The following is a 144,179-nucleotide window of genomic DNA, read 5'->3' as shown; positions in this document are numbered from 1 at the left end:
AACTTGGTTGTCTGCGGGACCACACGACCTTCAATACTAATTTAAGCATCATCCTCATTTGCACCACTAAAGTAAGGTACTCGACTTTAGAGTGACATCTTTAAACCTTGCACCCTAAGGCTGCAACCACTCCTCAAACCTCTCATTCGAACTCGTTTTACTCTTTGCTACTAATATGTTCATGCATCATGGGACTTTCTCCTGAATCGACTTTGAAAACTCATTCAAAATTATTGCAAACACCAAACATATTGAATGGAGTACCTTCGTGAAGGTCCACCTGCATAGGAAAAAAGTTTGAATTGTAAGAATAATATATATATATATGTGGTATTATAATCATTTATATTATAATAGATCAAAATATTAACTATACCTTATTATATATTAGTTTGGTAATTGTTGATGGGCCATATTACCTATAATTAACTAATAAAGGGTTTCCCCTTGGGTGTATATAAAGAGAGATAAATATTAACATCAGAACCTAATCACACACACATAACAATTTTGTGTGCCTCCTCTCTCATAAAACCGGGTTCCTCTCAAGAACCCTAACACCATCCTTAAATATACATCCTAAAGGGGAACTCGACCAAGCTGACAACCAAGTCGTATACATCCTTCTCTGTTGCGGTTGCTACTCTCCATGCTGTAACAGGTTCATAGGTTTAATACTTATCATGTTTTATATTACTTACATGAAGAACTGATCAACATGTGGCATCAGAGTGATGTTGATTAATCAGTTCTTCATGTTTTTCGTAAATCTGGAATTGAATCAGAAGACATGGACTAAAACTTGATAAACCCTAATTTTTTAGGTTTCTTTTTTTTTTTCATGTTCTATTACGAAAACAATACATGAAACTGTTTAAAATCGCTAAAATTCATATTTAGTAAACTCTAATATTTTCGAAATCTGTTAATTTCATGTTTAAAGATTTCGATTCCAAGTTTTTTATGTTTAATTGTTAAAATTTTCGTTGATGTTCTTCGTGTTCATCATTATTATCGAAAACTATACATATGCTGGTTCAAAATCTAGATTAAAATTTGTTAATGATTATTTAGGGAAATATTTTTTCAAATCTTTGATAACTTAGAAGTTTAATATTTTCTTAAAAGATTTGAATCCCCTTAAAATAGGAAACAAATATAATTGTTAATCATTAAAAAGATTTGAACCAAATCTTATTATTATTAATTTAGTTAATAAAGATCATGGGTTAAGGGCTTAAACCAGTTTACGAGTTCACGGGCTATTTAAAAATCATGTATTATGGGCTTAAAATAGCTTATGTGTTCTAAGAGTTTATGAGTTTCTAAAATGGTTTGGGGTCATAATCCATAAACCCGAAAACTCACTAATATCGAAATCAACAAATAACTAACATGAGTGTTAGTGACAAATTTAAATGTTAAGGTTATTAGAACCATGATAAACTGTCTTTTAATTACACTTTATGATACCTTAAATATTCTGCAGATTATTCTGAATTTAGTATCAATACTTAAGCTACATTATGACAGTTATAAGGTTTGCATAGCCAACATAAAGTCACTATTACCTTAAACTCTCATATGATTTGTTATCAATATTTGGATTGAAAAATTTATAAAATACAACTAGATGATACTATATACTTTCACAACTTTTGTTATCATCCAAATATAAATTTAACAAAAGATAAATGAGACATATAAAATTCATCTATTAAAACCAAATTTCATGAGAAATTATGACATAGTTAATGAGGATGATTTTTTCATATAATCTCATTCTCAGTGATTTTAAATCATGTGTTAGATGCCCTAAACATTGCTTGGCTTAAGAAATAAGTATGGATCTACCAGAAGTTATATTTCACTTACATTAGTGGAACTTATTCATACAGAATATTCAGACATAATTATTTTATCATTTAAAAAGCTATTTACTTGTATCTAGTCTGTCTTCTATCATTCATGGACTTAAAGAGATCCATTCATATATAGTTAATATGTTTTCTTCTAAATATGTTCCTAAGTTTCTTATGATACATAAAGGAAATCAAATTAAGTCTAACGTATGTATGGCAAATTCCCACATCACGTACATCAATGAAACTTCTCATATAGTTTTTCCTAGAGATATCGGATATTAGTGGGAGCCTTAAGTGTCTCAATCATAACTTACAAGATTTGCAAGAGGTGGAGAAGTGAAAACTTGATATTATCTTAATTATACCTCTTGTACAAGACACTGCTCCATCACAACACTATTTCATCAAAACTTATCTCTGTAGAATTTACTACTACTCTCACAAAGTTTCGGTGTTTCTTAAATGTGGGCATACTCCTATTTCTTACTGAAATAATCCTCACAAGAGAAATTACGACGACTTACATCATTAACTTGTTTTTCTATTAGAATCTATTGGTCTTTAAATATTGACCCTAAGCATGCAAATTTTCCTAAAGGCTTCTAAGGTCAGTGAGAGCAGTAAAAGTCTTTATAGTGACTTGTAAGAAGTACAAGAGGAGAGGGAAGAGAGTCATTAAATTTTACTCCATATTTAAACTCCAATTACATCTCTTGTACACCATACTGCACCAACTCTTATATACTTAGAATCCTAAAATTGATAGCAACCTAACCAAGAGCTAATCCATAAAACTAAGACTTTTAAAATTACCCAATAATCAACTCAGGAGGTCATCTAGGTTTTAAAACCCACTAACACTGATTATTATGTAACCTCCCTAACTAAATTTGAAATGGATGTTGGAAAGTTTAATGATCCTACCCCTTATAATTAAACCATTAGCATCAATCATAATTGACTCCATAAGTCAGGATAACGTTTTGAGATTTGGTTGAATCACCTAAAGGTGTTCATAACTAAACTAAATCTTAACACAAACGTTAAGACACTAAGAAGCATAATTGATTATTAAAGGTTAGATTCAAAAGGGAATAAATCATCAAAGAATCTTATAACCTATATTATAAAACATATCTTTGAGGATCACAACTGTTCAAGTTGCTTAAAATAGATAAAGAGCTACGTTAGAAGAACATTAAAACAATTTTCCCTAATAACTAACTTACATATCTACATGCTCATAAAACAACCTAAATGTTATAAACTGAAGGTTAATGAACATTTAATCTATAAGTCAATAAAATCCATATATGGGTTAATGCAAACATCAAAATTTGATGAAATATTTATACAATTATTTTCATCAAAAACCAAGTGGATTAATGTACCTACCTCAAGATGAGTGGGAGCAACTAAAAACAAACTTGTCCTTATATAGATGACATTCTTCTAACAAGTATTTGTTACATAAGTCAAAGCACTGTTCACACACTTTGATTTAAAAAATTTAAAATAATCCCTTACATAATAGATATCATAACATTCTGAGATAGACCCAAAGGGACAGTAGTTTTATTCTATAAGTTTTATTTTAAATGGGTCCTTACACATGTAACAAACAATATTGCTCTATGTAGAGGATAATAGGATCATTAAGATTATTACCTTATGCTTCATTAAGTGGAAGCCTTATGTAAGTTCAAGTCTATACTCGTTCAGATATTACTCAAAATTGTAACATACTAGATATGCCTAGATTAATGTGAAACATTTAAAAGAGTATTAAAATATCTTTAAAAGAAACGAAAGACTATAATTTAAAAGAAGAAATGAGAATTCAAACCGGTATATTACTCTAAACTTTGTCATATTCAGAGATAAGAAAATGTAATTTTCAGGATATATTCTTATGTCAGTAGATAAATCTATCTCATGGAGGAGTCATAATGAACTGATAACAACAACCTAAGTTATAATGACATAATGTGTTGATTAATCACAACGCAATTAGCAATAAATGTTGTTGAAAATTTATCAGTGAACTCATAAGTTTATTAACTCCATAAAAATTATATATTGAAGACTTACTGTGATAAAGTCAGCTACCATGTTTTCTCAAACAGTAATAGTTCGAGAGGTGCTGCATTAAAATTCGATATGAAATTTATTATTCGTTTATAAACGAATTGAGGAATCTAAATTTTTGTATCGAGTACATTCATGATATGCTTAAGGATCCGATAACGAAAAGTCTCACCCATAAATATTATGAAAGCGCTTATAATAATGACGGGTTATTGATGACAATGCGCAACTGCATATCATACTATGAATGATTAAATATTAAATTTCCTCATCGGTTTTGATTTGTATGTCTCTTAATATGTTCTGCATGCATAATGACATATAGACGAATTAATATACAAATCAAACGTTCTGAAGGGCTTACTTTAAAATTTTGATCATAAATACTTAGGTTTTAAACTGCAGTATGATTAATGGGGTTCTTGAGCTGATGTTCAATTCAATGACTGTATTTCTCTGCTCCAGTTTAAGTTTAAAGCTAAAATGAGTGTTAACTCCTGATCAGGCTTACCTAATACTCATAATAAATGATTACTACGCCAAGTGGGAGAATGTAAGAATAATATAATATATATATATATATATATGGCCATTATAATCATTTATATTATAATAGATCAAAATATTAACTATACCTTATTATATATTAGTTTGGTAATTGTTGATGGGCCATATTACCTATAATTAACTAATAAAGGGTTTCCCATTGGGTGTATATAAAGAGAGATAAATATTAACATCAGAACCTAATCACACACACATAACAATTTTGTGTGCCTCCTCTCTCATAAAACCGGGTTCCTCTCAAGAACCCTAATACCATCCTTAACTATACATCCTAAAGGGGAACTCGACCAAGCTGACAACCAAGTCGTCTACATCCTTCTCTGTTGCAGTTGCTACTCTCCATGCTGTAACAGGTTTAATACTTATCATGTTTTATATTACTTATATGAATAACTGATCAACATGAATCCCCCCCACCCCCACCCACTAGCGCAAGAACGCTTGTTTTAGCCTCTTGATACATCCCATAACTATTTCTATATATCTCCCTCAAACACTTCCATATCGCAACAGGTAAGTTTGTTCGGGTCAAACGCTTCCCATCTTCCTAAGGGCTCTCCTCACCTTGTGCTTAGTGATATTGCAACAACAACTATTATTCAATTGTCAATGTTGAGTAATTGAGTCCTCGCTATTTTTGCGGTTGGAACTGCTGGCTTTATAAAGATCGTGAAGATATGTTTATCATTCCAACATAGTATAAAATTAAACTATTAGTTAGGTGAAATATTTTATTTTTCATTTCCTATTGATTTTTTAATTTGTGTATCCATAATGATAAATTTAAACCACTATTTAAATGATTGTAAGTTTTGAACAGTGTTTCTACGGTGTGACTCAAATTTATATTCATTATATGCATCTACATAAATAATGGCAAAATCACAATTAATGTAGCGTGACCTACACAACTGATTTATTACAACAATCCCGTTTGAAAGCAAGGGTATTTAGTCATCTTTTTGACTTGTTAAATGGTGCCATCAGCACTAGAGATCGAGGGTTCAAATCTTGTTATATTTGTGAAGTAAAATTAGGAGTATATTAGATATGTGCATTGTTGTTATATAAATGTAACAAAAAAAAACTTCAAAGTCGCTATGACCTTAACTTCGCTGCCGAACTTTACAAACCAAGTGCTACTTAGTGGTAGCAAGTTAATACCTTTTTTTCGGCATTTTTTAAAAATATTTTCTATCCACCTTTTCATCATCAATATCGAAATGATGTATTTCCAATGAATCACCTTTAAGCCCAAACCAAAAATTTTCACGTTGACCCCACCACGAGCTAGCCTCTTGACCCGACCCGCTAACGGGTGGTGCCCGTTGGAACCCCATCAAGGTATCAAAGTCATAATAATATTGAATGAGCGTGCACTCTATGTTTGTTAACTTGGATCATTATTTATAATGACTTATCATTTAGCTATTAAGTAAATCCTAATTAGTCAAATAGACTTATGGCATTAAAATCACCTAACTAATTAGAATGATCGCTCTCTACAAGTTACCTTTATATCTTGTATCATTTCAATAGGTACTTCTTAACTACCGATAATTCTATGGAAAAAAACTTGAAGGATACGATATTCTTTATATGGAAACAATAAAAGCAAAATCTAATAATAACACACATAAACAAGTTATCTAGCATTAATATTAGAGAAAAAAAACTCAAATAAAACTTATTTCTTTGTATGGAAATAAATCTTAATAGATCCAAAAGAATAAAAGAAAGTGGAGTGATTTGACCAACTCATGGGACTTGTAATGCCAACCAAATCATGATGAATGAACATGGTGGTGAATTATCACGTACTTTGGTTAGTATGAAACAAAAGTTCATCATTATGTCTTTATAAAAATGTGCAATTTCTTTTTGTCACGTCTCAAAGTAAGGTAAAGTTTCCTTTTATAACTTCTAAATATATAAATTGATAGCTTACTTTCATTAATATAATATATTCAGATTATATTATATTAAATACTAATTTTTATATTGAAATAATATAAATTCCTTTTTTTTAACATTTTTATTACTTAAGTATTGAATGATAACATTAATATTCTAATATCACCGTTTTTTTAATTTCAAGTACACCACTTGGAAGGAGGCAGGCATCGAACTCGTAACCAAAGCGAGTAGTCCTAGGATGAGCGAGTACTCTTAAGTGGGTGTCGTGCTAGGTGGGTAATCAAGCTCTACTACTCAGATCTAGGCTAGAAGATGTGAGGGTGGAAAGGAGTATTGGGTTGAATTAGATAATGGGTTGAGCTAAGGAATGTTTTGCCTAAAAAACACCAACGTTTTACGGGTGCAATAGTTGTAGATGAGAGAAGAACTTAACAATTGGGCGTACTTGAGTAAGGATAGTACTAGAATTGATGACCTACTAGTCTTTGAAAAAAAAATATGTGACCAACTCGTGGGCAAAACGTACAGTAATAACAGGTATGACATTTTTGATATTGTTACAACATGTATGGTATTAATCTTTCAAAGAATATGGTGTTCCACTCTAGGCCAAAAAAAAAATATTCAAATGAGATATCATTTCATATGGAACCAATGAATGATTTTATGTTCTACTTGAAAATAATCCTTCATGAAAAAATCTCACAAATACTTTTCACTAAGGCGGTGACAATATAAGTTGTCCTTATAGGAAACTGATGAAGAAATATCGAGTTAGACAAATAAGGACATTTGGTTGATTAGAAATTTCAAGTCTTGAAATTAGTTAGATAGATTGATCACAAGTCAACACGACGCTCATATGAGTTGATGTTCGTCACAATGATGGATAAACACTAACAATCATGATGGCTAAAACATATTAGAGTTATGGACAATCCTTATGAATGTCAGCCTTGGTTCTTTAGTAGATAACATAAATTTAGAGAACATGTTAGTAACTCTAATTTGAATTTATAAATAGCCATATCATGTCATTTATGAACCGGTGGTACTCTTAATTTCGATATTGAATATACAAAGTCTCCCTAGTTTAGTCGTGGAAGTAGCCCAATCAAAGTGATCGAGTGAAACCACATTAAATTCTGGTGTTTTGTATTGTTTTAGTTCTCTATTAGTCGTGTTATTTTTACTTATTTCTTGGGTCACGTGCTTCCCGTGACACTCGATGCATATGATTGAATTAAACCCATAGAGATAATCTATATACATGTTTTTAATATGCAAACCATGTAAATCAACTCAATCTTAAGGATGCAAAATATTCACCCATCAAACTATGTAAATCAACTAAATCTTAAGGATACTTGTTCTTTAATAATATCATGAGATTTAGGGTCACCATTAACTCTTGGGTTATTTCTTGGACATTCTAATCATATATTAAAATATTGATTAAATTCAATTACATGTTATATTGTAAACTAAATACATTAATAAAAGTGATTAGCATGAAAAAGCAAAGGTAGCATCCACAAGTCGCATTTTGCTATCAATTTTAGACGGGTTGGTAAACTTAAAAGATTGGACACCGGAGACTGAAGAAAAACGGATCCTCTCCTCGGGTATGGGTCCTGGATCCGATGAGTCAACAGGGTAGGATACGGTTAACTGCCAAACGATATGAACCTAATTGCCTAAAGTCCAGTGACGAACACCTGCAAAACAGACACCGTGAGCTCGTTACGGGAAGGACAAGAGGGGGGGGGGGTCTTCCCGTAACCACCCTCCGGCGTGAGAATAAGTACTGTTATGTAGAAGATAAGCACTTAAGTAAATTGAGAGAGTACAATGGGAGTGAATGAATACCTCATGATGGTTGAGAGAGTATTTATAGCCGAAGGGTGTGGGAAGGTGATTGGGGCCAGCTGTCCTTTAAGAAGATGCCTGCATAACCGTCTGGACACGTGTCCTTATGTGATAGGTTCATCCTATACGTTGCATATGCATGCATAACAACCTGGACACGTGTCTTTTTCCCATTGACTAATGGGGGAATATTGGCCATGTGCACGGTTATAACGTCCTTGCCACTTGTCATCAATTGACTGGCCGGGGGCTCACGTATTGCCCAAGAAAACATCTTGGTAAATCTTCTAGAAGGCAATCATGTGTTGACAGCTGTCCCGGAGCATTTACCTCGTGGTTATTTACGCGGAAGGATAGCTCTTCCCGCGGATGACCTTTGAGGGTACTATGGTGTTTCCGCATGCACTATGAGGGTGTTTCTTCCTCAGATGATTATGCAGATGGTTTATATGTCCCGCGGGTGACTTATGAGGGACTTCTGATTGACCCATGGATAGTCCTTAAGGGTATTTGGGTCTTTTTAGTACCCTACCTCTATAAGTCCCCCAGTCCAGTGTTTCTTTCGTGTGAAGTATTTTATGCGGGTGAAATTCTGGACTTATTGTGGATTTGGGGGTTTTTGACTTGCCAGCTGGTGAAAAATATCTTTTGTTGGTTGTGGATAATGATAAAAAAGGACAAGTTGGCCACTCGCAGGCGCGTGTGCAGGTGACAGGACGTTTATGACGGCTGTGACTGTACCCGACTGTTCAACTTTTTCCCTTTTTCGAATTTCCCGCATGACGTGGCAGTTATCTACTGGGTTGCCTTTTCTCTCTCTACTGTCTGTATCCCATCGCATTAATTGCGGTGGGTATAAATACGTGGAGTTAACTTATTTTGGAAGTTTTATCGTCTTTGCATTCTGATTATTTTCCTTCTATCTTTCTTTGAAATTCTCTGCATATTCCTTTGATTTTACTATCGTACCAGACATTTTCCTTTATGACTAGCACGATGGCAGAGGTTGATGAGATAGAAGTACAGTGGGACCATGGTGAATACCAAAAGCTTATTGAAACTTATGGTATTCCGTCAGAATGGGAACTGGAGTTCCCATCTGCCGGTTCCATTGCCAGTTTCCCTCCTCCTGGGAAGATGGCATTATATGCCGATTACTTTGTTTTGGGAAACTTCTGTCTTCCTGTCACGAAGTTTTTTATGAAGGTAGTGAAGGCGTTTGGGATTCACTTGTCCCAACTTCGTCCCCGTGTTGTCATGCGAATTCGCCATTTCGAGTTCGTATGCATGGCTCAAGGGATGGTACCACGGCTCGACCGTTTTGCTGTTTTCTACAAGATGACCCGTCGAAATTGGTGGTTTTCTTGTCATTCGTCGACTGACAGGGTGTTTGGTCAAGAGGTTGAAACGATATCCAAGGAATGGAAGAGGAAGTTTTTCTGGATATCAGAAAACGTGGTGCCGGACACCATGGTTTGTCGGTCAGGCAACGAGCCATTGATTGATCTTACTCCAGCTGCCCACGAGAACCGTGATTGGGTTCTGAAGCTGAATGTCCCGCTAACACCAATGCGGGTGCTTCCTGAGGAGGCCCTTGTCTGGGCGGGAATGAGCCATCTATGGCCTGCTCCCGATATGGAGCCTGTTTTCGTCGAACCGAACGACCGTAAGTTTTATTGGTTTTCTTTATGTGATCTTCCAAAGTTTCTGTTACTTTATTTCTTACATTTGTTTTTCAGATTTCGGATCTATGCTTAACGCCTTGTATGACGACAAGGGGTGTGTTGGGAAAACTATCCGTGACGTTAAGCAAGTGTCTGTCATGGAGAGGAATGCCAAATATTTCCTCTTTCCTGTGAGTGTGCGGGTCGAGCCAGTTGTCTCGGATATTGAAACAGGTGCGTACATCTTGAACCCTCCGCCTCTTAATATGCTGACCTCCGATGGGATAATCGTCATTCCAAGTGACGATTCTAATATTCTTGAGGGGGAAAGCTCAGATGATGCCACTGAAGTTTCATCTGTCTCTCATCTGTTGGCAGAACTCTACCGGAAGAGGTCCTTCCATGTGTCGCAGGCGAGTGACGCGGGTACTAGCGCTGCGGACGCCGGGAAGGAGCCGAAAACAAAGAAACGCCGTACACATCGTCCGAGGAAACCACTACCACCCAGCCTTTCATAGCGACTGGGGACCGTGACTGGTAAGTTCGTATATGTTAGCTTTTGTTATATAAGACAATGAGATCTGACTTTGATTATGCAATGCAGATCCGTCCATCGTTAAGGGTCACACGTTTGGTAGGCTATCAACGCCGAAACCAAATGTTGAAAAGCAACCGTTGCCTCCTCCGGAGAAAGAAACAGAGAAGTCTGTTACCCCTCCTGTTGGAATGACTGTGGAGGGGTCTAGCGTTCAACCGGCGACTACTGGGCCATTAGATTACCTTTTTCAAGGTGGAGATGTTGCTAGTTTTCAACATGATAACCCTGAGGTTACCGCTGAGGGCTTCAGGGTTAATGAATCTCCCCTCCGATCCGCCTCTCAATTTTATTCTACTTCTTCGCCTTTTATGTTGGGTGAGGAAGGAGAATTCCATTTTGGACCATCTGTCCATGAGATTGGGGGAGGTTCTTCGCAAAATATTCCCCCGCAGACTTCCTCCTCCCCTATCTGTCTTGGGACTTCAAGTTCTCAATTTTTTGGGAATGTTCAATTAGGAGGAGACTATGATTTGTTTGTCCCGCCTTAGGACATTGTCAATGGGTCGCGAGTTACGGACCCAAAAATTTGTATGAGTTTTGTCGAACACTGCATGCCACCCGCTGAGATAGCGTATCAGAAGACTCGCTCCCGCCAAGGTCTTCATACTATCTTAGTTGTTTCTTTGACTAACAGCTTAGCTTGTAGTCAAGAGATCTTGTGGGAGTGGAGAACAATGGGTGGGAGGCTTGGTTCGGCTTCCGAGGCCGTGAAGGCTGCGGAAAGAGAAACTGAGGAGTAGCGGAAGGGAGCGGTTGCGGCAAAATGGAAGCAGGTTGATGCTGAGGCTGCACTCAAGCTAGAGAAAGACCGAAGTGCTGCTGCTTCCAAGAGTTGGAAAGAGGCCTGTGAAAGGTCTAATGCCACTCTTGAAGCTTCCCTAGCTGAGACTCAAAGGAAGAAGGACGAATTGTCGAGGGCACAGGATGAATTGTCTCAACAAAATGTCCGAATCCAAGAGCTAGAGGAAGCTTTGAAATTGCAAGGGGAGCAGGCTGAGTTGAAAGATAAGACGATTGTTGACATGCAGTCTGCGTATGATTCCCTCTTGCAATCTCAAGCTGAGACGGAGACCCGCGCTTCCACCGAAATGAAAGAACTGCGCAACAGGGCGGAACTTGCAGAGCGGGAGAGGCAATATTTCCTTGACCGTGGCCTTGACTCTGTAAGTGTTCTTCGCGTACATTTTATTTTGTGTGTGTTTGATCTTATGATGTTAACAAGTCTCGTTCGCATGTCATCCGCCATATCAAGAGGAGTACGGAGCTTACCGATTGCTTCGTGAACCTGACCACTGCTTCGGAAGGCGTTGGCCGGGTGAAAGGTTTTGATGAGGGATTGGCGTTTGCCCAATCCGGACAACCTATCGAGAGTCACCCGCTCTATGGCCTCGACGCGAAGTAGGAGTTGGATATGCGGGTTCAAGAGTATGATAACCTTGTCTTCCCGTTACAGAATATGCTTCCGGAATTCGCTTTATCTGAAGACGGTGTGAAGCAATTACGGGTATACATTGATGACGAATCTGATGATGACAAGGCGGAAGACGAGGCTCATACTGCTAACCCTTATGTTATGTGTAGGCGCTAAAATTTACACTTGTAATTTCTTTTCATGTTTTTGTAATCACAGTTTTTTGATATTAACGAAAAGATCTTCATGCACGCATTATCTCTTGTGGAATATTTTTCTTTGAATTTTGAATTTGTGCAAGTTGGGTAGATAATACTGATGACGTGGCAGAGAGAGGTTTTTAGCCGGTGGCTGACAGGACGTGCAAAACGGCTGTTTTGACAGCCTGTAAGCACTTGTTTTCGAATCTCCCGCCTAACGTGTCAGTCATCCTGTGGCCCGGAATTTCTCTTTCTTCTGTCAGTCTGACAGTCGCATTAATTGCGATGGGTATAAATAGGCCTTGAAGTCTTCGATCCATTCTTATCACTTACATATTTTCTCTCTTACTCATATCAAAGAACTTCTTCTTTCTGATATCTGTTTTACATATTTTCCATAAAAATGGTTGCCCGGAAGAAAAATCCTCCCACTATTACTGAAGTCGAGGACGTAAAAAACGTGTACGGCTTCCCTCCGGAATGGGAAGCCGAACGTTCGTCACGAGGGGCTATTGCAACGGAGCCCCCGACGAAGAAAATGGCCGTCTACGTGGACCATTTTACCACAGGTAACTTTCGCTTGCCTGTGACGAAGTTCGTTCGATCTATAATGAGGGCCTATGGGCTCCATCTGTCCCAGATTCACCCGTTTGGGATGTTGAGGATTCGTCATTTCGAGTTCTGTTGTCAATCTCACAACTATGACCCATCCGTTAATATGTTCGTCGATTTCTACAAGATGACATACCGTGAAGGGTGGTATAGTTTCGCTACCACGGGAAAGGTTCCGTTGGCTTTAAGTGGCTCCGGAGCCTTCATGGGTGGAAATCCAAATTCTTTTGGATTCGCGAGGACACCATTCCCTTTGCCATGACCTGACGAAGACGGAAGATGCGGCCCCTGAGATTCCGACTATTGAATATGAGGGTCATAGATGGTTTGACACTTTGACCAAGACGCCGACGCCCATGCACCCTATTCATGAAGGGGCGATGGTTTATGCGAGGATAAGTCGGTTGTGGCCGTTTCCTGCTTTGGAACCCTACTATGAGAACACTGCCGGAGGTAAGTTGATACTTGTGCTTATCGGGGCTTTTTCACTCTGTTATTTAAACTTTTACACTGGTTGCAGGTGAAGGTATAGTTTTGTCCACTTTGTTGGACAAGGTGGGGGCATGATGGTGCGCCGCCCCATTGCCCGACATGACGTGCCATTTTTAGAGCGCACGCGGGACAACTTCATGTTTTCCACCACCCTCACCCCGGAGCCCATTGTTTCTGAGGCAATGTATGCACAAGGTGAGGAATTTGTCAAGAAGTGCGAAGGTATTTCCCAACCTCGCCCTGTAACCGCCGTTACTTCAAGCGGAGTGATCGTATTTTTGTCATCTAGCGAAAAGTCGTCACTCTGTGAAGGAGGGTTACCACTTAGTGCTACTAATCCTTCTCCCTCTTCTGCAGGTTTGACCCGCAAGCCAAATTTGAAGGCCACCACCGACCCAGCAACTGGTGAGGGAGGTGGTCCTCAGACCGTTGAGGGCGAACCTCAGGTAACGGAGACGGAGGGCTCTAAGGCTGCTGGTAAGCGAAAAGCGCAGCCTGCCGACGCCGCGCCTCCTAAAAAGAAAACGAAGAAGGAAAAGAAAACCGAGGTTCTGGACCTAGGTGCCCGCCTTCGAGAACTTGCTGCCCGGGATGTTTCCAAGGGTAACTAGGAGGATTCTGTTTCTACCAAACCCCTAACTCCACCAACCTCACCGATCAGTTTGTCAGATTCTTCTCCGATTAGGGAGAAAGAGGTTGGTGGGGTTGATCAATTCCACGCATCTCCACCCCACGATGAGCATGATTTCCAAAAACAGGGTGGGGTTAATGTGTTTAGACATAGAGGGCAAACTTCCTCTTCTCAAGTAGGTGAAGACACTGCTCCGCATCATCCTCGATGGACGTTACGGCGGAACTCGGTGCTGAATGATGCGGACGTTTGCCAGGAATATCTCGACGAGAGTCTTCCCCCTGCAGAGAAGGAACGACAACGTCGCCGCGTCCGCAAAGATCTGTTCGACTCCAACTCTTATCACGTAGCGAACGCTGTGTCTACCAACCAGGAACTTCGCCGGGATTGGAGGAAACCGAGCGGAACTTGCTTGATGCCAAGAAGGAGGCTCTCAAAGCATTAACTGATGCTCGAGACAGTCATCGAGCTATGGAAGTGGCGAAGACCGAACAACTTGCTGCTGAGAAAGCTAAGGTCGCTCTTCAGAAACAGCTGGATGACCAAGCTGAGCTGATTAGGACCCTTCAAGCCGATTCAGCAGCTAAGGACAAGCGCTTATCTGACCTTAATGCTAAGAGTCGAGACCAAGCGCTGGAGTGTGCTAAGCACAAAATGGATCTTATCCGGGCGCAGGTGGATAAGAAGTGGCTTCTGTCCACAGCTATTCCCAAGGTACGAAGTCTGTTTGACTTAATCAGTTCAGATGTGTATGAGCTTACATCTGTTTGTTGTGCTTAACAGGTTATTGCTGACATTCGGAACAGTGGTGATCTCGGGAATTGCGTTGCGATACTCCTCCATGCTTTCGAGCAAGCAGGCCGACAAATGGGCTTTGAAGAAAGATATGAATTTGGCTCTGCGGCCGGATTCCCGAGGAGCATGTGTTAGCCGGCAAGGATACTGCCTCTATCCTTATCGAGAAAACCACAGAGTTTGATACTCTGAAATTTTCCCTCTCCAACCATATATCGAAGCTTGCGGACAAAGAAGATGCTATAGATCAATTAAAGAATTTGTTGAACATTGATGAGGGAGAAGCGGAAGATGATGCCACCACGGAAGAAGATGCTACCCCATAGGTGTATAGGTTCTTATTGTAAATCCTCTTTCTGCTTGTAATCTCATTTGACTATCCGATAAGAAGTCTTGTTTTCTTCCAGTGCACTTTGTTTTATGTACAATAATATAAGTGTCTATCCGGGACTTCGTTTGCGTCAATAAAAGATTACAACTTATCAAAATAGTGCATAACTATCATAGGTTTCTTACTAGGCATAAGCCGTCAAAGGAAATTATACAATTACTGAACTATGTGGGCGCCAGGCCGAAAATAAAAGACAACTAGGAGCACTACATGTAGCATTTCCTTAATTGTGCTGCATTCCACATCCGAGGAATTTCGGTCCCATCTAATTTCTCCAACTTGTAGGCACCTTTGGATAGCACTTGCTTGATTTTATAAGGTCATTCCCAAGTTGGGGCTAACTTGCCCGGAGGCTCCTGTCCGGATGCCTCGTTGTTGCGGAAGACAAAATCTCCCGCATCGAATTCGCATATTTGGACCCGCGAGTTGTAGTATTTTTGAAGCTGTCTTTTGTAATTGTGCTCGCGAATCGATGCTAATTCCCGTATTTCCTCAAGCAAATCAAGATTCATCCGGAGTTCACGGTCGTTATCGTTGATTAACAGGACCCTCGAGGATGGGATCCCGATTTCTGCCGTAATCATGGCTTCAGTGTCATAGGTTAGGCTAAACGGCGTTTCTGAATTACTAGAATTTTTCTGGGTGCGGAAGGCCCAAAGTACATGGGGTAACTCGTCAACCCAACCAGTCCGTTTAGTACCCAACATTGCCTTAATTCCTTCCTTGATAGTTCGGTTGGTCCTTTCGACTTGACCATTTGCTTGCGGGTGAGCTACAGATGTGTAAACTTGGGTTACCAGAAGTTCTCTTAACCATTCTTGTAGTCCGCTATCAGCAAATTCAGCAAATTGGGTCCCATTGTCACTTACCAACTGTTGCGGGAGGCCAAACCGGCAAATGATGAATTCTCACAGAAATTTCTTAACATTTGATGCCGTTATTGAGGCGACTGGTTTGGCTTCTACCCACTTGGTGAAGTAATCAATGGCCACTATCAGGAACTTGACTCGTCTCGCGGCTTCTGGGAGAGGTCCCATAATATCAATAGCCCATTTTTGAAACGGCCAGGCAGAAGTGACTGGGATCAGTTCGTTTTTAGGACGCAAGGTATTGGGGGCATGGCGTAGGTAAGAATCGCACTTTCTGATTTCTTGTACAGCGTCCAAATGCATGCCGGGACAATAGTATCCCGCGTTCATAATTTTCGCAACTGTCATTCTTGGCCCCGCGTGTAGTCCGCAGATACCCTCGTGAATTTATCGAATTAGATAATTTGCATCCTCTGCGTCTACACATCGTAACAACGGGCCGAGGAATGATCTCCGGTACAAAATGCCATCAGTCATCTGGTAGTTTAAAGCTTTGTGCTTGATCTTCCGAGCCTCAGCTTTTCCTGCTGGGAGTGCTCCGGAAGATAAGTAATCTTTGATGGGTGTCATCCAGGACTCGACACCGGTCTGGATTACCAGGACTTGATTTTGGTGAACGGATGGATGATCCAAGACTTCTACCCGAATATCTTTAGCGAAATGCTCGAAATTCGTTGAAGCTAGTTTGCTAAGGGTGTCCGCCGATTTGTTTTCGCTCTTCTTAATGTGAACAACATTGAAAGAGTTGAATTGGCGGATCAAGACCTTTTCTTGGGACAAATAGGAGGCCATAATGCCGTTCTTGGCTTCATTTGTTCCATTTATTTGTCCCGCAATTAGCATGGAATCCACCCGCGCTTCCAAATGTTTTGCCCCGGGCTTTTTCGCTATCCGCAGGCCTGCCAAGAAGGCTTCGTACTCCGCCTCATTGTTGGTGCTTTTGAAGTCCAACTTGATGGCGTATGTAAATTCATGCCCCTCGGGGTTGACAAGCCTTAAGCCTGCGCCCGATCCTTCACTGCTTGAAGCTCCGTCTGTAAATAATGACCAGACTTGTCCTTGTTCCGGAGGTGCCTGGGGTTGTTGTTCGATCATACATTCTTGTTCTTTGTGTTGAGGAACTTCTGTGACGAAGTCCGCCAGCACTTGCCCCTTGATTGTCGGTCTTGGTTTATACTCGATTGAATATTCACCTAATTCAATGGCCCACTTTTCCAGCCAACTGGACAATTCAGGCTTACTCAACACGTTCTTGAGTTTGTACCCGGTTAACACATTTATAGGGTGACCCTGGAAATATCTGCGGAGTCGTCTGGCTGCATAGATCAGCGCCAATACCAGCTTTTCCAACATTGAATATCTTGTTTCCGTGTCCGATAATGTTCTACTAACGTAATAGATTGGAGTTTGGACAATTTTCCTATCTGTTAATAGAACAACCCCCACAGCAATGTCAGATGCCGACAAGTATAGTGTTAATGGTTCACCCGCGTGTGGAGCAGTTAACGTGGGTAATTATATTAAACACTTCTTGACTTCTTGGAACGCGTGCTCGGCTTCCGGGGTCCATCTGAACTGTGCCTTTTTAAGGCAATTTCTCAGAGTTGAAATGAACGGATAAGATTTAGCAGCGTGATTTGCCAGAAACCTATTTAATGCTACTAATCTCCCGTTAAGTGTTTGGACCTCTTTGAGGGATGCGGGGGATGGCATGCGGGCTACTGCTTGTATCTTGTCTGGATTAGCTTTGAAACCCGTGCCTGTAACGATTACCCCGAGGAACTTCCCTTCCTCCATTCCGAAGGAACATTTTGCCGGATTGAGTTTCATGTTGATACTTCTCAGTGTTTCGAAAGTTTCCTCTACGTCCCTCAGCATTTGATCTTCTTCGATGCTTTTGATTACTAAATCGTCCATGTAAACTTCAAGATTTCGACTTATCTGACCTTTGAAGGCTTGATCCATCAGCCTTTGATACGTGGCCCCCGCGTTTTTTAATCCGAAAGGCATCATTCTATAGCAAAATGTGCCTTGGTCGGTGCGGAACGCTGTCATGTCTTCGTCACCAGCCGCCATATGAATCTGGTGATACCCTTTGTAGGCATCAAGGAAGCACTTGAATTTGAATGGGGCCACCGCATATACCTTTAAGTCAATTTCCGGAAGTGGGTAACAATCTTTCGGACATGCCTTGTTTAGATCTTTGTAATCTATACACATCCTCCACGTTCCATTACTTTTTGGGACCATCACTGGGTTAGCCACCCATGTTTGGTACTTGATTTCTCGGATGATTCCGGCGTGAAGAAGGTCTTGTACTTGCTCGTTCATGGCTTTTGTCTGTTCGGGGCCATTTTTCGCTTCTTTTGCACAATTGGGGTAATTAACGGATTCACCTTCAATTTGTGTTCTGAAATGTTCCGTGGGACACCGTCATGTCCGCGGGTTGCCATGCGAAAATGTCGATATTCTTTGTCAATAATTGTTTCAGAAAAGTTCGGACGATTTCGGAGATAGCCGGACCAATTACTACGGTTTGGTCGGGAAATTTCTTGTTGAGGATCCACTTCTCCGGTTCAGTCCTATGGCTTTGTTTGGAAACTTTGCTTGGTCTTGAACTTTCAGCTGTGTAGCAATGTCGGTTAACATGGATTATTGCTACGCCAGTGCGGGTTGGGACCCCTACTGCTCCGTGAGCTGTGGACGGATGTGCATTGAAGTCACCAATTACCTCCCGTCCGAGGCTAATATCATGGTTGGACCTTGCCGGTAAAACTAAGAATTCAACCTCTTCGGTTCGTGAGTGAATTCCATCACTAAGTGTAACCGGGAAAGTAATGACACCCCGCGGGTGCATTATTTCCCCACCAAACCCAGAGGCGGGTGCGTGAATAGGTCGTAATCGTTCTTTATCCTCTTCTTCAAGTTGTTTAAAGCACTGTTCATACATAATGTCGGATGTACTACCAGTGTCGAAGAACACATATTGCGACCGATAGTGTCCGAACAAGGCAGTAATTATCAACGGGTTCTTGTTACATGGTCCTCATTTGATATGAGGAAAAATGACTGGCTCATTTTTCCACTCTTCGTCCTCAAATTCTTTTCTCTTCCCGCTGGTCTGCTGACCTCCGTGAATCATATGAACGTTCAGATCCTTTATTTGCCTTTTTGACGGGCCCTGGTTATCCTTTGTGGGAGGTTTGCCACCCCCTGCCTTTGCGCCTTTGACCAAGTGTTCCAATTTTCCATTTCTCACTGCTGCCTCGATTTCGTTTCTTAAGGCTACACATTCATTTGTGTTGTGTCCAATGTCTTCATGATATGAGCAGTGTTTGTTTTTGTCGAGAAATGACTTCCTCGGTATTGGTTGAGGTTTGCGGAAGGTTAGGTTCTCGGTCGTGAGGATTTCTGATGGAGATTTTGACAGCTGAGTCCAACTGTTATTGGAAGAACGTGCGGGAAAGTTGCGTTTGTTCTTATTGCTAATCAATGATCTCGCATCAAACTGCTTTGGTGCTTCTGTACTTGGTTGCAGTCTAGACCAAATTGGCCCCTTGGCCTGTCTATTTGGTCTTGGGGTTTGGAATTCGACTCTTGGCACTTGTTTTTGAGTACCAGATCCCAAGGTTTTCTCAGTTCTTGCGAATAGCTTGGCTGACGTCATGATTTCGTCCCAAGATTTGGGCATACCATCTCTTCCGGTTAGAGTACGAATCAGGGCGTCACTATTTACATTCTTTCGGAATGCTCCTCTTAGCATGTCTTCACTGACTCCGCCAATATTAAGGCTCTCATTATTGAAACGAGTAATGAAATCCTCAATGGATTCGTTATTTCGCCTTACTACATCAAGTATTTCAGACGGGTCACGAGTGTGTTTTTTTTGTTGACTAAAGTGTTGGGAAAACTTTGCTACGAAGTCTTTCCAACTCTTAATGTGTCCGCAAGGCAATTTTTCAAACCATTCTCGCGCAGCTCCAGTAAATGTCAATGCGAACATATGGCACCAGTACGGAAGAGTCCAACCACTAACTCCTCCAACCGCTTCGAACCTTAGCAAGTGATCACTGGGGTCCGTCATCCCGTTATATGTCCCAACGGATGTTGGTATTTTCGCGTTTATCGGGAACGGAGTTGTCGCGATGGCCGGATTGAACTTGGATTTTTTTGCGAATGACTCTGGGCGGTATAGTTTGGAGAAGTCGTGTTCCGCATTGCTGTAATACTCTGCGTGGCGAATAGCCGATCTCGGGTAACTAGCCTCTCCAAATGGAAGAAAACGGTTGTCTCCGCTGTAATAACTACCTCCTGGATGATATGTTGAGTCGTGTCCGTCTAGTTCTTCTTCGTAAGACGGTACTCGCATATTTATGCGGGGACGAGGACGTAACCTCGGGATTTCCTTCTGGTATTGCTCTTCTGGATGACTGTACTGAATATGACTTCCTCTTATTGGAGGAGAAATAGATCTCCTAGGAGGGTCATCATAACTTAGGGTACGGGCGTGAAGTCGCTCATTCCGTACCCTTCGTCCATATTCAGCGGCCAGACTCTCTTGTTGAATACGGAACCACTCATCCGGAGATAAGAGTTCCTCAGATCTGTGGCTTGTTGTATGAGTTTTCCTCAGGGCTGAGTCACCTGAATTTTCTTCGAGGTCCAATTCTGGGTGAGTCCGGCGACTTTCTCTCATAGTTCGCTCAAGATCTCCCAAATTGGAACCTCTCTGAGCTGTAACCCCTCCCAGATCGTTGGGTGGGGTACCAGCTGGTGTTACTACATTTCTTGTACCCACTAGAGCAGCGTCTGCCAGTGGGGTACGATGCTTTCGAGTTGATGAACCACCCAAAGTAAAACCTCCAGGTGTCACAACATCATCTTACTCATCGGGAGTAAGATTCTGAGCGAACAATGACGTTGCTCTCTCACGTGTTTCTAGGTTAGTAAAACGTGGGATTTGTTATGAGGTCCCCGTCGGCTCTTTAGGAATTTGATTCATATCGTGACTTCGAAAACAAAATTTGCTGTTCTAACAAAAACACGGATGGCGCCAATGAAGAAACACGAATCCTCTCCCCGGGTATCGGTCCTGGATCCGATGAGTCAACGGGGTAGGATACGGTTAACTGCCAAACTATATGAACCTAATTGCCTAAGGTCCAGTGACGAACACCTGCAAAACAGACACCGTGAGCTCGTTACGGGAAGGACAAGAGGGGGGGGTCTTCCCGTAACCACCCTCCGGCGTGAGAATAAGTATTGTTCTGTAGAAGATAAGCACTTAAGTAAATTGAGAGAGTACAGTGGGAGTGAATGAATACCTCATGATGGTTGAGAGAGTATTTAAGCCGAAGGGTGTGGGAAGGTGATTGGGGCCAGCTGTCCTTTAAGAAGATGCCTGCATAACCGTCTGGACACGTGTCCTTATGTGATAGGTTCATCCTATACGTTGCATGTGCATGCATAACAACCTGGACACGTGTCTTTTTCCCATTGACTAATAGGGGAATATTGGTCATGTGCACGGTTATAACGTCCTTGCCACTTGTCATCAATTGACTGGCCGGGGGCTCACGTATTGCCCAAGAAAACATCTTGGTAAATCTTCTAGAAGGCAATCATGTGTTGACAGCTGTCCCGGAGCATTTACCTCGTGGTTATTTACGCGGAAGGATAGCTCTTCCCGTGGATGACCTTTGAGGGTGCTGTGGTGTTTCCGCATGCGCTATGAGGGTGTTTCTTCCTCAGATGATTATGCGGATGGTTTATATGTCCCGCGGGTGACTTATGAGGGGCTTCTGATTGACCCGCGGGTAGTCCTTAAGGGTATTGGGTCTTTTTGGTACCCTACCTCTATAGAGACTATGACTTTAAGAATGCAATTGGAATATGCCCATATGAAAAAAGACAATATTTTAGCTGTATTTCACTGGTCAAATGGGTGAAAATGTTTATTTATAAATAAATATATTGTACATTTGTACATGTATACATCAACTTATTGTACGTTTAAATCCATACATCACAAGTCCTCTTTGTTAGTTTCAAACTTGTACCCTTTTAACTATTTATTCAAATAAAACGGTGTTAAGACTATAATCCTACTTTTAAAATAACATTATGTTGTTATTCTTACAACAGGTATACCCGATCCCTAACATGCATATATAAGCCAGAGACAACTTTACAATCAAATAATAATTAAAATAACCAATACTCGTCTCAAACATTTGATATTATCATATCTAATCTCTACATCAATTGTAGTTCTTTTGAGAGACAAGTCAAATAGGATTTAACTTTTTATTAAATGATAAAAACCCTAAAACTACAATATTAAACTCAAAATAATTACGAAATGGTTATGATAATCTAAAAAAATTAAATTACTTTATTAGACAAATCAATTTCACTTATTCAAACTTTTTAAAATTTCAAAATTATCACTTGACATTATGTTGATTGATTGATGCATGCGGTAGTGGAAGTTAGGTTGGGCAAGAAGACAACCATGGCTGCTAAGGAAAACAAGGTGCTGGCTAGTGGAGCCCTTATAAAATTCTAGTTTCTACATGCATGGTTAATTACCACTTGATGTTTGATGTATCCATATAAAGTTTTTGTGTAACAACTAACAAGTCTTCTAATAAATAGACTATTGATATATATAAAAGTTAGGGAAGCTAGGTGAAGTCGTTTTTAAGTCCATGAATTAATGTCAATTACTATTTATTAAAAATAAATTATAAGTATAAGTTTAGAAAGACAGTAAAAGAATATATAAACATTAGTTTAGAAAGATATATAGTAATTTTTTATAATAATAAAATTTTGCATTTACATTGCACTTGTAAGAATTTGAACCCACAACCTTACATTAAAAAAAATAGAAGTGACGTTTTACATCATTAAAATTATTATATGCCACTTAATTTTCTATAATCATTGTATATGAAATAACTTTATTTAACTGACTTTCATCGAAAATAAACTCCGTTGAAAGTCTTCAACGGATATCAAGGTATTCTATCGGCAACAAGTCTCTGAGAAAGATGGCAAGGTTCAGACTTACTCGTGTCACGTGTATGTCCGTGATGGTCAGATTATAATTGTCAGTGATCAACGACGGAAATTGTCAACGGATTTTAAGTTTTAATGTTTTGCATTCTTTTTTTGTGTTTACTAGATCTTGTCGGTGACTCTTTGTGTAACTTTGTGTAACGTTCGTCAACGATGTTCCGTCAATAATTCTTATTTTACATAATTATAACTCGTATACCAATATTAAAATTAAAAGATTCACTACCGGTGAAAAAGAGGGATAAAAGTAATGGCCAAACTAGTCATAAAAGCATAGTTTAAGATGGTTTGGGGTGAGTGTTTCGAAAAGTGCGACTCGTTTGAAGCTTGCTCGAAAAACTCACTTGAAATTGGCTCCTTTCTAAACGTATTGAGCTAACTTGACTTGGTCTATAAATGAGGCAAGTTCAGGCCAAGGTCAGCTAGACACGATTAACTCGCTTGTTGATTAAAGCCCAAATATATATCATTTATTCAATCATACATGAAGGTGACTTAAGTTATTATCAGTCACTTATTAATAGTTTGGATTATTGAAATCCCGGTTGAATTATATTCAAGTTTTACCACAGTAAAGAGATTTGAATTATGTAACCTTTTCATTACTTCCATGATCGTGGCCTCGTGGCACAACACCACCCGTGCTATTGAAATGTTTTGTTAGTAGTGATGTTCCCACATGTACTATTTCTTCTGATAGTACTATCATTCATATTCTTTTCTTTTCAGTCTCTCTTTTAGTCTATCTATATTCTAGGAAAATCATACGCTCCAAGAACACAACCTACCTCCATCCATAGAGGAGGCGTATGAAGCAGAAGCTCCACGTACGGATTTGAAGTTGCGCCTTTCCAGCAATGGGGCCTATGACCAATATGATGATTGGTATAGATAGGACGGCTTGCCAACTACAGGACATGTAGAGATTAGTGTGTGAGACCGTAATCCACAAACTGACGAATGCAAATATGTGATTGATAAGGATCATATATATGTTTTTGTATGTTTTATGTATTCACCTAAATATATAAATGATTATAAAATTTAACGTTTTATTTATTTTGCTGTGTCAAAGTAGAAGGCTCCACTTTGTTCAAGATACATTTACAACATATAATTTGATTAATAAGTTTTTCTATACAAATTAATGAACTTCACCACGTGTTGAAGTATATAGTTTAATTAAATAATTATTGTTGTCGTTATTTGAAGTACCTTGATTGGTTCTCGAACATTATACTTTTCTTCCTAAAATTCGTCCGTAATATCATTCACCTACTTCTTTAACTATACCTTATTACTTTCCAAAGTTTTTAAATTTTAACACATAATAAAGTAATATATCATTCACCTATGCACAAACAAAATAAATTATAATATCAAAAATAACATATTTGAATAAACAAAATTAATTTTATAAAAATGGGCAAAGTTTATATTGTTGTGTTATGTGTGGAGGCTCCATTGGTATTAGAGGTGCATAAATTAACATAACCCTTTTTTGGAGCACAAGATTTGTAATAAAAACCTATCTATACTATATATAATGTATGAAATGAGGGCAAATTAAGATGCTTCTTTTTAAGGGATTTACAAATGTTTAAACACATCATACAACCTAAAATGAGGGCAAGTCATTATAGCATAAAATAATCACGTATTTTCTATTTTCTTCAAAATAGTTACAACTTTTCTCCTTCAACTTTAATTAACTTATATAAATTTAAAGAAAAGTTATAAATTTAGTCCTTCATCTTTTAACTATTTATTCTTTATAATTTCATTTTTAACCCAAATACCCACACGATTTTTAAATGGTCACAACTTTTTCGTACGTTAATATTTTTTTAAAAAGATTACATCATAAAAACGAGCATTTATTTCTCTTAAATTTGAGTATGATATTGTCATAGTTTCTTTTCGGTTAAAAAAATAAAATTTTACGTATATGCATTTCCCGTCCGGTTTTGATGATTTTAAATTAAACCATGAGCCAAGCCATTATTCACGGTTTATGGTCACCGAAAACTGAAACTAGACCGTTGAAAATAGAAACCCAACAAAACCAAACCATTAACGATGGTTAGGTTTCGTTTTCGTTTGTACTTTGATATTAAATTGAGTTTAAAATAAGAACTATGAATTTACTTATAACAATAAATGGTTTCACGGTTACAACGAAACAACAAGCACCCATAAATCTACATGATTACCAAGGTATGTATTTCTCGCAGCATCATGCGGGCACCCATCTAGTAACTATAAATAGGTGTATGCACACTGCATATGTGGATGTAGGTTTCTCGTTGAAACTGAACAACGTAAAACTTTGTGTAGTTATGTGTGTTTATTATAAAGTGTTCGGTCATTGATCGTGTGTTGTTGCTTCTGTGCATGTACCCTAACATATATACTTAAATTAGTTGATAATAATACGAGAACATTAATATTTAATAGATACACAAAACAATATTTTTTAAACACTATCATATTATTATATTTAAAAGATTTTCTAATGATTTTCTCAATTATATATTCTAATTTTGTTTTGGCTTATGCTAACATCATTTTCCTTTTTACTGTTAATTAATCTTGGAAGAATCTTCTTTATAATGTTTCGGACACATTTAACTACTTTTATCTTTTGTGACTGCATTCTAAATCTATAACACGTTAAAAAGTAAAAACACGAAGAATTGTATATTACAAATAATAGTGTATATATCATAAAATGAAACTCTTAAAATCAAACCAACAAATTACCCTCTAAAGGTGAAAAATCACATGATACAATAACTAGCTTTAAACATGTAAAAATCAATCTCGATGTCAATTCCTAGTAATAAATGTCTAGACAAATAAAGCAAGTGCACCTGCTCAAATGAACTCAGTATTAGAGCGTAACAGCTGCATAAGGTACGAGTTAGGGTCTTAGAATTTTTCTTTATTAAAAATATACGGATCAATTGAAATTCAACACCCAAATGGTCTGTCTTTGTCTTTATCAATAAGAAGTTGTTTTGTACATTTTTTAAAAAATCATGGTTTACAAATGAAACTTTATAATACAATATATGACGTTCAAAAAATAAATTTTTTACTTTCTTTTCTAAGTACTTTTTATGTTTTATTTTGAACGGTTGGTTATAATGGAAATATGAGACTAGCAAGTAACTTAACTCAATAAAACACAAATACTACACCCGATTACAGCATACACACCTAATTACTTTTAATAATAAATGAATTCTTATAGCAGCCTATTTATAATAGTGAATAATATAATATATGAAGATTATATGTCATATAATTTATAGAAATGACAATGATTTTATTTAGAGTAGCCGCCTTTCTTCTTTTTTTTTTAAGATAAATTTATGTACCTTCTAGAACTTGAACTCATAACCTTTGCGTTTATAGAGAGTTGGCTAGCCGGATCTTGGACGAGTTTATGAGTTTTGGACCTTTCAAGCTTCTAGCTTAACCTGAGCTGGGTTGGGGCTAGATCGAGCTTGACCTTTAGCGCATCTTGTTTCATATTAAAGGTGTTGTTATCGGTCACATCTGGTATAAAAATGTTTTTAATAATCCTCATGTTAACCTTAACTAATCGTAAACTTTACAGCTGCGAAAGCAATAAACGTGGACTATCTAGGGATCTCTTATAATTAAATCTTATAACTAAATATTATTATAACTAAACATATTAATTTCAATATAATGGTTGGTACATGTAATAAATAATGAGTTAATGAAAATGAAAAAAGTAAAGTTGCTTGGTAAAAAAACAATGTCCAAATTCCTAAAACAGGCTTATATTGTTCTAAGGTTTTGTATTTCAAAATAAGTAAAATTATTCTAAAAGTAATATTCATATCAAGAAACTTTATCATCAAATAGTTCAAGCATTTGACTAGAGTCTATCAATATAAATAATTGACTTTTTAATATGTTCTATCCGGGTTGTCATGAAAACTTTTAATATTTCAAAGACGTGTTAACTTTTGCATAATAAAAGTAGAATACAAATTTAATAATTTATACAAACTTTGAGAAAGAAAAAGGAGGCATCATAAATAGTACAACTCTATGGGCTGAATTGTCTAAGGAGAATAATAGTTTGTAACTTAGGTGTGTTTGGAGAAATTCTATTCAAAATCGAAAAAATTGAACCGAAAAAACTAAGCGAAATAAAAATCGATAGTTAGATTTTATGTTTTTGTAAAATCGAACTTATGGTTTGGTTTTTTATATAATAAAAACCAAAAAAATGAACCAAATTTATATATTTCATTTTTTTAATTTATATTTTAAGTGATTATAAGAATTATGTAACTCAAATATTTTAGTCAACTGTGTAAATTGTAATAATCAATTTACTATTAATTATCAAAATGATTTTGACCAAAATTCATTATATTGGACCGATTTATATTGACCCAAAAATTTTAAGTTCAAAACTTCAAATGGTAAAACTGAAAAAAAAAACGAAACATAAGTCAAACCAAAAAAAACAAAGCCAAGCAACTTTCAAAAAATCAAAAACCAAAGTTTCGGTTTTTGGTTCGATTTTATCCCTTAACCGAACCATACACACCCTTAGTTTGACATGCGTTATTTTTTGCTTTCTCATTTAAACTTACTTCAAAATAGTATGCTTCAATTAGGTGGAATCTTATATAATTGTTATCAAAGGCTCTAGTTAACTGGTTCAGATTATTTGTTTTTTTTAATTATTTTTTTTTAAATTGGTTTTTTTCCGGTTAATTACCAGTTAATTGGTTCGGGTGTACTCAAAATCAACTATACCGGGTAGGGGTTTCTTGTCTCAAAACCGGTTAGTACCCGACCCGTTTAACCGGTCTAACCACTAACCGATTTTGAAAAGAAACGGTTTTCAACTAACCCGTTAACTGGTTTGTGCACCACTAGTGCAGTGGCCCGTGTAATGCGATTCGGCCCAACATACACACTTGACACTTGGGCTTATTTAGTAGCTTTTCCATCAACCAAACAAACACAATCAGACTCAATTACTCAAACCATAACTAGCATATTACAGTAGCAGTCTAAAGACAGTAGCAACATACATATATAAAAGTTTTAAGCATTTTAACATAAATCCATAGCTACCATAGACAATAGTTGAAACATGTTAATAATATTCTAAAAATACCTAACAGTTTATATAGCCGAATACGTAGTCAGACACGTTAATACGACGAGCTTCCAGTTCGGGACCTAAGCTTTCCGAGTCATATCTTCATCATGACGTTGAACCACATAACAAGAAAACAGATAAGTTCGATCCCAAATGATAGATGCAAGAACGGAAATACAATCGAGTCGAGGCTTCTGGGAACAAATAGTACTATCATAAGCATGACAGGTACTATAATAAGCCCATATTAAGTGTAGATAGCAAACGGTGAAGTCCTGTTTAGCCTCTTGTCATTCTCGTCATCACCACAGGTGGCGTATGCAAGTGCGATCGCCATAATGATACAAGGGATCAAAGACACTAGCCAGTTATGTTCGGTGGGAGGATGTAACACGTTCAAAAGCGAGAACGGAGCCAAAAACACCATGAACGTATCGACAAACTTCATAATTGAGTAGCATCGTGACGTGATGTTTTTGAAAAACAGAATCCAAGAAGTCACTTCAACCGCAAATAATGCCATAATCGGGATGATCATCATATACCCTACGTTTCCGTTTACTTCAAAAGCAGACTTGTTTTCTTTTGTCATTTCGGTCCAGATTTTAACTAATGACCCCGTGAACATCACGGCATGCAAAGCTAGCGCGAATGCCAAACTCCTTAAACCAAAAGGTTTATATATATCAGACAAAAAAGTTAATTAAAGAAACTACTACAAGTCGAAAAGTAACTTACCGTGAAATGGAACTTGGCGATAACGAATCCATGTGTGTAACACTGTAGCTTCTAAACCTAAAAAAATTACCAAAAACAGTTCAAATAGATAATATATTAGTACAGTAGAATAAACTTGTAACCAAAGTCGAAAATCGGTATCATGCTAAATTGCTAATAATCACATTGTTTACATTTAGAATCAGTATTCACAACCAGAACATGAAACTTAAAAAAAAAGAACAATGTATCTTCGTTTACTCAATTTTGTCAACATAATATAGCTTTCATATCCATGACACCAAAATGTTTTGATTAATACAACATAACAACATATATACTCTTAAATGATGAAAATCATGCAAAATTTTGTTTTCTAGTCGATTATTTTGGCAGTAACACACCATAAAACAAAATCGACAGATCATGATAGAATCACATGTTTGACCTCTAGAAATAATATTAATCACAATTAATGAAAACAGAACATGTAACTTAAAGAAGCCCCAATTTTATTTAATATTTAAATGTTTCTGAACCCTAGAAATAAAACAAATTACATCAGTTAGAACTATCTTTTTATCATTCGGTCATAATGCATATAAAGGGGTGCAAACGAGCCAAGCTGCCTGAGAGCTACTCGAGCTCAGATCAATAAAAAAAACTTGAAATGACCCAAGCCTTTTCAAGCTTGAGCCAAACCTGTACCTCAAACAAAGCTCGCTTAGTTATCGACCCCGAACTCGAGCCTTGTATGGGAAGCTCGTTTAGTTATCAAGCATTCGAACCCGAGGGAAGCTCGTCAAGCCTTATGTATTTTTAAGTTTTACTTATATTGGAGTACTATAGTACTACTATGTATTAATTTCACACTTCACACACATGCTTAAGGCGAGCTTTATCTCGTTTAAGGTACTGCACGAGCTCAAGCCAAGCTTAGACTAATTTAAGGTTTTTCTCAAAAAATATAAAAATAATTAAAACGTATATAAATTAATTTAACAAATAATAAACGGGCCGATCCCGAGCTTAAACAAACAACTCACAAGCCTAGCCCTAGCTTTCGAAAAAGAAAAAAAAAACTCAAAACAAATCGAGCTCAAGCTCGAGCTCTCATTAGTCAAAACGAGCCGCGCTCAAGCCTAGTCAAGCTCGGGCTCGGCTCGGCTCGGCAACAAATCACAATAGAAACAACAAGCTGAACTTATATATTCGGTTGAATCAAAACATATATATATATAAGTTGAATTGATACCTGAATTGATGGATGAGTGTAATAATAATTTGCAGTAGAATACTGTAGGGGTTTATATAGGGTATAATAAGAGGAGTTAACAAACCGGGTTACCGGGTCATGGACTTTCGGGTTATAGTTTTAACTTTTAAGTTTGGTTGTGTTCACAAAAGTTTCACAATAATAATAATAATAATAATAACTTGTACAAACCAGGTATGTTTAGAAATCGATTTTGGGTATAGTCGGGTGTTTGACCAGATTTGTTTGGGTTTCGGATAGGGTTGGGTCCAGTTCCAGGTATGGGGAGAAACCCAATACCAAGTCGTACCGACAAGTCCGGTACGAATAGGAACTGATCTGGGTCGGGTACACCGGATCGTGTCCGGAACAGGGTATTTTGTGCACCTCTAACAATAACTAGCTAGACAAAAACCTTTGTATTGTGGTGGACGTAAAGTCTTTCGGTTTTGACATACTCGATATAGCAAATGAAAACGAAAAAGAAAAACCCAAAATATGGTTGTGATAGAACTGAAGAGGTAGGTCCCAGCAGAGCCCAGTTGGACCCGCAAGACTCACCTTGAAGAGGGACGTCTGCGCGAAGGCCAACTGGTTCCGCAGGACCCACCATGCTCAGAGAGATGAAGACCTTACGCGCAGTACGCCAGCTGTTCCCGCAGGAAAAGCCTCCCAATGGTAAAGTACCCCGCCTGTTCCCGCAGCTGCGGATACAAGCCATCAGGGAAGGCTACCCGCACTAATAGTAAGGCTACACGCACAAGGCACTAACTCTCAATAATTCAGTAATGTCACCTGAAGAAGGAATGAGCAAGGCGGGAATACTCCCGCCCAAATGAGCCAGTCCGTACGCTTCTGGAAGATCTTTTATACTATATCTGCCAAGGTATGGACAAAATAGACAAGATCTGACCAAAGCAGCCCATGAACCAATCACAGGGTGACAGCTCACCGACAACAGTACTAGGAGGAGCACGCTCTAGTACAAAATGTCACTATCAGTCGCTGCCTACCCACCAACCCTCATCGTGGCACGTACATAGCCTGTAGTTGGTGGAAAATGAATAGTACACAGCCGGCCATGTCACTATCAGCCGCTGCCTACCTACCAACTACCAGCATGGCACGTACGTAGCCCACAGTTGGTGGAAAAGGAATATTATACAGCTGGCTGTACCTGCTTGGAAACCTACCTTCGGCTATAAATACTCCAACACCTTGGAACGGTATTATTATCTTATATGATCTCAGATTATCATATACTATCACATATCATCTGATATTATCTTATCTACTCTAGCTATTTCTCTTAATATACACTTATATTCAGAGCAATCTAGTCTGATTCTCACGCCGGAGGGTGGTCACAAGGAGGTACCCCCCATTCTCTGTGACGAGCTCACGGTGTCTGTTTTGCAGGTCATCAGAAGAATAACCATCTTTGCCGGACCTAACTCTCGTGGGAAACATCTACTTAACCCTAAGATTATCCGTAATCTGCCGGGGTCACTTAGTGTTTCTTCATTGGCGACATCCGTGCATAAAAGCTAGAACTAATTTTCTCAGTTTTTTCAAAACCTCTGGAAAGATGGTTAAGGTTACTCCGATGCCAAGGCCAACGAGTGACCAAGAAACTCCGGTAACCACAACCCCAGCTACTGGGGGGAACACCGGCGAGTACACAATTTTTACGAACACTACCCCGGTTACCCAAGCCGGGGCAAGTGCAGTAAACAATCCTCCCCTGGGATTCATTGATACCCAATTGGAGAAACAACAAACGAGGCTCCCCCGCCGAACACTTGATCAAGTTAAAGCGTGGGCGGAAGCACGTCAGAAAGAATTCCAAGCTGAGTTGGATGAACGCTTACGTTCACTCCAACAGGCTGATGAATTCGGAAGCACTCGACAACAGCTCAACATGAGCAATGAGTGCGAGTACTTGGACGATGATTGGGAGGAGTCCGACAGTGACGCAAACCCTCGTCATAGGGCGAAAGGGAAGCGCAAGGAAACGGACTTACAACCGAGAAGGAATTTTAGAGAAACCTTCAAACCAAGGAACGCGGGGGGAAACCCACGTGACTTCTCCAAAACCTCTAGACCAACTGTTGCAAATGCGGGAACGTCCAAGTTTGCAAGGGACATTGCGGAAGCAATCGCCCCGAAGAGTGCCAAACAGATGTCCAACATCGGCACTTATGATGGTATATCCGACCCAGACGATCACTTGAACATATTCATAGCGGGGGCAACCGTCAGCAACTGGACGGAACCCACGTGGTGTTATATGTTCCAGATGACGCTGGTTGGAGCGGCCAGGGCGTGGTTTGATCGTTTACCGGTCCACCACATCTATGATTGGGCGGACTTCCAACACAAGTTCAGCCAGCACTTCAGTCAACAAAGAAAATATACTGAAGAGCAGTGGACGATCCTCAACTGCGTTAGAGAGGAGGATGAATCTTTACTAGACTTCATCACTCGCTTCAACTCGAAGAAGCTGAGTCTGGGCACCATAAGCGAAGATCTTGTTCGCGCCGCTTTCATCCAGGGCGCCGAATACCCAGAGCTTATCCGCACGTTGACGGGTAAAGACGGCATGCCATCCACGTGGGATGCCATCATGACAGCAGCTAAACGCTTTGCGGAAACGGAGAAGCAACTGGGTAGAGATCTTCCCCAGAGCACAAACCTCTACACCCAGAGGACGAGAGAAAATAACGTTCATACCGCCCGACAAAACAAAAAGAGGAAGCTTGGTATTTGGCAGTCAAGGGTAAACTTTGACACCTCATCCAGCTCTCGCCCTCTCTTAGGCGGAAAGGACAACATGCAGTCGTCGAACCGGAATCCCAGATGGACGCCACTCACCAAAAGCGTCACCGAAATACTTGCCACTGAGAGGCTCCCATGGCCAAAGGCTCCAATAATCCGACAGCGTCACAACGCTGATCAGAGCAAGTCCTGTGACTTCCACGGGACAAAAGGTCACACCACTGAGGAATGCATATCCTTGAAAGACATCGTCGAGACATTTGTCAGAGATGGGAAACTCACACACCTTGTGGCGTAATGGACGCTAAGCAGGCTAATGCGTGTAGAACCCCAGTTGGGGAAAACACGAATGAAACTGCAGCTTCAATGTTGGATACTACATACTGCGTAAACAACGAGATTCCGAACCAGACGCATATCGGCTCGAAAGGCTCGATGGCACCCCCATCCCAAGAACATGGAAGGGAGCTCAATTACACAGGCTGCATGTAGATCAATTCCAAACTTGTAAAGAAAAGGCCTAGAGCCACTTCTAATGGAAATGATTCTCCTTATCACATTGACGCTGATAGTCTTACATTTACTTATGATCTGACCACACTGATATGCCGGTATTCACCGCATAAATAAGTGGGAAAGTAAGTCGTTGCGTGTGGAAGGCGGCAAAACCCGCATAAACACAAAAAACGGTAAAAATTTCTAAGGAAAAGATGAGGAAAACCTTCACGCAGGTCAGTTATAGGTGAAGTTTGGTCATCCCACTAAATGAAAGTGACGGTCCTACCCGCACAATCATGATAGAGGAAACTGAACATTAACCTATTGACAACCACGCGTCGAAAGGCTAACTTATTCAAAACACTTAGAAAATTTCTGAAAAGATGAGGAAAACCTTCACGCAGGTCAGTTATGGGTGAAGTTTGGTTATCCCACTAAATGAAAGTGACGGTCCTACCCGCACAATCATGATAGAGGAAACTGAACATTAACCTATTGACAACCACGCGTCGAAAGGTTAACTTATTCAAAACACTTAGAAAATTTCTGAAAAGATGAGGAAAACCTTCACGCAGGTCAGTTATAGGTGAAGTTTGGTCATCCCACTAAATGAAAGTGACGGTCCTACCCGCACAATAATGATAGAGGAAACTGAACACTAACCTATTGACAACCACGCGTCGAAAGGTTAACTTATTCAAACACTTGGAAAATTGCTAAGTTAAACTAAAGTATGCATGAGCAAATCATATATTGTTTATAAGGCAAAACAAGTGCCAAATTAAACTATAATATGCATGATCAAGTCATATAACGTTTATAAAGCAAGTCATTAAGTGAAAGTGACGGTCCTACCCGCACAAACATTTATATTTCATAAAAAATTCAAACATTACAAGAACGGCCAGGTATCTACCCGCCTACAGAAATGTAAATCTATCCTAACAGTGGGAAGGGATCTCAAGGTTCAAACTTCAGGACCACTCCCTCCGAACCCACTTGAACCCGCACCATCAGTTGGCTGTGGCGGTTCAAGGAAAGCCTTGAGAATAGTTAGCCCATCATTAGCAGCAGCAATTTCGTTCACCTTCTCCACCACCGGATGCGGGAAGGCAGCATACTGGTTCACTGCTTGGTCATAAGCAGCTTCAGTGTCCACGTCATAAAGAGGGAAGTTGGAAGGCGGGATGCCCTTCTCAACAAACCCCAGACCAAGCAGGAAACCAGCCTTTTCCCCATCCTCATGGGAAGCGTTGAGGGCTGCGCTCATGGCATCGTCATAAGATGTGTTCGTGAAGATCCGATGCACAACATACAAAAATATATATATATATATCAAAAACTTTTCTAAGTGTAAAGAAAAGCGTAAAGATATTATGAAGCTACGCATACCTGCGACAACGCTTCTCGTAGAAGCCATTCCTTGGTAATCAGAGCTTCATGGAGGGCAGCTTGAGCTTGGTCACGGGCGCGTTCGGCTTTGGCAAGCAACACTTCCTTAGCAGCAGCCTCTTCAACGCCCTTCAGCTTACGCTCAGTGCGGGTACAGTGTCAAGGTGAAACCCTTCACATACTTAGCACTTGCAGGGAATCGAAGCTAACAAGATACCTTGGTAACCAAGAAACCGTAAGACAAGTGCGGGTACAGTGTCAAGGCGAAACCCTTCACATACTTAGCACCTGCAGGGAATTGAAGCCAAGAATACCTTGGAAATCAAGAAACCGTAAGACAAGTGCGGGTACAGTGTCAAGGTGAAACCCTTCACGTACTTAGCACCTGCAGGGAATTGAAGCCAAGAATACCTTGGAAATCAAGAAACTATAAGACGAGTGCGGGTACAGTGTCAAGGCGAAACCCTTCACATACTTAGCACTTGCAGGGAATTGAAACCAAGAAGGATCTTCTGGGCCATGCTTGTGGAAAGGGAAATAACATCCCCGCATAGCGGGAACGTTGAGAACTAGATTGTTTGAAGCTCCAAGATGGAATTGGTTGTTTAACATAATTGATCACTATGTCTAAAACTACCAAAACCTCGTGGAGAATCTACACAAGTGAAACTCAACGCTCCTGACTTGCGAGGAGGTTACACACCTACCCGCATCATACCCAAAGATCAAGCAGAAAAGTCGGGAATTTCTGCACGTGACATTAGGAAAACCGCGGGAAGAATCCCCACGGAAAACCTTAAAACTAAAAACCCTTTTCAAAACCCCTTGCTTAAGTCCAAAAGTTCACCTCACTTATTAACAATTCATGAGAAGAACAATGGACTGGGGGGACTTGAAGAGGTAGGTCCCAGCAGAGCCCAGTTGGACCCGCAAGACTCACCTTGAAAAGGGACGTCTGCGCGAAGACCAACTGGTTCCGCTGGACCCACCATGCTCAGAGAGATGAAGACCTTACGCGCAGTACGCCAGCTGTTCCCGCAGGAAAAGCCTCCCAATGGTTAAGTACCCCGCCTGTTCCCGCAGCTGCGGATACAAGCCATCAGGGAAGGCTACCCGCACTAATAGTAAGGCTACACGTACAAGGCACTAACTCTCAATAATTCAGTAATGTCACCTGAAGAAGGAATGAGCAAGGCGGGAATACTCCCGCCCAAATGAGCCAGTCCGTACGCTTCTGGAAGATCTTTTGTACTATACCTGCCAAGGTATGGACAAAATAGACAAGATCTGACCAAAGCAGCCCATGAACCAATCACAGGGTGACAGCTACCGACAACAGTACGAGGAGGAGCACGCTCTAGTACAAAATGTCACTATCAGCCGCTGCCTACCCACCAACCCTCATCGTGGCACTTACATAGCCTGTAGTTGGTGGAAAAGGAATAGTACACAGCCGGCCATGTCACTATCAGCCGCTGCCTACCCACCAACTACCAGCATGGCACGTACGTAGCCCACAGTTGGTGGAAAAGGAATATTATACAGCTGGCTGTACCTGCTTGGAAACCTACCTTCGGCTATAAATACTCCAACACCTTGGAACGGTATTATTATCTTATATGATCTCAGATTATCATATACTATCACATATCATATGATATTATCTTATCTACTCTAGCTATTTCTCTTAATATACACTTATATTCAGAGCAATCTAGTCTGATTCTCACACCGGAGGGTGGTCACAAGGAGGTACCTCCCCTTCTCAGTGACGAGCTCACGGTGTCTGTTTTGCAGGTCATCAGAAGAATAACCATCTTTGCCGGACCTAACTCTCATGGGAAACATCTACTTAACCCTAAGATTATCCGTAATCTGCCGGGGTCACTTAGTGTTTCTTCAAGAACCATAATTGTATTAAAGTATGTTTGTTTCGTTGTTTTTTTCATATAAAATCCAAAAAGATTTTCATGTATTTGGTTAATTGGTTAGGTAAATATGTATGTTAATTAAAAATAAAAATCGAAAACTAATAATAAAAAGGAGGAAAAAACGAAAGTGCACCAATCAATATATAAATCAATTAAAAAGAACTTCCATATAACATCACATGTTATCCTTGCTAGATGGGTGGGTCTTGCGATCAAGCTCGCTTATGCCTTTCAACAATTTTTTTATCTCTTCTAGCACTGTAAAAAATCACGGTCATCGTTCACCGGAACTTGTGTAGGCTGCTTCCATGTGATCAGGACATCAACTTCATTTGTGCATACGAGCGCAAAAGCTCTACAACACGTGGTTTTGTCTTACAATGTTCGTTATTGTTTATTTGTTGTCAAATGATTACAACACTTTTATTTGTTATTGAGTTTGGCATAACATGGTTAAGATTGAACATAATATAATCATAAATCAATTAAGTTTTGAACGTATCACGTTGTGTGTTTATAAACCAATTAAGAAAAAAACTGTGTTTTTTTGGGACAAAACTTCTTTATTTTTATGGACACTTATATTGCATTCATTAATAGGTAGTGTTTACATCAAAACAGAAGGCAAACGAGCAACAAACTTGACTGTGATTTCATAACTTTGTTCCAAACATAAACTCGAACGCAAAATCCATGGTCATATTAACTCACATGTCATGTTGACAACTTGATGGATTCTCTTTTCTTGTAGATTTAATTTTCCAGATTCCAGTGAATCAAATGTTCCATAAACTAGTGTCATAGATTATGTAAAACTAGACATGTACAAATCAGTTTAGAAAGCCAAACCGGTTCTTGTGAACCGATCCGAGTTGGTCAATTTTTGGTCAAAACCGTATCAGGTTGGGAACTGATTTAGAGGCAAGAATGTTAAGCTCTATCCATATTGGTTTAAACTGGTTTGAGAGAACGAGACTATGAACTGGCGAGATAATAGGGTCAGGTTATAAACCCGGTTGTTTTGTATAGGGGCATGCGTGATGCGGTTCGGTGCGGTTTTTGGCTAAAACCAATCCGAAAACCAAAACTTCGGTTTATATGGAGTTTTTGAAACCGTTTGGTTTCGGTTTCTCGGTTTTGGTTCGGTTTCGGTTTTTTTTTTTTTTTTTTTTTTTTTGCCATTTGAGCTTGAAAATTTAGGCCAAAAAAAAGTTAGCAAAAAATAATGAATTTAGGCATAAATAATTTTGTTAATTGTAAAATAATCCTTACACATTCGATAAAAAAATATTAGAGTTACATATTTATTAAATTCTTATAAATTACTTGATATAAAATATAAAAAAAAAACAAAATTTTAGGAATTTGGTTCTGTTCGGTTATTTTACTTGCAAAACCAAACTGTTAGTGCGGTTTTAATAAAAACATAAAACCGAATCGTCAATTTTTGTTTCGGTTCGGTTTCGAATCGGTTTTTCGGTTTATTGCACACCCCTAGTTTTGTACACCTCTATGTAAAACATGAGCCATGAGGCCCATGACTAGAGTTACTCAATGAGTGAGCTAAGCACCAAGTCTGGCTCAAGCTTGAAACTATAGGAGCCCGCTCGGATCATAATCCGCTCTCAACTTTCAAACCAACGCTCCAAATACATTCAAATTCCGTTAAAAAAAAAACCGGTTGGACCATTTACTTTCATTAACAAACTAAAAAAGTCTTATCAACACACAACAAAACACACATCTTCTGTGAACAACATTGTTTTGAGTCTGTGTGTTCTATTACAAGCTGTTGATTCATGTCGTTTTTTCGCCTTCATACTTCTGTACACTCCCTATTATATTATATTATCATATCTTCTTCTTCTACTAGATAATAATAATAGTAATATAATAATACTAATAACTATTATTATTATTTTAATAAAAATACCTATATTCAATCATACCTACCTCAATTCCCATTCCTCCCCTGCATATTAAACATCATTTTAAAAGGTTACAAAAAAAACGCGTTTTTTTATTTTACTTTACATAAGTAAATAGGTTAAAAAAAACTGTACCTGAATTTCTTGTAGAAATGTTTCAAGTTCAACTTTGACTTCAGTAAACGAAGGGCGGACACTCGGATCAGTCGCCCAACATTTCTCCATCAATTCCAATATCTTCGGGTGCGTATTCGTAGGACAATCCGGACGACGTCCCTACATTTTTCAAATTTATGTAAATATAATTGCATAAATATTAAGTATTAATAGTCCTTTTGACTTTAAAAGTCAAACTTGTAAAGTACTGACCTGTCTTACTCCCAAAGCCGCTTGCAACGGTGTCATGTTTTCATACGGAATCTACAACACGAACACATATTAATCAACTAAATGAAATAATATTTAAAAAGGCGGAATTAAAGCGTTAGAATGGCATTTCAAACCTTAGCTGTCACGAGTTCCCACAAAACAATTCCGAAACTGAAAACATCGGCTTTCTGATCATACGGTTCATGATTAATAACCTGCAAACGGAAACATCGGCTTTTTGATCATATTAGTTTAACTTTATAAAGAAAATAGTTTTTTTATAACCGGTTAAGAGATAAAGAGACAAAACCTCAGGAGCCATCCATCTATACGTTCCAGTTTCGGCGGTCATGACGCCATCTTGATTCTGAAACCGGGCCACCCCGAAATCAGCCACCTTTACAACCTAAAGGAAATATGAACAAAATGAAGCTAAATATAAATTTCTAAGTGTATTAAAAATATATAGGGTGAGGATCCTAAGAGAACCCTTTGGAAACTGAGAACTTTGAGAACCATTTTGAGCCACCAAAAAAACCCTTTGAAAATATTAAAAAAAATTATAAAACAAAAAAAAAACGGAAATTTTTAAAAAGTATAAGAGCCAAAAAAATTTATTTTTCATCCCGATTTCATAAAAAAAAACCCTTAATAATACACATATGTATATTTTTATTTAATCTCGATTTACATAATGTACACATATGTAACTTGTATAAAATTACAAAAATCGTATTATACATGTATGTATAATTTTGCTAAACCGAAATTTTTTTTGATTTGATTTTTATTTTTATTATGAAACCGGAATGAAAAATAATTTTTTTTGGTTTTTTTACTTTTTTTCTTTCGCTTTTTTTTTCCTTAAAAAGAATTTTTTTTGTGGTCTGGTTCTCAAAGTTCTCAATTCAAAATAGTTCTCACATGATCCTAATCCTATAATAATATGAATAATAATAATAATAATAATAAACTGACATTATGGGCGTCCATTAGCAAATTTGCGGTTTTGAGATCCCGATGAATAATATTGTTCTTATGCAAGTACTCCATTCCTCTGCAAACATCTATTGAAAACTTTACCAACTGAGTAAGCGTTAAACTGTGATGGTGTTTTTGCAAGTATTCAAAAACACTGCCTCCGGGCATGTACTCTGCAAGATCAATAAACAAAAGTTTTTGTCACAAAAAATGAATAAATAAATAAAAATATATAAAAACAAATTGTGTTTGTTAATAATAAGTATGAGCTTTAGTACCTGTTATTATGCACATGTGAGGTTGCGTTGTACACGCACCGATAAAACGAACAACGTTGCTGTGGTTGACTTTCCTGCAGACAACAATTAAAAGCAAACAGTTACCACAGTTAGGGGTGGCAAATGGGTCGGGTTGGGTCGAAACGGGTCATGGGTCGGAATGGGTCAATTAAAAAAAGGGTTGTTTTGGTTCGGGTCGGAACGGGTTAGGGTCAACAGGCTCGGGTCAGAACGGGTCCGGGTCGGAATGGGTCAAAGTTGGAACCGGTCAAAACGGGTTTCGGGTCGGGTTTTTTTTTCTTGAACGAGGACAGCGGAGGAAACATTTTAGTTTTTTTTTTTACTTTTTTCGTTTTTGATTTATATTCGGAGTTATGATTTTATTTTTATTTTTTTTGAATTTTTTTTTGAGGGGTTTTTATTAAGATAAAAAATTCACAGTATATGATATGGAGCTGATGCAGATGCTAATGGACTCGTACTTGGACCGAGCGACATGGCAGAAAAGGGCCCAAATTATATGGGCCCATAATGGATAAAAAGGTCTTAACAGGCCAGATCATGTACTGTTGGACCCGAATTCCATAATCCGGGCCCCGATATCAATACGGGCTGTTTTTTCTAATTTTCTTAAATTTAATTTATTTCCTTTTTTATGTAAAATCGTGTGAATATTTTATTAGAGAATTTAACGCGTTTATTAATAGCCCTGCTTGCGGTGCGCACATATGATGTATATATGTGTGAACCCTCGGGTGGGCAAAAGTGAAATTGCACTAATTTTGACGTTATTTTACTAATCTCGTGAAAATAACGTTAAAAGTGACGGACGGTTAATCAGGCATCATGTAGTGGCGTTGATAGCTGAAAGATAAGGGTACATGCACCGATCAGCCGGTGTCCCGATGATTGAGTGCTATGTGCCTTATGTCCAAGGCTTGATGCAAAACTACTATCGAGCCGGGGGTCTCACCGGAAGCAGCCTCTCTATCCCTTGGGGTAGAGGTAAGGCTGCCTACATCTTACCCTCCTCCAGGGGCGGACCTACATAGTAGCCGTCGGGGTCCCGGGACACCAATGTTTTTTAAAATTTATTTAGAAGCGATATAGAAAATTTTTGAAGGACCCCATATAAATTATCACTTGGACCCCATAACAATGTTACAGATCTGCTCTGCTGGGAAAGATCCTTGTTTTGGGTGTGGAATGTCCCAGGTTCAAGTCTCATCCATAATCCGTTTTTTCTATGTTTTTGCTATTTTCTTTTTTAGTCAAATAGTCAATATAATAATTAGGGTTTTTTAAGTTTATAACATCAACCAGAACAGATCTGAACGTTGTTGCTCAACCTCAACTCCTCAACACTGCTCAAGCCTCCGCAAGACCGCCACCAACCCACCACCTGCCGCCGCCGCCCTTCTCAGCCACCATCCATCCCTTTGGCGCTCCTCTGTCTTCATTGATTTCTGATTTTGCCACAACTTTCAGGTAATTTTAAACACTTACTCCATAAAATAAAGATATCCAATTGATTGATTTTATGCAATTATTTACTTAGATTAGTAACTGTATGTTGTATATTATTGTTAGATTACGACTTTGTTATGTCAAAAACTTAATTTTAAGGTTAGTTATGCAAGAATCATTGAAAAGAATGGGGAAAGGGTTTGAAGATGGGGTATTGTTATATATATATACACACATATATATATTATAGATTTAGAGAAGAGCCATGCTATGGAGTTAGGGTTTGAGGAGAGTAGCATGGTTTAGATCGTGCAAAAACGGTTCATTTAAGAGTGTTTCAATTTGGCTCGGGTCAAAACGATTCTTTTTTCAAAATTTTAATTTTGTTCAGGTCGAAACTGGCTTTGACCACTAGACTCTTGTTGAATAGAGTTGTAACATAATAAGTTAATTAAGCATAACTTAGATGGTCTAGCTATTTACGAGTATGAGGAATTTTGTGAGAAATGCGGTAAATATCTAAAATGGGTTTAGTCATGTTAAATTAGTAGCAAAAGAAATATTTGGAGCCCGTATTTATTTACTTTCTATTTCGTAATGGCAAAGCTTTGATTTTGCAGATGGAAGCATGTAACTTGTTCATATCATGATTGTAATGTTTTCTCTTATCGTTTCGAATGACATCGTATTGTGTGTGTTTTATTATAATGATATTGTTTTCTATTATGTTTCTCCACTCGACTCGACCCGACCCGACCCGACCCAAACAACGACCGACCCAAAAATTTGAACGCCGAAAATAACGGGACCCCGTTGTCAAAAAATCCTGGGTCCGCCACTGCCCTCCTCAGACCCTACCATAGCTTTGCTATTGGTGGGATATACTGAGTACGATGATGATGATGATGATGATTTAACGCGTTTATTAAGGAAGTCAATTTAATAATTAGGCACTCAATTCACATATTAGCAGTGTTTTCACGACCGACAATTTGAACCGGTCGATTAAACATCAGACCGCTGAAACAGTGAAACCGGACCGGATGGTCGCACCGGATTTTATGAATAGTTTTTCTCAAGGTTCCATTTTTTATTTATTTAAGTCTTGATATATTATTAAAATTGCAAATTCACACCAAAAACATAAAATGTTTTCATATTTTCACAATGAACGAGAAGAATATCGCAAAAAATAAAATAAAATAAAAAAATTAGAAAAAAATTACCTGAGAATTGTTACTTCATGACAAAACTCATCCTCCAATGTTTTATTTAAAGCTTCAGATCGTAAAATCTTTACCGCAACATCTTGACCAACATACACGCCACGGTGCCTTGCCAAGAGTAAATGATAGCACATATTAAAGAACATCGACAAACGAAAACATTGACATAAAGAACAAATATAAAAATAATCCGCTTACAAATCTCCACAAGATCCCGAACCAATCCGTTCTCCAATTTGTAGAAATCTTATATCTATCTCGGTATCTACAAAACTAGCTTGAACACTTGGTGCTCCTTCCATAACTGCTTTAGACCGTGAAGAACCAGACCACGAACCCTGCAATGTACACGGTAATGCAGTTCTCAGAATAATAAATACGGATGATTATCTGTCATACACGAGACGAGTTACTAAAAATATATGGTTTTACGTCACTGGTATTAATAGGCGTTGAAGAGACTACGTATGCATGCAAAATAAGAGATAAAGATTCAACATCTTTATCATCGTACTCAGTAAATTCCGCCAGTAGCAAAGCTATGGTAAGGTCTAAGGAGGGTAAGATGTAGACAGCCTTACCTCTACCCCGTAGGAATAGAGAGGCTGCTTCTGGTGAGACCCTCGGCTCGATATTAGTTTTGCATCAAGCCTTGGACATAAGGCACATAGCACTCAACCATCGGGACACTGGCCGATTGGTGCATGCACCCTTGTCTTTTGGCTATCAACGGCACCATATGATGCCTGATTAACCTTCAACCACTTTTAACGTTATTTTCCCGAGATTAGTAAAATAACGTCAAAATTAGTGCAATTTCAACACCATAACCCCCCCCCCCCCCCGGAGGGCCCACACATATACATATTATACGCGCACACCGCAAACAGGGCGTCATTGAAAATGCAACTGCGCCATAGCAATACGCCATTGATATTAATAGGCGTTAAACAGACTACTTTATGCATGCAAGATTAAAAAAATAAAGATTATAAGGAGCAAATAGAAAATGCAAATGCGGTATATTAATGGGGATTTCTAAAAATGGTTACAAATAACCTTTGGTTATGAAAAAAAAAACCTCAACAAGATTATTTCTTAAATTTGTGCTAAATCTCAATGTAGATGTTTGTATAGTTGTTCTTTTTGGGAAGCTAAATATGAAATATAATTATCTTTCTTGGATACTAAAACTGCATAAAAGGATATTTTATAACCAAGAAATTAACTTAATAATCATTATGTTATCATCAAAAACAATTAGCACCAAAGTAAATAACTCATCTATTTCTATTTTATTTAATGAGTCATACCAATTATGCAAAAATGGTCATGGTTTCAACTTTCTATTATTATAGATTATGGTCAACTCGACTCTCGATTTCTCACGGTGCGTTCAAATCGTGGGGACCACATCTCACCAAATTATATTTAATGCGAAGGAGAAAGCCGATGCATTTTAATAAGTAGTGTCCATCGTGTCGAGTTGGCGGGTTGAATCATTGAAACTACTCATAAACAAAAGACTCGATATACAAAACTAGTGCCTAAGTGTAAGCAGTTTCAGATATGAGCTTATGAAGTACCTCACTCCCGGCAATTGCTCTCTCCACTGCCGCATGTAAAGCATCCGTTTCCTGTGCAAACATAACAATATTCAAACGTCATTGCAGATTTATTATTATTATTATTATTATTATTATTACCATATATATAAAGAACTTTGGTGCCGCAAGTGGTCTATTGGGCCACTTGGCGGCACCGTATTGGTTAACGAATTTTGTTTTTTGATTTTTTAGTTCAGTTACCATAATAAATGTAATGGAAACCGAACAACCGTTAAATTTTTTTTTGTTTTAGTTCCTGTATCATAACAAACCTGAAAGAAACTGACCAAGCTCGCACAGACTCCCTGCTTTATTTAAAGCCCATGACCGACAACGCTCTGGTTTTAACAATGCGCAAGTTTACCGACCGACCCCCCCCCCCCCCCGCCCAAAAAAAAAAATTGTCGTTGGTCCACCTCAATTCTTATATTTTTTTCGTTGTACAGTTCTAGTACCGTAACGTACGTAATCAAAACCGACTATATTCGTGTCAAGTTACCGCCTCAATGCTCGGGACTCACTCAACGCTCGGGTTTAACCACCGCCCAGGTTTGCCAACCAGATAAACAGCGTCTTTAATATTTTGTTTGCTTATATGTTAATGTTTTATATGTTAATTTGACGAATTATTTTTTTGGGTTTTAACGCTCAAATTTTACCAATTGTGTCTATATCGTGATGAACTAGTTATTATTGTTAACAACGTCATGAAACCACCAAAAAAAAACCTGAATAGGCCATCCATCAACCACAAACACATCCAAAGAATAACCATCAGTCGTTGAAAACACGTGTGCTTCACGTATATTCAGTCCTATGTCAGAAAGCAAAGCTGAAAGCTGGAAGATTCGCAGTCGTTTTTAGTCGTTCAATCACATAAATACAGTAACTTGAGAATATTAAAAATGAAGCATTTAAAACTCGTAAGAAATACCTGACTAAGAAGTTTAGGCTTGTCGACAGCTGAAAATATCACTTCGTGAATCCGCACATGGATATCATCTTGCCTGCAAAACATTAACCAAAGGTTAACTTAAACCCCTCCTAAGAACATTCAGTCGTGGTTCTGTCGGTGTGGATTTTGGCTAAAACCGATCTAAAAACCAAACTTTCGGTTGTATGATTTTTCAAAACCGTTCGGTTTCGGTTTTTCGGTTTCGCTAATCGGGCTAATAACTCAGGCCGAAGAAATTTGACCCATGATATTTTGAAATTGGTCCTAATATTTTTTTAAAAAAAAAATAATTAATATAATTACTAACTAATAGTTAATAATAATTATTATTAATAATTAATTAATATTTTAAGGTTGTTTAAGGTATTGGTCGGAAACAATTGTTATCGACCGAGAATGAAATGGTGACGGTCGCGATGACGGAGGCGGTGGTTGGGATGTTTGACGGTGGTTTAAGGTTGTTTAAGGTAGTTTGAGGTTGTTTTAAGACTTTAAGGTACTGGTCAGAAACAATTGTTTTCGACAGAGAATGAAATGATGACGGTGGCGGTGACTGAAGCGGTGGTGGGTTGTTTAACGGTGGTTTAAGGTTGTTTAAGGTATAAGGTACTTTGTCGGAAACAATTGTTGTCGGAAACATATTGGCCTATTAATATTAAACGCTAATAAAAGATACTTACATTTAAAGTGATTTAATCTCATCCAGTTCAACAAAACATAACCGATTAACGTTATAAATAAAACAAATATCCAAGTTTATAAATCTTAAAACAATTCAACAAAAAGTAATTCAACAGTTTCGGTTTTTTGGTTCGGTTCGGTTTTTCACATAACACAAAACCGAACCATCGATTTTTTTTGTTTTTTCGGGTTTTTCGCAAAAAATAACTGATTAACGTTCAAAATAAAAAAAATATCCAAGTTTATAAATCTTAAAACAATTCAACAAAAAAGTAATTCAACGGTTCGGTTTTTGGTTCGGTTCGGTCGTTCACATAACACAAAACCGAACCGTCGGTTTCTAATTCAGTTTTTTTTTTCGGTTTCGGGTCGGTTTTAGTACCTTGTGAAAGAATCTCCATCGAGATCCTCTTTGTCCTTGTCAAGAGAGCTTCTTCTGAAGTCCAAGTTTAAGTCCTCCAATTTAGCGCATGGTTCGAAGCCCGTCTCATTGTTCCTGTCACTTTACAAAACAAGTGAAACAGGTAACAAAAAAGAAGAGAAGTTTGCATCTTTATACAACAAGAAAACAACAAAATCAAAAAACTTGCATTAGTCAAATAAAAAAATATATATATACACAGGGTCAAGCTTTGTAGCCACACAAAAAAACCCCTAAAAAATTACAAAAAAATAAATAAATAAATCATAACTCAAAATTTAATATAAAAACGAAAAAAAGTAAAACACAAAAATATGTTTCCAACCGTCTCTCTCGTTCTCATAAAAAAAATTAAAAACAATGGTAAGTGAAAGAAGTCTGTGTCTTTTTGTTTATCATTGTGTTTTGTGTTTATTTTCGTCATTGATTGTGTCTTTTTTCCTTGACATTGTGTCTTTTTTTCTTTATATTGTGTTATATTACTCAACATTGTGCTATATTTTGTTCGGCATTGTGTTATATTTTGCGATCTATTGTGTCTAATTGTGTCTTTTGGTCATTTTCGTCATTGTGTCTTTGATCTCAGCATTGTGTCTTTTCGTCAATTTTTATTTATTTATTTTTTTTTTTTGAACAAGAATGCTAGCGGAAACATTTTATTTTTTTTTATTTTTTTCGTTTTTTTATTTATATTTTGAGTTATGATTCTTTTTTTTAATTTATTTTTAAGGGGTTTTTTTGTGGTCACAAAGCCTTCTCACACTTCTCATTTTTGTCTCCCTTTGTATTTTAACTTTACCCTATATACACATACATACAAGTTCTTATTGAACGCACCCTTGTATATACGCGATCTATTGTGTCTTTTTTTTAGTTATAATTGTGTCTTTTGGTCATTTTCGTCATTGTGTCTTTGATCTCAGCATTGTGTCTTTTCATCAATTTTTATTTATTTTTTTATTTTTTTTGAACAGGAATGCTGGCGGAAACATTTTAGTTTTTTTTTTATTTTTTTCGTTTTTTATTTATATTTTGAGTTATGATTCTTTTTTTTAATTTATTTTTAAGGGGTTTTTTTTGTGGTCACAAATCCTTCTTACACTTCTCATTTTTGTCTCCCTTTGTATTTTAACTTTACCCTATATACATATACATACAAGTTCTTATTGAACGCACCCTTGTATATACGTGTGCATATGTACATGTATATGTGTATACCTTCCATGTGCGAGTACCGCGGTTGAGTCTTCTTGGTCTTCTTCACCATCCGCTCGAGTCCAAAAATTCTGCAATGTGTTCATTTATATGATAAAAACCGATCCAAACCGAACTAAGCAAAAAATCCAAACCGAAACGAAAACCGACGGTTTGGTTTTATGTTTTTGTAAAAACCGAACTTACGGTTCGGTTTTGGTTTTGCATGTAATAAAAACCGAATCAAACCGAATTTCTAGAATTTTATTTTTTTATTTTTATTTTAAGTAATTTATAAAAATTTAGTAAACATGTAACTCAAATATTTTTGACCAAGTGTATAATAATAGTCAATTATTAGTTAATAATTAACAAAATTATTTATACTTAAATTCATTATTTCGAATTTCGACCAACTTTTTTTTCGGCCTAAAATTTTCAATTTCAAATGGCAAAACCCAAAAAAAACACGAACCGAAACCAAAAGCAAAGCCAAAAAACCTTCGGTTATTGGTTTGGTTTTAGCCGAAAATCGCACCTCACACACCCCTAACGAGATGGTGGAACTTGTATACTCATTTGAATTAGCAATAAAACATATTGAAGAACACAATATTGGGGACAAAAATGACAATATGAACAAAACTTAATATTATTCGACTCTCGAGGAAAATGTGATTAGTCGTCACCTCCAAAAACCGGACATGAAAAACAGGACGGTTTTCTGGATCCTTGGCCAAGATAAGAAGCTTCTGATGCAACAATACATCTTCTACTCTATCCAAGTTGATATCCAATGCGTAACTGGCACAAATAAACGCATCGACAAATTAACGAAACAATCAAAATCACGAAATTACAAAAGAATCCGCAACGTACACTATAACTATTTTAATGTGACAAACATAAAAAATTAATAATAATCACACAAATGAACAGAAATTAACATAATCTCGGGTTGAAAACAGGAATTACTACATAATTATTGAGCATTGGATCGGAATAACCGAAAAGTAAAGGAATGCACTCGTTAAGACTTTATATACCAAATTCTATTCCTTATGATTCTAACACATTTGTGCTTGTTCCTAAATTAACATATTTATAAATATAAACAATAACTAAATGAATACATGTTCCTGTGTAAATAACTTTACCAAAACTACAAAAACAAAAAGCATTAATAATATTCCTTTATAGTAATAATAATAATAATAATAATAATAATAATAATAATATAATCAAATTATATTCTTGTAATCCAATACTTTCCTGTAATTGCATTGTTAACCTAACCTAACCTAATCACATATTCCACGCGCAATAACATAATTAATATAAATAACTCAATCATAATCAACGAAACCTAACAGAAATTGATAATTTTTACATATACCTAGCATGATTAACATCACAAGCTGAATCGCGTCAAAACGCACATAATCACACTCGAAAACTCATATTCATAATCTACATAAACCTAATCACAAATTTCACGAGCAATAACACAATTAACATCCATCATAAACTCAATCCTAATCAACAAAATAACGCCCCAAAACGCACTGAATCATATCCTACATAAACCTAATCGCAAATTCCACGAGCAATATCACAACTAACATCGTATAATCATCACAAAGTAACGCACCAAAACGCACGGAATCATAATCTACATAAACCTAATCACAAAGTCAACGCGCAGTATCACAATTAACCTCACGAACTAAAATCAAATCAACAAAATAACGCAGCAAAACGCACTAAATTGATAATCTGCGTAAACCTAATCACATTATCCACGAGCAACAACACAATTAACATCATGAACTCAATCAAATCATAAATAACGCGCCAAAATGCACATAATCACACTCGTTAACTCAAATTCATAATCTACACATACCTAATCACAAATTCGACGCGCAATAACACAATTAACATCATATTATCATGAAATCAATCATAATCAACGAAATAACGCGTGTAAATGATAATCTACATAATATACCTAGCAGGCAATTTAGTGAAGTGAGCCTCCAATTCCTCACGAAACTCTGGATTATTCACAGCTTCTTCGTTATTAACCTCCAGTAACCGGTTGTACACGTCATTCGCTATCTCGTTCCCGGTAAACCCCCCGGTAAAACTCCTCGGCGGCGACGAACTCTCTCCCACTCCTTCAACCAAATCCATCAACAAACTCTCACTCAATGTACATACACGTTTAAGGTTGCTCTTTAAGGTTAAGGTTTAAGGTACTGGTCGGAAAGAATTGTTTAGAATGAAATGGTGACGGTGACGGTGGCAGAGGCGGTGGTTGGGATGTTTGATGGCGGTTTAAGGTTGTTTAAGGTAGTTTAGTGTGGGTTAAGGTTGTTTAAGGTGGTTTAAGGTTGTTTAAGGTACTGGTCGGAAACAATTGTTTTCGACCGAGAATGAAATTGTGACGGTGGCGGTAGTTGGGATGTTTGATGATAATTTAAGGTTGTTTAAGGTAGTTTAAGGTTGTTTAATGTGGTTTAAGGTACTGGTCGGAAACAATTGTTATCGACGGAGAATTAAATGATGACGGTGGCGGTGGCGGAGGCGGTGGTTGGGATGTTTGACGGTGGTTTAAGGTAGTTTAAGGTTTGAGGTTTAAGGTTTAAGGTAGTGGTCGGAAACAATTGTTGCCGGAAAGAATGAAATAACGGTGACGGTGACGGTGACGGAGGCGGTGGGTGGGATCTTTGACGAATTGACGGTTTGTTGACGGAATCTAGAAAGAGTGAATGAGGGTAAGGTTGTGGATATGGAGAATTAGTGAGGGTAGTTTGGTCATATAATTTTGTAATAATAACATGTAAAAGAGAGATTTGAGGTTTGGTTTGGTACTTTGGTTTACATTTGAAGAAATAAAAAAGGCTTGAAGAGGTTTTTGTAAGTGTGTGTGTTTAGGTGAAGTGTGTGAGAGAGAATGGAGTGGATAGGGTTGTGAAGTTGGTTGAGATGTGAAATGACCAAAAAGGGTATGGAGAGTGGTTGGAGTTACGGAGCTGAGCTGGTCGTGGGTCGAGTTTTTTCAGGCTTGAGCAAAAACCAGGCATTAAATAAATAAAGTTTGTTTAGTTATCAAGTTTGAGATTGAGTTCTGTATGTGAAGCTTGTTTAAGCTCGACGAACTTTAACGACTCTTGTGTATTTTTAAGTTTATATCTATTTAATTTTTATGTATTGATTCCACGTTGCACGGTCGAGCTCGAGTCGAGTTTTAGATTTCAAGTATACAAGCTTGCTCGAGCTTAGGCTTATTTAAGATTTTTCTTAGAATATTTAGAATAACTTAAAGACGTATATAAGTTAATTAATAAATAACTTAACATGTTTTCTAAAGCTTGAGTTTGGCTCATAAGGCTTTTAATTTCAAGCTTAGGATCGGCTCAGGCCTGGCTCGTTTATTATTAATGAATTAGCTTATACAAGTTTTTAATTATATATAAACATTTTGAGAAAAAACCTTAACCGTGTCTAAGCTCGGCTCGGACTCATGTAGTACCTTAAACGAGTCAAAGCTCGAATCGAGCTCGGATATGTAGTGTGAAATTAATACATATTAGTCCAAAAGATGTCAAACTTATAAATATACAAGGCTCGAGTTCGGATTCAATAACTAAACAAATTTTATATGAGCCTTGGATTTCACTAGAGTTCGAAAGAGCTCGTCTCATTTTAAGTTATTTTGTCCATCCAAACTCAAGTTTCTCGCAAACAGCTCGGTTCATTTACACCCTTAGTCAGGGTCATGTGTATTTAAGGAATAAAAAGTATTATTTTGTTAAAAGAAAACAATGTAAAGTTTTGAGAATCAATAGGAAGGGTAGTTTGGTAATTAGAAATTGAAAGAATTTTTTGGGCAATAGGAATCTAGAGGCAATTAGATCATATGTTTTAAATCTAAGGTAATGCCAAAGGGGGTCAGCATTTTACTTTACAGGGGAATGATATAGTGACAGAGGGTTTCATTTTCATAGTGGAAGAACATTTAACTTGTGTTCTACAAGACATGTTAGTTAACATTTTACTATATTGGTTTAGATTTTATTTTTTGTTTTGTAATTGGATTCATCAAATATTGTTATCAAAATAGTTATTGAAAATTTTCCAATTAATAATTTTAAAAATACTTACATCATTTTTATCAGTGTATTGCGAGTATTTTTTGTGCTAAATAGTGTAAAAGTAGTAGTACTTTACTGTTAATGTTAAGTCGGTGTAAAAGTTGCGATACTTTTACGCATAATTGGCTAACCTTTAACGGAAAAAGATAGTATGCGTGATTTACGTTTTCTTTTATTAAAATTTTTAGTAACGATTAAATTTAACATATTTAAGAAAAAATAGTCGGTTACCTTTTCATGGTATGTGTAGTAAAACCGTAAAAGTGGTTACTCTTGTAAATTTTCTAATTGTATATAGTTTATGCATTCATGAAATTTGGTATATATGAATTAAAATGATGCTTATAGTGGTATAAAATTTAAAGATGTATATTATATTATAGTAATTTAAGCCATGATCTATCGGACATGGTACTCCATACTGTTAATGTGCCATACAACACTCGTAACTTCTCTTTCCTTGTCAACGCACTCATACTCTAAGTTAGAGGCATATGAAGTTACTTTTCGTTAAACTGGTATTGGCACCCGTATTGACAACAAGAGTGATTTGCAATATGAATTATTATCGGTCAATAAATCATACTTTAAATTATTAAAATTCAGTTTAGCTATTTATTATTAACCAGTTAAATTGATAGAATTTAAAATATATTAAAGTCACAAAAAGGATTTAGGCAAGGATTAATTCGTTCACCTTTTTGGTGTTTAGATGAAATATCTATTTTAGTAGTGTTTGTTTTATGCTATTTTAGAGGTCAATTGTTAATGAAACTTGTAAATGATAATAATAATAATAATAATAATAATAATAGAAACAAAAATGATTCTTAATACTTGGTAAATCAGAATTAGAGACATGATTTAGATTTTATTCTCAAGAAGGTATGACCTTTGGGAACAACTAATGGCCCAGTCCCAATCAAATTCATATTCACTTTTGTGCCAAAATTTTCAAAATCAGACATCTTGTTTTTTTCCCTTCTAATAAGTGATAATTTTAATATTTTATTATGAAATAGGGTTACTTAATTACACCAAACTAGATACTTCAAATAGTGTAAGTCAAGTATGACATGTATAACTCATTTATCTACACAAGTTATACATCATTTATCTACACAAGTAAAATAGATTGATGGTGTAATAATAAGTTAATTTAATAGGTTGGTACCTTATAAAATATATATTGTTTAACATAGTATTAAAAGAGTTAATAGTTCAATCAATTGATTTAGATGGGCTAAACTATTTAGGTTAACTTGCAACACAACTTCATTTAACTAAACGTGTTAAATAAATCAACCCAACTCAAGTTCTTTATTAAATGGACTAGTCTTGACAGCCAAAAATCTAAATATTTTCATGTCGTTGTGCCCGGAATTTCCTCCGTGTTTAACTGTTAGCTTCACCCTTCATATGGGTTTTCGAAAAAGAAAAAGAATAACCTTTATAAAATCCTAAATATATAAACAAAGCATAATTATACGAAAGTGGATGGAAGAATATAATTAGGTCTTGAAATTGATGTGACAAATTATAAAAGTAAACTTCACATGCCCAAACAAGAGAATTCAAAGGACAAATTCGTATTGCTAACATGTTCATAATGGGCAAATCACTACAAAAAAGAATATTAGTCACAATAAGAGTTATATTGTAAAGAGAAAACATGCATATATGTGTCTATCTCATAGAACGACGCCGTTTTCAAGCATCTTCATGTAAATCCATGAAACGGATGGAGATAATTGGTTTGCACTCTACCTTCATCTAAAACATTTTTGTCGTAACATCCTACTACTAACGCAGCCAACGTGTATAAACTAGTTGAATCAGACTTGGTTGAAGTTCGAACTCCACTTTAGGAGCTTTGGATGTTTCAAGTTTTTTTTCTCAAAAGCTCAAATTCGGCTTTATATTATTTTGATTTATTTTTGTAACTATAATTATTTTTATATATTGTATTATGCAATTTTATATTATATTATCTAATATAAAAATGATTTTTATATTTATAAAAGTTCTGTGAGCCTATTACATGGATTCTCATGAAGGTTAATATGATGGGTTGGCGGTTTTTACTTAATCGCCTTTCTACGAGCGATAACTTGATCACTAAGAATGCTCTTAGGGAACCGAATGTGTGCATTTGTTGTTTGATGTCTACAGAATCAGTTGGCCATTTATTAGCAGGCCGCCATGTCAGTTCGGTTGTGTGGAGTAGCATTAGCTCGTGGTGTAATCTTCCCCGGTTAAATGACTCCTCAATTCGAGATATATTCAGTAGAGTCAAACAAGTCCCAGAAATGAAGTACAATAGGCAAATGGTGCAATCGATAATAATGGTGGCTTGTTGGTGTCTTTGGATAGCTCGGAACAAGGCTATTTTTTAGAATGAGCCCATTAGAATAAATAACATTCTCAACGATATTAAAGCGTTTAGTTACTTTTGGACTAAAAACAGGTCAAAGAATGTGGATTTAGAATGGTCTAGCTGGAAATATTTAGCATTGTAATTTCGTTTGTTTGTATTGTTGTCGTCCCCTACTAGCTTATTGTTATGAAGGGTTTTGGCTTGGTTTTTATGAAAGTTGTTAAAAAATCAACTTTGATGTATGAAGTTCAAACTTGAGCTCGTACCTTCAATGTAAGCTTAAGTTTGGCTCGATTCATATTTTAACAAATCACAAATAACAATAAATTGTTTACATCAATAATCCACTTTCAAATTTCTCTAAAAATAATGGAGAGTAAGACTATAAGAGTACTAGATGATATGTGGTGAGAAAACGGTGCATAGTGCTTTGTGACATGATGTTAGCACGATTTGAGCAAAAATAAGTAATGTCTTTTATTAAAAATGCACGTGGACACTAGAGGTAGAAGTTTTGAAGACTACAAGGTACAAGGAATCATATACATAGATATAAGTTGAATTTGTTGAAACCTAAAGATCAACCGCGTCGATAGAGGGGGTTGGGGTCGTGGTGGTGACGACAACATCAATGATTGTAACGATTTGTCTGGTTGTTAGCGACGACTATGCTAGAAACACTAAAGAAGATGGTAATGGTGATAGTAAGGGGGTGGGAACGAAAGTTGAAGATTTCAAATTGTTTGATTAAATATCTTTAACTATTTAAAAGATTTCATTTTAATTTTGATTAGTAATGATAATCGCGCTATGAGACAGGATGTCAATCTTTTTCGTACTTATAATTCTAAATGTAGATATAACATGGTTCTTGGAACATGAAAAAATAAAAGGAAAAGCCTAAAGAAATTAAAAAAAAGCATAAAAATAGGAACAAAAAGATTACAAAAGGTTTAGAAAAATATTATCAACAAAACATTAATAAAAATGGGGAAAAAATAAAACAGATTACTAAACAAATAAAAGAGAAAGGAAATATGGGGGGGGGGGGGCAAATAAATAATAACAAAAAAAAAAGAAACAGTAAACGTTTTAGAGCACCATTTCGAGATAAGTTTTACATCAATAAACTTGTGTCCCCTTTTGATCAAAAGCCCTAAATATTAGTTTGAAATTCGAAAAAATGGTGAGAATAATATTTTAATGGTTTTTTTAACGAAGTTCCAGTGAAAAAACCAATGTAAATGATAAGACGGGTAACAATAATATTCTCAGGCGGGATCCTTGCCTATTTCAAATTTTATTTAAGATATTCTATAAGTTATTAAGTTATAATTGACTTATAATAAATAAATAAAAGTAAGTTATTATACTTAACATAAAGGTATTTTAGTTTACAAAGATACTCATTACGTCTCAAAATTTGTTACATATAAGATACGTCTCATGATGAATAAATATTGTATTAGACCATTTGAGATATCAATTTTTAGTGCGTCCTTGTCACCATAGCATATATGGGTACTAAACCTTCAACGTCATGAATTTTAATATACTACCAAATGGACCATAGTAAGAAAACTAAATTAACTTAAGCAACAATAATATTTAATGCACAAAATAAGTCAAGTCTAAAGTACTGGTGTAACTAAAGAGTTGATTATTGATGATCACAGTCTCATATCTAATTATAAAAGAGTGTTTTATACATGATCATCTACTGTTAAAACTTAAGGCTACCCGTAACTTAATACCAACAGGTTTGCATGTAGCGAGGATAACCACTTGCAGGTCGTGACCATGTGGTTAAAGGTTACTCATTGGAATGTCTATTAGCCGAGATCGATCATGACTTTTAAAAGTCAGGTCGGGTATTAACCGGTTTTGAGACAAGAAACTCCTACCCGGTATAACCGGTTTTGAGACAAGAAACTCCTACCCGGTATAACCGGTTTTGGGTATAACGAAACCAGTTAATCGGTAAATAACTAGAAAAAACCGGGTTTAAAAAAATAATAATAAAAACCAAATAACTGGGTCGGCTAACCGGTTTCAGAGAGCAATAATATAAACTGGTTTCTAACCAACGGTTAGAAACGTGTATAAACAGGCTAGTGGTGGACCGATTACTAACTTGTTAGAATTTCGGGTTCGAACCAGTTAGCCGGGTTGTCTGTGCTCCTTTATGGCTGGGTAGTTAACCATGTTTTGATCAGTCTTGCTAGGTTTTTATCGGGTTTGATATTGACTAGGTAGATGTGGAATTAGTTCAGTTTCGGGTCCGAGTCGGGTACAGTTTCTTAGAGAAATTAAAACATGGTTCACATCGGAGATTAAGTATACCAGGTCTGGTTTCGTGTTTAGATTATTATAAACTTCATGTTTAGATTAATTATTATTTAATTTTTAAAAACAACTTTTCAGTCACATTTGCAATATTAACGCATTTATGTTTATAATTTTTTGTTTAGTAAAGTTTAAATCAAATTGGGGGTTTCTTCAAGTTTAAGTTTAGGCTCGAGCTCGGCTTGCTTTGAGTTGCCTTTGAGTTGTATTTCTAAAGCTCGAGCCTGACCCTGGAGTAGTTTGTCAAGCTTGAGCTTAGGATTGGGATCGTTTGTTATTTATTAGTTATACAACTATTATATTTATATATATGATTTTTTTAATATAATATAGTATATATTATTTAATTATTGTGTCATATGTTTATATATTATATAATAAATATATTAGGCAAGACGTATATAATAAAAGCTCGAGCTCGTTTAAGCTCTGCTCAGTTGAGCCAATCTCGAGTAGTTCACGAGCGGTCCAGCTTGTTTAAGAGTACTTAACTGTTATATTTATATATTTATGACTATATACATTTATAATTTTAACTATAATTTTATATATATATTATACTAAAATATATATTATTTATCATTTTAATCATATATTTATATATTAGATAAGACCTATATAATAAAAGCTGGTTTAGGCTTGTGGGCTGGCTCGAGCTCGAAATGTGAAGCTCGGGCTCGAGCTGTTTGTTAGCTGAGTCTTAATAAAAGCTCGAGCTCGTTTGAGCTCTGCAATTGATTGAGCCAATCTCGATCAGTACACGAGCGGTTCAGCTCTTTTAAGAGTATTTAACTGTTATATTTATATATTTTTTTACTATATACATATATACTTATAACTACAATTTTTTATATATATATTATTTATTAATTTTTATCATATATTTATATTAGACTAGACGAGTGCCCGCGCGATGCAGCGGGTGTTTAAACGCGAACCCTATTAATCACGTAACATTTGTGAGTGTTCATGGTTAGGCTTAAAACCTTGAACCGGTCATCGATTTGGTATCACCGCTGAGTTTTTTACTTTCAGTCGGTTGTTTTTTACCACCTTTATCATTTCAAGTATTATATTTTGACTTGGTTGGAATTAATGATACGGTTAAATTAATAATCATTTTAAACAAATTTTATTATCAAAGCTTAAACTGTTAAACCAAAACATACTAGAACCAGACCGTTAATAACAGTTTGGTTTCAATTTTCAATGGTTTAGTTTTGGTTTTGGATGACAAAAGATGGGTACTAACAGTTGGACTCACAAGCATATAACTTAAAAACAATCAAAACCGGCATTGAACATCCCTATGTAACATATTAACTTTTTTAATGGAAAAATTTATAACAATAGTATACTCAAATTAAATAGAATAAAATACTCGTTTTTATGGTGCAATATTTTTACAAAAATATTAACGTATGAAAAACTTATTGTCGTTTAAAAATCGTGAGTGAGAAGTTGGTTATAAATTGAATTTAAAAAAAGAATATGGTTAAAGATGAGGGGACAAACTTGTAAGTTGGGTTATTTGTGTTTAAAAGACAAGTATACCCCTAATTACATATGTACTTTATGTATTAATACTTGTAAAACTCTTAAAATCAAGTGTCTTAATTTACCCTTGTTTGATGTATTATATATAGTATAGATAAGACCTATATAATAAAAGTTGGTTTAGGCTCGTGAGTTGGCTCGAGCTCGAAATGTGAAGCTCGGGCTCGAGCTGTTTGTTAAGTGAGTCTTAATATAAGCTCGAGCTCGTATAAGCTCTGCTATGTTGGGATGTCAGTATCATAAAACCAAAGTGGCATTGTTATAAGTATATATGTAACACTGGCAAATATTAGCAATAAATCATTTGATCATCACAAAAAGTTGATTAATAATATATAACATTTTCCTGTTTTGTTAGGTTAAGAAGCTACCGCGCTACACGCATGGAGTCATCGCCAACACATTCCATTTCGCGGTAAGTTTCCATTTGACTCGCAGTCTTTTGTTAAGTTGATTATGTTTAATTGTATGTAGCCTTAAAGGGTACATAGGTTACTGGTTACATTTGACTAAAATAAGCAAGAGTTATATTTTTATAGACTTTTGTGTTATAAAAGTTAATTAGTAATTAATATGAGTTAAAATTATTGCAGCATTGGATGAAATATATTTTGGTGAAAATAATATTTTTACTTGAATTTATCTAAGATCATGACTTAGTAAATTCATTGACCAAATTAGTCAAAGATGACTTGAATGATCAGTTATACTCGTATATAAGAAAACAATATCAAGAAAGGTTGCTTTTTAATTCATTCTCTTAATTCACATAATGCATGCATACATCGTTTAAATACAAGTAGACAATTAGAATCACAATAGGAAACTAAAACAAACTATTCTTATCTCTAAATAAATAAATAAATAAAAGAGAGAAATGAAACAATTTGAATTTGAACTTCGAATTCCAATACTCCCCCTCAAGCTGGAGTGTGCAGATCCCGAGCACCCAGCTTGTTTAGCAGAATCCGTAATTGTTGTCCACCCAGAGGCTTAGTGAAAATATCAGCAATCTGCTGCTTTGTACCAATATGAAAAGGAGATATATCTTTGGATTCAACCCTTTCTCGAACGAAATAACAGTCCATCTCAACATGTTTCGTACGTTCATGGAAAACCGGATTATTAGCAATGTGTTTCGCTGCAAGATTATCACAGTACAGAGGAGTAGGATCTGTACAGTAAACTTGAAAATCTTTCAACAACCACCTCACCCATAACACTTCACTTACCGTGCTACCCATGGCTCGGTACTCTTCTTCGGCTGAAGAACGAGAAACGACAGATTGCTTTTTAGTCTTCCATGACACCGGAGCACCTCCCATCATTAACAAATAACCTGTTCGTGACCGACGTGTATAAGGACAACCCAACCAATCAGCGTCACAATAGGCAACTAAGTTCAAATCCCCTTTTCTTGGTAAGAAAATACCCTGACCTGGTGTAGACTTTAAGTATCGAAGGATACGAATAGCTGCCTCCATATGCTCTTCCGGTGGATCAGAAACAAATTGACTCAGAATATTAACCGAATAAGCTATATCGGGTCTGGTAGCTTGTAAATATAACAGTCTTCCTATTAACCTTCGATATTGCGAAGTGTCAGTTCTTTCGCTCTCATTACATTGATCAAGCCTTATATTTTGTTCCATTGGAAACGAACTAGGACGACAACCCATTTGCCCACTGTCTTCAAGAATATCCAAAGCGTATTTTCGTTGACTTAGAACCATACCATCAGATGACCTAGCAACCTCAATACCCAAAAAATACTTTAAAGGACCTAAATCCTTGATACTGAATTGGTCATTTAAATAAGTCTTGGTCTGCTTATTTTTTTTATCATCATTTTCAGCAATAATTACGTCATCCACATAAATCAATACAGCAACGAAAGAGTTATCAGAAGTAAGGGTAAATAAAGAGTGGTCAGCCTTAGACTTATTGTATCCAAACTCAATCAAGGATGTAGTAAATTTATGATACCAGTTACGAGAAGCTTGCTTTAGTCCATAAAGTGATTTACGTAACCGACAAACTCTAGTTTCTTCCTTTCTGGAGAATCCTTGAGGAATCTTCATGTATACTTCTTCCTCTAAATCTCCATGCAAAAATGCATTGTTTACATCAAGTTGATGTATCGTCCAGTCCCTCTTTACTGCAACAGTAAGAAGGATTCTTACAGTCACAAGTTTCGCAACAGGAGCAAAGGTTTCATGGAAGTCGACCCCTTCCATTTGAGTAAACCCTTTCGCCACCAATCGCGCCTTATATCTTTCAACTTCTCCACTTGGTTTATATTTTATTTTATAAACCCACTTTGAATCAATGGCATGCTTTCCATTTGGCAAATTCTCTAAGGTCCATGTTTTGTTTGTCTCAAGGGCTTCAATTTCCCTTTTCATAGCCTCAACCCACTTCTTATCCTTTACAGCTTGATGAAAATATTTCGGCTCATCATTGCAAGTGATGGACGCTAAAAAAGCTTTATGTGACTTAGAAAATTTTTCATAAGACAAATAATTAGAGAGAGGATGTACTGTGGAAGAAGATCGATTGTCTGCGGAGCGTGAATGGTCAATAGATGGTGGTAGCTTTATGTCAAAGCCTTCAAACCATTTCGGATGAGAAATATTTCTCTTCTCCCTTGTGTGTTGAAGGGGTTCAACATTAGTTGAGCTAGAAGCTTGTTCCTTATCCAAAACATCATTAGTTTGCACATGTTCTGGGCCATGAACAGTAGGCATTGATTCTGGGTTGTGTACAGTTGCTTGCTTATCAAGGCCTATATCATTCAGCTGATGTTCATGGGCTTCGTTGTCTAACCCAACATTTGTTTGTAGTTCATGCTGACCATTAATTGGTTGATCACTCGTTTCCTCAGTATGCCCACTTACAAGTGAAGACCAATAGTCTTCGTCAATAGCAGGTGGTTCAAATATTTCTTGAACACTTGTTCTTAACTTGATTTCTTCAAAGGGAAATTGACCCTCCACAAACCGGACATCACGAGACGTGATAAATTTTCCATTTTCTATGTCATATACTTTGTACCCCTTTGTTCCTTGAGGATACCCTAAGAAAACCCCAGGTCTCCCCCCTGAATTGAAACTTGTCTTCTCCCGTTTCTGTGCTTCGATAATAAACTAAACAACCTAGAACCTTCAAGTTTTTGTAATCGGCTTGTCTTCCGAAAACAATTTCATATGGCGTCTTGTTCTTGATGGCCTTTGATGGTAGCCGATTTATAATATGCGTAGCAGCTTGTATACATTCACCCCAAAATCTTCTTGGCAAACTCCCTTGGAACATAAGCGAACGAGCTGTTTCAAGTAGATGACGATGTTTACGTTCCACCACTCCGTTTTATTGAGGAGTATGTGGGCATGTGGTTTCCAATAAAATTCCCTCTTGAGAATAAAAATCCATCATTCGGTTTGAGATGAATTCCCCACCATTGTCACATCGTATTTTCTTAATGGATTTTCCAAACTACGTCTTCACCATTCTTTGGAAACTCATGAGACATTCACTCACATCACTTTTGTGTTTGATTAGATAGGTCCATATTGCCCTACTAAAATCGTCAACAATGGTTAAGAAAAAAGATGTGTGTGAGGTAGAAGGCTTACGATACTTTCCCCAAGTGTCACAATGGATTAAATCGAAACAAGCACTACTTTTAATATAACTCTTTGGAAAAGGTAAACGAGTAAATTTAGCTTTATTACAAGCATCGCAAGAATCGTCCTTAAAATTAAAACTAGTATTCTTAAAAAAACCAATTTGACATAATTTATCGTATGAGGCATGACCCAATCTTTTATGCCAAACTTGAGCATCCGTTCTTGACATCAAAGCATTCTTCTCTCTTACCACCATCCCCATGCGATAAAGAACATTCACGCGTTTACCCACTCCAATCATCTTCTTCGAATGCAAGGCTTGCATACAACAAAAATCAGGGAAAAAACTCACAACACACTGAAGATCGGTTGCCAATCTACCAACTGAAAGTAAGTTACAATTGAAATCGGGTATATAAAGAACTCTTGTGATTTTCGTTTGGTTACTTAGCATGCTTTCGCCTGTAGCCTTAACAGAAATATTATCACCGTTAGGAATCATAATCATCTGTGCATTCAGTGTAAATTTCAAGGAAATGGACTATATGTTCCGTGGACCCGGAGTCTATAATCCATTCATTATGGTGTTGAGACTTACCTGCCATAGCCATGTTAGCTTTAGGCATGTGTGAGTTCCGGTAATAAAGATTGGTATTGGTCTTCACTTAATCCACCCACTTTTGGATTTCCTTTCTCTCTTTTCGCCTTACCTGGCCACCAATCCTTGAGAGGATCATTTACTTGCATCTGTCGAGGATAATCGGAAGCATGAGTATAGTATGGCGATGTTGGATCGATTGTTTTCTGTCCGTTCTTGCCGCCGCCGGTTTGATCTTTATCTCCGACCATGTTGTCTTTATTTTAGAGGCTATTATTGAATCTTGAAAAACCTGCTCTATGATACCATAAGAAAACAATATCAAGAAAGGTTGCTTTTTAATTCATTCTCTTAATTCACATAATGCATGCATGCATACATCGTTTAAATACAAGTAGACAATTAGAATCACAGTAGGAAACTAAAACAAACTATTCTTATCTCTAAATAAATAAATAAAAGAGAGAAATGAAACAATAAATAAATTCATTGACCAAATTAGTCAAAGATGACTTGAATGATCAGTTATACTCGTATACATACGCTTCAACCTTAAAGTTCATATGGGATGTACGGGTGTAAACGAGCCAAGCTGAGCCCAAGCTCGTTTTGACTTACGATAGCTCGAGCTCGGTTCGTTAGTCATTTTTTCAAGTTTGGGCTCGCCGCGTTTATCATTTTATTATTTAATTTATGTACGTTTTTAATTAATTTTATATATTTTGAGACAAATCTTAAACGACCCTAAGCCTAGGTCGAGCTCGTGTAATACCTTAAACGAGCCAAAGCTCGGCTGTGCAGTTTGAAATTAATATATCGAAGTCCAAAAGAGGTAAAACTTAAAAATACACGTCTTGAGCTTGGGCTTGATAACTAAACGAGCTTTGTTTCTTGACTCGGGCTCGGCTCGAACTTGGCTTGTGAGTCATTTTTTTCAAGTTTTGGGCTTGTCTCGTTATTATTTTACTAATTAATTTGTGTAGGTTTATAATTAATTTTATATATTTTAAGACAAATCTTAAACGACCCTAAGCCCAGGTAGAGCTCGTGTAATACCTTAAACGAGCCAAAGCTCAGTTGTGCAGTTTGAAATTAATATATAGAAGTCCAAAAGAGGCAAAACTTAAAAATACACAGGTCTCGAGCTTGGGCTTAATAACTAAACGAGCTTTGTTTGAGGTCGAAAAACTCGGTGTTTGTTTAGTTTTGCTAATGTATTGAATTGAAATAAATACTATAGTTATTTGATATAGAGTTTCTTACTTTCTTTAACTAATTTATGTGATTTATATAATAACTTTAATTTTTGTTGCAGGATTTTGGCATACACTTTGGCTTTACATGGCATCATCTTCACAGGGACACTAATGAATATGCGAACCGAAATGACTAACAAAAATCAATCTGCTTTTGAAGTAAGCGGAAATGGAGCGTTTATGATCATCCCAATCATTGCATTATCCACAGTTGAACTCACATCCGGGATACTGTTTTTCACAAAAGTCCTGTCACATTGTTACACTGTTCTAAAATTCATCGGTATCTTCTCAGCAAACTTTGCTCCTTTCTCGCTCTTGTTCATGTCGGATCATCACCCCGCACACAAGTTAATATTGCATTTGGTCGGACTTGTCATCTACGCGCTCGTACTTGCATACATCTGTTATGGTAATGATGACACTGACAAGAACCTCAACAAGAGTTCACTCGTTGCTCTCATTACTTACTTTGGGCTTGTTCTTGTACCCGTCGTGCTTGTGGTGGTGTTTTTCACTCCCAAAAGGTTCAACCCGGTCGTGTTTACAGTGATATATGCAACCTTTGGGCTTGAAGTTATATCTTTCTGTTTCGGCCTCTTCAAGGTCATGAAGTTAAAAAAAGTAAAGCCGCAAAACTTGGAAGCTACAGAAGAGAAGAAGAATATTAATCAGCTGTGACTTATCGTATGCAATGCAGGTTTTTATCTTAGGACGTGGCGTAGGAAGCTAATCGTATTAGATGTTTTACGACCGCTTATATGTTAAATATGTTTCTCTGTTTATTGTTGCTATGGGATTTTATGAATATGCTTAAGAGTGTGATATATATATTAGCTATGGTTATTAGATTACTATTGTCATATGTCACTTACTGGTTATACGCATTTCCTATTTTCCTTGCTACTTATTACTAATTAGTACTCAAATAGTTTAATTAATTCATAATTTGTGTAAGTTCGACTTTTTTTTTCATTGAGTAAACTACGGCTTTCATTCCTGTGGTTTGTCTAAATCTGCAGTTTTAGTCCAATAGTTTCAAATTTGTGATTTTCATCCCTGTGATTTCATTTCACTTGCAATTAAACCCAACCACAGTAACGCTGTTAAGTCTGACCATCAGTGTACCCCTCATTTGAGGGGCAGTTTTGTCCTTTTTTCCCCCAAATACACCCGAACCCTCCCGTGAAGGGGGCTTGCGAATTAGGGTTGGGGTTTATTTGAGAAGAAAAATGACAAAACTACCCTTCACATGAGGGCACATTGATAGGTTTCACGACCAGACTTAACGGGGTTAATGGATCGGGGTTAATTGCAAGTGAAATGAAACCACATGGACGAAAATCGCAAATTTGAAACTATTGGATTAAAACCGAAAATTTAGACAAACCACATGGACGAAAACCGCAGTTCACTCTTTTTCATTTGAAAAACTTTTCTAATGAAATATTCCTTAGAAAAACAAGTCTTTGAATTAGATTTAAAGACTTTGTTTTTATATAAAACAATTTGATTTATAAAAACTTTAGATAAAATCTTCATTTTAGAAATTGCATTTTTGAATTATTGTTTTGACATTTGTTGCTCTTCATCCTTCAATAGTCTAAGTTGACTTTGTATCTCAAGTTTATCGTTCGTGAGTTTATCGTAGTTGAAGAAACCTTGCGTTTTTCATGTTCTCTAAAAAAGTTGTACAAGAGTCTTTACAGTTGATCGACAATCCACTCATGACATATCGTTCATGGTATTGGCATTTTAACACCTTTGAAGTCTTACGAGTTAGAACAATATTAGTTATCAATAAGTGGTCTTTGACTCGTATAATAATTTGTATGTTTGATGTTTTTTTTGAACATTTTATACATTTTTGTATTTTAAGTTTGTAACTAGAAAATGTGTTACATCAATTAAAAAACAGAAAATTGAAAGTTAATATAACTTTCTTTATGACACATACAACTCATAATGATTGTGACAACATATATATAAATAGCAAAAGTAATATCTAAAAAAGACATTTATAAAAATACAAATTCTGGTTATTTATATCTTTCTTTTGGTAAATGTAACATTTATTATTTTTTTTACTGTCTTGAAAGGACAACTACTTATAGAAAACATTGATTACAAATTTATTTAAGAACAAATACATGTATATACATATATATATACACATATGCATGTATTTTAAGGCGAGGTAGATACATCTGGTATTTTAAATCACACTATTAAAAACGAGCATTTTATTTTTTTAATTTGAGTATGGTATTGCTATACTTTATAGAGTTTTTAACATGTTACATGATTACCGGTTAGAACGGACAACAGGCTGGATTAGGCGGGCTCGGGTCATGGCCCATACTGGATTAGGGTCGGAACAAGTCAATCTTATTTCGGGTTAGAACGGGGTCGGTTTCGGGTTAATTTGTTACAAAATTACCAGGTCTTAAATCCCCGCTGCATCGCACATGCACCGAACTAGTTTAAATAAATATGGTAAATCAAACTCACCAAACAATCGATCAGCGATTCAGTAAAACCGATCGGTCCATTGTCACGCAAAGAATGTGCATGAAGTCATTGAAAAAACGTAGTCAACGTTTGACTAACAAGAGTCAAACCTAAGTATCAACATCCAAATTTAACCAAAAAAAAAAAAGTTTAAAAGCTAAACACTAGTAAGTAGTAACAAATATTTAAACAATCTCCAATGACATGCATTCATCCCATTTTTATCTACAAAATATGATATTATCAATCATTCACTACTCATCTCCTAATTCATTAAAATGGTCACATTAAAACTTTACTCCTTAAGTCAACATTATCACCAAGTCAACGGGGTTGACCGGGGTTCTACTAACTGAAGTCCATGAAGGTGGGGCGGGGCGGGCGGTTAGCGGTAGACTCATGCATTCGGTTATGCTGCTGTGGCTGCTGCTGAGATGGTTGGTTAGCGAAGTGATGGAACATTTGCTGAGGTGGCAATGATCGGTTGTAGTTCATTCCGTTCAGTGGTGGCATTTGACCTGTCTCGATTTTGAGGCGCTGCACTTCGGCTCTTAAGGTTTCGTTCAAAGCTGTAGAATAAAATGAATTAGATTTTGAAAATAAATAACTATGTAAAGTGAAGGAATTAACCGAACAGAAACCGAATTTGACCAAATAAATCTGCACCAAAATAACTAGCACAAACTAATAACTGACGGTAGAGCTTTTTTTTTTAATAAACACACACTATAATTCGGTTTCGGTTATACCTGGTTCCAAAATTCAACCGAGCTTGATATCCAAACCAAACGTGTTTAAATTTTTGTTAACGGGCTTATGGCCCACAGTCACTATTTGGGCCAAAATTTCAGGCCCAGCCTCATAATTTTCGGCCAAATATTATGGGCCAAAAGTTAAAGTTTCAAGCTCAAATTCAATATTTTGATACAAAACTACAAAAGGTTCAGGCTCAAATTCATTATATTGGGCCGAAAGTTTCAAAAGCAAATTTATTATTTTGGGCCAAAATTTCAGGCCCAGTTTCATTATTTTCGGCCAAATATTTTGGGCCGAAAGTTAAAGTTTCAAGCTCAAATCAAAAGGTTCAGGCTCAAATTCATTATATTGGGCCGAAAGTTTCAAAAGCAAATTCATTATTTTGGGCTGAATGTTTGAGCCCAAATTCATTATATTGAGCCGAAAGTTTCAAGCCTAAATTCGTTATTTTGTGTCAAAAGTTGCAAGCCCAAATTAATTATTTTGGGCTCAAATATTTCAAGCCCGCATTCATTATTTTTGACCAAAAGTTTTCAGGCTCAAATTCATTATATTGGGCCAAAAGTTTCAAAAGCAAATTCATTATTTTGGGCTTAATGTTTGAGCCCAAATTCATTATATTGAGCCAAAAGTTTCAAGCCTAAATTCATTATTTCGTGTCAAAAATTTCAAGCCCGAATACGTTATTTTGGACCAAAAGTTTTCAAGCTCGAATTCATTATTTTGGGCCAATTTTTTAAAGCCTGAACATTATAAGCCCAAATAAGAAACCAAAAACCGAAACAAACCCAACTCATACGCAAGACCGAAAAACAAAAACAAAAAACATTGGTTTCATAAAACAGATTACGGTTTTGGTTCAGTTTAAGCCCAGCTTACGCTGCAGTTAAACAAATATATATTTACCATCTCTGAGTTTTGCTTGTTGTTCCATTGCTTGTAACCGCATCTTGAGCTCCTTATTCTCGGAAGTTAGACTGGTCGTATCGCGCTGCACCACAATTATATATAATTTTATTAAAATTCCTCAACATATTCATTTATATTACGTTTCTTCTTGTCATTTTATTCGTTTTATATTTTTATCGGATCAAAAGAATCCTTAAAACTTATATGCAAAAAGATGAAAAGATTAAACTTGTTTGTTAACTTTTAATGTTATAATAATTAATAACTCATTAAAGATGGAAAATATACCTGTAGCATTGTGACTTGAGTTGAGAGTGTCGTTGCCTCGTTTTGAAGGGTTTGCACTTTCTTCTCTAGCTCACTCGTATACCGTATTTTCTTCTCTTTCGAACGCGCAGCCGATTGTCTGTTTGCAAGAATCCTACAAACAACGACAACTTAATGTTTTTTTAACTTTAACTTCACATAGTTACGTAAAAACATCACACTATTCATCAATACATACTGACTTTATGAAACAAAACTGAATCTTATTTTTTAATTTAAGTAATTTACAAGAATGTCATAAATAAGCAACTCATAAATTTTAGCCCATATGTATACCAATCAATTAGTTATCAACTAACAAAAGTTACAAAATGATATAGTTTTGGACCAATTATTTTCTGACAAAAGTTTCAAATTCGAATACCAAAATCGAACTTCGGTTTTTGACCAAAACCAACCCAACCCAAACCAAACCATCCCAAATCCAAACCGAACTTTAGCCCAAAACCGACCCAAACAGAACTGATCCCAAACTGAAAACCGAAACCGAAACCAAAGCAAAACTGAAACCGAACTTTGGTTTTAGCTCAAAACTGACCCAAACCGAACCAATCACACCCCTACTAATAAATCAGATAAATATAACTAAATCATAAAAAAAAATCCATACACAACATACACAAATCCCACAAAAACTTAATAAAAATTAATAAAACCGCAACAAAAAGATCAAACCTTTTAATCAGTTTCGGCCTAAAAATTTCAAGCTCAAATTATAAAAGTAAACCCGAAAAACCCATAACTGAACCGAAAAAATTTAATATAAACTCAAAAAATCAAACCTTTTAATCAGATAAATGTAACAGAATTATTACAAAAATAAATAAATAAATAATAATAATAATAAAAATAAAATTAAACCTGTTAATCAGACATCATCATATCATCATCATCGTACTCAGTATATCCCACCAATAGCAATGCTATGGTAGGGTCTGAGGAGGGTAAGATGTAGACAGCCTTACCTCTATCCCTGGGATAGAGAGGCTGCTTCCGGTGAGACCCCCGGCTCGATAGTAGTTTTGCATCAAGCCTTGGACATAAGGCACATAGCACTCAATCATCGGGACACCGGCTGATCGGTGCATGTGCCCTTGTCTTTCGGCTATCAACGCCACCACATGATGCCTGATTACCTTCCGCCACTTTTAACGTTATTTTCACGAGATTAGTAAAATAACGTCAAAATTAGTGCAATTTTACTTTTGCCCACCCGAGGGTTCACACATATATACATTATATGCGCGCACCGCAAGCAGGGCGTCCTGTTAATCAGACAAATGTAACTAAATTATTACAAAAAAACAAATAAATAAAAAATATAATAATAATAATAAAATCAAACCTGTTAATTAGATAAATGTAACTAAATTATTACAAAATAAATAAATAAATAATAATAATAATAATAATAATAATAATAATGAAATCAAACCTTTTAATCAGATAAATGCAACTAAAGTATTACAAAAATAAAAAAAAGTCAAACCTTTTAGCTCTTTTGGGATCAATCAAAGCCAAGTCGGCCAACTTATCAGGCGCAAGTGCCTTCTTAGAATTATCCACCATCATCAACACCGAGTCCGCATCAAACCTATTAAAGAAATCACCATCCACTGACAAACTCCGTACATGATTATTATTATTATTACTGGGTCCCACCGGTTTCACAGCATCCGACGACTCGCCGGAAGAATCTCCGCCGGTGGTGGTGGGTATGATGGCATCGGATGATAAAGAAGGTAAGTCTAGAGATGCGAAATTGAAGTCTGCAACGACGTCGTCGAGGTCGTCGGAGGAGAATCGGAAGATGGTTTCGGAGTGGGACCGCCGGTGGTGGGTTCCGGCGGGTTTGCCGGCGAAGGGTGGGTTCATGGAGAAGGAAGAAGAAAGTCGTAGGTGACGTGCTGCTGGTAATAATAAGGGGGGTCGTGTTTTTCGATGTTGATTGTAGGGGTAAATATGTCATTTTTTTGGATTTTGTACTAAAACCACGGGTGTTATTCGGGTTCATCTTTCGGGTTCTTTGGGTTTCAAAATTTTAAATTTGACACGAAACTCAACTCAAATCTCTCACGGGTGTTTCAGGTTTGGGTAATTCAGGTTCGGGTTTTTTGGGTTGGGTTAATCGGATTTCGAGTATCATAAAAAACAAAACAAAAAAATTTTAAAAACTATAATGCTAATATTAAAATATAGTCTTCTTTGCACGTAACACAGATAATCAAATACATACAAACTAACAAATATATTGATACATATATTTGTGCTTTTACCTCTAAAATTGTTTTTTAGAAGGAATTGATTTAACATATATGAGTAATTTTAGCAACTCTTATTACCACATAGTTATGCAACTTTGTAATTATTGGATTAACTAAAATAAATATTTAAAAAGATTCAACCAAAATAAGTACATAATTTCGTGAATCTTTAACGAAAATGACTAAAATCTTTGATTGTTTAAAAAAATTTAAAACGTAATTAGAGTGTTCAATTTTGTCAACATATTGCACGTTTTTAAATTAAATGTCAACAATATCAACTTCACAAGATAATACACACTATAATAATTATAAAATTTTAGCGACACAAGTATTTAAGTAATTAATTATTGTGGTTTAGATGTCACTAATTATTGTGGTTTAGATGTCACTAACACTATATACTAGCTTGAGCCCATGTATTATACGGGATTTATCAAATGACCGAAATTTAGATATTTATTCATATGTAATTTAGGGATTTTCTTTTGAATTTATAAATTAATTTTAGTATTATCACACAAACTTCAAATGTTACATATTAAAATTTCACATTTTTCTAAGATTAAATAAATGTTTTAAGATGACATAAATCAATTATTGGTACATAAACATATTATAGATGTTTATATGATCAATACGAATGCAAGTTAAATAATTTTACAAATTGTAAGATTATAAATATTGTATTTATTCAACAAAATTTGAAGTAGACACATAATCAAATATCTATTATAAACATAGGCCACTAATTATTATACGATAATGGTTCATAAATCATTATTTAACTAATTTAATAATTCACTATTTGATTTTAAACTTATTATAGATATTCAATAGTTTATATATTTTTTAAAAATGATGGTCAAATTTTCTATATCTAATAGAAATATTAGATGTAACGGGTTTAGTTATTGTAATTTAAATTGCATTAAATACTTTTTTTGTTACAACTAATTAATGGGTCATATAAATAAAACTCATGGATAGCATGGATTAAGGAGAGTGGAGATTAGAAAATATGAGAAAAAATAAAGTTAAGATTGACATCATCATTATTTTTGTTTATTAGTATAGGTAGATAGGTAGATATTATCTACTAAATTAAATAACTAATTAAAATTATTTTCGATTGATGAAAGTTTTCTTTTAACGGCAAAATGTTACCATTCAAATCTTGCTTCACCTAACCTACGCCAGACAAACTTTACCAATCCACAATAGACAAGGCTCGAATCTTTGACATCATTGAAAGTTTTACCTCTCTAACTTCTAGTAGCTTTGCCATTAGACACAAAGATAATGACATGTATGTTCGGTTCTTTCTTAAAATTATGGGTATCAATCGCATGGTTTAAGTTTATGTTTTTTTTTATGATTAGTTTAAAGTAAATTGAATTACATGTTGTAATTTGGATTGGTTTCTGGTTCAGAAAAATCATATACGCTAATTGTTTATTAATATTATTGTTTGATGATGTAAGGGCGCAAAAACATTATAAAATGGCGATGTTAAGATAGACGAATATTGTATCGTGTGTTCATTATGTCGTATATTGACGTGTCACAACTCACATGTACATAGTATATTAGTTAGCAATGTATAAATCGCCTTTAAGTAATTTAATTAAATTAGAAGCAGAAAGAGTGTGTGAGTTTTCGTTAATATTATAACTAAAATCACAATATACATGGATTTAGTGAAAGTGCATATTGTGCTTTTGAAAGAGTAATTATTATATGTGCTTTCTGAAAACTAAAAAGTGTACAACTAGTGTATAAAACTATGTTATTCTGCACCATGATTCTTTTTTCATATAGTGATTTTCCTAAAGTAATGTGTTGTTTCTTGTTACGTTTCTCATTCTCAGAACTATGTGTACCAATTTAAAACTGAAAACAGAACTGTCACGTCACTTTCAGATGGCAGGGCCTCGCTAACTTTATCATAAAAAATGTATAATGGTTTAATTAACAACACAATTATTACTTTATCGATTTCTATATTAAAATGTGAATCGATGAATTTGATTGGTTGGAAAAGAATTGTGGTCACGCCCAAACCCTTGCGCCCGTTAACATATCAGCGCCCATAGGAAAATATAACATGCACAAAAATACTCATTAGTAGGATTTATGGAAATTAAGTATTTAATTTGTGCCCAAGTGATTTAAATGTTGAGTCCTAAATGAGCACACACATATATATTATCTATCAGGTTGCCACCTAATCTTTGACGGTTTTAATTGCAGTGGCGAAACTTGGACGAAAACGTTAGGGTGACCGGATTCAATACATAAAAATATTTTTCACAAACGGGGGGTGGCCTGGCTCAAATATTCGGACGAAAACGGGTAAATTTATACTACGAATAAAAATTTTCGGACGAAACACACTTAGATTTGCACTACTTAGAAAGAAAACGGGCAGGCCACAGTACAAGCTTTCCCCCTTGGTTTTAGATACAGCCACAAATGTCGTGTATCTTTGCATTTTAGTTAGGTTCATATTTTAAATATATAAAATCACGAAATTGATATACCTAGCGATGTCAAAGAGTTATCTGACATATAGCCAAGAGTTAGCGCAAACATGATTGTATATCAATTTGCGAATAAAATTCAACACAACACGAGTTTGGTTTGCATAGAATCAATCTTTCTTCGCATATGAATGTGAAAATAAAGCATGAAGTTAATTCATTATGTATGTGTCGTCTTCTACCCATGACGTTGTCAAACTCATCAATTGTCTCTATCGAAGTGGTGCCATGTAACATTTTGGACTTATTAGAAAAAATAGCACGTCCAATCATTAAACTTGATAAGAAGTGGGACACATAACGATTTTGGTGATCGAATAAGTGATGCCTTAAAAAGGTTTAGTCTTATTCGTTTTTAATGAACATAAAACGAGTAACGACGCTTTCATACAAAAGAGGATTATGATGGTGTGTATGTTTCAAATTTTTGACATAGCACAAGTTGTAGAAACACAACTTATCGTGACTTGATGTTTAGCATTTACATTCACCTTTCTATATAACGATCGATAATGACGTTATAATGCAACGTTGATAGCCTACTATGTTTATATGAAACTTTTTGTGGACAAAGAGAGAAGTCGGTGTTATGGATGTTTGAAGTATACTATAACTATTCATTTACTACAAGCCTTCTTAGACCATGTGTAACAAAAACTCTTTACATAGGAGTATTTTGCGATACGTGACGTCCAAATTAGCATAGAGGGTTTTGCAAGAAATGATGTAGTAAAAAAAGTCATTGCAATCATTACTCAGTTATTATAAATTAAATTAAATATAAATAACATAAGTATTTAACTGGTTGGAGTTTGTAGGAAAAATCTGATTGGTTTGAAGATTAAAGCGTATAGCGTTTTATAGGAAACGTCGGTGTCGGGAAATACACGATGCATTCGAACCAGGCCGCGCTACAAAGGTCCCCCTTGTCGCACTTTTATCGCCGCGGGACACGGTGTTCCACCCATTTATCGCTCTATCACCCCCACTACGCTTGGCCTTACAAACAATAGACAATAATATGATTAGAATTATTAGATGACACGTTGGCTTTTAGATAACAGGCAAAGGGGTACAAGTGGAATTAATATTTTTTCTGATATTTTGGACTTGGGCCCTTTATTTTTTCTGATATGTTAACATGTGGCACTTTTCTTCATATAAAAAGTAAGCAAGACACTTGGACACATGCCAAGGGCAATATGGGAACATCGCCATATAATCTTTATTGTCTACTTGTCTTTAAAAAAGTTGATACAAATAGTATCAATAATTTAAAAAAAAACATAGAAAATTACATGGTGTATATATTTAGTCCCTGGCATGCTATTAGTTGTGCATATATGTTCTATCAACCAGGGTGAAGGTTTGCATGCGTTTCTCAGTTACGTAATTACTATACTTATGTTCAACGTCAGTTTCTTCTAGGCTAAAAGAAGGTTTAATATTGTTTTCATCACACTGGCTACTTGGTTGGCATTCGTCTTATAAAATCATAGTATGTAATATACAAACACTATGTTTTTTATCTTTTCGGTGCCCGTGCCCGTCTTGTATTATGCATCATGTGCCAATGTTGCCTGAAAAAGCACACGGATCGCAATCCTCACTCTCTTAAAATACAATCCTAACCGTCACTTCTAACTACCCTAATTTTAACAGGTAAAAATTGGGAGAAAAAAAAACCCAACCTACGTGGCAGTGTTGTGGCAGGAAAAATGGCTTTTTTTATTGCTGACCCCTACGGATACGTACCTTATCTTCAAATGAGTAATGCTTTATCCAAAGTTGGTTCTCGGTACAGCCCGAGGTCTGTTGCCATGTTCGTGCTTTATTTTTTCATATTTGATGATGTGTTTATGCGTGTTCCAAACTCGAGTCTTCTGATGCAGCCTTTTTCTGCATTCGTTTAATCGTCTTGGTGTATGTTACGACAGGACATAATGACATAATCCCATTAGTCTGAACCCGAATCATAGGTTACATTAAATGGACAAAAAAGTGATTTATTTCGCACTTACATTAAACAGAGTAGGTAACACATAATGTCTAGCCATATTAGTTAAGACATTAACAAATAATTTAGGTGTTAATAATAATGAGACATTCTAGATTATAAGTTCCCTTAATGGGGCTAATTTCAAATTCCAGTAACATAGATATAATATCGAACTACTCTAATGACAACACTATATACAGACTGATTTTTAGAGAAATATATTCTAAGAAGTGTACGTTTATTCAACATTAGTTATGTGACTTATTTATTAGTAGGTAATCTACTTAATTAAGTAAATAGCTTAACTACCAGTAGCCGACTTATGCCTAGTGTGCTATTAGTTCAATACATTACTAGCCTTCATACTTTGAACTAATGACATTACAGTCTTCATATTTAATTGACACATGACAAATACACACATAATCATTTTATTGTTCTTGTCTTCATTAGGCTCATTAAATCTTTGTATGAGGGCAGCCACCTTTTTGTTAGTACATGGAATCATTTGGCTCTAGTTATCTTTGTTTTTATGCAAGAATATAACCACATGCGCAACAAGCGCACCAATTGAAGAAAGACCGGCAATTAAAAAGAGACCCTTAAAACTTTCCAATGTCAGCCTGTCGAAGGCTTGAACTTCGACATTTATGTTGGGGCAATCGTCTTCCCTTCCAAACCATTTGTCTGTTATGTTTTTCATGCGGCCTTCTACCACCTTTAAGATTGCTCTTGAGAACGCAGTTACGTGTGGTGATCCTTTAGGAAATGCCTATATATTGAAAGGAAAAGATGAAAACATAAACAAATAAACGTACCTAGTAAAATCTGAATCATAACATAACTGAGCTAATGGTAGGTTTAGGAACACAGTGTCAAAAGTCGAAACCAGTATGAATGTTTAACATCTCGTCTTATAAAATTCACTTGGATAAACTGTTAAAAAAAGAAAAATTTCCCAAAATAGCCATATTTTACCAAATTTATTCCAAAAATAGCCTAGGTTTACAAAAAAAATCCCCAAATAGCCGGTTTTTTTCCGTCGGATCCGACTGAATTTTAATGCCGCCTGAAGAAATTTTTGAACCTTTAAAATCGTGCCATGTGTCAATGTTTTAATGGATCCGACGGAATTTCTTAAAATTCTGTCGGATCCGACTGAATTCTTTATCTTCTACCTCTCAACCAACCTCCATCTCCTTTTTTCACAAAATCAAGCAAATCAATAGTGCAAATCACTTAGTTTTTTGAGGAAAACACAACCATAGTGTTCAATTTCATTCTAGAACTCAAAATCAAAACCCTCGAATTGAAAAATCTAGGGTTCGCCGGACAAATTAAACAGTCGGATCCGACGGAAGCATGAACTGAATTGTCAGATTCGACTGTCTTTACCTTCGACGGTTTGTCCAACTAATCTGTCGGCGAAAACCTTAAAACGTCAGTACCGACATAACAACATGCTACGTGGCGCGTCAAGATAGGCTAAAAATTCCGTCAGATCCGACGGAATAATATGACTATTTTGGAAATTAGTTTTGGTCTTGGGCTAGAACCGGAAAAGCTTGGTCAAAAATGACTATTTTAAAAATTTTTCCTAAAAAAAATTATGGGGAAAATGAAATGATTTAAAGTGGAATGAAATTGGAATTCTTACAAAGCCAAAGCCTTCAGTTTTGTAAACTGGACCTACTATGAGATACTTGTTACAATATTTTGCTTGCAACATCTTGAGATAAGGAATCCCATCAACAATGGCTGAAACTCCATTGTTTCTACTTCCATTTGAAAGGGCTTTATCATACTCTTGAAAGCTAGTATACTTCTTCAACTTATCATTAGGAAAACCCATGTTCACCAACAAACCTTCCACAAAGGAACTAGTGTGGTATCCTATATAGTCTCCTCTTTCTATGAGTTCATATATGTTTGTAATAGTTGGTTCAAGCTTTTGTACTGTTAACATGGATGATAAGCTTGCTGTGTAGCTAGAGGTCAGAACTAGAACAACAAATATCCATACTATCACCACGAATCTAGATAAGTTGTTTATCAGCTTCTCCCCTGTAACAATGTTAATAATTATTATTAGAGTAAACTGCGGTTTTTCGTCCATGGGACTTGTACAAAGCTGCGGTTTTAGTCCAGCAGTTTTAAATTTGTGATTTTCGTCCTTATGGTTTCATTTCTCTTACAATTAAACCCGACCCCACTAACGTCGTTAAGTCTGGTCATTAATCCCATCAGCGTGACCCTCACGTGAAGTACTGTTTTGTCTTTTTTTCCCCAAATACACCTCAGCCCCTCACGTGAGGGGATTGTGAATTAGGATTGGGGCTTATTTGGGGAGAAAATGGACAAAACCACCCCTCACATGAGGACACATTAATGGGATTAGCAACCAGACTTAACGACGTTAGTGGGGTTGGGTTTAATTGCAAGTGAAATGAAACCACAGGGATGAAAATCGCAAATTTGAAACTGGACTAAAACCGCAGATTTAGACAAAACCATAGGGACAAAAACCGCAACTCACTCTTATTATTATAATTATAAATATATGGTTTAAAAATAATAATAAATGTTAGTTTTTGTAATGAAAATTCAGTCTGCCTATTTAAGAGGCAACCCATGTAACAAGAGTCAAGTCCATATGTCATTTATACAAGCTCATTAGATGCCCTTGTACTTGAGTTTAGATAGATGATGTTTAATACTTTCCAGAAGTCAAATGAAATTTATATGTCACAATAGAAACATGTGTGGATTTTCTAACAAGTTTAGCATGGTCAGCTATAACTCTATAAGAGCACCTATGAATGTTATGAAAGACTAACTAGAGGATGGTCAACCTTTGTAATTTAATTATTATTATTATTATTATTATTTTCTTTTTTCCTATTTAAGAACTATCAGTTCATTCAATATATAGACACATAGAACCATTTGAAGCATAATCACTACTTATATAACTTTTCTTATACTCCAACTTAGGGACATACTTACGGTGTGCAAACACAAGGGTGGAGAATGAAAACCACAATATCGTCCCAACTTGTTGTTGCGGACGACCACCAAACTCGGTGTTTTCCTGACGCTCGAGAACCCAAACAACTAATCCAATGTATATAAAGAATAGGCCTATTGTTATCCATAGCTTTGTTTCTAAGGGTTTCATGAAGATCCATGCGCTCTTTCTATCATCAACCTTAACGGGAACAAGCATTGCATATCCCTCGTCTAAGTATGGCAAAGTGAAATCGACGTCAATTGATCTGTTCCACAAGATGGCAATGTCTCCAGCCACCATATCAAACTTCTGTTTAGTTACATTACAGACATTATCATGAAGAATAATTTGTGAAATACACATTATGATTTTGTTACTTATGGGTACCAAACCAATCCACTCATCTTAGGATAAAAATATGTAGATAGTGTTTCCCAAGGGGACAGTCGACCTTCATACGGCGACCTCTTGCCAAACAATAAAAGATGACAAAGTTATTGTTGGGCAAGAGGTCGTCTATACATATATATGAAGGGCTAAGAACCCCTTGTGATACATTAACAAATTGTGATGTATGGGTTGGTTCGGTACCCATGAATAAAAAAAAATTCTAAGTTTTACAAGTCCACATAAATATCGAAGCAAACTAATTACGCGCGTACCCCACAAACAATCTCATGAATAAGATCATTGACAGTTCCGGCTCTCCTACCATCAGGAGTTTCATAGGGAATGATCTCGTAGTCTATAGTATACGGCATTGCATCCATGACTGCATAGAAGACATCCATGCAAAATCCATTCGTGTAAACTGTATTGGTTGCCGGAACTCTGTAAGCCTCAAAGAATTCAACAAAGTCAGTTAAAGCTGGAACTCCCACTCGTAGTTTCTTATTGCCCCAACCTAAAGGGATTCCTAAAGCATCACCGGGCCATATGATGGCTCCAAGATCATTTTGATTAGTAATGTAACCTAAACTTTTATTCTTGTTTATACGATTCGACAATCCATTAACGGAGTTCCAGAATCCAACATGTTTTTGCCCCTTCCCAAATACATTCACTATTTCATAGCCAAATGTATGTAATTGTCCATTTACCACATGGAAATAACCACTCAATCCCTTAAGTCTTATATTTCGGATCATTGGAAGTATCTTGGATCGTAAATCTATAGACTCAACGGCAACCAAATTCGTCGATGCTTTCTTTGGACTTTTAAATATGTTACTAGATTCGCTTTCAACTTTTTGTAAAGCGATTGCTAGAGCGAAAATAAAGTCATAAGCATATATCCCAAACATATCAAGCTCAACTATATCTATTTCAGGGTATTCTTTCAAGACCCTCATTCTCCATTTTCTCTCGAAGTGAGTTAGCCAACTAGATGGTGGTATATAAGGCTTCACACCGAGAACACCTTGCATAGAATCTAAGTCTTGAGGATTTAAATGATGTAATAGACCGGTGAGTACATCCGTGATGATCCATGCGTACCCTTGAGCCATCATTCCAACTTCTTTTGCTTTGTTGAAAAAACGAGAAGCCAGAGTAGGTAACATGTGTACCACAAAAACTCGGGTTTGCATGGTTTTTAGTTTGTGGAGTTGTTGATGAAGTGAATCATCCGTGGAGTAAGGCCACAAAGGGGCTTGGTACTTGACTTGGATGCCTATTTTTACCATGGCGTCGAATAAATAGGGAATCGCCCCCCTTCCAAAGTCAGTATTTTCATAGACGAACACAACTTCTGTCCAATCAAATGACTTGACTAGAGCTGCAAGGGGTTTGGCTTGTGTTGAAGAAGTTTGTGATATACGAATAAAGTGCGGGTTTAGTTTTAAAGAGAGATCAGGACTCGTCGCTTGGGATATTATCGGAACTTTGTATTTATGTGCGATATCAAGCACAAAATTTGCTTGGGATGATTGTTGGGGTCCAAGAAGTGCAATAACTTGAGCGTTCTCCACAAGGTCTATGGCTGCATTCAAAAAATAAAAACAAGATATCCATCTCAATAAAATCATTACAAGTTCACATGTAATGTAACTAGGGGAATTCTTCGGTTCGGTTATTGATTTATTCGATTTGTTCGGTTATGAGATTTATTTAACCTAATCGAAAATCGAACCTAACCGAACTCGGAAAGGGACTAATCGAACCATAATCGATTTGAATTCGATTCTAATATAGTTCATATTTTAATCGATTAATTTGGTTAACCGAATAAATCGAACTAATCGCTTTAAAGAAAAAAAAACATAACCGAAAATCGGTTCGTAAATCGAATTCGGAATTGGGTTTGCGATTATGACCAAATCGAATATTGAATTTTGAATTTGGATTCGATTTTCAGATTACGGATGCGATTCGGTTTTCGGATTTTCTAAACACCCCTACATGTAACTAGTGATTATGCTTGTTCGTTGTAGAGGCTTTATCCTAAATAAAATTAACCAAATATGGCGGTACAATATCAATATCAAATTGGTACCAATTAAGAATACCGGCACCGATGTTATTTGGTTGGGATCATTTTAGTTCGTTAAAAATACATTATTTTCAATACAACTTATAAAATTTATATCGGAATATTAAAAAAAATTGTAATTGTGTACTTGCTAACGAACACAAGTTATTAGAGAATAATCAAATTCAATGAAGCAAAATGCAATCGAAACCAAAAAAAAGCATAAAATTAATACCGGTATCCATGTTGTTAGGTTGTTGTTAGGTCAGTATTGTTTCATTATGGTACCGGTACACAATATACTCTATTTAAATATATAAGCTTGTTACTGTACAAAGCATACAAATGATAAAATATAGGTTGTGTAATCATTGTGCGTAATTAGTTGTATACTTGTACATATTGTGTAATTCGTTAACTTTATATGTAAGTATTTGTTATTATACGTAATTATTTTCCAGTTTTATTTTTCAGATTGTTATTACTTTTTTTCGCAATTTTTTACAATTTAAAATTTATTTTTCTTAATTTTTAAAAAATGCTTTGAAATATCAAACTATCAAAAAAATAATAAAAATCTATGTGACCTGCTATCCAGGTAAACTATCTAAGATTAGAAGAAAGAAAACTTTAGTGACCTAATTGTAACAAAAGATTTTATAAATGACTTAATTGAAATAGTTTTAAAACTTTCTTACTATTCTATAGAGTTGCCCCTAACACTGCATTCTTGAGTTTTTTATTTAAGGAATTAGAAAAGAAAAGATAAGAAAAGTTTTCATTTTTCATTCTTGAGTTTTTTCATTAAAAGAAAAGAAACAGAATGAAAGAAAAAGTTAAGCCTTTTTTCCTTCCACACTTTCCTGCCAAATATGGCCGGATTGTGAAGGAAGGTTTATATCTTATTACCATATTACCAATTTACCCTATTTTAATTCTTTTTTCCATGTTACTATGGGGACATAATTGTAAAGTTACAAAATTTTTTCCTATCTTTTCCTTCCAATTTAACTCAAGAATGTAATAAATACTTTCTTTTCTTTTCTTTTCTTTTATTTTAACTCGAAAATGCCTTTTAAATATATAATTTCTTTTCCTTTCTTCCTCTATCCAATCTTATCATTTCTTTTCCTTTATTTTAAACCCGAGAATGCAGTGTAAAAGAAATAATAACTGAGACATATGCCACTTCAAGATTCATTTATAGCATAAATTTTTTGCTCAAACTATTTTCTATTTTTAATGAAAACATATTTATGTTAGTGTAATCAAAACATATCAATCCATCATTTAATCAAATAATAAACTGCCAAAATTATAAGGATTAAAAATATGTAAGTGTTTAATTTAGTATAATCAAAATATTAATATCTTTAATGAAATCAGGTATGCCTTTTTTTATTAAATCAATTTGTATACACGTTTGAGTGTAGGAGATTAATGTGATAAAATTCAATCAACGATATTTATAGGTCTAAGATGATAAAGAATAAATAATGAATGAATAACAATTTTATTATCACATATTTAATCAACCTCAATGGATCCATGAATTTTTCATATATTTCTTACAAAACTGTAATAAAAAGCATGTTTTATTCATACTAATTTTATATGTGATGTTCTTTTTTTTGTATGTTATTCATAATGAAATTTACATTTTATCATCTGTTGTTAGAATTCGCTATTAATTAAATATATAATTACAACTTACAAATTCACTAGGTGCATCTTTTCTGTGTTTATAAAGAAATTGTGTGAGAATACATCTCGTATTCGTATGAATATATCTAATTACAAAATATAATTTGATTTATAAAACAATTTAATTTGATAAAATATATGTTTTTTTTAAATCAATAATTTATTTTTTATAACTTAATTGTATTTTTTTTTTTGAAGTATTCCGTGCATCACACTAGTTCTAAAGCTAGTTATATTATATACATAAATAAAACTGTCACACTATTGCTTTCATATGTTCTTTTTCCACTTTATCACGTTTACGTATAATACCTACGTACATATGATATGCATAACAACAAAAAACGAGGAAATTAGTGTGCTGACCCGCGGAGGCAGCTTGAAAGTTGTCGTGTCTTGAATCGCGGAAGTGAAAACGAATGATGGTGGTGAAGTTGTGATGTGCGCCATAAACCTCTTCAAGAGCCATTAACAAGCAAACCCTAGTGCTTTTTGCAACATTGGAGTCCATATCAAGAATCACACCTATTCCTACTTCTCTTATCCCACTTCCAACATTTGCTAACATCATGATCATGGCAATAGCTAGCACTACCACACGTCGATTCCTCGAAGAATTATGCATCTTTTATCGTACACACTTCTTGTTTAATTGTTTACTATTTTATAGCGCGGTATTTATAATAGAAGCTTTTAAGTATGAAGGTTCGTCCACCAATTAAGAATAACGCAGGAAAACTTTGTTATTCTCGCTTGGCATATTTGTTTTAGTCAAGCTAACATATTTTAATTTATTAAACAATGCAATGTGATTTGGTTTTTCTAGGTGTCTTGACTGAACAAACAAGGCAAACTTTAGTAAACAACGTACTATGCAAGATTTTGCTACAAAGATTCTAAATGTCATGTCATGTAAGACTAAACTAGTATTATTTGACATTTTCCTAAAATAAAAGAACACATCAATCACTGACAAATTAACACCCCCCCGCCCCCCCCCCCCCCCTCACTTTTTTTTTTGAACAGTTTGGCTCACTGGCAATGCACACCCCCTAACACCTAAAGGACCCGGGTTCGAATCTCCCAGAGAGAGGGACCTTTCAACCTAAAATGGTATTTTTTTTGCCTCCGCAGAGACTCGAACCTAGGCCACCACCCGGGCGGGACCCTCGCAAGCGAGTTATCCCCCCACCTCCGACCAGCTGGGCTGGACCTCATCGGCTCCCCCCCCCCCCCCTTCACTTTTGATACTCCTTTACACATTTAGAAAGTTTAGTTTTCTAGAATTCTGCACAACTGGGATCTTTGTGAATATACTCATGCTTTTATGGTCAATAGCTTTCTAAAACAAAAAAAATCATATATCGAATCCGTGCATTATTAAATATTAAACCATAAGCTATATTTAATTAAAGTATACATTAAAAGTGTAGTTTTAAAATTAAAATAGTCATTTTTGATCATGGTTCTCCATAAATAGCCCAAAACTAAACAAAATACCCAAACTAGTCAAAAAATTTGGTCGGATATTTATGATCCGACTGAATTTTTGGACATTTAAAAATTGTGCCACGTGTTAACGTTTTTATGGATCCGATTCGTTAGATCCGACTGGATTTTAGTGAGTCATACTGAATTCTTCATATTCTACCTCTCAAACCCTAAGCCTACATAACCAACCTCCATCTCCATCTTTCTTATTTCTTCACAAAATCAAGCAAATCAATAGTGCAAATCGCTTAGTTTTTCGAGGAGAACACAACCATAGTGTTCGGTTTCACTCTAGAACTCAAAATCAAAAACCCTAGAATTGAAAAATCTATGGTTCGTCGGACAAATTAAGCAGTCGGAAGCATGAACTGAACTGTTGGATCCGGCTGTCTTTTCCTCCGAGGGTTCGTCCGGCTAATCAGTCTGCCAAAACCTTAAAACGTCGGATCCGACTGAACATCAGGCAACGTGGCGCGTCGTGATAGGCTACAAATTCTGTTGGATCAGGTATTGTTTCGGTTGGATCCAACAGAATAATGTGGCTATTTTGGGAATTAGTTTTGGTCTTGGGCTAGAATTGGAAAAGTTTAGTCAAAAATAGCTATTTTAGGAATTTTTTTCTTTTAAAATTTGTGTAAAATATTTACATATTATACCCCTCAATTTTATTAATTACACAATTGACCTCATATACCTATTTACATATGGCATATATCCCACAACTTTCATTTATTTGCACCATCAACCACACAATTCTTAGCATGGTAACACTTAAGTTTCATTAATTACACAGTTAATCATATAACCTTTTAATATGGTATCACTAATGTCCATTAACTTACACAAAGAAGCAACAAGTATGAAGTTTTTGAATGAAACAAACAAGTTATAGCCCGTTTGTAGTCAAAACACGCTTCAGGTGACCTCGACTCGTTTGATCCGTTTTCTTCCTTTAAAGTCGTTAAATTTGACCCATTCAACCCCTTAAAGATATCACATAGGCCATATCAAAAACAAAATGTGTCACAATTGCACCTTTTACCGTTAGCCAATAATAAGCCAAACCAAACCTGACCCGTTATACCCTTCACATAGTAAAGCATGAATACGATTAACACGTACATCAATCTTCCTTTAAGCCCAACTTGAGTCCTTAAACTTCTCCGCATGTTCAATTCCAATCCCTCAACATATGAGCACATGCTACTCTTAATCCAAACATCCAAGAACTCAAATATAACCTTATGACTAACAAACAACACAAATTAGACAACAAACAAATAATAAAAGTTTGCTAAGTGATTTATACATGTTAACATTTACAATTAACATCCATTGTTGTAGAAATTACACCAAATCTTTCAAGTGATCCACACTACATATTTATAATGCATGCCTTTTTTTTAAATATAAACAGGTATTCACTACGTGATCGTCTGATCGATAGCATTGAAGCTACCGCCTCCGAGCTTCTCATCTTCAGAACCTTCAGTATATATATATATATATATATATATATATATATATATATATATAAAGAGAAGTCATTTTATTGCAAGAAATATGAGAAGTCAATCTGGACTATTAATCATGTGTAATCAATGGTGTGTACTAATAATGACAATCTTGTAATAAAATGAAAAAAAAAATCTGTAATAATTTAAAGAAATGGGCATATTAGTCTTTGTATAGATAGCCTATATATAGTAAGAATATTATACATTTAATCACTTTTTAATTCTCTTAAAAAACCTTCTCATATTAATTGTCATATACTTCCATTAACTTAACACGATTATCAATAATATGTAAATCAAGTTTATTTCAAGACACCAAAACTCATATTCTTAATATAAGGCCATGGGGTATACTCTAACCTATACATAGGTAAAAGTGACATGACACTTTAAAGATGGATTAAACCACTCCTCGTTTGTGTTAAGTGTGTTAAAATGGCCCAAGGGTTATGCTTTTAAAGGGTTAAAAAGAACAATATGCATTAATTATGTATTAGTTACTAATTGATTTGTTATATTAATTATGTTTTAAATGGGGGTTAAACCATTTCCTTTGGATAACATAGAGTAAAAGAGAAAAAAATGAGTGATGTGGAACTTATGTGGAGTTAAAATGGGTTAAAGTATACCCCATGGCCTAATATTCTTTGTTATATTTATTAATTTGGGGGAAAACCTAGTGTTTTTCATTAAGAAAAAAAAACAAACATTTTGGGGATTATTTGATTTTGTATAAACTAGGAATTTATTTGATTTCGATTTTGATATGAAATTGGACGATTTCTTTGATTTTGATTTTATATTATTATATGTTGTGTAGGAATATTATGCTAAGTTTGTTTATAGTCATGCTATGTGTAGGTGTTGGGTATATATCATGCTTTTATGAAAAGTACTTGATGATTTGTTAATATGTTTATTGTATATATGTGATGATTAGTGAATGATTTTAAATTATGCTCTGTGTGGATGTACGATGATCTTCAAGATTATCTATTTGTGTATATTATGATTTGTTAATTTAAATTGTAGGTATTTGATAACCTGTGAAGGTATAAGATAATTTATTCATATATATGTTCAGCCATTTGAAATTATTATGAAAAATGATACAAATAATTATTTTCCTTGGTGACAGGAATTTGATTGTTACTAAGTTGGGAAGCAACAAAGTTTTCAAGTACTCGTCAATCGGACGCTTGAAGTTCTTGTTCATGATTGGATTGTTGAGTGGGATGTGTAGGACCGTAGGTAATTGATGACATGGTGAAGGTTATTGATGAGTTTATACTTTTTAATTAATGTTAGTTGTGTAGGTTAACAGTGATTAGTGTAGGTGTTTTATATATATGTAGGGATATGCTGGCGGCTTATATATTATATGTTGCGTATGTGTTTTTCGTAAGTGTAGGAACAATGTAAAGATTTGTTTATGTGAAGCATATATTATGACATGCTCGTGTATATTATTAAGATACGTGTAGGTGTTATGTATAGTGTAGGATATGCCGACAATGTATATATTATAAGTTGTGTAGGTGTTGTATGTGTATGTAGGAATATTGTAATGATTTGTGTAGGCGTTATATATTTATGATATGTTTGTTTATATCATTATAGTATGTGTAGGCGTATGATGATAAAGTGGGATTGTGGTTTGCAAAAGACTAACTAACGACGAGCAACAAACGAGTTTAAGGATAATACATGCGCCTGAAATTTATACTTTTGGACATAAGAAAAGATTAGATATCTTGATTGTTCTAGTTCAGATCGGCTATGTGATAAAAAATTAGGCGGAGAATGACTAGTCGGTTTCTTGGTTTTAACTAGTTCATGGGACTTATAAAATGCTTTATTTAAGATAAATTGTAAGAACCTAATGTTTTGTTCCATTGTTTTGACCCTTTTACGGGATTTGTAAAATTTAATCTCTTAAGTGCTAATGATTTTTTTTGGTTTAATATCATTGTTTAATGGTTTTACAAAATTGTGTAGGACACCAATGATTAAAAGAGTCTATAAGATTTTATACAATGATACGAAATTTTTTAGTAACACCCAACTAAACTATACCACCTTCAATCTTGTAATATATGCACTTGAAACAACTAAGTGCAGATGAAACGCTTAAATTAAAATTTTAAAAGTAATAAAACATAAACAAATTAAAATTAAAATAGTTTTTGAAACTTCTAAATTTTAAATACTTATCAAATAAAACAATTTGAACTTTTACAAGTATACCCTTGGAATAAATTAAATGAAAAATGGAAAAGAAAATTTTTGATTTGTTAGACTGATTTCTCACATTTCTCACACTAATATCATTTCTCTCTTGAACTTAATATATATATATATATATATATATATATATATATATATATATATATATCGTATTTGGGTTGTGCATACATTAAGGTGACGGTAACGTGCAAGATTATCATCGGTTTTGCTACCATTACTGTCGAAGCATGAAATGAATCTGACCTGATCCATGACGATGTTTCCACGGATTTTCGAGATGAACGAACCACGTCTTGATCTTCTTCTCCAGCTGCTTGAGACCTGCGATGGCTTTTTGGGGGTGTGGAGGTGACTGCTAAGAAATCTCAAAGATTTCTTGTTTACAGACACAAAAAAGTGGTGGTGGCTCTTATTGAGCATCACCCCTTGATAAGGAGGTGGAGACCTCCTTATATAGAGAGTCTCATGGCCACCATCATGGTACCCTAATGGGCCTAGCCCAGTTAGGGTTACCTCCACAAAACCCCCTCAGCCCAATAACATTGTATTAGTCCATATAATAAAATAAGCCAAACATAATAAATTTAGGATCGTAAAACCGGGTTTAGTACCATACCCCTACAAGCCCCCCCAAGTCCAGCGTTGCTCCTGGGCGCGCAAGCGTCTAGGTGGAGCGCTGGACTTTATGAGGTGTGTTAGGCTATGAGGCGGTTTTTTCCATTTTCTTTGGCCTAGTCTTTATTGTCTTTGAGTTTTGGGAGGTTTTCTTCATGATGGTGACATTTTGCGGTCCCTATGATGATGATGGTGCCCTGGCTTAAATAAGATATGGCACGCATCATAGTGGCGCGAGGCCTGATAAAAGATGGGACGCGCATCTTGATAATAATGTAACATAACTTGCGCGCGAGGCAGCTTATGAGTTATGAGAATAATAAAGCTTGCGCGTGAGGCGACTTACGAGCTATAAGAATAGTAACAGCTTGCGCGCGAGGCGTCTTATGAGCTGTATATATAATAAAAGCTTGCGCGCGAGGCGTCTTATGAGCTGTATGAATAATAAAAGCTTGCGCGCGAGGCGTCTTACGAGCTAAAAGAATAATAACAGCTTGCGCGCGAGGCGGCTTATGAGCTATAATAATAATGAAGCTTGCGCGTGAGGCGACTTACGAGCCATGAGAATAATAATGAAGCTTGCGCGAGTTACGGCTTACGAGCTATGAGAAAAATAAAGCTTGCGCGAGTTGCGGCTTACGAGCTATAATAATAATAAAGCCTGCGCGTGAGGCGGCTTACGGGCTGTAATAATAATGGAGCTTGCGCGAGTTGCGGCTTACGAGCTATAAGAAAAATAAAGTTTGCGCGAGTAGCGGCTTACGAGCTATAATAATAATGAGGCTTGCGCGTGAGGCGACTTACGAGCTATAAGAATAATAACAGCTTACGCGCGAGGCGTCTTATGAGCTGTAATAATAGTGGAGCTTGCGCGTGAGGCGTCTTACGAGCTAAAAGAATAATAACAGCTTGCGCGCGAGGCGTCTTATGAGCTGTATGAATAATAAAAGCTTGCGCGCGAGGCGGCTTATGAGCTAAAAGAATAATAACAGCTTGCGCGCGAGGCGTCTTATGAGCTGTAATAATAGTGGAGCTTGCGCGTGAGGCGTCTTACGAGCTAAAAGAATAATAACAGCTTGCGCGCGAGGCGTCTTATGAGCTGTATGAATAATAAAAGCTTGCGCGCGAGGCGTCTTACGAGCTAAAAGAATAATAACAGCTTGCGCGCGAGGCGTCTTATGAGCTGTATGAATAATAAAAGCTTGCGCGCGAGGCGTCTTACGAGCTGTAATAATAGTGGAGCTTGCGCGTGAGGCGGCTTACGAGCTACTTTATGTCCCGCGCCACGCGCAGATGTTGCATGCGCGTGCGAGTAGACTTTGGTTTTGTGTTATGCGCCACGCGTAGATGTTGCATGCGCGTGCGCGTAGGCTTTATGTCCCGCGCCGCGCGCAGATATTGCATGCGCGTGCGCGTAGACTGTGATATGCGTGAGCATATGTGTAATATGCGTGAGCATATGTGATGCGTAAGCATGTGTAATATGCGTGAGCATATGTGATGCGTGAGCATATGTGGTGCATGAGCATGTGGTATGAGGATTCCCAACCCTTAAGTTTGGCGCGTGTCCATATGGGATATTATGAGGATTCTCAACCTTGAAGTTTGGCGCGTAGCCATATGGGATATTATGAGGATTCCCAACCTTGAAGTTTGGCGCGTAGCCATACGGGATATTATGAGGATTCCCAACCTTTAAGTTTGGCGCGTAGCTATACGGGATATTATGAGGATTCCCAACCTTGAAGTTTGGCGCGTAGCCATACGGGATATTATGAGGATTCCCAACCTTGAAGTTTGGCGCGTAGCCATACGGGATATTATGAGGATTCCCAACCTTTAAGTTTGGCGCGTAGCCATACGGGATATTATGAGGATTCCCAACCTTTAAGTTTGGCGCGTAGCCATACGGGATATTATGAGGATTCCCAACCTTTAAGTTTGGCGCGTAGCCATACGGGATATTATGAGGATTCCCAACCTTTAAGTTTGGCGCGTAGCCATACGGGATATTATGAGGATTCCCAACCTTGAAGTTTGGCGCGTAGCCATACGGGATATTATGAGGATTCCCAACCTTTAAGTTTGGCGCGTAGCCATACGGGATATTATGAGGATTCCCAACCTTTAAGTTTGGCGCGTAGCCATACGGGATATTATGAGGATTCCCAACCTTTAAGTTTGGCGCGTAGCCATGTGGGATATTATGAGGATTCCCAACCTTTAAGTTTGGCGCGTAGCCATGTGGGATATTATGAGGATTCCCAACCTTTAAGTTTGGCGCGTAGCCATATGGGATATTATGAGGATTCCCAACCTTTAAGTTTGGCGCGTAGCCATATGGGATATTATGAGGATTCCCAACCTTTAAGTTTGGCGCGAGGCCTGACGCGCGCATGCACGGCGATGGAGTGGTGACTCGTGAGTGCGCGTGCATGGCGGAGGTCTCTTGCGCAAAACCCAGATGGTGGTTTCCGCGGCGGCACGTGCACGGCTGCGGAGTGAGAATCCGCAGGCGCGCGTACATGGCGGCGGAAGTCTTGTAATTTCTGGATCTGCAATTTTAGAGTCAGATCTGCAACTCTAGACCTAAAATCCAGGTCTGTAATCTAGACCTAGATCTGTAAATCAGACCTAGATAGATCTGAAGCTCGGAGCAGATTTAAAACTATCACAGATCCGGAGACCTGATCATTCGAATCAGGCCGTTTCTTTCTGCACAGATCTGGAAGCCTCTTTTTAGATCTATGGATCTTTTTGATCTTTAATAGAACAAGCCTTGAAGCCTTTTTCTGTAAACTTCCAGATCTGGGTTTTTCCTGGGAGAGATCTGACAGCCGAGATGAAGATCGAAGGGTAGTTCGTTGCCGTCCCACGGATGGCGCCAATGTCGAAGCATGAAATGAATCTGACCTGATCCATGACGATGTTTCCACGGATTTTCGAGATGAACGAACCACGTCTTGATCTTCTTCTCCAGCTGCTTGAGACCTGCGATGGCTTTTTGGGGGTGTGGAGGTGACTGCTAAGAAATCTCAAAGATCTCTTGTTTACAGACACAAAAAAGTGGTGGTGGCTCTTATTGAGCATCACCCCTTGATAAGGAGGTGGAGACCTCCTTATATAGAGAGTCTCATGGCCACCATCATGGTACCCTAATGGGCCTAGCCCAGTTAGGGTTACCTCCACAAAACCCCCTCAGCCCAATAACATTGTATTAGTCCATATAATAAAATAAGCCAAACATAATAAATTTAGGATCGTAAAACCGGGTTTAGTACCATACCCCTACAATTACCATCATCTTATTATATCTTAAATCCCACTCTCCCATAATAAACTACACAGATTGGCCTTTTGGTTGTTTCATCTGCATAAAGTTTAGAGAAAAAAATATTTGACTATTTTGGTCAAAGTTGACTATAGATTGGTACTGATTTGTTTTAACTGTGAATGCCTTAAAATGATGTATGTTGCAATATGCTTTTGGTTTGATTTGCGCTGGATTTTAAGTTTTTTCTTTGTGAAGATTCGTACTCATTTTTTATCACTTATGAATTAAATATCAGTTTTGACCATTTACGGGTCAAATATCAGTGGTTTTGTAAACCTCCACCGTAACCTGGGTCTCCATCAATTCAATCGTGAAGCAGCAATTCGGTTGCTCAGTTGCAAGTGTTGTAGAGATCGCTAGGCGCTAGTCGGTCAGTGAAGTAGGGGCATGGATTAACCGGGATTAGTAGGGATTAATCAGACTGGAATTTATATGTAATTTTTCAAATATATATTTATACCAAATTTTATACATAAAATTTACAACTTTGACCGATCTTGACCACATAGCGATTAATCAGCACCTAGTCAGGATTTTTACATGCTCAGTAGCAACGTTCCAACACGTATTGAACCTCTTAGTTGTTGCCCATCAAAAACAACTGACATCATCACCAACCTCCATCCACATCACCGCTACGCAAAGTGCAAAGTGCACGATAAAAACGACATACAAACTATTCAAATAATCAAATGTGAATACATTAACCAAGTAACTATAAACACTACAACATGAATAACAAACTCATCGTGCATTCTCTCCAAACAAAACTTTATAAAACCGCTTTCTCTCCTCGGGATCAAATATCCCACCCAGATTATCATCATCATCACCGTCACCGTCATCCGACAGTTCATAAACCGGTTCATCTTTCTCATCTTTCACCGCCACAACGCCTTTTTTTCGTTTCTTTTCTAAATTCAACGCGTGACGCCTTCTATTATACTCATGCAGTCCCTCCTGCATCAACTCTCCAAATTTCTCCTTCACAACAACAAGCGGATCCTTTTCAACCAAACCCGACCTGTTATACCCTTCTAGTAGTAAAACCGTATAAATCTGATACTTGTTCGAAACGTAAAATATCCCCGGATGCTTTAACAGCAAAACGTTTAGTTTCTCGGGTAGTTGAAATTCCCGCTTAAAATGTCCTAACTTCATAATCGACGCTTTCTTCCATAACGTAAGCGACAAAAACTCGTGTAACAACCCGATCGTTCGTTTCTCCGATTCCTTCGACCCGTGTAGTACCCGACCCGGATCCGTATACGGTGAAATGTACGGTAACGAATCAAATTCACGAAATTTCTCCCATGATTTAACCCAAGTGGACGGTAACGAGCACGGGAATGACGGGTTCGAACCCGGTTCTCGACACCTCTTTTCGATTATGGAAACCGCTAACTCGGGGTCCCACTTAACGAGCTCGATCTCCATCGAATTCTTTCTCCCGCCATAATTAACGACCCGGAACGTATCAAGATATTTCGGTATGATTCGTATCAAATAATCATCCGGTAACCCTAGATTATTCTTGAATTCGTTTAGTTTCGAGACGTTGAGTTTATGATTATAAACCATCATTAACAACTTCGCTAACCGTTGAACAAGAACTGGTTCTTGAATATCTCTAACAGTTTCTTCTTCTTGTACTAAAAACATCATCTTTTTGGTTAACCTGCAATAATATTCATCGTGTTTGAGATACGTTTCGAAGCAGCACGGGTATTTTTTGAGCCAGTTTAAGGCTTTGCCTTGAAGATCAAGAGTTTTGAAATTTTTTTGCAGGAAGTTAACGGATGTTTCGTGATCGGGACATCTTAAGATTATGTTTTTAATCTGATTGTTTATGATCCATCTGCGGTTTCTTGTCAAGGCGGCTTCGAGATCGGGGTCTTTTTTCATTGACCATAGCGAGAATCTTCGAAGAAGTTGAAGATTCGGATTTTGCGCGTGAATGTTGATCAAAAGCTTCTTACTTTGTATCTTCATTGTTTTACCAGTACCTAGCCCTGTTTAAATTAATAATAAAAAATGAAAAACAAAAAACAAAAATACTGTAATATAAAAACTGCAACTTTCTGCTACTATTCTTTAAAGTCTGCATGGCAAAACGGGCAGGCTGGCTGGACGGGATAACGGGTCAGAACGGGTTTGGGTCAAAACATGTTTTAAAAAACGGTCATTTGGTTCGGAACAGAACAAGTTTTGACAAAAAATGGATACGGGTCAAAACATGTCGTTTTAAAAAAATGGTCAATATGGTTCGGGTCAGAACAGGTTTGACAAAATGGATACTGGTAAAAACCGTTCGTTCTAAAAAATGGCCGATTTGGTTTGGATCATATAACAGGTTTCAACAACCAAAATGACAAATACATATATTATATCTACACAAACTGGTTCAGGCATGCCTATTTAGCCTTTCACATGAAAGAATTTGATAACAAAAAAAATAAAATAAAAAATAAAACTATGCACTAACTTTCCTTTTAATGCACAGGTAACAAATTCGGTTTTCGGTTTTTGAATAAAAGTGAAATATTTGTTTGACTTATTTCAATTGATAGAATCTATGGTGCAAACTTAATATACCAAAAATATAACATTAGTATACATCAGTACCCAAGACTATATCTTTATCTTCTACCAGAGACTACAAAAATAAAAAGCTTGAAACAAGCCGAGCTGCTCGCAACCTACACGAGCTCAGATCGATAAAAAGCTTGAAACAAGCCGAGCTTTTTTGAGCTCGAGCCTCAAATAAAGCTCGTTTAGTTATCGAGCCCAAGCTTGAGCCTTGTATATGAAGCTCGTTTAGGCTTGTCGAGCCATAACATGCCTTGTGTATTATGCTTACACTTCACATCACAACCGAACTCGAGCCGAGGTTTGGCTTGTTTAAGGTGATAAACGAGCTTGAACCGAGCTTACTCTCGTTTAAGTTTTTTCACAAAATATATAAAAATTAATTAATAAATTAAAATAAAGCCCAGCCCAAGCTTGAAAAAACAACTCACTTTAGGAAAAGAGATCGAGTCCTTGTAAGTCAAGCTGTCAAAATGAGCCGAGCTCGGGCTCAGCTTGTTTACACCCCTAAGATAGAATCAGCTATATAAACTTTAAAAATCTACATTGTCAAAAGCCCTCCGGGCGTGTGCCTAGTCCCTCAGGCAATTCATCGCCGAGATTCCGGACGTATTTTGGTAAGATTCTAGCCAAATCCTAAAAATCTCGGCAAATTGGCCCGAAACATACAAAAATGAGCTGGAAACGAGTCGAGCGAGAGTGGGTTCGAGCTCGAAATTAGATGAGGCAGCTCAGCTAGGCTCGAGCTCGATTTTAAAGTTAAACAAGCCTAAGATCGAGACGAGCCATGACCCTACAAAGATGAGCCAACTCAGCTCAAGTTGTTTCAAATTAAGTTTTTTTAGCTAGTTTTATTCGAGCTTTTTGAGTGCGCTTTGCGCCTTTGACAACTATATTGATATTAATTTCATTTCATCCTAACATTGGGTATAAATTACACCTCAGATATAATAGTTATTAACCTATAAACATAAAGTTATAATTTACCCTAAATCCATGGGATTCAATATGCACTTAATTATTATTATTAATCATTAATCAACTTTAAGCAATACAAACCAATTAGATCGAATGAACAAACTTTTGTCGATAATCACGTACCTGAATCGTCATCGATTGTTGTTGATTCATTAAACGTCCAGTTTAAAAGTTGTAGCGGGTATACGGGATACCCATAGGGGTGTAATTGACCCGTCTAACTCTAAACCCATGGATTGAGTTGACGGTTCGGTTTTAACGGTTTGACTGACGATAGTGAAACTTGAAACCAATCGTGTAAACTGGGCGCTCGAGTTACGTGTATATAAATTATACTAGTTTTTATTCCCCATATTACGGGGTTGTTTTATAAATTCGTGTATAATATTTATATATTTTTTAAATTTTAGTTATATTTATTTATAAAAGTTAATAATATACTTAAAGTTTGATGATAAAATGTTTCATAAATAAATGAGATTTTATAACCCGGTTTAAAAAATATCTGGGTTTCGTGAGACCCAAGACCCGCTTATTCTTTTACCATAAAATTGTTTCTTAATTATAAATAATATTTTTCTTGAGGAAATGTATGGAGCAACCAGAGATTTTTTAAAGGTTTCGCTTATATATATATATTTAAGATTCATGAACAATTTTTATCGTTGATTTAAAATTCAATGCAAAACTACGCGTTTGATTTTGTTTTTGTCTAAAACGCTAAACCGAGAAAACTGAACAGCCAAACCATGAATGTCGGTTGGTCGTGCTGCGAACGGACACGAATAAGGTCTCGTTCATGTTCGTTTGTTAAGAAAATAATGTGTTTAAGAACACTTATCGAACGAGATTTCATGTTTGCGTCTGTTAGTTAAGGAAACGAACGTGTTCACAAACGGTTCACGAACACAAACAAACACAAATAAAATTGGCGGAGCTAATAGATTGTGGTTGATGTATTCATCAATGTGAATAATGAGGAAGAAAATGAGAACAATGCAAAAACAAGGTTAAAATATGGGTTAGTGATATAAAATGTTTAGGAGAAAATTATGATTTGTGCCTCTGTGCTATATGAGCGGGGACACTATACATCTCTCATTCTCAAATTAAGTGATACGTGTCATCGTAGTTTACAGGCAGCCACAATATTGATCTTGCCATATGTCCCATTGACAGCAAGGGCATAATTGTTTTTTTTTTGCACACAAAACATTGTTATACACTTCCATCCTCTAATTTAGACGAAAAGGTAGGTCAAAATATGGTCTTCGTCGTCATATCCTTTCTGTATCCTCGTAATTACAAGCTCGATTCTTCAATTGATCATCAACATGGAGGCTGGTTCATACATTATAAGGCCTGAAAATGAGTATTATGAGCTCGATGATCTATACGGTAATGACTAGTGGTTATGTTTTTACCACAAATGTCAATTTATTAGTTTTATTGATTGATTAATGGTACTTACAGGTGATAGTAGCACAATGTTTACCGTAAAATGGTTCCATGGAGGTGAGTTCATTAATCATCGGGAATTAAGTTACGAGGGAGGTAAAATAAGCTTCCCTGACTATGTATGTTGAAATAAGTTGTTTGTATGTTACAATATGGTTCGTGGTCAAGATTTTTATTTTCATTACAAAGAATCGTATGTTTGTTTAAATTTGGATCTTAAGCCTTTGGATGAAGCTTACCAGTTTGAATGAGTATGTAATTTGTGTTAGAGGTGGTCATAACATTGTTCAAATGTATGTACATGGCCAAACCAATGTGATACAAAATTCAGGATTTGCTAGCGTGAAATCGTTCCATACAAAGAAGCCAGACAAATTGAGGGTGAGGCATAATTGTGTGGTGGTGATGGTTGAGATGGTGATGAAGAAGATAATGATGAATACGATGGATCATATGGTAGTGACTGAGATCCTGATAATAAAGCAGATTTTGAAAAATCCTTTGGAGGAAGTAGAAGTTGACATGAGGCTATATAAAGTTGTTGTTGATTATAATGTGGAAGAAGACACGGATCATAATAGAGATAGAAGTCGGTTAAATTCGGACATGAACGATTATGAAAGCTCTGATGAAGAGAGTATGAGTGTGTTGAATAATGTGGTAAGGAAGTTTAAGGGAAAGCAAAACTAGTAACGTGAATGACTATTGTCCTTTCTATGTTGGTCAACTAATACAAACGAAGGACGAGTTGAATGTGATGGTTAAATGTTATGATGTTAATGCAAGAAGAGATCTTTACATTAAAAAAATGATCCGTTAAGTTATAAAGTTATATGTTTTGGTACAAATCCCAGTTTGATTGATGGTTAAGGGTCAAATGTGGCAAGTGAGGAAAACTCCAAATGTAAACATGTACCAAAACGACACATTAAACCCACTTGCCCTTAGGCAATGCAGATCTCAAGAGCCTCCATTCGAGACGGTTGGTGTGTGAAGACCATCCCTCACCAACGTTAGTGTCTTAAAAGTATATCTATTGGTCTATACACCATGTCGACAATAGCCAAGGAGATAGATTCGGAGTTGAAACCAATCCCAACATAGCTGCAAAATCTTTAAAGGAAAAAATTCAGCATAAGCACCAAGTCCAAGTATCAGAAGCAAAGGTGAGAAGAGCTAAGAAAGTAGCTAGAAATAAGAAGGATGGTGATTTCACCAAACAATACATCATCCTAAGATCCTATATTGATGAACTAGCAGTCCTATTAGGTAATTCAAGAGAATTTATATACGTTTTGTTGGTTTATTAGAGGTTTTAAAATGCTTTGGAAAGAACTTCTTGTGTTAGATGGATTTTTCATGAAAAGGAAATATTCGGGTAAGAAATTGACTATTGTTGGTGTGGATGGTAACAATTGTCTATATCCAGCTGCCTTTGCAGTTATGGAAGCTAAATGTTACCCGTCATGGAGTTGCTTCTTAAAGAACCTTGGAGATGATCTTGACTTGCCAACTGATGGTAATTTCACTTTTATTAGTGACTGACGAAAGGTTGGTCTTCATTTAACTTTTTTTACAAGTTATATGCAAACTAATAGTATATCAGAGTGTTATCTTGAAAACTTGTAGGGACTCATTCCAGCTCTTAAAAAGGTTTTCCTTAGGGCCGAGCATAGGCTTTGTTATAGACACATTCTTGAAAACTCGAGGAAAGCGTGGAAATGTGTTTAAAGGCATGTTTTATAGGACAGTGCCTACCGATTTTGTCCTCTACTTCATCAATGCCATGGAGGAGATAAAGAAAGTTAATCTTGATTTGTTTGCCTAGCTTAATGAATTCCCACCTAAAAGTTAGTCAAGATCACATATGTCAGGAAGGGAAAAGTGTAATATGATATTGAACAACCTATGTGAATCTTTCAACAAACAGTGTGATATGATATTGAACGACCTATGTGAATCTTTCAACAAACAACTGGCTGGAGAAAGGGACAAGGACAAGCAACATGTTTAGAGTATATTAGAAAGTATATGACAAAAAGAATTGTGAAGGTGAGGAAAATGCAAGCAACTGTCAAAGACCCCTTAACATTGTTTTGATTTTATGCGGTTAAACACAAGTTGCAATTCATGAAGTCACTCGCGAAAATAAGGCGTACAAAAAAATGGGTATGTATATGATCTTGGTTACACTTTTATATACTTGGGAGGATAGTAAAGATAAAATCTTCAACTACAAAAAGAATGTGAAGAAAATTATAAAGGAGACTAAGGCAAATGTGTTTCTTTGGATCAAAGATAGTGTCTGGTTACTTAGTTTGGGAATATTAGCGTTCGTTTAATGTAACGTTTTGATTTTATTCCTTGTACTAGTCTAACTCCTTGCTAGCACTTTTCTTTTAATCTAACTATCTATATAATTGTCTACCATAAAATCTAGGTGTCGCTCTCAGGTTGTTCCCCCCATTCTCTAGAGACACCAGATTGTTTGATTTATAAATGGAGGCTTCTCATGCATTTGACCCGAATTCGCGGGTATGGGTCTCACCAAACCCGGATAGTATTTAAATGGGTTGTAACATCTCATTTATTTACAAAACTATTTCATAAGCAAACAATAATTTTCACGGGTCATGGATCTCACCAAACTCGGATAACCCTTAAACGGGTTATAGCATCTTATTTATTTGTGAAATAACTCATTCATTATCTAAGAATAATATTCACATGTTATGTGTCTTACCAAACTCTAATAGCTCTCATGAGTTATAAAATCTTATTTATTGATAAACACTTTAATTATCAAACCCTAATTTAATTTGTTTGCTTTACATGTTCTTCGTTGCTGGTCTATCATCTCCATTGTCGGTTAACTTCCAATACTACCCACCATAGTCAACTACATCAACACCTCTTTTTTCATTAGACAAATATTTGTGTTAATGTTTGTACATTTAAAAAAATCAACATGCTCGTGTTCGTTTATGTTTGTTCGTTAAAAATCTAAAAAACTTAAACATCTCAAATGATAAAACCCAAACGTTAAACAATATAATAACAAACTAATATATATGTATTAAATTAAAACAAAATTACGTTAAAAAATAAAATAATCATCATAAAATAGCAAAACGATTAAAAACAAACCTTTAAATAAATTCCCGTAATACGAGAGGGTCAAACTAGTAATTTTATAATTACCTTGCCGTCCAATAAAAAGAAGTAAAATGAACTAAACGCATATAAATTATAGTTCGGTTTAGTAAACTAAACGGCTATGAAACTTCAAACACCTAAGGTTTCTCAGAAGATTAATTCATTAACAACTAACTAATGAGAACGACAATTCTCTAGGTATTCAAAGTTTCACCTTAGAGATAACTAATAATACATATAATGATGAACGGACACAAAAAAGCGATTGTTAAATAATTTAAATAAGAAAATAAATTAATAAAAGATAAAAAAATCTTCAAATTCAAACTTAGCTACAATTTATATATGTTTCATTTACATCACTTAACTTAAATAAACGAGTTTTGCCTCATTGAATGGATCGGTCTCGGTTTGACATGGTTTACGCGTTATTGGTTCCCGGAAGAGTTAATATCTCCATTAGCTAAACCCTTTCTTATTCTCACCTTGCATTTGGGGTGATGATTAAGGTTTGAGATCTTTGAGATCTCAGGTTTCAAACCTGAGTACCTGTCTCAATGGAGTTCTTTTTACAGTGACGGGATTCCTTGTTGATGATGCTCACAGACGAGCCAGGCCTGCAAAGTCAAAATCAGTATCGGTTGACATTCAGTTTCACAAATGTTTCAAACAATGTTAAAAAAATTGTTTTAGTTTATCGTTATATTTAAACATTGTATATTCAAAACACTCATTTTGCTATTCGAATTCCCCTTTTATATACAACTAGTGTTCCAGGTGATGATAAACCTAAACGTTGTCGGTCCTGAGCGTTAAGACGTTAAGCCAAGGCAAATTCGACCGGTTTCAGTTAAGTGTGTTGTGACACAGGAACTAAAAACCAAAAATAAAACAAAAACATATAAAATTTTAGTTGGATCAACTGAGTGACGTTAGTCGGTAACACTCTGGCATTGGGAAGATCTAAGCATTGCCGATCTCGAAAGTTGAGGCGGTGAGTCTACGCAAGTTCAGCTGATTTCCGTCACATTGTTACGGTACCAAAATTAAAAGAAAATGCAGTGAATCTAAGCGAATTCGTTTCGACGTAAATGTGAAAAATAACGTCTAGTTGAACTATGGGGACCAATGATGTCGTATTGATGACAACTTAAAAAAGTAGTTGCCTAGTTCGCAGCCTTGCAAAATGACAGTTCTGTCCTCGGGATCTCATCGGACATAAACATATGAAGAGGGTGTTTTGGTCAATTTGGAAATAAATTTGTATTATATTATTTGAGAATAATAGACTTGTCTAGTTATTAACGACCGAAAAACATGGTTAATTGTTTTATACTATTATTCCTTAAGTTCACATAAATGCACACACTTGTTATTTTATGCTTTTGTAATAATATATTTGTTCTTATTTTATTCTCCATATAAAATAAATTTTGGATGTTAAATCTTATGAGTTTAAGTAAGAAATTGTAACAAATATGAAACAATTTTTGTAGACATAACATTTTGCTTATTCCACTTATAATAGCAAATATCATGAAGCAAGGATAGTGACTCAAAATTAATTTACGTTTTTAATACGCTATATTGACGGTTGACAGATTCAAGAATTAGAGTGACTTAAAATTAAGGATCTCCTTGTTTGATAAAAATAAAAACTTTGTTCATTTTAATAAAAACATTATGTTCGCTACACGCAATAAAAAATACCTAATAAATCAATATCTACAACGACGCATAAACAGCAAATAACACGATATAACACATACACATGATATGCTAGAATATTGTAGTAAATAATATGTTTTAAGGGACAAATCTGTTGAACAAGTGAAGTGATATTTGAGCTCTATGTTTTCAAGGTTATATTTTGATGATATACATAAAGAACAAGTACAAATAACAATAATAATTTTAAATACAAGATACAATTAGAGCATAAATTATTAGACTCTTCAAAAAAAAATTGTGTTGAAAATTTAATATTTTAATATATCAACAAAAGAATAGTCAGACAATACTAACTAGCTGAATCCAAATATGATCCAACCTCTTTAAACTACTCAGCATGAAACACTACTTGAACCATAACTAATAGCTTTTAAGCTAGAATCAGATAAATTTGTAACCCATAATTGTGGACCGCCGGATTCCCCTTCGATGTTATAAGCATACGAAGGCCATCTGACGTCGTTTCCACATGCGTGTGAAACTCCCGTTTTCATTATCTTTTGAGTTCTCTCGAGAACCAAAAGACTAGAAAACGTGGAATAACTATTCCCCACAAACACATCGGCTTTTAAACAAACTTCATAGTCTATTGCTGCTTGAATCAGATATGAGTGATTCTTGTAAAACTCTGTTAACCCTAATCGCTCCTTGTCAACAGGGTGCATACCTTCTTTCCAACCATTTAAGATCGTATCATCCTCGAGAAGTTCAGTAGCCACGGCTAGATAAAGAATCGTAGGTGGTTTTAGGGCCGGAATGTTTGCTACCCTAGTCGTAATCTCCTCTTTACTACTACAAATGTTCGATAAATTTGCTCTATGTTCTCTATTTTTACAATGTATCATCCAATCTTTTTCGATCCTCATATGGATTGCTACATATGGTGTTTGATACGAAGAATCGTGTTTTATTTCACTTCCAAACTCTCTAATCTTTGTCACGACTTTGATAGCTTCGTTAGATATTTCATCCACGAAAACCAAACATTCAAGCACCTTCGCATAATCACTAACCGGCCAATGATCATGCCATAGAAACGGGTTCTTCCACGTTATTCTAATCGTCTCATACACATCATAATCTTGTTTGCTAAACTCTTTCAACTGATCAAGATCTCTCTCAACCGTCCATCTCCTACCACTACCCTTTTGAACCTCGAGTAAGTCACTTCGATTCCCAATATCAGAATACTGATTCACACGCACGAACCCATCACAAAGCGAATTAAACCTCTCAAAGTTGAAGACTTTATCAAACGAAATAGGCTCCAACCGATCAATTTCCTTGTAGAACAAAGACGCGCTTAAGCTAGGCATTAGAAGTGACCTATTCAACATTCTTGCAGTCAAACAAGCTCTTGCAAAAGCAATCTTTTGATTATTCAATCCCCAAACAATTTGAGGCACCTCTAAGAACTTCATTCTTTCATTCCCATGTTTCAATAACTCAAATTCGTTGTCTCTAAACCGACTAACATGAATCGAGCTAGACGGTTCAAGAGTTCTGATTATCAAAACCATCACAAACAAGAACACACATATGGACACCAAAGAATTCACATGCTTCAACTTTAACAAATCCATCATAGACTCAAAAACTCATTTCTAAGAAAATGAATACTAACCAAATTCAATAATAATCATAATCATAATCAAAGAACAAGATCACTCACCTTAACTAATCCAAACCGATGAACCCGTAACCGATGATCCAAAAATCAAGAACAATTATGTGAATTTGGAAGAAGAATTATATGAACAAAAACAAAGAAGAACAAAAGTATTAATAATAATAATAATCTTTAAAGTTTGAAAGCTATATAACAAAGAACAACAACCCATCACCATCTTGACAACCTGTTTTGATCTACAAATTTCTCAAAACGTCTCATGAATATTATTATATTAATATATTAAATATGGCAATTTGAGGGTTAAACTTATATTATAACAAAAAGTTAAAACAACTTTTGTATTTGAAAGTGATAATTAATAATATTAAATTGACAAAGTTGGTAAAGAATAATAAGCCCGTCAAAGTTGACAAAGTTAACGCGTGCAATATTAGTGGCTTAAACACATTTGAAGCCGCTGCAATTTCGAGCCATGTGAATGGGTACCACAGAGTTAAGTCAATCTAATAATAATTTATGCCTTGATTTATGTATTTTTAATATTTACGTAAAGTAATAAAAATAATATTATTTTTATATGCATGAAATGATGAAAGTATATTGTATGTAGCGTGGGTGGGTTAACTACTTTTGTTAGTGTACCTTCCCTAGTACAACCTTAACTTCGCGTAGGTAACTTTCACTATTGGACAATGAATACCTTTCTTATAAAATCCAGACTAGGTGTTGATTAAACTCGATTAATTATCAATTAATAATGGTAAATCCTAGGGATGGCAAAAAAACCCAAACCCGATGGGGAAAACCGAAACCCGCCCCGAACGGGGCGGGTTCGGGGACACTTAATCGGGGACGGGTCCGGGTTCGGGTTTTCCCCGTTTAAGTTAATCGGGTTCGGGGCGGGTATGGTATAGCCTGTACCCGCCCCGTATACCCGCCCCGTATACCCGTTTAAAACCCGTTTAATTAAATATAATTTTTATATTTATATATAATATATTATTTATTATTTATTTTCCCAATAAGGCTGCCTAACCCATTTTCCCGTATACCCGTTTAAAACCAGTTTCCTACTTTCCCATTTGGCCATTTACCCTAACCCTAGAACAACCTCCGAGGCATATTGCCAAACTATTGAATATGATTGTGACGATGGTATTGAGGTAATACATATATATATGGTTTATCGTTTACATTTTAATATGGTTTAACATTGATTCTTATATAGTTTCCAATTAATATGTTAATGTTTGATTATCATAGCAATCCGGCGTGACAAGTGTTTGAATGGTTGAATGGGTGCGGTATGGACGTGTAAGAAGGATCAATCATGAAGTTAATTTCCGTTGTGATGGGAGAAATAAACATTTTTATGTATTAATAATGTCTTTTGTATGTGTAATGTGTTTGGATATTGAACTTTTTGTGTATTAATATTGTATTGTAATTTTGTATCATTTTCTTACAATCGGGTTTTAAACGGTGAACCCGACGGTTAAATGGGGATCCCCACGGGGAATTTAGCCCGTTTAAAAACCATTTATGCTAGACGGGTTCCCCGAATACCCGCGGTTTTCCCCGAATCCCCGATGGGGATTCCCCGTTTAGTCCCCGCGGGTTTTTAGACGGTTTTGGTAATGGGTTTTGTAAACCGGGGCGGGTATGGGATTGGCATTCCCCGCCCCGAAACCGCCCCGTTGCCATCCCTAGTAAATCCTGATTAGTCCTAATAAATTCCAGTTAATCCCCTATTCATCCCGATTAATCGATAATCTTCACCTCATCGCCCGGCTAGGCTAGAGACTAACGATTTATACAACACTGTCCAATATATACAAATATACAATATACTTCACGTATATAAAAATAATATTTTTTTATAAATAGAGGTGCTAACAAGTTAAGTCGAGTCGAGCCCGAGTATTACACTATTCGAGCTTGGCTCATAAACAGAATTTAAAGATCGAGATCGGCTTCGCTTGGCTTGAGCTATTTTAAGGAAGACCTTAAACAAGCCAAAACTCGGTTCAGGCTCGTATTCAAAAGAACATTATGTCCTAGTTCATGTTACGGTTTTGATCTTTATGAATAAAAAATATACTTTTATGCTCACCGGTTATTCACATATTAACATTTTTAATGTAACAATTCGAATTTTAAATTGTTATTTTATCAACCGTTACCCGAACCTTTTCAATGTTCGGGAAATTTTATCACGTTTATCGAATAAACTAATTATTATAATATTATTATTACTTATTTAAAATATATATACAACTTCCTTATTTTGGCAAAACTTATCCTAAACTAAATTATTATATATTTATGCTTTCATTTCTATATTTCAGGGACTAAAAGTGCAAAATTAGTTTATTATCATCTATAACCCGTTTAACCTTTGATCCAAACCCACCATCCATACTCGTTTATTCCCAACCCGTAACCTGTTGTGCCTTAATCATCGTTATAATTATGGTATTGATCTCGCAAAGCAATTAGGAATTAATAGTATCGTTTCATAAATTACTATACAAACATGATAAGAATGCAATTAAACGCGGCTGAAATCAAATCCCTAAGATCAATTGATATACAACAGTCTTCAAGCCCGTCCGTGTTTGAGCTGCGGCTGGGGTGGGTATCTCGTTCACCATCTATACCACATCGTTTCTGGTAATTGTTACATATCTTCTTATCGTCTGGATCCATAAATCATTAAACCTATGGTTGATTAAGCAACGAATTAACAGATTGTAGATCTAGGCTTCATAAGCTCAATTGGGGTTTAATCTTGCTCCTGCCTTTAAAATTTGTTTTGCGTTTTGACAAGATGGAGCACCCTAGCGCAGCTGGTGGGTGCATTTGGGCTCAAGTTCTGTGCCGGCGAGAGGGGCGCAGGTTCGAGCCTCGGCCATGTATTTATTTGTTTACCTTTTTGTTATTTTACATCTAAGTCATTTAAGAGTTTTCTTTTAATTGATATAAATATTTAATAAATATTATCTTATCAAAACCGATATCTTAGAGCTACGTCTTGTCTAGATAATCTATTTTTTTTCATTACAAGTGTCGTATATATATATATAAAAATGTATATACTATAAGTAATTTTTCATAACAAATTAATATTATTTTAACTATAAACCGACGTCATTATTGACGGTTCTCGTCCTTAAACATTTTTATAAAATTGTATAACTATATATATACATGTATAAACATATATATATACGTGTTGTTTTCTTTAAACAAAAGTATTATAATGACTAATATATTTTCATCATGTATTGTCGTTAGGGGATTTAAAATAAACTATTTATTTATAATTTATGATATACTTAATTAGACAATATTATTTCATATATAATAGCTAGTTGAAAAATTATTTACTTATACTTATACATACATTTATATTAATACAATTAGTTACGTATTATTATTATTATTAAAATTATCCATTTATTTATATTCATATTATCGTAAATGCATCTTGGGTAAGATTTAAACTAATTATTTATAAGTTCAATTTCATGAAGCATAAGTAATGAATTCTTTACTAATAACAATAACCGTAGAAATAAATCGACAGATCAATAACATCGAAATCCCAAATCTATTATACGCATTATCTTACTTGTTAATAACTCATAAGATTAAATTATGTTAAATCATTTATAATTAATTTATATTATCCTATATAAATAGGAATCCTTGTCGCTATATCCCGAAGGGCTTACTTCTCTCATCATCCTCATTGGTATTTCATTCCTCTTATCAGGTGAGTAATCACTCCTCTATTTTACTTGTTTTCAAATGTTTTGGGGACACTTGCGTACCATTTATCAAATTATTTATCTTATTATTTCTCAAACGCAAACTGTGATCTTTGTGTTGTGTATCAATTGAATGACTGTTTGTTACTTGCTATTTGCTTACTTGCTTACTTGAATCGCATTCGGAGAGGTCCAACATAATCTCATTATAGTATGATCATACGACCGTCGTAGTGGCCGGAGCCCGATCGCATTGGCAATGGTTTCACCGACACTCATTACTTGCTTAAAACTTTCATTGTTTATACTCACAGATAACAGTTTTGCTTATTTTTACCCTATTATTTATATCATTATATATTATCATTTTGTTCGTGTCAAAACTGGTGAATTTACTCACTCAACATGTGTTGTTGACAAATATATATATTTGAACGCATTTGCAGGTTATAGATTGGATTGCTTGTCGAACTGAAGCTCACGTAGAGATGACCTTAAGATGTTAAACATAAACAAGAATAGTTGATTTTGTATTGTAATTTTCTCTATTTTTGTTGTACTTAAATGTTCGTTGACAATTAATAAATTTATTAGATATTCTTGCTTTACAATTGCATGATAGTACCTTGCGAGCTGTGGCAATCAGTTCACGCCCTGACATTTCCGCCGTAGGTTGAGGTGTGACATTTAATCCTTTACTTTATCAACTACTAAATGTTTTGTTAAGTTTTATAAGTTGTGTCCCTGCTCATTCATCTCCATTGCTAATCACCCGTTGGCCGTTACCCCATCTCGTCGCCATACATCAACCGTTTTGTGCATTGACGGACCTATTAGGAAACTAAGGGGGGTTGCCGCCCACCTTAAATTTTATTTTTTAGTGTTATTTGTATGTGAAAATTCCGATCACCACCCTTAAAATTAGTGTCAAGTCCCAATGTCGCCACTCAAGAAAATAATTCCTGGGTTCGCCACTGGTTTTGTGTTCGATCAAGGGCTTGATTTTTCAATAGTTTTGTTTAGAGAATGGCTCATGCACCCACTTGACTACAAACTTAAGTGGTCGCTAGACCCGGGTTATAGAGGTAGCGAAGATGGTTTAATTGATTTTTTGGTTTTTCATAATAATAAATGTAAGTTTGTTGTTCAACAAAATAAAGGTAACAAAATTTCTAGTTATTTTCGGTCTCAAGGACCAAAGGGTTCAAGAGTGAACGTTGAAATCAGAATATATTAACAAAATTTCTATGTTTAATTTCTTAAACATAGAGACAAAACCTATAATATGAACCTACCACATAGACTATGGTGTAATTTTTTATAGTAAATATTAATTATATCACGTTATAATCTTAAATGTTTGTATATATTGTAAGAATACTAAAATTGTTACTCACTTCGGTGGTAAAATAAATAAATCAAGCATATTTTTTTTTCTAATAAAAAATATGCAAATATGCCCGAAAAGAAAAAATATGCAAATACAAAACTATTAAAAACCTTATCATCATTAACAACAACAAACACTCTAGCGTTGTCATTTCGATACATACAAAATTGGTAAGATGAAACCACCAAATTTTAAAGGGGAAAATTCTCAAAATAGGCGTTTATGAATACGTTTTTCAGGTTTTAGGTGTCATTTCAAACAAATTCCCAAAATAGGTATTATAAACTAGTCGTGACGAATAGTTTATGATTGTCAACGAGTAGTTTGTATAACCAATAAAAATTTGCCACGTGTCTATAAACTAACCTTAACGACTAGTTTCACTAATCATCTACTCGTAAAGATTAAATACGTTTAAAGCCTCGTAATAAACGCCCACGAGTAAATAAGATATCCTTTAGTCGCGACGAGCAGATTATAAAACCTTAAGAGTTGCGAGTAGTTTATCAAACTAACCATGACGATGAGTTTGATTACCAAATGCATCGAACCGGTTTGTTTTTCAAAACACTAACCGGAATGGTTAGTTTGTTTGGTCAACTAGTCGTTACGAGTAGATATTGGTCAACGATTACTTTACATCCATTATACGAGTATTTTATTGGTAATTAACTCGTCTCGATAAATTTACATGGTAAACATTACTCATACGAGTAGTTCATACCTAGTTAACTCGTCCTGACTAGTTTACTTTGTTTATATTCCCGAGACGAGTATTTTATTAGTAACTAACTCGTTCTGATAAGTTTACCAGATTTTTATTACCGATACGAGTACTTTATTGGTAGTTAACTCGTCGCGTCTAGTTTACCTTGTTTACATTACCGATACGAGTAGTTAATTAGTAACAAACTCGTCTTGACTAGTTTAACATAACAATCTACTCGTCTCCTTACTTTATAGTCTAAACTGGTCGTTACAATGTTGTTTTGAAGTTCTTGGGTTTATATAAATGTCATGTTCTTGTTGTTTTTAACCCGCACATCAATGGAGGAAGAAATTGATAATATTGTAGTTTGTTACGGAGGAAAGTGAGAACAAACAAAAGGAGCTACTGAGTATGTTCCGTTTGATTGTGGATGACAAGGTGTATCTCTATCTTTGAGGTTCGGTTATTGTGACTTTATAGATTTGGTTACTAGTTGTTTTAAAGTAGGCCATGTTAAACGATTATCTTATAAGTTCTGTAATTACTCGTATCCGGTGGATATACACGACGACTATGACATGAAGCTTTTTCGTATCGGTAAAAAAGGAGACGAATAGATTGTTATGTTAAACTAGTCAAGACGAGTTTGTTACTAATTAATTACTCGTATCGGTAATGTAAACAAGGTAAACTAGACGCGACGAGTTAACTACCAATAAAGTACTCGTATCGGTAATAAAAATCTGGTAAACTTATCAAAAAAAGTTAGTTACTAATAAAATACTCGTCTCGGGAATATAAACAAGGTAAACTAGTTTGGATGAGTTAACTAGGTATGAACTACTCGTATGAGTAATGTTTACCAGGTAAACTTATCGAGACGAGTTAATTACCAATAAAATACTCGTATAATGGATGTAAAGTAATCGTTGACCAATATCTACTCGTAACGACTAGTTGACCAAACAAACTAACCATTCCGGTTAGTGTTTTGAAAAACAAACCGGTTCGATGCATTTGGTAATCAAACTCAACGTCATGGTTAGTTTGATAAACTACTCGCGACTCTTAAGGTTTTATAACCTGCTTGTCGCGACTAAAGGATATCTTATTTACTCGTGGGCGTTGATTACGAGGCTTTAAACTTATTTAATTTTTACGAGTAGATGATTAGTGAAACTAGTCGTTACGGTTAGTTTATAGACACGTGGCAAATTTTTATTGGTTATACAGACTACTCGTTGACAATCATAAACTATTCGCCACGACTAGTTTATAATACCTATTTTGGGAATTTGTTTGAAATGACACCTAAAACCTGAAAAACGTATTCATAAACGCCTATTTTGAGAATTTTCCCAATTTTAAAATGTGATCTTTAGATTCTAAGTGGTCCAACGGTTGAGACATGAATATATTTATTTTGTATCTTATACACCACCTTAATTGATTATTAAATCCTGTATGTAGTATGTAAGGTAAGGCTTTTATGATTAACTAGGATAATGGCCCTGTTACATACGGATTGAAAATATTTCAAACGTCATATATATGTAGATATCATAAAAATTCTTTACCTTACTCTCTGCAAAACCACAATTATGTAGGAAAAATATGTATAAATGATGGAATGAGAAACTATATAAATATACAAATCATTGAATTGCTAAAATAATAGTCATACTAATAAAGGGAACACAAAATCATTTATAAATAATTAATTGTGATCAATATCGGTTTGATAGTATATTAAGATTAAGCATAATATAAAGTAAAATAGAAACAAATATTTAGAGTTTAATAGTGTTATACATGTTATTTGGAACCAAACTAAATGTGATCAAATATGTTTATAAGGTTTAACAAGTTTTTACATACTAGGAATATTAAAACTACGTCATGACAAAATCTTTTTTGCACTAGCTCAAGAAACTACGCCCGGATTAGCTGGCTCCATCCTTGAACTTTGCACCAATACATCTAGAATCATGAGGTTGGGACTGTAGAGACTTTGTAGTACGACGTTCTTATAACCAGATACCTGGTGATTTCATGTGAAAGGTGTTGATTATATCCATAAACATGAGCAATGATATAAACCTAATCATGTAGAATCAACCATAAATATAAAATAGACGTCAAATTAGGGATACTTGTGGGAATTGATGAAGACGACGATGCCATGATTGCATATAAATCAATTCCCGTTATGATAGCTTGATTCGATGGAGCAATTGAATGAACATTCTTATTGGTGTTCTTATCGATATGAATGAGTCGTATACTAACTCCCTGTAGTTCTCTCTAATTAAAGGTATCTAAAGGGTAATCATAATAACCCCTTAACTTATCAATAGTTAATACAATTACTTGCTTCAAACAATTGTAGAGGACTAGTTATATCATATTGGTTACTATTATCATAACATAAGCATAACAATTATAAATTAATTAATTTAAGTGGTCTTAAGGCCGCATTAAGCGTGTGTAAAGTGTAATTCCAACAAAAGGTGCTAAAGTATTTAATACGACTAAAATGATCTTGTAAGGTAAATGAACCATGTGACTTAGAATTATCGATTTAAACGATACATATAACATTTGCCATTAAAGAAAATATCACACATCCCATTCACCATCGTTATGATACTCTTTGGAGTATCTTGACATTACTCTTATTATTAAAATCATGATATTATTTCATTTCTTTTTCCAACAAATTCTTATCAACTATGAACTGTTTGCATTTATGAATATTTTAAAATGACCCTTTTACCCTTTAACTTTAAATATTAATAATAAAACTTAGAAACAAATATTGTTATTTTATGGAAGCATGGTTCAAGAAATTGAAGAAATCTATCATCTATGGAACACACTACGAGACCAGGTTGTCAAGATTGTGATGTTTTTTTTATCTTTATTCTTTTTGTTTCTTTGTCTTCATTCTTTTTGTTCTTTTTTTCCATGCAACAACTTTGATCATCATCATTCATCTTCCTTTTATCATTTTCTTCCCAAATTCTTCATACCTTATATCCAATAAGTTATTATCAAATTCGGTTGAGATTCATTAGATGAATTCATTGGTCACAAAATGTTTGTTCTTGCTAGTAATGACAATGATCATCAAAACAATTATACTCCCCAACTCGGTTTACATTCGTGTGTTTCAAAACAATGAATTCAAACCGAGAAATGCAAGAATGAAGTTCTTGGAGGTGCCTCAAATTGTTTGGGGATTAAACAATCAAAAGATTGCATTTGCAAGAGCTTGTTTAACCGCAAGAATGTTGAATAGATCACTTCTAATGCCTAGCTTAAGCGCGTCTTTGTTTTACAAAGAAATCGATCAATTGGAGCCTATTTCGTTTGATAAAGTCTTCGACTTTGAGGGGTTTAATAATCTTTGTGATGGGTTCGTGCGTGTGAGTCAGTATTCTGATATTGGGAATCGAAGTGACTTACTCGAGGTTCAAAAGGGTAGTGGTAGGAGATGGACGGTTGAAAGAGATCTTGATCAGTTGAAAGAGTTTAGCAAGCAAGATTATGGTGTGTATGAGACGCTTAGGATAATGGGGAAGAATCCATTTCTATGGCATGATCATTGGCCGGTTAGTGACTATGCAAAGGTGTTTGAATGTTTGGTTTTAGTAGATGAGATCTCAAAAGATGCAAATGAAGTCGTGTCGAAGATTAGAGAGTTTGGAAGTGAAATAAAGCGTGATTCTTTGTATCAAACACCATATGTAGTGATCCATATGAGGATCGAAAAAGATTGGATGATACATTGTAAAAATAGAGAACGTAGATCAAATTTATCGAACATTTGTAGTAGTAAAGAGGAGATTACGACTAGAGTAGCAAACATTCCGGCCCTAAAACCACGTACGATTCTTTATCTAGCCGTGGCTAGTGAACTTCTCGAGGATGATACGATCTTAAATGGTTGGAAAGAAGGTATGTACCCTATTGACAAGAAGCGATTAGGGTTAACTGAGATTTACAAGAAGCATTCGTATTTAATTCAGGCAGCTATAGACTATGAAGTTTGCTTAAGGGCCGATGTGTTTGTGGGAAATAGTTATTCCACATTTTCTAGTCTTCAGGTTCTCGAAAGAACTCAAAAGATAATCAAAACGGGAGTTTCACAAGCATGTAGAAACGACGTTAGATGGCCTTCGTATGCTTATAACATTGAAGGAGAATCTGGCGGTCCACAACTATGGATGACAAATTTATCCGACTCAAGCTTACACGCCATCAGTTATGGTTCGAATAGTATATCTTGCTAAAAATTATCCATCACTAGGAAATTTAGTTTATTCTTTTTATACTATTTTATTTTTATACTAAATAAGATATTATACCAAGTAATTGTATTGTTCAAAGTTCATCGTTGTGTGTTACACTGTTACAAGTATTGTTCATATTTCATAATTAAAGTTTTGTAGTGTGATACCAATATTAATAACTATGAAAATCTCATAACACAATTGTATACAAACATAATTATTACAAACATAAGCCACCACAAATAAATATATTATCTAGTTTCAAATATATTATTTGTTTTAAAATAGATAATGTTTGTATGTATTATATTGTATTAGAGACACCATCACATCCTTCACCTTTTATTGAAAATTATTGTTACAACGGCCATTTGGCCAATATCTGTATAACATTCTAATCACAGTTGATCAAACTGAATAATTTTTGTTTAATAGGTTGTTCGATATCTATTTGAAATACGTTTTAATCATAGATAATCAAACTTCGAAATTTATTGTTTAAAACGGTCCTTTTAACCTTAATACAAATATATTATCAGGTTTCAAATATATTATTTGTTTAAAGTATAGATGAGTTTGTACGTATTATATTATTAGGATTGATTTTGTCATTCAAAAGATGGTGGCGGCGCTGCTTGTTGTCCACTTACCTGCCTCTCTATTGTAATTGGATATTTTTACTTAAATGAAATCGAATTATAGTGTATGAAAAAAATATTATTAGACAGTTAGACACATCCTCAACCACCATTTATGAAAAATTATTGGTTGAAATTAAAACTTAAAACGCTTGTCCAACCAATCATACTATTAGATGATGTTTCAAATATATAATTTGTACGTATAATAACATATAATGTATATCTATTCAGGATTCAAATATATTATTTGTTTCAAAATAGATGATGGTTGGACACATATTATATCATTAGAGGCTTACCCCATCCTTCATTATTCTTGAAAATTATTGATCAAAAAACAGTTGTTCAACCAAAATATGTTAGTCGGTCAAAATTTAAAAACTTTTGTTAAACCGGTCATCTAATATCTATTCGGACGCTGTTCTAACCATAAACAGCCAAACTTTAAAATCTATTCATCAAAACAACCGTTTGACCTCAATCTGGAAGGTCGTTACGATTAGGGGTGTAAACGAGTCAAGCCAGAGCTCAAATAGGCTCGGGCGCGGCTCGTTTTGGCTTATGAGAGCTCAGGAACTCTTTTTTTAAAGCTCGGGATCGGCTTGATCAAGCACAACTAGTTTATTATTTATTACTTTATATACGTATATAATCATATTTATAAATGTTGAGAAAAACTTAAATGAAGCTAAGCAGTGGCAAGGGTTAGTCCACCTCCCCCCCCCCCCCCCCCGGTTATATTGCTTAGTAATATGAAGCTATCCGTTTTTGTCCGAAGTTTTTCATACGTAATTAATTGTAATTAATGTAAATTTAGTTGTTTTCGGTAAGCCCGGCCCTCCAGACAACAAAACGATCTTTATCTAAGGTTTAGGCTCGGCTGGTTTACACCCTTAACGAACTTACTATTAGTATTATCAATAAACTCCAAAACAGGTCCCATTGACACATCAATATAATTTGTCTTCAAACTCACAAACTGCCACCACCTTTTGTCTTCAATCATCTATCTCTTGTACTTGACAAAGGCCTCTAGTCATGTCACTTCTGCCACGTGTCACAACTGCTCTCAGATAAACCTCATCTATGTTTCTATGTTTCTCAAACTACGTTATTATATCAACCTACCATATCCAATCTCCTTTGATATGTTTTGACGTACAACAATATATAAAACACAACATACAAATATTATTGTTATTATTATTATTATCTTGTTACATTGTGAGACTTAAGATGGATCATGCTGCCGATGCGTTCCGAACGGACTTGATGACGATAACGCGGTTCGTGCTTAACGAGCAATCCAAGCATCCGGAGTCGCGTGGCGATTTTAGTATCTTGTTAAGTCACATTGTTCTTGGATGCAAATTTGTTTGTGCTGCTGTTAATAAGGTTTATCATGTTCTTTTCTCTTGTTTCCTGAGCTTCACTTATCGAACTAGAGTATATAAATTTTAGTGCCTAAACAGGTCTATTATTTATATGATTTTTATTACGGTATATTAAAATAGGTAAATACGTCATAATTATTATTATATACAAAAATATGAAAAATATAACTAAATAACTTTTATTATATATATGTAAAAAGTTTAATTATAAATATGAGTATAAAATTAATATATATAGAGCTTCACTTATTGAGCTAGAGTACACTCGCAAGTCTTTAACCTAAACAAGTCAGTTATTTATATAAATTTTTATTTAATATATTAAACAGGTGAATACATAATAATAGTTATTACATATAATAATATGGTAAAAATATCTAAATAACATTTATTATACATGTGAACATTAGAGTTGTAAATATGAATATATAAAATTAATTATAAATATATGTAAATTAATTAATAAACAATGAGCAGAGCTCCCTCTTGAAAATCTGATCACGAGCCAAGGTCCAGTTTTTGAAGAGCTTGAAATGAGCTAAGCTCGAGAGCCTAAACCAGAATCTTAATTATATAGTTTTTTGTTAATATATTAAAAATATAATTATATAACAATATTATATATAAAACTAAAGTTAAACAACTTAATAGGATATATTATGTTATATATAAAAAATCAGATTATAATTATATATACAAAAAAATATCATCATCATCGTCGTACTCGGTATATTCCACCAATAGCAAAGCTATGGTAGGGTCTGAGGAGGGTAAGATGTAGACAGCCTTACCTCTACCCCATTGGGATAGAGAGGCTGCTTCCGGTGAGACCCCCGGCTCGATAGTAGTTTTGCATCAAGCCTTGAACATAAGGCACATAACACTCAATCATCAGGACACCGGCTGATCGGTGCATGTACCCTTGTCTTTCGGCTATCAACGCCACCACATGATGCCTGATTAACCTTACGCCACTTTTAACGTTATTTTCACGAGATTAGTAAAATAACGTCAAAATTAGTGCAATTTCACTTTTGCCCACCCAAGGGTTCACACATATATACATTACATGCGCGCACCGCAAGCAGGGCGAATATACAAAAAAAATATAAATAAGTTAATTAATAATTAATAAATCATAAATGAGTCGAGCTCGAGCTTGAGCCTTAGAATCAGAGCTTGAAATCCGAGCCTGAGCTTTAGAAATAGTGTTCGAAATGAAACAGGCTTGAGTTCTCGTAACTTAAGTCGCTAACGGCTAAACAAACTATAATAATCTAAAGTTTGCTTGTGCAGGCAGGTTTAGCAAAACTTATTGGACTTGCAGGAGAGACCAATGTGCAGGCAAGTTAATAAAAAATGAGTCGAACCGAGTTGTGTTTTATCTCAAACGGGCCGAGTTAAAAAATAAATAAATTTGTGCATGTTTTAATTTCAGGGAGAAGAACAGAAGAAGTTGGATGTTTTGTCAAATGAAGTTTTTGTTAAGGCTTTGGTCAGCAGTGGCAGAACAGTTAATATTCTTTTAACTAACTTCATATTTTTTTTACTGTTTTCGTTTTAACTGCTTTGATCACTTGTTACTAGTCCATACTTGTTTCTGAAGAGGACGAGGAAGCGATTTTCGTAGAACCATCAAAACGCGGAAAGTGAGTAAAAAAATTCTCATTTTTTAATGATAATTTTCTTTTTGACAAATGGCAAAAGACGTCCTTTATGTTTAATCGTTTTTTTAGTGGACGTCCTTTAGCAAAAGAAACGGCAGAAAACATCCTTTACGTTAATAAACTCTATCACATTATGTTCTTTGACCCTAAACCAGTTAACTTTTCTCGCTAAATCTGGTCATGTGCAGACACATGAGGGTATTTTGGTCATTTTACTCTTGAAAATTAATCATCTTTAGGTCAGTGAATGGTTAAGAGTTAATATGATTTTAATTTGCAATAGTAAAGTGACCAAAATACCCCCATGTGCAGGGCACATGACCATATTTAACGGAAAAAGTTAACTGGGTTAGGGTCAAAGGACATAATGTGATAGAGTTTTTAAATGTAAAGGATGTTTTATGTCATTTCTTTTGCTAATGCACGTCCACTGAAAAAATGATTAAACATAAAAGACGTCTTTTGCCATTTTGTCTTTTTTTTTTCTTTCTGTTTTGTTATTTTTTTAAAAAATTATATGCAAATTATGCAGGTATTGTGTTGTTTTCGACCCGTTGGATGGATCTTCCAACATCGACTGTGGCGTTTCCATAGGAACTGTATGACGACTGATACTCGTCTAGAGTACTACAATTTTTAATATTGTATTTTTTTTTTTAAATTTAAATTCTTTCGGTTAGATTTTCGGGATTTATATGCTGAAAGACGGAGGCGAGTCCCATTTAGAAGATGTACTTCAGCCAGGAAAGAATATGCTGGCTGCTGGATACTGCATGTATGGCAGCTCTTGCACGGTGAGAAGAATCTCGCTTTTAAAAATGGAAAATGGGCGAGTCGGGTCAAGGGTAAAATGGTAATTTTTGGTACAGGTCGGTACAAAACACTTCTATTCTGGAAAAAAAAGTTTATTTTTTTTAAATAACTTGTGTCAGATGGCCTTTTCTTTTTTCCTTTTGATTTTCCCTTGTGGAAAATGGGCGAGTCAGGTCATGGATAAAATGGTAATTTTTTGTATGGGTCAGTTCAAAACACTTCTTTTCCAAAAAAAATTTATTTTTTTTAAATAACTTGTGTCACATGGCTTTTTCTTATTTCCTTGTGATTTTCCCTTGTGGAAAATGGGTGAGTCGGGTCATGGGTAAAATGGTAATTTTGGGTACGGGTCGGTTCAAAACACTTCTTTTCCAAAAAAAGTTTAATTTTTTTTAAATAATTTGTGTCACATGGCCTTTTCTTTTTCCTTGTGATTTTCCCTTGTTGACCCATTTCTAGGCCTGTAAACGAACCGAACGAACACGGACACAGAAACTTAATTAAACAAATATTTGGTGTTCATGTTTGTTTGTTTAAAAAATGAACATGTTAGATGTTCTCTCGTTTAATTAAACAAACACAAACTTTTTGTTCCTGTTCATTCATTTATTAAATAAACGATCTTCCCACCGAACGGTTCACAGACAGTTTACGTTCGGTTCGTTTTTACCGTTTGTTTATGTCGGTTTTAAAACATATCAATAATCGGCCCGTTCATAACTAATTTACTCATTTTGATTTATCGTTCTTTTACAGCTCGTATTAAGCACCGGATCCGGTGTGAATGGATTCACTCTTGATCCATCTCTAGGAGAGTTTATACTCACTCACCCTGACATTAAGGTAATCTTTTTTATTAAGCTTTTTATTTACTATGTTCATTTATGTGCACAGATGTAGTTTGGTTTGTGTTAATATTATTAAAATTTATATTTAGTAATAAAAAAAAAAATATGTTTACATCAGAAGCAGCCTCTCTATTCTTACGATGCAAAGATAAGACTGTCTAGTGTCTACATCTTACCCTACAGACATTACCATAACTTTGTAATCTGTCGGATTTCCTGAGTACGATGATATGATGAATATTTATGTTTACTTTTTGAATTATATAGATCCCAAAGAAAGGAAAGATTTATTCTGTTAATGAAGGAAATGCTAAGAACTGGGATGGGCCCACCGCAAAGTATGTTCATCATGTTATATTTTTACCCATTGGTGTTTTTGGAGTAAACTGCAGTTTTCGTCTATGTGGTTTGTCCATATCTGCGGTTTTAGTCCAACAGTTTTGAATTTGCGATTTTCATCCCTGTGGTTTCAATTTACTTGCAATTAAACCGGAGTTCGCTAACCCCGTTAAGTCTGGTTGTTAAACCCATCAGTGTGCGCCTCATGTGAGGGGTAGTTTTGTCCTTTTTCTCCCCAAAAAAACCTCCCCTCATGTGAGGGGATGGGTTGCATTTGGGGAGAAAAAGGACAAAATTTCCCCTCACGTGAGGAGCACGTTGATGAGTTTAACGACCAAATTTAACGAGGTTAGTGAATTCGGGTTTAATTGCAAGTAAAACGAAACCACAGGGACGAAAATCGCAAATTTAAAACTATTGGACTAAACCGCAAATTTAGACAAATCACAGGGACGAAACTACAGTTTACTTGTGTTTTTATCATAAGTTATATTAATATTGTTATTTTATTATTTTTTGAGTTTCAGATTTGTGGAAAAATGCAAGTTCCCAAAGGATGGTTCACCAGCAAAATCTCTTAGATATATTGGAAGGTACTTGATAGTTATCAATAGGACCGTAAATGAATTAAACGTTCAGTTAACTGTTCGTGAAGTGTTCGGCAGGAAGTTTGTTTATGTTCGTTTATTTAATAAACGGATGAACACAAACAAAAAGTTTGTGTTCGTTTAATTAAAGGAATGAACATGAACACGTATTTCATTCGTTCATTTATGTTCATGAGCGTTCATATATGTTTGTTCATTTATGTTTCTTTGTGTTCACTTATGTTCATTTAAGTAAGTTCATATATTTATCTTTGTTCAATTATGTTCGTGAACTGTTCTTTAAATTTTAAATAAACGAACATAAAAGAACTCGAACACCAAATATTTGTTCAATTAAATGTCTGTGTTCTTGTTCGTTTTTAAATGAACGAAAACGAACATACCCTTGTTCATGTTTGTTCCGTTCGTTTATAGGCCTAGTTATTAACGTAGTTTTCATTTATGAGTAAACAAATAATAATAATAATAATAATAATAATAATAATAATAATAATAATAATAATTCGTGTTTTATTATTATTTGTTGCAGTATGGTTGCTGATGTTCATCGTACCTTACTTTATGGAGGTGTGTTTTTGTACCCTGCTGATAAGAAAAGCCCAAATGGAAAACTAAGGTACTTATTGATATTAATATATAGATATAGTGTGTGTGTAAAGTAATGCCTAGTTGCCTTCTTCTCATTCACAATTCCCTTTATATAGTTACAATGATATATCCTATAGTTGAGATATTATCTCAACAATAAATGCCAAATATATGGGGATCACATAACTAAATACAAGATAAATACGGTTCCTATTATACCCCCGCAGTCGAAGCGGGAGGTGAACGGATGCTGAGACTGGATCGAAAATCTTCAAATAGTGCTCGAGGTAGGCCCTTGGTGAAGATGTCCGCGACCTGATGACGCGTGGGCATATGGAGCACACGAACTTGACCCCTCTGAACTTGTTCATGTATAAAGTGAATATCCAACTCAATATGTTTCGTGCGCTGGTGTTGAACCGGGTTATTAGAGAGATAAATGGCACTGACATTATCGCAGTATACCAGGGTGGCACGAGACAAGGGACGGTGAAGCTCGAGTAGAAGATTACGTAACCAACATATTTCGGTGACAACATTTGCAACCCCGCGGTATTCAGCTTCGGCACTCGAACGAGAGATCGTGGGTTGGCGTTTTGAAGACCATGAAATTAGATTGTTACCCAAGTACACACAATAGCCCGAGGTAGAGCGGCGGGTGTCCAGACATCCCGCCCAATCAGCATCGGTATAAGTTATTAGTGAGAGGTTCGGCAGACATCCCGAGAGTGAGACCGAGATCGGACGTGCCCTGAATATACCGTGTTATTCTCTTCAGAGCCTCCCAATGTGCCGTGTAGGGAGCATGCATGTGCATGCAAATTTGTTGAACCGCATAAGTTATATCGGGTCGCGTAAAAGTAAGATATTGTAACGCCCCGACGAGGCTTTTATATAGAGTCAGGTTGTCAAAAACGTCATCAGATGTTGCTCCAAGTTTCGGGTTCGTGTCTACGGGGGTAGATACAGGCTTGCACATGTGCATGCCAGCACGTTTAATTATATCTTTCGCGTAAGCCTGTTGTGTCAAAAACATGGTGTCGCCTTGTCGTGAAACCGAAATACCCAAGAAGTAGTAGCTTAACGGGCCTAGATCTTTCATGGCAAACTCTTTAAAAAGCCCCCCCCCCCCCCCCCAGTAAGTGGTGTCTAAGAGTGTCAGTTGAGGTTACCAAAAGAATGTCGTCGACATATAAAAGTAGGTAGGCCGTTTCTTTACCATTGTGAAGTGTAAAGAGGGAAGAATCACACTTGCTTTGAGAGAAGCCCAAAGTAAGAACATAGTCAGTAAACCATTGATACCACGCCCTTGGCGCCTGTTTTAGACCGTATAAGGATTTCTTGAGTAAACAAATATGATTTGGAAATTCCTTATTTCGAAACCCCACTGGTTGATACATATAAACGGTTTCGGTTAACTTACCGTGTAGGAAAGCGTTTGTGACATTAAGTTGGTGAACTGGCCATGACCGTGAAAGAGCTATCGTTAAAACGGTTCGAATAGTGGCGGGTTTGACCACTGAACTGAATGTGTCACCACAGTCTACCCCAACCTGTTGCAATCTTCCATCACATACCAATCTAGCTTTGTACCGTTCCAATGAACCATCTGAATTGAATTTATGTTTGAACAACCATATACTTCTAATAACATTCATGTGTGGTTGTCTCGGGACCAATTCCCATGTCTCATTTTTAATAAGTGCATTAAATTCGTTGAACAAGAACAAAAAAAACTGATCCGAAACCATAAAAAAAAATCTTTAAACCCAAACTAAACAAACCAAAGCGAAACAAAAAACTAACGGTTTGGTTTTAACTTTTTGTAAAATCGAATATACGGATCGGTTTTCATTTTACATGTAATGAAAACTGAAAAAACCGAACCCAACTTATACATTTTCATTTTCTATTTTTTTTATAAGCAATTTATAAATATGTGGCTCAAATATTTTAGCCCAGATGTATTATATGATTCAGGCCCAAATTTCGTATTTTTAGCCAAAAAAACGGCCCGAAACTTTTAAACTCAAATGGAGAAACCAAAAATAACCGAAACCAGTCCTAAACCAAAAATTAAAAAAACCGACACTGAAAAACCAAAACGGAACTGCTTTCAAAGCTTGAAAAAGCGAGGTTTTGGTTTTTCTTCAGTTTTAGCTCAAAACCAACACAAACTGAACCGTGCACATCTCTGTATATATACGCCACGTATTTAAACGATTATTTATATGAATATAAATCTATACAAAACAGGGTTCTCTATGAAGTGTTTCCTATGTCATTCTTAATGGAACAAGCAGGAGGACAATCATTCACCGGAAAAGAAAGGGTAATTAAATTTAGAGTAAATTGCGGTTTTCGTCCTTATTGTTTGTCCAAATATGCGGTTTTAGTCCGGTAGCTTCAAATCTACGATTTTCGTCCATGTGGTTTCATTTCACTTGCAATTAAACCGAATTCATTAACCCCGTTAAGTCTGGTCGTTAAACCCATCATCGTACCCCTCACGTGAGGGGTTATTTTGTCTTTTTTCTCCCCAATAAACCACAATCCTAATCCGCAAGCCCCCTCACGTGAGGGGCTAGGGTGTATTTTGGGGAAAAAAGAACAAATCTTCCCTAAAGGGCACGCTGATGGGTTTAACGACCAGACTTAACGGAATTAGTGAATTCGGGTTTGATTGCAAGTGAAATGAAACCACATAGACGAAAATCACAAATTTAAAACTATTGGAATAAAACTGTAGATTTAGACAAATCACAGTTCACTCTATTTAAAATGTCACATTTAATTAATTAAGAGTATGAAAATAATAATATTAATTAATTTAATGTACAGGCTCTTGATTTAGTACCCAAGAAGATACATGAAAGATCTCCAATATTCTTGGGAAGTTATGATGACGTGGAGGAAATCAAGGCCTTGTATGCAGCTGAAGAAAAGGCTTAATTAGTATAATAATTAACCTTGTGTCCATGTTGTTTATAAAACCATATAATAATGCGTGTGTAACATGTTGTAACCCAATCACTCCTTTCAGTATTCAAAGTTAAACGAGTCGAGTCCAAGCTTGATCCTGTTTGGTTTAGAGCTTTATTTCTCGAAGTTTGAGAATATATGTATTATGTAATACGTTAGGAATGTTTAGCTACTATGTTCACACAACCGATAAATGCAAATGCACTCGAGCAATTAGACAATAGTCATTAAGTTGAAGCGAGCTAGACTCGTTTAAATCGCCACGTTTATTATTTATTATTTTCTTCATGTACATATACATTTTTTGGTTGTTTAACTTGTTGGTATATATATTTATAACTTTTATATATATAACATAAAATAATAGTTAATATTTTGTATATTTAGTGTGTATTAGATAAAAAAAATACATATACATGAATAAGAAATATATAAATAAAAAGCACATTTAAGCTCGTGACTACTCAAGCTCAATATATAAAAGCTTGGGGGTTTGAACTTGTTTAAGCTTTGTTCGATTTGAGGTCTAGCACAATGGCACATAGAGATGCACAAACAAGGTGTTTTCAGGAACAGAAACCGGGTAGGAACCGGTTCCGGTTATGGTAAAAAAACTCAAAATTGTGTCGAGTGGGAATCGGTTCCGGGTATTTGACCGGGTTTTTCGGATTTTTTTCGGGTTTTGGGTAGGTCGGTTTTTGACAGGGTATTCCTGGTTTCGGTCCCGGGTACGGCTTTGGGGAGAATTCTAATACTATGTCGTACCCGAGGAACCGATTCCGGGTTGTGTTCAAAACCGGTTATTTTATGCACCTCTAGCGCCCCAACCCAAATGTAAACATATTAAAAAAATCATCATAACAGGTCCATTATCCAAGAGTCCAAAACACCAAACAAACATCAGCCATCAATGTATCATGACCCAAGCCGTCCCACTCCTACATATAAGTTACAAGCATATAACCCAACAAACAAGTATACCATCAGTGGGCTGGGCTAGCAGCAACCCAATTTAATTAAACAAACTAACCCAAGAACCCAACCAATCTCATAGCTCAATAATGATTTTGCTATTTGGTAAGTTGTAGGTTTATTTTCTTTCATTTTTTTTTATTTTTTTAAGATTCACTTGCATAAGGAAGGTCATTAATAATTTAATCTGGGGCAACTGATATATACTTGAGTTTACATTACATGGTAACATGGTTCTATACTTCTACTTGAAGTATTTGGGCCGGACTTGGCTAAATGGGCTTATGTCTTTACAAAACTTCAATCAGGTTTATGAGACTATTCAAACATAGCTTGGAACTTGCGTATTTCAACTTTGAAACTTCATAATTGAGTTTGAAACACAATAACCGGTCTAATTTCAACTAGAACAAAGGAAGAAACATAAAAAGACATTATACAATTAACCAAAGTTAACGAAAGCCGATCCATAACCGCTGTTTAACTGACCTATGGTTAACCGACCATTCGATTATGGTTAGGTTGGTTGTCGAGAAAGGTTTGCTAATTAGTTAAAGTGTCACGTCATTGCCACATAAGCAATGAAGATCATAACTAACCCACTCGTTAACTCATGCATTGCGACCTAACTAAACATTAAAATAAAAACCACAAAAAAAAAAGAAAAGAAAAAAAATGTGATAGGTTATTTGGGGGTGGCTCAATCATTTCTTTGTTAAAAGCCTTGTAGCTGACGTTAAGTGCCGACCAGTTAGGCGATAATACCCATTTGCAATCCCAAAAGAACCAACCTTATGGTTAAGCAATCTTTTATAACTTAACCTCGATTATGGTCAGTTAAGCCTCCATAACTGACTTTGCACGCCCCTATTTATTGGAATTGATCAAGCTTCGTGATGTATGGATTACCACCGTGTCATTTCTTTTTCTTTTCAATCCGCACACTTCGTAGTTTAATTCTCTTTGTATTTGATATAAACCTTATATATATTTCCTAATTTTACCTTATATATTATCTATCTTATAGTTGCCTACCAAAAAAGATAATGTATCGAGCTCTGGTCGCCCTTTATCGAGCAACCAAATTGTTTGACTTCTAAATTGTGAGCTTTCATTGATTTAACAATGTTTAAACCTGTTTAAGTTTAAAAAAATATAAGAGGGTTATGGGTCTCACCAAACCCGGGTAGCTCTTAAACGGGTTATAACATCTCATTTATTTGTGAAACCCTTTTATTATCAAACAATAATTTTCGCGAATCATTAGTCTTACCGAACCCGAATAGCCTTTAAACGAGTTATAACATCTTATTTATTTGTGAAACTCTTTCATTTTCAAACCTTAATTTAATTTTTATCCTTTACATATTCTCCCTCGCTGGTCTATCTTCTCATTCGCCGATTAACTTCCAATTACTACTCATCATCGTAAACATCCCCTCTCATGCATCAATAACCATCGTCACCTACATCAGTCGCCACTTATTTGTTGGATTCTCCTCAAACACCATGATGAATACTTCATGAACATAAAAGAACATAAACAAACACAATTGAACAAAGTTAAACGAACATATATGAACAAAGGTAAACGAACACAACAAACTAAAACGAATATAAATAAACACACCTAATGAACACAAACGAACAATTATTACACATTAGGTAGATAATTCTTTCAATTTTTCATCCTAAAATGAACATAATAAACATAACCTACCAAAAATTGATCATTTAAACCTATTACAAACTTTATTTACAATAAATTAAATTAAAATATCAAAAATATATATTCACAAAATTAGAGACATCAAATGTAAAAAAAAAGTAAAAAAATCTCCACAAAACGAGGGATGAAAGCTAATTTATAATTATAGTTATAGTAGCTTGTTGAAAAATTAGATTTAAGTGAAATATATTCAAAGTTCAAAACCGATCCTTATCCTAGTGTGGGCCCGGCCTGTTTAATGGACGTAAGTCGAAATAAAGAGACCAAATGACTCAAAAGTGGGCCGTTTTCCAAACCCAAATTACCAAATTACCCATGTTTAATCTATCAACTTTCACTTTCAACATTTAAAGAAAAGGTTACAATTTTTATTATATAAATATAAATATATAATAAACAATTTCAATTCATATATTCAATATAATTTATGGGGTGATTGACCTTTTATTGGTGGTAAACGCCGTATTTATAATGATCTTAAAATAACATTATTGTATGTCTAAGAATGAAAGATGATATCATTTATAGCATTGTCAATGTTTTTATCCAAATTTGTCAAAAATTAATAAATTATAATCTTATTTTTCTTGTTACAAATAAAAGTTTTACGGCCATCTTTTTTTTAATGTATTTGATTCAATATAATTATATAAAAGTTGATTGTATCAAAATATATTGATACATGTATTTTTTGTGTAGTGTCTAAAAACACATTATTTTTAAAGGTGCATAACTTGGTATTTTTACCATTTTATATACCTATTGACTCGAACAAGACATAAAATTATTATTAATATTACTATTAATGTCGTTGTTAAACTAAATAACTTTATTTTTGTAATTGTTTGCTTCTGTTTGATTAAACTCTGGATATATACCAACACCATATGCGTGTGAATTCGGTATATTTTGGTTTCAAGTTGTGGATCACGTACATAACTATTCGATTCTCGGCCCACCATTACATAAAAATGTCAAAAGTATAAGTCTGGTACATTTAAAGATAGTTATTTTAATATGTAACATACTAGTACAATACGTGTCAAAGTTAATATCTTTTACGTTAATATTTTAAAAACAAATACTCTTAATTTGTACATTAGACAGTTTGCTTTACATCACATAACATGTCCACACACATTCTTTTTGAATACTTTTATTTAATTAGGGTTTTGTTAAACATGAAATAATCATACAATTACCTCATGAGTCCCTTTAACCACAATCATGTGTAAATGAACAAACTTGAAAAGTGCCTTGACCCTTGGGTCCACTCATATGTGAAAGTGAAAGAACACATCAAATAAAGATACCATTGAGCAAGTAGAGAGAATATGTTAAAATTCCATGTTCTGTCTTATCAGTTTTGTTATTTGTTAGTTGATTATCATGCACAAGAAGAAAGACTTTTATTGACCAATTTTTTCATATGTTTTATCAACCGGTTGTTAAGAGATCAATTCAACTTACAAGAGTCCAAAACCGTACGTTTGGCAAACATAATGCTCGAGGCTTTAATCCTTCCTAGCCTAATCATTGTTCACCCTAATATGGACGTAAGTACAAAAGTGAAATACAACTTTACTACTTTTTCAGGTTTTGTTATCAATTATCAGACTGAGCCTAACAACACCTTTAGTGTCGAAATCGCCATCAACTACCAACCTTTCGTTGATATACCCGATATCTTTTCATATAGCTCATATAGAGATACCATGTTCGAATATCATGATATCCTAACAATAGTTATTTTGTTCACCAATGGCATTTACATGCATCTCTCATTGTCTTTTAAGTGGGCTATCATTTATAAATGATGTAGAGTCATACCAATTAGTGATAATGCTCAATATTGGCAATTTGAAGTGCCTACTTTTTAGTGCCTTTACACACAAAGGACCCTACCTAAATAGTGACCCAATATCACATCTATATATTTACTGCCACACCTACAATTTTCAACATCTTATTCTCATAATTACATGAATTAAAATCCAAGCAAGAGCTAGTGTTGTTACATAAATCAACATTAAAGGAATAACTTGAGTTTACGTAAAAATTAATCATCACAAATTAATATTCTTACAATCTTATCTTAACTTGAGGGTTGTCCTTAAGGTTACACCTTTATTGTCCTTTTTTATATTTTACAAGCTAAAGTTATCCTGTAGTTCAAAGATATTGTTTTTTTTAGCTTTTTCATATAACAAATCTCAAATTCCACATGTCTCATACATCTCTTGTATTTCAAAACTAAAATAACATAACACTATTACACTATTGTAAGCTAGGGCTAACTCCTACGGCCACATCAGTTTCGCGCCCACCCACATCGCACTGGTGGGGGCCTAGGCCTTTCTTCCATGACCCCTCCATGGCGTGAGTTTCTATTGTTTGTTAATTTAAATCCAGCATCAGATCATAATCACACATCTCACCATTCTTTAAATATTTAAAAGATGAAACCCATGTGAGACGATTACATATGTTTGTGTGAAAAGCGAAACCCCACCCGTGAGACAGTTTTGTAATACTTTTTTACTCAGTTAGTTAGATTATTACACATAGTCTAAGCAACAAGAATTCTTTTTAGGATGGTGCATTTTGATTGGCCATAGTATGTGCATAATAACATATATATTTGCATATTACATATACATATCACACTACAAAAGTAAATAATATAGAAAATAAAAATTGCATAAGAAATAACAAAAAAATAGTGTCTTCTCTACACGAGTGATCAAACACAAGCAGACGAAAATAATTGGTTTTTTTTATTTTTGTTTATTTATGAGATACGATGTATGCTATCTAAAAGGGTGTAGCGACACAACTTGAATTGCTCCTTAACATGCTATTTTATTGAAATCAGTTTGTTTTAGTTTGTAAGCATTATATGTATACCATCTATATGGAATGTTGTATCAAAAGATGTCGTTACACTTTTACATCTTAAACAATCTAACCATTAAACATCTATCATAACATTTACATATAAGAAACTATGTTAAGTATTGATATAAGTGTTATTACTATATCTAATATTATTAAAATGAATGTCTTTTTATGACATTATCTTATGTATATTATCCAAATATAAGAAAAACAAAACTCTACTTAGGTTTCCCAGAATTTATAAGCTAATATTGTTAATGTATCAAAAGATCGACTTGTTAAAAGCTACAACGCCATAAATGTCAATAGTTTTATTAGGTCTAAGAATCACCTTTTGTCCAGGTTGTGGCCGTTTGTGAGAACGTAATGTTTTTAGCTAGAGGCTATAACGTTGAGTGCTTTCGCACCATACAACTTGGACAACAACTAAACAACATATTAAGATCATAACCCTATGGAGTGGGTAGTGGAACCTTTTGGCCCACATGAAAAAACCTTAACGAGTCTTATTGTATCATGTCATATATGGCAATGCTATGAAATGAACGATTTAATAATCTTGTGAACCATATATCATTATGATAACAGGCTACTAATATCATCTCAAAACAAAAAAAAATTATTATTTACTTGCATTCATATCTTTAATTTAGTCCTCAAAGATCATAGAACAAAGAATGGGGGAGTGTTTCTGACTTTCTACAACTAGGATATCTAGGCTTAAACCCGGTCTAGGGTTTGGAGGCGGCACATGATAGGGTTAGTCGGACCTAGTCCTTGCGCCTGGTTAGGGGTTTTCTTGTTGATTAAGTTACCAAAGGTCTAACCCTAATTAAGTTCTCATTGTAGTTGTAATTTTGCATCATTCAATAATAAAAACCCTAGTTGCCGGCAGTTGATGCAGGTTGGTCTAGACCCAACCACGTTAAATTCTCGTGTTCTATATTTGCATCTTAAGGTGTTTGTGTTCAGTTGTTTGAGTTCTTTATAATCCCTAACAGTTTCTTGTATGTTTAAGAACAATATGACATTCTATTCTAGGTATTTGAAGAAGATCAACCATGAAAATAGTTTAAGGCTCACTATGAGTTTATATTTTACTTTTGGCCGATGCTATGATTTTAATTAATACTTGAAATAAAATATGTCTTAAGCATATTCCTTGTTTATAGAAATTTACTTCATCTATCCTTAACTTATGTTATCTGAAAAAAAAAAGTTAATAAACCAACTTGGTTATTTATTTGAAGTAATAAAGTGATAAACTTATTTTCATAAAACCTCAAAATGAATGTTGATTTACTATAAATAGTAAAGCACCAAAATGGCAAAATATGTTACCTCATACATGGGTCACCCTCAATAATTGCTTTTCCACAAAGCCATATGATTATGACCCCGTCGCAATCAGCCGCCGTCAAAAGACAAGGTCTCTCACTCGATGGTCTTCAATGAATGGCAGGAGGCTTCAACAAGGAGAGGCAGAAGGATTACTAAGACGGACGTGGCGAGTAACAAGGTAATAACGAAAATCTTCGTTTCGAATATCCCCCCGAAAGGTTCGTCCTCAGATCTGAAAGAGGTTTTCGGAAGGTTTGGAGTATACGAGGGATCTTATATTGCAAGGAAACTCGACAGGCGGGGAAAACGATTCGGGTTTGTTTCGTTTAAGGATGTTCATGATGCAAAAAGGTTGGAAGGGGAGATGGCTGATTTATGGGTGGGATCGTACAAGTTGTTCGTGACTCTAGCAAGATTTGTCGATGGAGAGACGGTTGATAAGTCCAATCCGGATACGAAAAGGAAGGCTACGATGAACGAAAATGCGTCCCATGCAAACCCTAATATAGGGGGAGCAAAAGTTTCGGATGTTCATTCTGATGGCCGAGGGGATAACAATTCTGTATGGGGAGGTAAGAGATCGTTCTTGGATACGGTGTTAAACAGGAACAAGGTGGATGTTATCAACGTTGATGATAACGTGGAGGGATTCGTCCAATGGCATGGTGTGTCTTTGGTCGGAAAGGTGATTGATTTCAATACCTTGACTTCCTTGAAGACGCTCTTGAGAATCAGAGGGTGGTACGAAGTGTCTATCTAGTACGTGGGTGGTCTTTCGGTAATGGTAGTTTTCAACAGTAATGAGGGAGCCGATCGTTTTTTGGAGGACAAGCAGATGTGGTCAGATTGGTTTGAGGTTTTGTCTAAATGGGAGGGTAACTATAAGGAGGCAAATCGGATAGCTTGGCTACAGGTTCATGGTGTGCCGGTTCAGCTTGCTCTGGATCAAGTGCTTGATTTGGTTGGGAGTCGGTATGGTAGGGTTGTTCAGCCGGCGAGAATGTCGGTTGTGGATAGTAATTTCTCTTACGCTTATATAGGTGTACTGACGGAATTTTGTAGTAGAATTGTGGATCAGGTTGATATCCGGTGGAGGGGCCTTTCGTTTAATGTGTGGATTGATGAAGATGTGGGGGAATGGATTCCGGATTGCGTGGAGGAATTCGATAATGTGTCGAAGCCTCTGGAAAAGGAGGATGTTATGGGTGTTGATTCTCGGGGGCATGATGAGGAGGACGGAGTCGGAAGGAATGCTAACGTGATAGACGGGATGACAGATGAGGTGGAGTTGGGCGAAGTTCGGAACAATCAGGTTTTGGAAGAGAACGAGCAGGCCGAGAATGTTCTTGAGGAGTCGACAGACGGTCAGTTGTCTGTGCGAAAGAAATTTCGTCGAAAGAAACTTTTTAAAAATAGGGGTGAGTCTAGTGGTTCTCAAGAAAGACCGAAGAAACGGCTTAGGGACGACAATGATTCGTTTGTGTTGGATAAGCTTATCGGTATTATCTCTGCAAATACGGTGTATGATGTTGATGAGGAAACGGTTTCTAATGAAGATGGGGTGATACCGGATCTGAATACGCAATCGGATGCAGATATTGAGGTTTGTAATGTGGATGATCAAATGGATGGGGCTTGTGGGCTTCAACAAAAAGGTATTGGAAAGCCAAAGGGATCGATTACTTTTGAGACTGATCAAACAATCTCTTTGGGTAGAGCTTTAGGTGTGGACGGCTTAAATGATATTGTGCCAGAAGTTCAGGAGGTTTTGCGATGTGAAGGGTATCAAGAAGGTGGACAATGAACGTCCTTTCACTGAATATTCGTGGGTTAGGGAATTCCAGTAAAGCGGATTGGGTTCGTGGTTTACGTATTCACCACGAGGTGAGTTTCATGATGATTCAAGAAACGCAATTTGTGGATTTGGGCTCGATTGATGTGGGGCGTTTTTGGGGGAGAGGGGATTTTTGTTTTGATTGGGTTGCCTCGCACGGTAGATCGGGTGGTTTGTTATCTTTATGGGATCCGAAAATTTTTGCAAAGACGGACGTCATTAAATTATCGAATTGCCTTTTGGTCTCCGGCAATATTAAAGGTTGTGATGGAGCGAATCACATGCTTAATGTGTATGCTCCTCACAATGCGGTAGATAAACGGTTTTTGTGGGCGGAAATTAGTAATTTAATAGGCGGAGGAGATGGTTTGTGGACGGTCGCGGGTGATTTCAATGCGGTCAGAAGAGAATGTGAAAGGAGGAATTCTTTTTTTAACACGTCCGAGGCGAATGAGTTTAACGACTTCATAGATAACTCGAATTTACACGAGTTCTCATTGAAAGGGAGACGCTTCACGTTTGTGGCAGGTGATAAACTAAGCCGTATTGACAGAATTTTTGTTAATTGGAATTTTTTCATGAAATGGCCAAATGCGGAGTATGTAGCGCTTGGTAGAAAGATGTCCGATCATAGCCCTCTTGTATTGAAAACGACGTCTAGGAATTTTGGGCCTAAACCATTTAGATTCTACAATTCTTGGCTACGCCGCGATGATTTTGGTGACGTCGTAAAAAATTCTATTTGTGGGGGCGGTTTCGTGGGAGACCCGGATTGCATTTTGATGCAAAAGTTCAAAAAGCTTCGTGTCAACATATCGATTTGGGCTGATTAGTGTAAACAAAAAGAATTGGGTGAGAAACAATTGTTGGAAAAGGAACGAGGTGAATTGGATGACATTTTAGAAGTACGTCAACTTTCAGAAGTGAAGATGTGGACATTGGAAGAAACTAAACAGCGTCTATGGGAGCTAGAAAGTCTTCACCAACAGGATTTGAAACAGAAATCTCGGTGTAAATGGGCAACACATGGCGACGACAATTCAAGGTATTTTCATGGTTTCATCAATAAACGGAAGGCCGCAAACTACTTTCCTGGATTGATGGTTAGAGGTATATGGGAGTCGAAGCCGAATATCATAAAGCGTGAGGTGCTTCGCTTTTTCAGTACTAAGTTTAAAGAGAATAGTGCGAGAAGACCGAAGCTGTTGGTGTACGGGTTGAAGAGGTTACAGGCGGAGGAGGCAGCGGATTTGATTAAAATGTTTTCAGTGCAGGAAATTAAAAGCGCAGTATTTGATTGTGGTGCGGATAAAGCGCCCGGTCCAGACGGTTTCAACTTTCGGTTTTTAAGGACTTTTTGGGATTTGTTTAAGAAGGACTTCGTGGACATTATGAATCGATTTCACAGAGTTGGGAGGTTTAGTGCGGGAGTAGGATCATCGTTCATTACTCTTATTCCGAAGGTGGGAGATCCGAATACTCTAGGAGATTTTCGACCTATTAATCTCATAGGGTGCGTTAGTAAGGTGGTGTCGAAGGTGCTGGCGAATAGATTGAGAACGTGTATGAATAATATTGTGTCAGAAAAACAGACTGCGTTTTTGACAGGAAGGTACATTTTGGATAGGCCTCTAATGGCAAACGAGGTTATTTCGTGGGCAAAAAAGCGGGGAAAAAATGTTTTTGTTTAAAATTGATTTTGACAAAGCCTATGATAATGTCAATTGGGAATTTTTGTTATCGGTTCTTCATCAAATGGCTTTTCCTTCGAAGTGGTGTGAGTGGATTCGTGGGGTTTTGGTTTCAGCTAGATCTGCGGTCTTGGTAAATGGGTCGCCAACTTTCGAGTTCGGCTGTCAAAAAGGAGTTCGTCAGGGTGATCCTATGTCCCCATTTCTGTTTATTATTTTGATGGAGGCTTTTTCGGGTTTGATGAATAAGGCGTGTGATATAGGTGCTTTTGATGGTATTCGGCTTCCTAACGACGGACCGGTTTTATCACATTTGTTATATGCGGATGATGCGATGCTGATGGGGGAGTGGTCTGAGTTCAATTTTGCTAATATGAAAAGGATCCTGAGAATATTTTATTTGTGCTCCGAATTGAAAATTAATTTGCATAAATCGGTATTGTATGGTGTAGGGGTAGATATTGAGGACTTAAAGATTGAAGCTGAAGCTTTGGGTTGTAAAGCAGGTGATATTCCTTTTGTTTATTTGGGCATTAAGGTCGGGGCGAACATGAATCGTACTATGAATTGGGAGCCGGTTGTTTCTACGTTCAAGAGAAGGTTATCGAAGTGGAAAGCTAACACTTTGTCCATTGGTGGCCGGGTAACGATAATTAAATCGGTTCTAGACAGTCTACCTTTATATTATTTTTCTTTGTTTAAGGCGCCTGTGAAGGTAATTAATAATTTGGAAGGTATTATGAGACGTTTCTTATGGGGTGGGTCGGTTGAGGTTAGGAAGATGAGCTGGGTATCGTGGGAAATCGTTACAAAATCTATACGGGATGGAGGCTTGGGGATAGCAAGATTAGATATAAATAATATTGCGTTGCTTGGTAAGTGGCTTTGGAGGTTTTATATTGAACAAAAGGCGTTATGGAGGAGAGTGATTGCGTCCATTCACAGTTCAAGTCGAAGCTGGGGTGTGGCGCCGGTTAATAATTCTATTAAAGGAGTATGGAAAAACTGTGTGTCGTTTTGGAATAAACACAAGGTTCAAGGCGTCGGTTTTAACAGCAGGATCCGTGGGCAAATTGGTAATGGGGAACAAATACGGTTTTGGCTAGATAGTTGGTTGAGCGATGAGCCGTTAAGGGATAAGTTCCCGGACTTATTCAACTTAGAAAGAAAGAAACGGGTTTGTGTTAGTGGTAGACTCAGGTTCCAAAGCAATGTTGGGATTATTACATGGGAGTGGAGCCGTTCTCCTTCGACTGTGGAGGAGGTAGAATCCAAACAACAATTGGAATTAATGCTACAACAGGTGCGGATAGCAAACAACCAAGATACTTGGGTTTGGATCGATGGAAAGGATTTGGGATTCAGTGTGGCATCGATTAAAAGGTGGCTGCGACATACAGGAAACAGCGACGAGAGGTTCGGCTTTACGTGGAGCAAATGGGTTCCTATTAAATGCAATATTTTTATGTGGAGAGCGTTCTTGGACCGTCTACCAACTAAGATGGCTTTGTTGAGACGAAGTGTTCCGGTGGATAATCCAATATGTATTTGGTGTGAGACCTGTGATGAAACGATTGAGCATCTCCTTACAGGTTGCGGTATTGCAGCGGGTGTCTGGAACGGGATATCTAGTTGGTGTAGGATTCCGGGTATGGTTGTGTTTCATGTTAGTGATTCGGTGGAAATGCATGAGCACTGTGCCATCTCGGGGAATAAGAAGACGGTTCTACATGGAATCATTATTATAGCATGTTGGCGGCTCTAGAAGGCGAGGAATGAAAAAATATTTTCGAGGAAAGACACGAAGGTAGCGGACTTGATCACCGATATAAAGGCTTTGGGGTTTTTGTGGTACAAACATAGGTTTAAAAGAGGCGTAGTTGATTAGGAGTGATGGTGTTCTTTTGATCTAATGTAAAATTTTTGTTTGGTTTTCGGCTTCCTTTTCCCTCCTTGGTGATAGGTTGCCTTGTGTTTTGGTGTTTTTTAATGAAAGTTAAGTTTCAAAAAAAAAAATGATTATGACCCACAAGCTTGTGGTTATGGTAACTTGAGGGGGTGAATATATGGTGGCTTGGGTCACAAAACAAAATTCTCTTAGGTGGGCTACACTTGAATGTTGACTTCTATTCATTACTCAATTGGATTGTAAGCAAAATATTATTTCGGGCATTATTAAATTATTATTTTATTGTGAAAAAATAAGTATAGAAAACACATTGTTGTGTATGTATCTTTCAGTATTATCATGTTATTAAATGCATCTTTGATATTATCACATTATTAAAGGTACGTAATGTACTTTAAATAATAACACCTTTATCTTGTGCTTTTCTAAGTTAAAGTTCAAATAAATCCAAAATATCTCTCTCCTAGTTAGAAAACATTTTCTTTTAAGATAGATGAATGTTATAAAAGATTAACATTTGCTATTGAGAGCATATCACAAAAAGTTTCTATAGAACTCTTATTTTACTAGATGTGTGGCGTACTAGACGTACTAATACAACGAATTTTGATATTTCATTTGCTACCCCATGTTAGTTTCAAGTTCAAAACTTAACTTAACAGGTTTTAAGTTCGAAATCAGTGCAGACGCTTGACATTTGTCTCAGGAATGCTTACTCGGGTATTGGGGGTCGTTCTAAAGAACTTTATTCAATAGACACAAACCTTAATTGTAGCATTAGCTACTGGAATGTTTGACATAGTCATTCCAATATATTTTAATTTTGAATGTTTATTATCCCCCCATCATTAGGAAAACCAATTTGTTAAAATCACCACACAATGCAACTTATATATATACAATGCAACTTGATAACTTAGATGAAAAATGTTCAGTTACCGACTAAAAACCAATTAAACATGGATGAATTGAAGTATGACAACGTGAGTTTATGTTGTTTCATGCAAAAACATGCATGTCGTAAACCGAAACTATATAAGAGCTTTGCTAATTTCTGGTTTTCATGAGACTTGATAAACATTTAAAGAAAATTTATTTGAAGAAAATTTAATTTGAGCCGTCATAACCGAATTTGAGCCGGACGGAACTATAACCGACAATGATTAAAAGTTTTAACTGGAGCCGGACCCTAAACCGGGTCGCTTTCAAAACTGCTAAAATCGGTTCTCACTAATCGGTTCGATGCCAGAACCGGTTCAGCCAATTATGTTATCTATTGGGTTGTGCGAATCAAATGGGCCACGACTTTTGAGTTTGAGTCAAACGGGTTATGCATGTCAAATGGGCCACAACTTTGAGTTTTAATCAAATTGATTGTGAAAATCATTATTAAATCCAAACTTTGCAAATTGCAACAATGAAAAATTAAAAAAAATGATAATCGAACACTTGCAATTGAACTACTAAGCAAGAACTGAAGACTTGCATACGGTTTGAGATTGGAAGAACTGAAGACTAGCCTGCAAACGTACAACTGCAAGAGAAGATTAGATTAGGGTTTTAATTAGGAGGTCGTTGGTGTTTGTCAACAAACCGTCCGTCTCTTTATTTAATGCTAAAATTGAGAACCGGAAAATGTAATGTAACACATTTTAATGGTTTGCCGGTTCCTCAATTCTGGCAGGTCCGAACCGCTTCTTGTTCATTGCTAATTTCTATCGTAATTATTCTATATAAACAAGTGCATATTTTATTTTAAATTTTCATGTATATGAACTTTGAGGGAGTAATTATGTCTTCAAAAGGACTTATATAGATTATAGATAAATTTACCATCAAACAAGATATGATTTTTTTTTCTAACATAGGTTGAGTTCCAACATCAAATAATGCATGATATGACATCAGAGACAAAAATCACAAATGTACAAGGCAAACTACATATACTTTAATATCTTGGGTATCATGATAGAGAATATATATTTAATATTATCTAGCTAATAATTATATTATTAACAAAATATAATAAGACATGTATATATATATAACCAAACATATATCACATGATAAGTTCAAAGCACGTAACTCGCATATTATTAACTATCACCAACCATTGTTAGGTGCATGTGTTGTTTTATTTAAAATCAATGAACAATAATCTATATCATAATAACCGATGCCATAATGGATTTCTCTATCAAGAAATCCCTAGACATCTTGACGACAACTACGTCTATAGTCTCACCACTAGTAGGGCCGGCTCTAAAAATTCACGTGCACTGGCCAAGCCGAAAAAAATATGCCCCTTATACCTTTACTAAATAATATAAACACATTTTTTACGCCGATTAAAGTTATAGCGATAAACATAACAATTAGCAAAATCATTGTGTTAGAATGAGTTTATGACATAGGCTAATAGTTAATTATGGATTTGTGAAGTTCTCATAACATTCTTGATTGCAAATCGGTGAATCAACTCTTCGCAGTTTATGTTCTCTAATTTTCCGTTCTCGATAACTATCATCGTCAACCCGCTAAATCTTTCTTGGGGGCATTTTGGGTCGAAAATAAGATTTTTCAATAACTATAATTTCGAAAAACTCCTTTCTGCAGATTTGTTTTGATGTTATCGCTCCTATTCGTTTCTTTTATCTATTTGTTTAACTTATATTAATTAATTAAAAGCACTTAGCCGTTTTTCAAATTTTAGTGGGCCTATATGTATTTAGGTAATGAAAAAAAATTGGTCTAAAAGGTGTTTGAGTATTATAAAAATGGTAGGATTATAGACGTTCCGGGTATTCTACATATATAACATCGGAAATTTTTAAAAAAATTTGTGCCCTTGAAACAAACGTGCCCCAGCCGGTCGTCCACTTGACACACCCTAGAGCCGTCTATGGCCACTGGGGCGGGTTGTTTCCTCTATAATCACTATCGGATGTGAAAGTAAGACTCAGTAAAGCATATATGTCCGAAAGTCATCTAAACTTAAGAGAGCAAATAATTGACCATGTGCATCTTGCATACAAATGCTAAACGTGTTATTATTAATTTACAAGCTTTATGGCATAATCACCAAAAAATTTCCAATGAGGGATTATTTGTCATTCATGGTTGACAAAGCAGACTTGTGACATGATTATTGGTCATTCATGGCCAATTTGAAGGACTCATGACATGTAGGGGCTACATATCGAGTGTAACAAAATTTCATATCTAGCGACAACCATGAGTGAAGACAGGAAGAGTTGAAGAGATTGCAATTTGCGAGAGTAAAGAGTATTTTTTTCAAAAGACACGACACAATACTACATTATGCACAAAAGAATGAAAGAAGGTTTGAAAAAGGGTCAAAATGGGTCGTTGACAAAATGATTCGTGTTGAAATGTATCGTTTTAGAAACCCAAGCTTTTATAAAACATGGTTTGAAAATATTTTTGAAGCTATTTTTGAACTTGTTTCACTTGAGTCCTCTGTATACACACACAAATCACAATGAAAGAAGACAATGAGTCGTGAAAGTTTACTTTTTTTTGTATCGTTTGAAAAAGAGACATGACGGTTTGTATCGTTTGAAAAAGAGACATGACGGTTTGAGTTGAAATGTATTGTTTTTAGTCTTTTTAAAAATTTTAAGTACATTTGATCCACAGGAAATGAAATGCTCAACAACATGCAAAATTGCCTTCATGAAAAATTAGTTTATAAATTAATAAGTAATACACACATAAATAAGTAAGCTCTTCCAAACATCTAATTACTAATGAGACCTAACTTTTTTTAATTGCTTCATGTGTTGTATCATTGCTTCACTATCTTTACGTATGTGTTTTCTTCCAAACTACATTGAACTATGAATATTAAACACAATTTGACTTTATTGCTAAGCTATTTACTTTTGACATCAAAGTTTTATTGCATTTACAACTTAGAAGAAATAAAATATAGTTTTTCTAGTAACTTTAAATCATATGATATGTACTTTGAGAGAGGGAGAGAGAGAAAAAAGTATCAATTATATAATATGTCAATCATCTATAGACGAAACAACACATGTTTTCATGTGTGAAGGGCAAGAAAATGAAAGAGAATCCACTATGGTGGGTTTGCTACACTTTTTGTTTCATCATAAGCTATAACTTTTTGTAGAGCTAATAACATCAAAGTTAATAAAATGGTAGTCATCTTACCCTTTTAAAATACAAACCGTACATTTATATTAGTATTTGTTTGTTTGTTTTTTAATGTTAATTTATTGCTTGAGCAAACTATATAAAAGATCCTTGTATTTTCTCTTAAAGGGTAAAATTTAATAGTTATTATATAAAAAATTTAGTAGCATTTAGCATTTGAACCGGCCCAAACATGTTACAAATTGACAAGTTACATATTATCTTTCAAGGTTAGACACAAAAACATACATTTCTTTTACCAAGCCAGAGAATTATCTGTGAAATTAACTCATCAAAAAACATCTCCATCACAATCCGCATCTATTTCTTCCATTTACAAACACTCAAAAGAAATATTGAGAATGAATAAGTAATCAAATATTGAGTTCATAATAACAAAAAAATTGGTCTAATGCAACATTTATTTTACAAAGCATTCGCATTAGATGAAGTTGCATCGGACCTAATACAACATTTTTGTTACATAAATGTTTTTTTTTTCAAATGCAACATTTTGAAACTGTAACTATTTGGAAAAGAGTTGCAATAGGTAACAAAAATATTACATTAGGTTTAATGCACGGTTTGTTTTTTAAATAAAAGTTGCATTAGGCAAATTTTTTTAATATAAAATAGAGAGTTGAACGTGATTTTTAAATTAATATGTTCATATATTCTTTTAATTGTTAAATGTTTACCTATACATGTGTGGGTTGCATCTAAAAAAATATATAGCTCACATGATTTACATGTGTTGTAGGTTTTATAAAATAAATAAATCGTTTATAGTTTCCTTTTTTAGATGAGCATACATGTGTTTTTACCATTTGCTTATAGTTTGAAAATTTTAAAAATTTTGAGAATTGAATTGCTTATTTATTTTTTTTGTTCTTATAAACTCTCTCTCTATATACGTGTGAATTTTAAACCCATATGGTGCCATTATAGGTTTGATACGAGACAGCTCATATTTTGGTCCATATCTTTTGTTGAGACAACCCACATTGATCCATGTTACCACCATTAACTTTCACTTAAAAATCTATTTCACTTGCTTTTCTTCTCCAATAATTAATCTTAATTATTATTTAATAAAACTTACTGATGCTTTAAGTTAAAGACATCATCATAAAATTGTAATTGTCCCGACTAAAAAAATAAATAAAACTAAAAGTAATTTATCATTAAATATGATTAAGGGTGGTTCGGTTTCAAACCGTGAAACCGTCTAAACCGATCATATGTTTGGTTTCGCGGTCAGTTCTTTTTATTTTTTTTTCTTTAACTTTCAGTCGTTTCATTTAAAAAAATAATTGGACCGTAGTGAACATTTTTGCGATTTATGCCAAAAACCACCGGGTAAAACCGGATAGGACCGTAAGATTTGATAATATATTATAGTTTTTATAATATTTTGTATTACACATATTTTACTATTTTCACTTTATATTTGTTCTAATCAAAATTAAATTGGGCTAAGTCATAGTTACAAGTTACTATATATCTTTAAAAAAATAAATGGTTAATCCATGTTTGAAGTATAATATTTGAGTTTAACTGAGACTATAGTAAGTCGTGAAGAACCATTCATGAAAAATATATGCATAAAAAACTAAGATTATGTTAATTAAAGAATTTGTCAAATATTTGTTCCTAAATATTATTGCATTTGTGAATTGATTAGTTCAAATGTATTTATACTTCATATATTTTATTTTTTAAAAGCTCAAACAGTTAGTAACGATTTGATTTTGTTTGGTTTTTGAGTATATATAATTACTACTAACGGTTTAACTTATGCTTTACTTAAAAATTGTAAACACATTCATGCATGATAGCCATCCAAAAAGTAAAAGTGAAGAGATGTACCAAATAGACATCCGGGTAACCAATCTTGTGGACTCCTACTCACTCGACATGAATGATAATGTGATGTAAGGCTGAGGGGTGTGGGGGGCTTTAATGGGGCTTTAATGGGGGCTCCAACCAATAATATTATGACGTGTGGCAGAGAGAGAAACTGGATAAGGGGGTGTTGGAGCCCCCGTTGGAGCCCCTGGCCCTGGTGTGGAGGGGCTCTAGCAGGGGCTCCAGCGAATTTTTTTTTTAATTTTTTATAAATATATTCAAACAACGTATTATTAAAAAAACTCATAAATTATTAAAAAAAACACACATTAATAAAAAAACACATTAATATCTAAAAATAAAATAAAAATTAAAGTACTAAAAAAACATTATTCTTATTCTTTGGCTTGGTCTTCTTCGATCAACCTCTTTCGGATACGTTCCTTTTGCTTTTCCATTAGCATTTGATCGACCGGATTTAGGTTACTGAAGTCTCTAATAAGAAAGTCCAAATATCTCATTCGACTTTTTTCCTTTTTGTCATTAGAGACCACCTCCATGGTTTTGTTGAATTTATTGAGGGATTCAACAAGATTGACGATATTTACGGCTTCCCCCTCAGCCGGTTTTTCCCCTTGGCGTCCCTTCCCAATGGCCGCCTGTGAAGACGTTTCCTCCTCCGCAATGTTTAGGTCGAATCCAAAGCGGCAATCCGACCCGGTTGAAGTGCTATACGCTCCAGACGAACTAGTTTTAGTCCGTTTCGACCCTACTTCCGCATCAACGTCCGGCGCCACCAGCTCAACCCACTTGGAACACCTTTTCAACCTCTCCCACAACTTTAAATCGTCCCACGTCTTCACCATCCCATACCTCCGCAAACACTCCTGCTTCCACTCTTCGACCGTGAAATTGTAAACCGCCAAATCATCACTGCCACTTGGTCTCATATGACCGCTGTTCCTGTTGAAAAGATTAGTAAACAAGCCGACAAATTTTCTGATTTCGGACCACCGACCCGAAATCATATCGGCGTTCCGCTCTGTACTCCCAACGAGCATATAGAACGTCTCCCTAACCTTTGTCCAAAAAATCTTGCTCTTTTGGTAGTCGGCTGCAAAATGAATAAATAAATTAAATTTCCATTTAACTTTTTTATTAAAAATCATTTTTAAAAACGTTAAAACAATTACCGCAACGCCGATCCTCAAAAATGACTATCCAAGCCCGACACAAGGCTTCCTTCTCATCCGATGACCACAGAGTGGTTTTCCGTTTCGTCCTCGGAGTCGAAGCCGGTCCCGACCCGTCCGTTGCAAGTTGTTTTTCCGGTGGACGCGTCTTTTTGGTCCCGTAGCTTCACCGTGTGATTCTTGTGTCTCCGGAACAACAAAGTTAGGAGACGGTTGTGTGTTGGATGGTTGAAAGCCGGATGATTCTTGCGGCTCCGAATAAAACATCGGTTGGTGCGGTGACGACCATAAATCGTCGTCAATATAATCCGAATCAAGGTTTGGGTACCAATTTCCAGCCATTTTTTTTAAAAAAAGTTGGGAAGATGAATTGATTTTGGGTGAAGGTTTGAAGTTGTGGTGATTGATATGGGTGAAATGGGGTATTATATAGGGAAAAATTTTTTTTTAATATTATAATAAGAGCCCAACGGCTCTTTGTAACAAACCAAGACCACTTTACTCTCTCTTCTCCCGCTAACAGGCTCACGCCTGCATGTTTTTTCGCGCTAGCGCCCCGTTAGCGCCCCCGCTAGCGCCCCGGTGGTGTGGTGTTAGCGCCTGGGGGCGCGAGCGGAGGGGCTCTAGCGCCCCCATTGAAGCCCCACACCCCTCAGCCTAAGATGAGTTCTAATCCACTTATACAAAGTGATGTAATGTGATTTTCTCACTCATCTGACAGACAACAGATGAAGTCCTATGATTGCAAATTTGTATTAAGTTTTGACACTAGACAAATATGAAAAAAAAAACATCATAATTATGAATCCATTTTCTATTGTGTTACATTTCTATGGCATATCACAATATTAACACATGCACACAATAACATACGCGTGATACGTCTTCATTGCAGGTGATATATGCCCATGAATCGCGTTAAATGTTTCTCTAACGTATCACCATCAAACTTCCCTTTGTATGATACGTGAGTAAGACTTACAGTTTCACATATGTAATTTGTATTTGTAAAGCCTTATTGTTCTATTGTTATACCTATTATTCATATTTCTTACTAAGAAATTCTTTGTTTTAATTACGATATTCAATGAATAAACAAAGTGGACGATAAATGTAATTAACTTAGAATTTACATCTAAATAAATAATCAATCTACGATCCAAAACAAAGGGCTAAAGCGATTGCTAATATTATATGTATAGTCAGATCTGCTCATCCTCGTCGAATATCTCAGCTCAAGCATATAGTCTAAAGATGCAATCCAAGCTGAATTATTGTTAACCTTGAGTTTGACTTAAGCTGTTTGAAACTAGTTAATGTTTATATCACAAAAGCATAAACGTACACTAAAATTTCAGTGACATCATGTCACAATATAGTTGATTAACATAGTCAAGTTTTTCAACAAATACTATAGTGTGTACTTATCATGGATGTTTGTGAGGCTTTCTTTTGTTATAGTAGACAACATGATGAACATTTTGA

The 144,179-nt window shown here is 35.7% G+C and overlaps 7 protein-coding genes and 2 pseudogenes across 8 annotated transcripts; 4 read left to right on the top strand and 5 right to left on the bottom strand.

Annotated features, from left to right (window-relative positions):
• Positions 1-38,477: 38,477 nt before the first annotated feature.
• On the bottom strand, positions 38,478-50,132 carry LOC143552656 (serine/threonine-protein kinase STY46-like). Its single transcript, XM_077042813.1, has 16 exons — positions 49,903-50,132; positions 48,581-48,695; positions 47,916-47,983; positions 46,659-46,778; positions 45,575-45,647; positions 45,369-45,479; positions 44,620-44,670; positions 43,232-43,371; positions 43,034-43,141; positions 40,341-40,414; positions 40,060-40,235; positions 39,392-39,487; positions 39,216-39,296; positions 39,082-39,132; positions 38,848-38,988; positions 38,478-38,756 (listed from the first exon to the last, which is right to left on the bottom strand). Exons 1-16 carry the CDS (start codon positions 50,085-50,087, stop codon positions 38,739-38,741), a joined length of 1,608 nt encoding a protein of 535 aa, XP_076898928.1. The 5' UTR covers positions 50,088-50,132; the 3' UTR covers positions 38,478-38,738.
• Positions 50,133-58,693: 8,561 nt separating this feature from the next.
• On the top strand, positions 58,694-64,589 carry LOC143552637 (uncharacterized). Its single transcript, XM_077042805.1, has 2 exons — positions 58,694-58,746; positions 63,871-64,589. Exons 1-2 carry the CDS (start codon positions 58,715-58,717, stop codon positions 64,490-64,492), a joined length of 654 nt encoding a protein of 217 aa, XP_076898920.1. The 5' UTR covers positions 58,694-58,714; the 3' UTR covers positions 64,493-64,589.
• A 1,917-nt stretch (positions 64,590-66,506) lies between these two features.
• Positions 66,507-70,209, bottom strand: LOC143552636 (transcription factor VIP1-like). The gene is made up of 4 exons (XM_077042804.1): positions 69,804-70,209; positions 68,276-68,408; positions 67,985-68,069; positions 66,507-66,891 (listed from the first exon to the last, which is right to left on the bottom strand). The coding sequence occupies exons 1-4, from the start codon at positions 70,187-70,189 to the stop codon at positions 66,671-66,673; spliced, it is 825 nt and encodes a 274-aa protein (XP_076898919.1). The 5' UTR covers positions 70,190-70,209; the 3' UTR covers positions 66,507-66,670.
• A 5,425-nt stretch (positions 70,210-75,634) lies between these two features.
• On the bottom strand, positions 75,635-82,964 carry LOC143552648 (glutamate receptor 2.8-like). Its single transcript, XM_077042811.1, has 5 exons — positions 82,671-82,964; positions 78,793-80,111; positions 78,127-78,439; positions 76,778-77,184; positions 75,635-75,892 (listed from the first exon to the last, which is right to left on the bottom strand). Exons 1-5 carry the CDS (start codon positions 82,927-82,929, stop codon positions 75,635-75,637), a joined length of 2,556 nt encoding a protein of 851 aa, XP_076898926.1. The 5' UTR covers positions 82,930-82,964.
• Positions 82,965-92,252: 9,288 nt separating this feature from the next.
• Positions 92,253-93,710, bottom strand: LOC143552635 (protein WHAT'S THIS FACTOR 1 homolog, chloroplastic-like). Its single transcript, XM_077042803.1, has one exon. It carries the CDS (start codon positions 93,498-93,500, stop codon positions 92,253-92,255), a length of 1,248 nt encoding a protein of 415 aa, XP_076898918.1. The 5' UTR covers positions 93,501-93,710.
• Positions 93,711-101,678: 7,968 nt separating this feature from the next.
• LOC143552655 (O-fucosyltransferase 23 pseudogene) lies at positions 101,679-103,516 on the bottom strand (annotated as a pseudogene).
• An 8,388-nt stretch (positions 103,517-111,904) lies between these two features.
• On the top strand, positions 111,905-113,282 carry LOC143552634 (O-fucosyltransferase 23 pseudogene; annotated as a pseudogene).
• A 1,446-nt stretch (positions 113,283-114,728) lies between these two features.
• LOC143552657 (fructose-1,6-bisphosphatase, cytosolic-like) lies at positions 114,729-123,142 on the top strand. Of its 2 annotated transcripts, none has more exons than XM_077042816.1 (12): positions 114,729-115,256; positions 116,552-116,603; positions 116,698-116,768; positions 116,843-116,904; positions 117,455-117,521; positions 117,603-117,716; positions 118,492-118,578; positions 118,851-118,921; positions 119,450-119,515; positions 120,060-120,146; positions 122,375-122,450; positions 122,960-123,142. In XM_077042816.1, the coding sequence occupies exons 1-12, from the start codon at positions 114,948-114,950 to the stop codon at positions 123,068-123,070; spliced, it is 1,173 nt and encodes a 390-aa protein (XP_076898931.1). In that variant the 5' UTR covers positions 114,729-114,947; the 3' UTR covers positions 123,071-123,142. The 2 variants fall into 2 exon arrangements, with proteins under 2 accessions (XP_076898931.1, XP_076898929.1); XM_077042814.1 differs by having other exon boundaries at positions 114,731-115,256; positions 116,552-116,599; positions 116,694-116,768.
• An 8,698-nt stretch (positions 123,143-131,840) lies between these two features.
• Positions 131,841-132,707, top strand: LOC143552647 (uncharacterized). The gene has a single exon (XM_077042810.1). It carries the CDS (start codon positions 131,841-131,843, stop codon positions 132,705-132,707), a length of 867 nt encoding a protein of 288 aa, XP_076898925.1.
• Positions 132,708-144,179: the final 11,472 nt, after the last annotated feature.

The sequence above is a fragment of the Bidens hawaiensis genome, unplaced genomic scaffold (genome assembly GCF_021521415.1).
Source record: "Bidens hawaiensis isolate Kalapana, Puna unplaced genomic scaffold, B.hawaiensis_p1.1 tig00016968_1, whole genome shotgun sequence".
Classification (NCBI taxonomy): Eukaryota; Viridiplantae; Streptophyta; class Magnoliopsida; order Asterales; family Asteraceae; genus Bidens; species Bidens hawaiensis.
Note: the sequence above shows the minus strand (reverse complement) of the source record. Positions and strands in the feature narration are given on the sequence as shown.

Coding starts and splice junctions, on each gene's coding strand:
- LOC143552656 (XM_077042813.1), bottom strand. CDS start 50,087: ATGGATTTGGTTGAAGGAGTGGGAGAGAGTTCGTCGCCGCCGAGGAGT. Junction 47,984..48,580: donor TTCATGTCCGGTTTTTGGAG/GTGACGACTAAT, acceptor AACACATTGCAG/AATTTTTGGACTCGAGCGGA. Junction 40,415..43,033: donor CATGAAGTAACAATTCTCAG/GTAATTTTTTTC, acceptor TGTTGTCTGCAG/GAAAGTCAACCACAGCAACG.
- LOC143552637 (XM_077042805.1), top strand. CDS start 58,715: ATGGAGTCATCGCCAACACATTCCATTTCGCG. Junction 58,747..63,870: donor CCAACACATTCCATTTCGCG/GTAAGTTTCCAT, acceptor TTTTTGTTGCAG/GATTTTGGCATACACTTTGG.
- LOC143552636 (XM_077042804.1), bottom strand. CDS start 70,189: ATGAACCCACCCTTCGCCGGCAAACCCGCCGGAACCCACCACCGGCGG. Junction 68,409..69,803: donor GATCCCAAAAGAGCTAAAAG/GTTTGACTTTTT, acceptor CGTTGTTTGTAG/GATTCTTGCAAACAGACAAT. Junction 66,892..67,984: donor ACAAGCAAAACTCAGAGATG/GTAAATATATAT, acceptor TTTATTCTACAG/CTTTGAACGAAACCTTAAGA.
- LOC143552648 (XM_077042811.1), bottom strand. CDS start 82,929: ATGCATAATTCTTCGAGGAATCGACGTGTGGTAGTGCTAGCTATTGCC. Junction 80,112..82,670: donor CTTTCAAGCTGCCTCCGCGG/GTCAGCACACTA, acceptor TTTTGAATGCAG/CCATAGACCTTGTGGAGAAC. Junction 75,893..76,777: donor AAACTGAAGGCTTTGGCTTT/GTAAGAATTCCA, acceptor TTCAATATATAG/GCATTTCCTAAAGGATCACC.
- LOC143552635 (XM_077042803.1), bottom strand. CDS start 93,500: ATGAAGATACAAAGTAAGAAGCTTTTGATCAACATTCACGCGCAAAAT.
- LOC143552657 (XM_077042816.1), top strand. CDS start 114,948: ATGTTTCTATGTTTCTCAAACTACGTTATTATATCAACCTACCATATC. Junction 116,905..117,454: donor GAACCATCAAAACGCGGAAA/GTGAGTAAAAAA, acceptor CAAATTATGCAG/GTATTGTGTTGTTTTCGACC. Junction 118,579..118,850: donor TCACTCACCCTGACATTAAG/GTAATCTTTTTT, acceptor TGAATTATATAG/ATCCCAAAGAAAGGAAAGAT.
- LOC143552647 (XM_077042810.1), top strand. CDS start 131,841: ATGAACGTCCTTTCACTGAATATTCGTGGGTTAGGGAATTCCAGTAAA.